General features: G+C 38.2%; 11 protein-coding genes and 2 non-coding genes across 18 annotated transcripts; 5 read left to right on the forward strand and 8 right to left on the reverse strand.

Annotated features, from left to right (window-relative positions):
• The first annotated feature begins 13,288 nt into the window (after positions 1 to 13,288).
• Positions 13,289 to 22,811, forward strand: gpr22b (G protein-coupled receptor 22b). Of its 2 annotated transcripts, XM_051692705.1 has the most exons (4): positions 13,289 to 13,692; positions 13,799 to 13,915; positions 16,969 to 17,975; positions 21,421 to 22,811. In XM_051692705.1, exon 4 carries the CDS (start codon positions 21,425 to 21,427, stop codon positions 22,739 to 22,741), a length of 1,317 nt encoding a protein of 438 aa, XP_051548665.1. In that variant the 5' UTR covers positions 13,289 to 13,692; positions 13,799 to 13,915; positions 16,969 to 17,975; positions 21,421 to 21,424; the 3' UTR covers positions 22,742 to 22,811. The 2 variants fall into 2 exon arrangements, with proteins under 2 accessions (XP_051548665.1, XP_051548663.1); XM_051692703.1 differs by having other exon boundaries at positions 13,289 to 13,915.
• Positions 22,812 to 27,365: 4,554 nt separating this feature from the next.
• chchd3b (coiled-coil-helix-coiled-coil-helix domain containing 3b) lies at positions 27,366 to 36,201 on the reverse strand. Of its 4 annotated transcripts, none has more exons than XM_051692690.1 (9): positions 35,966 to 36,201; positions 33,582 to 34,977; positions 33,287 to 33,380; positions 31,303 to 31,399; positions 30,811 to 30,825; positions 30,265 to 30,348; positions 28,191 to 28,261; positions 27,953 to 28,088; positions 27,366 to 27,762 (listed from the first exon to the last, which is right to left on the reverse strand). In XM_051692690.1, the coding sequence occupies exons 1-9, from the start codon at positions 36,044 to 36,046 to the stop codon at positions 27,736 to 27,738; spliced, it is 2,001 nt and encodes a 666-aa protein (XP_051548650.1). In that variant the 5' UTR covers positions 36,047 to 36,201; the 3' UTR covers positions 27,366 to 27,735. The 4 variants fall into 4 exon arrangements, with proteins under 4 accessions (XP_051548650.1, XP_051548648.1, XP_051548649.1 ...); XM_051692688.1 differs by having other exon boundaries at positions 31,219 to 31,399; positions 35,966 to 36,200; XM_051692691.1 differs by having other exon boundaries at positions 27,367 to 27,762; positions 31,219 to 31,399; positions 34,668 to 34,977; positions 35,966 to 36,195.
• Positions 36,202 to 37,020: 819 nt separating this feature from the next.
• On the reverse strand, positions 37,021 to 45,085 carry slc35b4 (solute carrier family 35 member B4). The gene is made up of 10 exons (XM_051692716.1): positions 44,854 to 45,085; positions 44,635 to 44,748; positions 44,149 to 44,251; positions 44,003 to 44,052; positions 43,838 to 43,919; positions 43,351 to 43,411; positions 43,111 to 43,220; positions 42,933 to 43,008; positions 41,350 to 41,425; positions 37,021 to 39,737 (listed from the first exon to the last, which is right to left on the reverse strand). The coding sequence occupies exons 1-10, from the start codon at positions 44,928 to 44,930 to the stop codon at positions 39,491 to 39,493; spliced, it is 996 nt and encodes a 331-aa protein (XP_051548676.1). The 5' UTR covers positions 44,931 to 45,085; the 3' UTR covers positions 37,021 to 39,490.
• A 1,003-nt stretch (positions 45,086 to 46,088) lies between these two features.
• On the forward strand, positions 46,089 to 50,471 carry LOC127437666 (vesicle transport protein GOT1B). Its single transcript, XM_051692726.1, has 5 exons — positions 46,089 to 46,192; positions 47,896 to 47,987; positions 48,079 to 48,257; positions 49,640 to 49,721; positions 49,841 to 50,471. Exons 1-5 carry the CDS (start codon positions 46,168 to 46,170, stop codon positions 49,877 to 49,879), a joined length of 417 nt encoding a protein of 138 aa, XP_051548686.1. The 5' UTR covers positions 46,089 to 46,167; the 3' UTR covers positions 49,880 to 50,471.
• A 5,822-nt stretch (positions 50,472 to 56,293) lies between these two features.
• LOC127437655 (phosphate carrier protein, mitochondrial-like) lies at positions 56,294 to 65,750 on the reverse strand. Of its 2 annotated transcripts, XM_051692711.1 has the most exons (8): positions 65,624 to 65,750; positions 65,375 to 65,517; positions 62,051 to 62,178; positions 60,966 to 61,145; positions 58,673 to 58,854; positions 58,111 to 58,283; positions 57,696 to 57,806; positions 56,294 to 57,203 (listed from the first exon to the last, which is right to left on the reverse strand). In XM_051692711.1, exons 2-8 carry the CDS (start codon positions 65,508 to 65,510, stop codon positions 57,043 to 57,045), a joined length of 1,071 nt encoding a protein of 356 aa, XP_051548671.1. In that variant the 5' UTR covers positions 65,511 to 65,517; positions 65,624 to 65,750; the 3' UTR covers positions 56,294 to 57,042. The 2 variants fall into 2 exon arrangements, with proteins under 2 accessions (XP_051548671.1, XP_051548672.1); XM_051692712.1 differs by lacking the exons at positions 62,051 to 62,178; positions 65,624 to 65,750 and adding an exon at positions 62,306 to 62,430.
• LOC127437855 (small nucleolar RNA SNORA53) lies at positions 57,357 to 57,583 on the reverse strand. Its single transcript, XR_007896630.1, has one exon. It is a non-coding gene; the product is annotated as a small nucleolar RNA SNORA53 (small nucleolar RNA).
• On the reverse strand, positions 58,383 to 58,609 carry LOC127437856 (small nucleolar RNA SNORA53). The gene has a single exon (XR_007896631.1). It is a non-coding gene; the product is annotated as a small nucleolar RNA SNORA53 (small nucleolar RNA).
• Positions 65,751 to 68,001: 2,251 nt separating the features above from the next.
• On the reverse strand, positions 68,002 to 76,458 carry LOC127437654 (lamina-associated polypeptide 2, isoforms beta/delta/epsilon/gamma-like). The gene is made up of 6 exons (XM_051692710.1): positions 75,755 to 76,458; positions 75,149 to 75,266; positions 74,442 to 74,603; positions 74,220 to 74,323; positions 73,950 to 74,056; positions 68,002 to 70,142 (listed from the first exon to the last, which is right to left on the reverse strand). The coding sequence occupies exons 1-6, from the start codon at positions 75,983 to 75,985 to the stop codon at positions 69,791 to 69,793; spliced, it is 1,074 nt and encodes a 357-aa protein (XP_051548670.1). The 5' UTR covers positions 75,986 to 76,458; the 3' UTR covers positions 68,002 to 69,790.
• An 18,659-nt stretch (positions 76,459 to 95,117) lies between these two features.
• Positions 95,118 to 97,739, forward strand: pthlhb (parathyroid hormone-like hormone b). The gene is made up of 3 exons (XM_051692725.1): positions 95,118 to 95,236; positions 96,052 to 96,173; positions 96,897 to 97,739. The coding sequence occupies exons 2-3, from the start codon at positions 96,085 to 96,087 to the stop codon at positions 97,285 to 97,287; spliced, it is 480 nt and encodes a 159-aa protein (XP_051548685.1). The 5' UTR covers positions 95,118 to 95,236; positions 96,052 to 96,084; the 3' UTR covers positions 97,288 to 97,739.
• Positions 97,740 to 102,111: 4,372 nt separating this feature from the next.
• Positions 102,112 to 113,003, reverse strand: LOC127437648 (methionine aminopeptidase 2-like). The gene is made up of 11 exons (XM_051692700.1): positions 112,812 to 113,003; positions 110,604 to 110,705; positions 110,105 to 110,164; positions 109,361 to 109,463; positions 108,993 to 109,151; positions 108,426 to 108,607; positions 108,248 to 108,342; positions 106,195 to 106,291; positions 106,007 to 106,110; positions 104,883 to 104,998; positions 102,112 to 103,082 (listed from the first exon to the last, which is right to left on the reverse strand). The coding sequence occupies exons 1-11, from the start codon at positions 112,969 to 112,971 to the stop codon at positions 102,830 to 102,832; spliced, it is 1,431 nt and encodes a 476-aa protein (XP_051548660.1). The 5' UTR covers positions 112,972 to 113,003; the 3' UTR covers positions 102,112 to 102,829.
• A 1,221-nt stretch (positions 113,004 to 114,224) lies between these two features.
• On the forward strand, positions 114,225 to 120,318 carry LOC127437663 (calcium and integrin-binding protein 1-like). Its single transcript, XM_051692723.1, has 7 exons — positions 114,225 to 114,473; positions 114,713 to 114,747; positions 115,989 to 116,085; positions 116,201 to 116,354; positions 119,170 to 119,288; positions 119,389 to 119,477; positions 120,073 to 120,318. Exons 1-7 carry the CDS (start codon positions 114,423 to 114,425, stop codon positions 120,092 to 120,094), a joined length of 567 nt encoding a protein of 188 aa, XP_051548683.1. The 5' UTR covers positions 114,225 to 114,422; the 3' UTR covers positions 120,095 to 120,318.
• Positions 120,182 to 123,558, reverse strand: LOC127437653 (RCC1 domain-containing protein 1-like). The gene is made up of 8 exons (XM_051692709.1): positions 123,268 to 123,558; positions 122,520 to 122,732; positions 122,241 to 122,406; positions 122,021 to 122,142; positions 121,056 to 121,148; positions 120,811 to 120,963; positions 120,658 to 120,687; positions 120,182 to 120,536 (listed from the first exon to the last, which is right to left on the reverse strand). Exons 1-8 carry the CDS (start codon positions 123,452 to 123,454, stop codon positions 120,379 to 120,381), a joined length of 1,122 nt encoding a protein of 373 aa, XP_051548669.1. The 5' UTR covers positions 123,455 to 123,558; the 3' UTR covers positions 120,182 to 120,378.
• Positions 123,559 to 124,809: 1,251 nt separating this feature from the next.
• LOC127437644 (general transcription factor IIH subunit 1-like) lies at positions 124,810 to 134,866 on the forward strand. The gene is made up of 15 exons (XM_051692692.1): positions 124,810 to 124,941; positions 125,706 to 125,861; positions 126,111 to 126,303; positions 126,416 to 126,584; positions 126,677 to 126,770; positions 126,975 to 127,124; positions 128,153 to 128,232; positions 128,392 to 128,525; positions 128,633 to 128,720; positions 129,862 to 129,950; positions 130,050 to 130,167; positions 130,246 to 130,336; positions 130,490 to 130,605; positions 130,743 to 130,835; positions 134,052 to 134,866. Exons 2-15 carry the CDS (start codon positions 125,708 to 125,710, stop codon positions 134,136 to 134,138), a joined length of 1,656 nt encoding a protein of 551 aa, XP_051548652.1. The 5' UTR covers positions 124,810 to 124,941; positions 125,706 to 125,707; the 3' UTR covers positions 134,139 to 134,866.
• The last annotated feature ends 1,131 nt before the right edge of the window (positions 134,867 to 135,997 follow it).

Here is a 135,997-nt window from a genome sequence, read left to right on the forward strand (position 1 = left end):
GACCCCAGTCAAGCTCGCACTCTGTACCAGAGGACAGACGAAGTGTCTGATACCGCAAACATGAGTGTAATCTCTGGGGAATAGGAAGGAGGCATTAACTTCCAGGAAATTTCAGTGCTTCCGAAATCTAATCCCACCTTTGCTCTTGCATATGAAAATTCTAATTGTTCCCAACCAGGAAGATGATTAGACCTCACTTTATATTATTGCAGGATTTCCACTACCGGGTGGGAAGCAATTGGTTGAATATTAACTAGACTCCTTTGATGGTCTTGAAGAAGCCAAACAGTAAGATTATGGCAAGTATGGGGCCTTGGTAGCTCAACGAGTAAAGACGCTAGTTCGAATCCAGGACGTGCTGAGTGACTCCAGCCAGGTCTCCTAAGCAACCAAATTGGCCCGGTTGCTAGGGAGGGTAGAGTCACATGGGGTACCCTCCTTATGGTCCCTATAATGTGGTTCTCGCTCTCGGTGGGGCGCGTGGTAAGTTGTGCGTGGATGCCGCGGAGATTAGCGTGAAGCCTCCACACGCACTACATCTCCGCTCAACAAGCCACGTGATAAGATGCGCAGATTGATGGAGATTTGTCCTCCACCACCCGGACTGAGGCGAGTCACTACATCACCACGAGGACTTAGAACGCATTGGAAATTGGACATTCCAAATTGGGGAGAAAATGGGAGGGAAAAAAAAGGTTTCCGGCAAGTAGAGGAGAACCACAGAGATTTGGTTGTGAGGCTATAGACATACTTAAAGTTTAAGCAAATATATGAACACAAGCTTGAGCGCTTGGCCAGCGCACTGCCAATGAGCGGTCTGGTTGAACATCCTTAAAGGTGAAGTGTGTAACTTTTTTGATGTCAAAATACTACTTTCCCAGTTTACTGTTCATTGACAACTATATATAAGCCATTTGTGGGTTTACCTCCCCCAAAAGTATAAACACTGAGCCACCCGGGCACTATCAAAACATTCATGTTTATATTTTGAGTGGTCCGCTCAGCTCCACCCATCCCTTTCTAGCTCAGCCTATAGCGTGAGTTTGGGGCATGGCTACTTGAACTAGCTGTTCAGTTGGGAGAATATGAACAACCATGGCAGACTTGTACAGAGGAAAGGAAATTTAGCTACATCTACAGATGTTTAAGCCAAAATTCGAAGACAGAGAACAGAGTAAAACAAGAGTGAACATTGGCGTCGCATTTACAAGATGGAGGACGGACACACACACACACACACACACACACACACCACCAATAATGAGATTGCTCTGGCAAACAGGAGCGGCAGTAACGAGATTGCCGCACAAGTCGCTAATACGCTGCTGCCTCCCCCCGTCAACAACAGCAATCTTGCATCGGGCAGCAAAATGATCCGAAACAGCGTTGTCATTATGTTTATTAGTTACCAGAACATCCTACCTCATGTGCTCGATCCCGTGCACCGCACATCCAGCTGCCGTTCAATTTGGCGATGTTATCAGATGACCGGATTCCTCTGCCACGCTTTCTGCCCAGTGTGTTTATGTTATAATGGTCGTTCATTAAGGCGATAAACTTACTTTATTTAGTATTGCCTATTTGTTCATAGGGATTCAGAGAGAGCGAAAGGGCATGATGAGTCTAAGAGGTATTGCCAAAGGTTGTTTGAAAATATACTTTATTTTTGTAATTCCGTTTGGTGCCACTAGTAGCACAGAAATTACACACTTCACCTTTAATTTGTGCTCTTGCGTTACTGTTACTGTCACGGTAACAAACTGCAGTACTCAAGGGGGCGATAGAGTTACCTTCAAAAGTTTGCGCCATTAAACTAGATGTGTTGCTATTCAGCTAAGTGGCAATAAATATATTGACTTTAACTTACTTTCTCAACAATATTCTCTTTAAACTGTTGCTCTGCCATGACAGTAGTTTTCTTGAAAAAGAAAACACACTTTAGAAGCGGACAGTTCACACTAATGTCGGCTATTGCGCCCCTTGTGGTGACGCTGAGAATGCAACGTGTACTTGTGTTGTTTTATGAATTGCAGTCTGAAACATTTTGGTACGCAACAATGCAAAAAAATCGAGCTTGCAAAGGCTAGGGTATACTTCATTGTTCCCTTCTGTCTTGCAGTAAGTTGAGCGCTAAGCCATTCAAAGTATACTCTTTCGACCGCGAGCCTGTACAGATGCATTCGACACATGCTCGATACAACTGCTTTGTATATTCTTTTAGCACAGTCAATGCCAGGTTTATTTGCAGACGACACTCCCAGACATGGACTGTCCACGTGTCAAGAAAAACTGGGCTGTACGCATACAATACATGCGTACTGTGCACTCTACAAGAGACTTAGCGGCACGCGGAAAACTGAAGTATACTATGGCCTTTAGTCATAATGGATTCAAAGATCTAAAACGGCTTTCAATTATTGTTGTTACATGAAAAAATAAACCGTAAATTCAAACACTAGTGCAGCCAAGGTCAACATCTCAAATTGTTCATCTCTTTTGGAACGAGAAAGACATCGGTCAGCATGTCTGTACAAAATGCTAATGCCCATCACTTTAATATAAGGATTATGGGCACCCTGATGAATACTGGTGCGTTTTAGCGTGAGAAAGTGGGAGACCCTCTTCTCTGCTGAAAATCCCCTTGTTGATATTCACACATTGAATGTTTACATGGAAGTTCCTCGGGTTCCCCGGCCGACCTCCGAGCAAAGATCTCTCTTGATGCGGAAAAACAAACAGGATGCCGTGTCTTCAGAACCTCACAGCAGGAGACGTCAGGGTTTAAAACTACACGTGGGCCTGTCCACACACAATGATTGATGAATCCACGTCCCAAACGTTCTAGTGACTGACATCCTCGGCAACACGTGATAACCGCCGAATGATTCCGCAGTACGTGTTGTGTTGTTTAGGGGCCCTGGGAGTAAAAGATAAATTTGCGACATATTTTAAAGGCCAGGACAAACAACTGTGATTCACGTACAAACATTTACCCATGTTCAATGCCCCGTTGAAGAGCTCATGAACCTGCCAATCAAAAAAATATATCTCCGTCAATCAATGTGACATAACATCAACAAAAACTGTTTCATAACCATGTGTTCTCGGCTCTGTGCCAAAATCTAGTGAGCTGACTATGTAGGCAGGATATAAAGGAGGAAAACACGATAAAACCACAGTAAAATTATTCAGCACCACTCGTGCAATATATTCCAAGTCTTCTGAAGTCATACAATCCCTTTATGCAATGAACTGAATTAAATTTAAGTCGTTACTCGCTCTCAAATAAAATATGGCGGCTATGTCAATAAAATGTGTGACAAGATAAATAGCCTGATCTCATGAAATTACATGAATGTGGCAACATTTTTGCAAAATTATATTACGTGGTTTCTCACACATATCGTGGCATTTCCAAGGTGAAATGGCCACTGCGTGGTGCTAAAAGCGAAAATATTTCCTCCCAAACAGATGAGGTTTTCAAGCTTGATGTTCTATTTAAGTTTTAAATCAACAAAACCTACCTAAAAATGGCCTAATTTACCCTAGGCCTATTGTGCTGTGGGTTTTAAAACTTATGTAGCCGTAACGTTAAACTCTTAAATTATTACTCTTGTTAAATTAATTAAATTCATTGTGAGTCGAGTCTTCTGTGTGCTTCATGTTAGGAGCACTACAAGAATGATGCACAGAGTTTTTGTAATTGTTTCGCTATGTAAACATGCACTACATGAACATCTTTGACCGTAGTGGCGTGCTGGTCACGCTCAAAGCATTCTTTAATCACTCTGCTCCAGCTCCACTCTGGGATGTCCATTTCCCGCTCCTCGCTCGCCTCGCGCTCATGGATTAGAGAAACCCTGCTCTGTGTTCGCGCCATGGCAAAATTAGCACCCAACTACCTCTCCACTGTAAAGTTATTTTAGTATGATTTAATAAAATTACCAAACGAAAAAAATATTATCAGAATGAAAACAAAACATTAAATTAAATTAAATTACTTTAAAAAAAAAAACATTATTAGGTCTATGTATTATTGCCTAATTATTGCCTATTATTTTCTATTATTGCACTTCTTTTAATTAAACTTTAATTAAAAAGCTTTTTTTTTTTATTTTAAATCTACCTCTCTCTGTTCGCTGAGCTTCTTCATCTGCAAATGTATAACGCATAAATTAGCCTACGGCACTAAAATAAATCTAGATGGCAATCAATTAATAAGTCAAACTACACAATATTAACATACTGATTAGTTCAGTTGGTGTTTTAGGTTGTTAAATGTTCAATTCTAGTTAATGCGGGACATAATAGCCTACAGTTAAAATTGTGATGCATTAGATTAGAATGATGATATGATTATTCAAAATATTTAATGGAGGATATATATAGGGGGCCTGGGTAGCTCATTAAGTAAAGATGCTGACTACCACACCTGGAGTCGCAAGCTCGAATCCAGGGCGTGCTGAGTGACTCCAGTCAGGCTTCCTAAGCAACCAAATTGGCCCGGTTGCTAGGGAGGGTAGAGTCACATGGGGTAACCTCCTTGTGGTCACTATAATGTGTGGTTCTCACTCTTGGTAGGGCACGTGGTGAGTTGTGCGTGGATGCTGCGGAGAATAGTGTGAAGCCTCCACACGCACTACATCTCTGCGGTAACGCACTCAACAAGCCACATGATAAGATGCACAGATTGACGGTCTCAGACGCAAAGGCAACTGAGATTCACTACGTAGTGAGTCACTACGCCACCATGAGGACTTAGAGCGCATTGGGAAGTGGGCATTCCAAATTGGGGAAAAAAGTAAAAAATAGAGGATATATATATATATATATATATATATATATATAATTCTGCATATTGCGGTGTCGTTTTGCGGCCCGTTCGGCATAACGCGACAGCCGGTTTCAAATTATTGCCACCCGTTCGCCACCGTTTCGCGGCGGGCCCACCTGGAAAAGTCACGGTTCATCCTATGGCCAGTCCGCCCCTGCTGTGAACACAGAAAGCAAAAGTAACCTTCACGCTGGAGGTCAAATATTACCAAGTGGCGCTAGATTTTAAATGTGAATTTTTTTTTAATTACATTCTTTCTGGTTATATCAGAAATTCCATCTTTCCTTCATTCCAATAGTGTTTAACACTGCTTAACACATGGTGAATTATTGCATTAAGGGCCATTAACAAGTGTTGTGCCCGTGATGGAGCATTAGTGGAGCGCTCTTGGAGCGAGAGAAAACAACGATTTTTTAAAAACCCGCTCCTCACTCCAGGCAAAATCATGCCGCCCCACTCTTCGCTCCGCTTCCACTCCGCTCCACTCACATACTCTGTTTTTCAACGTCTTGCACAAAAGTGCCACATTTTTTAGACGACATGTCAAGTTAAAAAGTTCAACTTTTAACACATCTCGAGACACATGCATTATGTTCTATGCACTGAACTGCGTCAAACATTTTTTAGCGTAAGCTTATGTTCGGTAACTCACTAGGTTTTGGAATGGGAACTTTGTGGTAGTCAAAATAATGTAAATTGAATAGCAATAGTGTGGAGAACCCTCAATTATTTTTTATAATGCATGACTTTGCAGTTTCTCAGTGAATCTCTGACCGAGGGTTGAACAGAGTTTCCTCTGGAGCATGTCTGCTGCATTCTGAAGTGATGGACCTGTCCTTTCTCACGCTATCAAGCTAACGTAAACACATGTGACTGAAACAGGAAGTCAAGGAGTTTGCTGTAATTGAGCAAAGGTTCTCTGCCTCTTTTGGTGTTGTGTATGCTGAGAAACAATAACAGACAGATTTGCTATGTGCTTTTTTTTTAGTTCAATGTGTTGACAAAAATGTACACAAACGCTTTTAGCAATGCACCCAAAGCAAATTAACCGAAGCAAATGTACTTTATCCCTCTAAAATTGCATCCACCTCAATTTGAGATTTTTATAATTTGTGGCATAATGACAGTGTGATTACAGATAACATTGGTTGTACAGTTTTAGTTTTTCTTTGTGCAACAAAATGAAGAAAAGAAAAAAACAAGGGAAATGAGTAGTATTTTCTGGTAGGCTATTGACCTGTTTTATGTGACATCACTGTATGACTGTGGGATGCGACAAAAACCTTGTTCATGAGTTAAAAGAAGCTCTTACATTTATACAGATGGGACCATCACAGACGTTTTTAAATACTTTGACTAAATCAGACCAGAAAACAACACAAAAACATTTGTAACGTCTGAATGAGAGATGTTTACGGTGATGTACCGGTGGGCATGTGTACTCCAGCGGCGTAGCTAGACCCTGGCTGATAGGGCTGAAGCCCCCGATCTTTTGTTAATAGCCCTGAATGTTTTTTTGTGATGAAAAAAAAAAGAGAGAAAAAAGCAACAAGGCAGGCTGCAATTCTGGCTTCAAATGTAAATTAATTCCGATCAGTGAGCCCAACTTGCATTAATTGACAGTTTGCAATTTCACTTTTACCTGCTGTCCGTGCTCAAGTTCATCAGACGAATCGTTACGAATGCCTCATGTGGGAGCTTTCTGTTTTCTCTCATGGGGGTGCAGCTTTTCTGTATCAGAGGCACTGAGGTTTTATTATGCAAGCCTTATTTCTAAATCTATAATCCTCATTTTGAATCTTCCTTTGTTCACAATCCACACACCAAGTACATTTTAATGCATGCACCAGTCAACTTGTTCGGAGCATCCCTTCTCGCTTCCTAAGATGGACTCTGGCAGGTAAATTCAGCAAGCCTGTTTAAGAATTACCATCCATAATCAAATTAGCAGCAAGTTCACTGAACGGCAAACCAACCAGACTTTATTTAGCATTAGTCCATCAGAATGAAAATGGTATGTCTGTTACAATACCTTCAATACAACAAAACTTTAACAAGGATAAGATTTGTATGGTATACGATTCTTATGCCAGTAGCCAGATAGCCACGTTAACGCGCTAACAGTTGCTAACTGGTCAAGTTACATATGAGCTGACCAAATGTCTGGATTTATCATTATCCGTTGATTATTTTTAGTAGGGATATGCATGGTTACCTTGTTTGCAATTCTGTTAATCACAAGGTATTACGAACAGTTATTTGGGTTTTCGTCGGGAGTCGGTACGCGGGAATAAAGCATGTTTATTGCAATGGAATTCCCTCAAACGCAACTCATAATAGCAGCACAGTGAGATATAAGCCTAAATAGCACTATACATAGGTCTTAAAATGATAAAATCTCACATTAAAGTCAAACAAAAATGATCCAAATACTTGTTCACATTTCCATGAAATCGTAGCGTTGTAAGAATAAAGTAGTATATTGTGTGAATAAAGAAGAAATATTCAATATTAGGCCAAACAGAGCGTCATTATCACAACGACAGAATGGACACCGAGCCAGCAGCTTCATTAATGCAAGAGATGGATGTGGAGAATGTAATAGTATATAAAATAGGATTTAGCAATAAAGAAATCCTTGGTCTTTTGGTGCATCAGAGTTATTTGTATCCGGACTCCGCAGCAGTTATGTAGGAAATTTAATTTATTCAGGAGAAAGAACCAGACAGATTCGAGCTGTCCCGATCGGCGTAGTTATTGGGATTTCCTCTCTAAACAATACTGTAACTGAGGAGATGTTGCCACATACGATGTATTGATATGGACTTATATAATTCACAGCAGTTCCAATAATTTTTCGCTTCACTTGAGTGTGAGCCTATATCTGGCGCCTCCCTTTACAGGCGCCCACATGTTGAAAACTCTTTACTAATGCACACCTCATTCATTAACAAAGAGCTCACAAAAACTTCCCACAAATTCAGCTCGGTTGTACAGCCATGTTATCTCCCTGGTTAGTGATGATGTATGTAAAGACCCAGACGCTCCACTTTACTGTTGTCCACCACATCACTTTCCTTTCAATTTATTCTCAAAATATTATGACTTTAATCTCATAATGCTAGACTTCTCATAATTTGTACTTTATTCTCAAAATATTATGATAAATGACACTTGCAAATTTAAATTGTTAAATGACTTTGATTTTATTGTTAGCGTTAGTTTCTGCACAATGAACAGTGAGACGACAAGTTCTCGCTTTGATTCGCAATTTAAATTAAAACATGTTTGATTCGTTTATTGTGCGCCTGACATTTGCTAATATAAAGTTCTGAAACGGTGTCAGTGTTGCGCTTAATATAATTATTATTTGACAGGTAGGGTGGTCATTTTTTAAGTCATGGGAGGAAGGATTCTTCTTATTTTTATATTATAATATTGCCTGTGGGCTAAGCCCCGGATAACACAGAAGTCTAGCGATGCCCCTGGTGTACTCGCTGGTCACACATCAGACTCGCCAGCCTACGAAGATGAATCGTGGATAAAATATCTTTAAATGTCCATGAAAGGTCAATTTGGCATATTTGTGCTGTCTTCAGACCTGAATGAACCTTTCCTGGGACTGTGCATGGACCAAAAGGAATTTTTGATGTTTTTCTTGAGATTGTTTGTCTGGTGTTTTTCCATTCACCACCATTTTTTCCGGTCGTGTCTAGAAGGGATCTCTCTCACGTCAAGTTCTTCTGCATGCACATTCTATTAAAATGCTATGGTGCTTTTTCTGCTTGCCTCAGCGTATTTTTGCATGGAAAAAAACCACATCTTTACTGTTCTTACACACTAAGCCATTGTGGCAACACTTAAAGCTGCAGTCTTTAATTTAATTGTCTTTTATTTCCTTGCTTCCACCAGAATATTTCAGTGCAAATAGTTGCACTGTGTGGCAGGTATGTACAACTAGTTTAAATAGTCACTCCGTAATAATAGTAATAATGTTATATTATTGAAGTTTTTAATGTTCTCCATCACTGGGGGCCTGGGTAGCTCAGCGAGTAAAAACACTGACTACCACCCTTGGAGTCACAAGCTCGAATCCAGGGTGTGCTGAGTGACTCCAGCCAGGTCTCCTAAGCAACCAGATTGTCCCAGTTGCTAGGGAGGGTAGAGTCACATGGGGTAACCTCCTCGCTTTCGGTGGGGTGCATGGTGAGTTGTGCGTGGATGCTGCGGAGAATAGCGTGAAGCCTCCACATGTGCAACGTCTCCGCGGTAACGCACTCAACAAGCCACGTGATAAGATGAGTGGATTGACGGTCTCAGACGTGGAGACAACTGAGATTTGGCCTCCGCCAACCAGATTGAGGCGAGTCACTACGCCACCACAAGGACTTAGAGCACATTGGGAATTGGGCATTCCAAATTGGGGAGAAAAGGAGAGAAAAAAAAAACTGCAATATTAAATCCCAGTACCATTATAGCATAAAATCACGAATTCTATTATATTATGCTTTCATTCTGGAGCCCTGCCTTCAAAATTCTATTTTTTTAATATTTTCCACCAGATGGTGCCATTTTTCTCATGTTTAGCATATGGAGCAAATACATACTTTCCCCCTATTTTCTGTTTGTTGTATTTTAGAGCACTGCAGGCCAAATGAATAAATGATGCAGTTAAAATTGTGTGGGTGTGTTGGTATGGATGTCAGAGTGTTTTGTATGTGTGTATTGAGAAATGTGTGTGTGTGTGTGTGTGTGTGTGTAAAAAAACAACAGTGGCATTATATAAACAAACTGGCATTTAAAGGGTTAAAATCCTGAAAATGAATGGAAATTTGGTAGTTATGATCAGGACTGATGTTGGTTAAAAAATTAACTCATTGAAAGTAGAAAATAATATTAACATATAATATTATCATGGCAGTTTTTTGACACGGACATTTTTGTCCTCGAAGGACCTCTGAGTAACTTTTTTTAATTGACGCACAAGGGTTAAGGGGGCTACATCTTTTTAAATATGTAATCAAATGAAATAATTTCTCTAATGCAGACTCTCCAATATTTATCTGGCACAAAACAATTAGGGTGACAGCTTTAAATTAAATCTAGACAGATAAATTCAATCTAAATACAATAAGCAGCATCAAGCAATGAGCAGCAGCAGCATTTAGCTAAATATTTTACTACAAAATGGAAGACGTAAAATGGCGCGCAAGGTACTCAGTTTTATCTTTGAATAGTTTTTTTTATTGACCTGAGCTACTCTCATGCTACTGAAAAATGTAATTAAGTTATTTATTGAAGATGAAGTGTGTTATTTCTGTGCAACTAGCGTTAGTAAACACATTGTTTACACTTTTTGGCATAATTCAGATGAATGGTGTACTGTACAATTGTCTGTCTACGTTATACGAGGATAGAACCCAGACAGCACACGTGCATCACCCTGATTTGATGTGTATGTTTACATCTGGAAGATGTATTTTTAGGTCGTTTGCTTATCTGGAATACATCTATAAGACGTTTCCTCTCGGATGTCAATAAGACATTCAGCAGATGTCTTTGAGACATTCATGATTTCGATTGTTTGTAAATCTGATATTTTTAAAATGTTTAGCAGATGTTAATTAGATTTTGATGCTTTGCAAATGAAAAGATCTAAAACAGACATCTTGGAGACGTACGTGTGCCATCTGGAAAGGTATCTAAACATCAAAAAGATATCACCTTTTTAATTATTTATTTGGAAGTAAGCTCTTTTCTTTCACCTAAAATTTTGTAATCTTTCATTCTCCTTGTCTTCGCTGTTCCATCTGAAAAAAATTTTTTTTCAGATTTGCTGTGTGTATGAAGAGAGCGGTGATTAAACCATGGCCTGCCACTTCAGAAATACAAAGGCATGCGGCTCTATTAGCACGTTACTAATCTTCTGGGACACTGGACTGACTGCGGCTACAAAGAACATAAGTGGCACTGCAGGAGACGGATAAAAGAACTGCTGCTGAGATCTCTGCCTCTCTCAAGCTGCTTTTTACCACTGTGGCGTTGAGAAACGTCACTCCACACGGTCAGGCAGAGGAAATCAAGAATCAGGTCTGGAGGGCGTCTTGAATTCTGCTCCCTGAACGATAGTGGATGGATCAACCTGAGTGTTGAGAATTCCCAACTGGCTGTCTGTCGCTCCAGACATCTGACTGAAGATTGTTCAACTCAAATTCAGCTGAGTCTGTGTCTCTGTTTTGTCTGGCTATGTGCAGACAAGATGGTCAGCAAGTTGCATGATGAACAGGAATTGTAAGCATTCTAATAGTATTAATGTTTTATGCTTTTACTCATAGTTACGTTTAAAAATGTAGAGCATAGGCTATAAATTAAATGCTTGTGTTCACCTGCATTTCTTTCAGATTTCCCTCTAAAACTCACCACCAGAGTAAAGCAGAAAAATTGTTTGAAATAACAGAATATCACTGTGCAGTGTTGGAGGGCTGCTGGAAAAGCATACTGAAATATTAATAAGCAGCTGAAATACTGAGTCTGGCTTTAGTGAAAAGTTTTCAACGGTGCAGCCGCCTTGTCTATAGAAAGCTGTTTACAACTTAACAATATGTGCATTGCAAAATGTGTGGAGAGATGCATGCCAACAAGTGCCCGCTTCAAATATGACCACACACACGCACATTCTTGTTGTGATTGCCACTTTAGATGCCCCACCTTACCTGGCAAATGAGGCAAACAAAATGAATTGAGAAAGACAGGCCCTTCTGCCAACTGACAGGCCAGCTTAATTGAAACTATCAATCACAATTCCTCTACATACAACACACACACACACACACTAAGGGCCAAATTCATTAAACAGCTGCACCACTTATTTCACCATATTTCAGTGCAAAATGAGGAATAGAGCGCAATAATACCCTTAAGTCTTGGTTCCGGAAATATTTCTCCCAATCATTTCTTCCATAGGCATTTCATAAAATCCATCATAAAAGAGTTGTAAGCCATGAACCAAACCAAGCAACTCTGGGGTGAATCACAACATTACAAACTTTGGTTCGAAGCAAAAAAGTAGTTGTAAATCGGACAAAAAGACAACGGTACAAGACTGTATAGAAACAATATATTTTTACGTTTATTGCAAAATATTCAGATATTTACCAATATATAAGTAGTCTAAGAGTGGAGGCTCGATGGCATCATTTACAGTGTGTCATGGGAGTGGGCGGTCGCTGCAGAGCTCTTTTGGCGCGCTTTGTTGTCCGCGATACTCTGATTAGTGGATCTTTTTCTTCAGGATCATGGGTAGTGTAGTCCTACACTTGAAATTCTGCTATTAAACACAATTTCTAATTGCTTCTAGAAGTTGCCTTGATTACTACTGTGCGAAAAATGATTTCCTCAATCAGTATTTTTGCCTTGTTTTCCAGTAAAAATATCGAAACATCCTTAAAACTAAACAAATGTATTTGTACTTGAGATATTAAAGAGATATTTCACCCAAAAATGAAGATGTTAGCCTCAGTCACCTTTAACTTTCATTGTATGGAAAAAAGATGCAATGAACGGGAATGGTGACTGAAGTTAATATTATCTTTTGTGTTCCATGGAAAACAAAGTCATACAGGTGAACTATCCCTTTAAGAATTTTTTTCTCAGAATGTATCTTGAATTAAAATAATATTCTGAGTTCAGGTTGAGCTCAGCCTACAAAATGTTTGTTGAAAGCCACAAAAAAGTAGTTTTAACTCATCCCTCGTTTATTGAAAAACAGCAAAAATTGCAGTAACAGTAAGAAACTTACAATGGAAGTCAATGGGGCCAGTCCGTAAACGTTAAAATACACAGCATTTCAAAAGTATAGCCACAAGACGTAAACATTACGTTTTAACATGATTTTACAGTGATAAAGTCTCGTACTAACCATATCTGTGTAAAGTCATATCTGATTTTACAACTTTGTTGCCATGGCGACATAATGCCAGTAAACGTAATCTGGTAAACATCGTAATCCCTGATTTTATTGCATGAAAATCATTTTAACACATATAGTGGTTACATCTTTTAGCTAAACTTTTGAAACACCATCTATTTTAACGTTTACGGATTGGCCCCATTGACTTCCATTCTAAGTGCCTTAGTGTAACCGCAATTCTTGCTTTCTTTTAAATAAATGAGGGAGGATGAAATTATTCTTTGTGGTAATCAACATTATGCCACAAATGCTTTTAATTGAGCTTAAATAATTTTGAACCCAGAACATTCCTTTACTTATTCTTTTTCCACTCAAGGCAACTTGTTGGAAGCATACTGTATATTCAAACAAAATGTAGCAAGGTTTATGACTAAAACAAAATTGAAAGCATGCATTTAAAGATGCTTAGACACTTTTACAGACAAAAACACTGATTTTCTATTATTTATTTGCAGAGCAGGTTTTGGAATAGAACCACACACTTCCATTTTCATCACAGAGTATTGCACTAAGGAAACAAACATGAGCGCGAGCATGCAACACCAACACAGTGTGTTTAAATAGAATCCAACGCATCTCTGCAGGGACTGATGGATGCATGCAGCGGACGAGCCGATCAAACATGCCATCGCAGGATGGAGGGAACGACAAGAAAACAAAAGGAAGAGTGCATCCCACTCTTCTCGAAGGAAAGGGTTAACCCCATTACAACAGACCAATCAGAGCGGAGAGCAACACTGCAAAACCGCCGCAGTGAGTGAGAGAGGGAGATGAAGATAGAGGAGGAGAGAGCGCGAGAGGCGCAACAGAGGGGTACATAAGCAAGACTTAAACGCATCACAGTTGGAAGACTGTTTGTATGCGGTCAAGACTGACAGATATGAATGAAGTCAGTGAAGTGAAGGAAACAATTAACGGCTGTTCTGTGTCACTCCATTGACACTGTTGACAATTCACGCGCACAGATTGACATTGTCGCTTCTTTGTGTCTTTAGAGAACGCAGGTTTGCGATGCACAGAGATCCGACGAATGCAAAAGTGTGCGGGACATGCACTTGTGGATCTGGGATGACACTGATGAAGCTGTCGCTACTTTATGTTGCGTGACAAAGGTAAGCGCGCGACATTGAATAAATGTAATGTCGTGGAATGCACGCTTATGCATGTCTGTTTTTTGGATATGAAACGATTGAAACACTTCAATCTCAGACTAGTGGTCGTCAAGAGATACAAGGTCAATATCTTCAATATCTTTTCTTGATTAGCAGGCTATTGTTTGTCTTTTTCAGTAAAAATATCTAAACATTCTTAAAACAAGATAAATTTAATTGACAAGCAAAATTGCATGAAATATTTTGTCTTGTTTGTAGAGAAATCTTACGAAATTTAGTGAGGTTTATGCTTAAAACAAGAAAACTATTTGTAGATGGGGTAAGACAAATAAACCTAATTCACAGGGAAAGCAAGCTTACCTCATTGGCAGATAAAAAAAAAAAAGTTAAGCATAAGTTTACTCAATTTTGTCAGATTTCTTTAAAAACAAGACTTAATATCTTATGCCATTTTGCATGTCAAGTAAATATTTCTTGTTTTAAGAATATTGAAATATTTTTTACTGGAAAACGAGACAAAAATACTAATTTTCAAATTAGTTTTTTATTATTATACTAGATTTTTTATTACAGTGATATGCCATCTTTTGGATTGTGCAATATGTAAAAATTGGACATACAAACATAATCTCTATGAATCTGTTGCCTTATTAACGTTTTTAAAGCATAAACCGTCATGTTTTAAAAAATTTCTTTATCTCCTTTTCTCCCCAGTTTTGGCATGCCCAATTCCCACTACTTAGTAGGTCCTCGTGGTGGCGCAGTTACTCGCCTCAATCCGGGTGGCAGAGGACAAGTCTCAGTTGCCTCCGCTTCTGAGACAGTCAATCCACGCATATTTATTTATTTATTTATTTTTTGGGGGGGGGGGGGGGGGGTTCCCTTTTTCTCCCAATTTTTTCTCCCAATTTGGAATGCCCAATTCCCAATGCGCTCCAAGTCCTCGTGGTCGCATAGTGATTCGCCCCAGTCCGGGTGGCGGATGGACGAATCCCAGTTGCCTCCGCGTCTGAGACAGTCAACCCGCGCATCTTATCACATGGCTTGTTGAGCGCGTTGCCACGGAGACATAGCGCGTGTGGAGGCTTCACGCCATCCACCGCGGCATCCGCGCTCAATTCACCATGCGCCCCACCGAGAACAAACCACATTATAGCGACCACGAGGAGGTTACCCCATGTGACTTTACCCTCCCTAGCAACCGGTCCAATTTGGTTGCTTAGGAGACCTGGCTGGAGTCACTCAGCACGCCCTGGGATTCGAACTAGCGAACTAGCGAACTCCAGGGGTGGTAGCCAGCGTATTTTGCCACTGAGCTACCCAGGCCCCCAATCTGTGCATCTTATCATGTGGCTCGTTGTGCATGACACCGCGGAGACTCACAGCATGTGGAGGCTCATGCTACTCTCCGCGATCCACGCACAACTCACCACACACCCCATTGAGAGCGAGAACCACTAATCGAGACCACGAGGAGGTTACCCCATGTGACTCTACCCTCCCTAGCAACCGGGCCAATTTGGTTGCATAGGAGACCTGGCTGGAGTCACTCAGCACACCCTAGATTCAAACTCGTGACTCCAGGGGTGATAGTCAGCGTCAATACTCACTGAGCTACCCAGGCCCCCAGGGTTAACAGACATGTTAAACGTTAACATACTTGCGCAAACTGGATAAAGACCAAAGTATACTCTGGTTTTGACACGAACACTGCCTTTCAAAGTATACTTCATTTGACAGCAGTGGCGTAGCCAAGGGTGGGCCTTGGCCCACCCAAATTAGACCCGAGGCCACCCAGAATATTAGAGATTATTCTTTGACTATAAAATAGTTTTAAAAAATGCATACATTCTGATTTCTGAAAATGTGAAAGAACTGTTTGAATGCACCACCTCTGTTGTTAAGGAACATTTGGTAAAAAAAATAAAATACATTTTAACCCAAAAGTTATTTCCTGGCTACGAACTTGTTTGACAGTGTGCGCATACACAGGTGTTTGGCACATGCACGTTGCGTCTGCTACACTGTAAAAAATTTCCGTAATTTAACGGTAAAAGAATGTAAAATAGTACAGTCAAAAAAAATTTTACTGGTTAACAGTTAACATATACCATACAAAATTATAATATATTTAACAAGACAATACATGTAATTTTAAGATAAAATATTGTTGTTTTTTTGAGATGTGAAAAGTATTTTACCATATAAGTAATAGTAAAAATGTATATTAGGTTTAACAAGAGAATAAATGTACTTTACAGAAAACTATTGTAAAATTACAGTAAAAAATAAATAATTCCCAGAGTGTGTGACCCATCACATTTCATTATATTTTATGAGAACAGTTATGTCAGATTATTAAACATAACCAATGTAAGATTGTGCATGTCAACGACTATTCTGAATTTTTGGCAGGGCATGCGGTTATGGTCCTGATTATATGCCTACTGGTACTTTTATAATATAGGCACATGTGTGCATAATGTTATTAGCTAATCACTCCCTGTAAACACTGTTCTGACTTAGTTAGCGTATTGACGTCTCTACTGACAGAGTTCACTTGAAAACTGTACTGATTCTGTTTATTGTTTCCCCTGAACTGTCAAAGACTTCTAGACTGAAACATCTGGGAAAACTTTACAGTTTAAAATCTCATTCACCGCAGAAACAAGATCACCTTGTTTCTTTTGGGAAAATCTGAACACGTGATAGTCATGTTCTTGCATGGCTGTTGATTGCAAAATTATGAAAGTAACAACATAAAACACACATGGCGATATTGTTTTTCAGCCCGGGCAAACAGACCTTCCCTAAAAGGTATTGGTTTGAAAAAGAATGTTTGTAGATGATTACCAAGATGCACAGGCCCATAGTTCACAGATTTTATACCCTCACATGGACCTTAAGCAAGACCAGATCCTGTAGATTCCTTGTGGAACACGTTGAACACATTGTACTTCTTAACTGATGTTGTTTGGTTGACTTCATGCAGCTTCTGAAGAATTGAACGTTGTCGTATCTATGCTTATCTGTCCTCTATGTGTTTCTGTTAGGATTGTTGAAGACTAAAGCGGAAGAGAATTGTTTCTAAAGTGCTGTGTTGTCTACAAACTAAAGCCTTACCCATTTCTCAGAAGGCCAAAGCAACACCTTCAATACGCCCCTCTACTTTTGGGTCACGTATTTACGAGTCGGTTTTCCACTTTTCTGGCCTGCAAGGACGTACCCTAGAGAGGATTTTCTAAAAAATGTGAAGCAGATTTTCTCGTTCATACCAACAATGTGGAGTGACTTTATCATTTGCCTTTGGAAACGATGACGACTAAAGGTTACCTTCAGTGATGGGACAGGAAATTACATATGGACAGTATGCTCTGCCTCCTCATACTGTCCTAAACAATTCAGTGACCTTGGTTTATTTGGCAGATGGCACATGCAAATCAGGAAAAGCAAATCAATATGGATTTATCAACGTCAAGGGCCCATAAAAGTGTAGTAACGGGAATACATCTCCACTAAAGGAAAGGCATAGCAGTTCTAAAGGAAAAGCATTGAGTCTGATCATGTGGTGATAGACTGCAATTCTATTCGGTTCTATTGTTATCAAACCAAGTTGCCAGATTTCTTTCCAACCCAACTTCTAGCTATTTTATAGTTTGATATAGCACTGTGTTCAGTCTATCAGGTCAGCTAGTTTATACACAGGTGATGAGGTGGACAGTTTATCTCTGAATCATTCACCATTTTCCAGGACTCCTAAAAAAAACCAGAGAGAGAGAGAGAGTACAAGAGACAAAGAATGAAAATGCTGGCATTAACTCTGGACATGGCACTGGACCAAACATATCATTTGATTTGACAAAATAAAAGAAGGTGCTGGCAAACTGTCTTTATGACCATAAAGCAGAGTGAATTCTCTGCTGGATTACGAGGATTAAGAAATGCAGAATACTTCCTTGAAAGGCCATGCCTGGGGCTGATGTACAACTTGTACCCCTTCCAGACTCTCCTGTCTTCACTGCTGACTCCTGAGGCTGAGAAAGAAGCTGGAAGGGAAGGGGTAAGTCATAATGTGTAAAATAAACTAATCAGACAGTTAGGCAGGAGTCAACCAGGATGTTTCTTGAAATGTCTAGAAAACAAGTTTGTGTTCAGACGATTTGTGAGAAGTTACATTTTGTATTTCAGCTCACGAAATCATTGAAATCACGCCGCGGTGTCAGTTGGAAAGGGCAAAGTCTACTTCGGTTGTCCGCTTGCACAATGCACATGACACAAATTACGTTGTGCATATAGTCCACGTCTTTGCGCATCTTTGCATTGACTGTACTAAATAGTATAACAAAGCAGTTGTTGCCAAAATAGTTTACTTGAAAGGCTAGAGCACCCGACTGTCACGAGACATAACGGCACGTGGAAAAATGAAGTGTACACTAGCCTTAAGGCACCTACACACGCAAGAGTTGACAGTGCATCACAGAACTGTAAATTTATGCTTATGAAAATCCATCGATTTCAATGGGGCCGGTGCGTTGCAAAGCCGGATTGGAAAAACACAAGCATTTGCTTAAGTGACGCCCTGACACTGCAACCAAAATTGTTTACAGTTGAACTTTGGTTGCTATGTACTCTGATGTTGACATCCATTGACCACTGAGAAATGTAATAGGCCATATCCACCATTATCCACTTACAGTACCTTTGAAAACCGCTGTCTCAGTGTTCTAACTTAATCGTTCTCCAAAGTATACAGTAATGGAGAGCGTTTTCAAAATGCTTTCAATGCCAATGAGAAGCGTGAACACAGCGAAATTAATGCATTTTCTAATGAAAACGTATCAGTGTGGATGTTGCCTTAGAGCAGGAGTTGGGAACGTCAGGCCTCAGGTCCGTATAAGGCCCGCGAGACCATTTGAGAAATAATTTGAAAAGCAAAAAAAATGGCCTTGATTCAGTTAACTGTAAAAAAATACAATTAAAATAATGATTAAAAATCATTTTAAATTATAATGCAAAACACTGTATGATTGACAGATTTTTAAGTGTTTTTTTTCTTGGTGCGTGAGCACGTAACATCATGCGTACGTTAATTTCAACCCACAATCAGAAATTGCAAGCAACTGTATGGCCCGGGAATAATTTAGTAAATACTCGAATGGCCCTTAATGGGAAAAAGGTTCCCAACCCCTGCCTTAGAGAGTTAGGTCCAGTTGTGCTTTGGAAAATGTAAAAGCCATTTAAGGAATAGTTCACTCTAAAATGAAAACTCTCTCATTGTTTATTTGGCCTTCATGTTAATGCAAACATGTACAACTTTCTTTTGTAATAAAAGGAGATATTAGGCAGAATGATTGCCTCACGCACCATTCTGTTTAATTTTATATTTCTCTATACAAGCAACATGATGGTGAGTAAACAAAGACAGAATTTTCATTTTTGGGGAACCCATCCCTTTAATCAATAAATTAGACCAAAATAGTCATAGTTACTGGTTGTTACCTTGATGATTCCATCTACCTTGATTCCATCATACTGATTAAATAACAAAAGACTTTATCGTCATCTAGCCACTGGTTCACACTTATCTCGACAATACCCATTCTCTTGCACTCTAAATTCACTATTCATCCATCCATCCTCACAGTGATGAATGAAACATAGCACTAAAGATGCAGTCACATTTGCAAATGGAGCAATCCATCACTGCACTACAAATGAAAATGCATTGTGGAGAAAGAAATGTAACCTTAAGTGCATCTATTCTTAGTAGCGGCTAATACAGCATGGCCAGTGCATGACGAATGCATTAACAGTCAACATACAAAAGAACATCAAAGGAGATGTTAGGCAGAATGACAGTGTCAGTCACCATTCACTTTCATGACGTATAGGAACTGTTCCAAAACATAGTTAGCTGTCTTCTATGGTTGCATCTTAATTAAAATGGAACTCTTTAATAGAGCGATTTGAAACGGTCTCCATAAACAACAATATAAGTGTGGCATTCAAATAGTGTTCCTCACGCGCAGTGCACAGGAGGCACAACTCGCAATTGATTTCAATACAGGTTACACAAGAGGAACGGCGCAATGCTATGTCTGACATCTATACAGTAAATAATACAATTTTCTCTCGCTTCTTCCACCATTTTGGATTTATTTTCCTCTAAGCTCATCATAGTGCAATCTGGGATTGCCTTCCCAGAATTTGGCCAAAATGAGGTATCTTAGGATGCAGCATGGAACAGCCTTCGTGTCTGGAGCGTGCCTATGATGCCTTAAAATGCTTCCTCTGGAGGCAGCTCACTAGGTTTTGAAACAGACCCATAGTGCCCTTGTGCGACCTTCAGGATATTTTTGTCTTTATCATTTTTGTTTTTTCGATCATTTTGGTCGCGTTAATGCCAACGGCATAAATTTTGCCAAAGGTGTGTATTTTTGGGGGATTTTTGATATTTCAACCTCAGCTCCTATAATACATCTATAATACACTGTGTACACAAAACAGTTACACTCAGGACCTTCAGGACAAAAATGTCCCCATTGCAATATTTGACCCCAGTGCCATTAAAGCATAAAATCATGAATTCTATGATATTATGGTTTCATTCCCGAGCCCTGGCTTCAAAATGTAAAAAATATATATATATATATATATTTTCCACAAGATGGCGCCATTGTAATGATGTTTAACCTATGGAGCTAATACATGCTTTTTTCCTATTTTCTGTTTGCTGTATTATAGAGCACTGCAGGCCAATTGAATAAATGATGCAGCTAAAATTGTGTGTGTGTGTTGGTATGGATGTCAGAGTTTGTTTTGTATGTGTGTATTGAGAAATTTGTGTGTGTGAAAAAACAACAACAGTGGCATTATATAAACAAACTGGCATTTAAAGGGTTAAAATCCTGAAAATGAATGAATATTTGGTAGTTATGATCAGGACTGATGTTGGTTAAAAAAATTAACTCACTGAAAGTGGAAAATAATATTAATATATAATACTATTATGGCAGTTTTTTGACGCTGACATTTTTGTCCTGTAAGGTTAAATGCACTGGCAGTTTCATTGGATTTGCAATTATCTCTTTAGATCAGTGGTTCCTAAACCTGTCCTAGAGCCAGAGCCCCCCAATACAACACATTTTGGATGTCTACCTTATTTGACACCCAATTCATGTCATGACGAATCTCTTCTACCGAGCTGATGGGTTACATCAGGTGTGTTAGATAAAGGAGACATCAAATTTGGGTAGTGTGGGAATGACCCTAAGACCAGAATTGCAAAACACTGCTCTACCCTGGTTCTTAAGAACTCCAGCACTCCACATTTTGGATGTTACTATTATCTGACACACTCATTATCTACTAATGAGTTAATCAGTAGAATCAGGTATGTTAGATAAGGGTAGTAGTGTTGGGGTGACCCTTGGCCAGGACTGGGGTCACATGCTAGATAACCTATTGTTAGATCATTTTGATAATCCTGCTGTCTTGTCTTGCAGGATAATGCACGCCCCTCCCGCAACAGAGGAAGAAAGCACCATGAGTAACGTAACTGTCCTAGACATCACAGAGTCCGTGAGTCCTGCCATGATGGCAGCCGGCCCCTACCCCTACCCACTCAGCTTCCAGGTTTCCCTGACCGGGTTCCTCATGCTGGAGATTGTACTGGGCCTGAGCAGCAACCTGACGGTTCTGGCCCTCTACTGCATGAAGTCCAACTTGGTGAACTCCGTTAGCAACATCGTCACCATGAATCTCCATGTGTTGGATGTGTTGGTGTGTGTATGCTGCATACCCCTAACTATTGTCGTATTGATGCTTTCACTACAAGGCGACACAGTCCTTGTTTGTTGCTTCCATGAGGCTTGCGTGTCCTTCGCCAGCGTGGCTACGGCGGCCAATGTCCTAGCCATCACTTTAGACCGATATGACATCTCTGTCAAACCAGCCAATCGAGTACTGACTATGGGACGGGCAGTGGCCCTGTTGGGTTGCATTTGGGTACTATCTTTCATCAGCTTCTTGGTGCCATTTATTGAGGTGGGTTTCTTGGGACCAGAACCCACTAAAGCCAATCAGACCGCTGTAGTACACGTTAACGAGTATTACACTGAACTGGGACTATACTACCACTTAGTGGCCCAGATCCCAATTTTCTGTTTGACTGCTATCATTATGTTGATGACATACGCAAAGATCTTGCAAGCACTCAACATCCGGATCGGTACGCGCTTCCACGCTGCGCAGAAAAAGAAGAAAATGAGACGAAAAAAGGACTTTTCGCTTATGTCGACGTCTGAGCAGCAGCTACCCGAGATCACGGATGGCTCGCAAAGCAGTGTCGGTAACCGAGGGAATGCACCGCTAGGCATGCGCACGTCAGTGTCAGTGATCATCGCCCTAAGACGGGCCGTGAAACGCCACCGGGAGCGTCGAGAGCGTCAAAAGCGTGTTTTCCGCATGTCGCTCCTCATAATCTCCACGTTCCTCCTGTGCTGGACACCCATCACTGTTTTAAACACTGTGATTCTCAGTGCAGGCCCCAGTGACCTCACCGTCAAACTTCGACTGGGCTTCCTAGTCATGGCCTACGGCACCACGGTCTTCCATCCCCTCCTCTACGCCTTCACGAGGCAGAAGTTCCAGAAAGTTCTGAAAAGTAAAATGAAGAAACGCGTCGTGTCTATTATCGAGGCAGATCCGCTGCCGAACAACGCAGTCATACGAAACTCTTGGATCGACCCCAAGCGGAACAAGAAAGTGACATTTGATGATCACGAAGCAAGACAAAAATGTCTGTCGTCGGAAGATGCGGACTGAATGTGGCACTATTTTCCAGGGACTAGTTCTCATTAAAGAAATGTTCCGGGTTCAATACAAGGTAAGCTTAATCAACAGCATTTGTGGCATAATGTTGATTACCGCAAAAAAAAAAAAAAAAAAAGCAAAAATCGAGGTTACAGTGAGGCACTTACAATGGAAGTGAATGGGGCCAATCCGTAAACATGAAATTATTATTTATTTATTTTTTAAGTATAGCAACTGGACATACACAATATGTGTGCTAGCATGATTTTGATGTGATAAAATCGCTTACTAACCTTTCCTGTGTAAAATTATATCTAATTTTACAACTTTTTTGGAATCATGACATAACGCTGTACACCCTAAAATGACCGAAAAATGATGATTTAAACAACTTTACAGTTCAAATAATACACGTGTTTTTATAAAATGAAAACCTTCACATTTCTGCTTTTACACCCTCAGAAAACTGGCCCCATTCACTTCCATTATATGCCTCACTGTAACATTGAATTTTACTTTTCTTTAAAGGAGGGACGAGTCGAAAAATATTTTTGTTGTAATCAACATTATGCCACAAATGCTGTTGATTGAGCTCAACTTGTATTGAACCCGGAATATTCCTTTAAAGCACTGTTATCTATAAAAAGGAACCTTGTGATGTGAATATAAAGGCCAAAGTAAACTTTGGTTTTCTGCATGCCGGTATGTCTCCCGCACAGTGCGCGTGACGCAAATTTCATCATCAGTACATTACGCATACATCAAACGCATCCATTTGGACTCGTGGACAAAAGAGTAAACTTTGAAAGGCTGAGCGCTTGAGCGTGCACGAGACGGAACGGCATGCGGAAAACGAAGTATTTCATAGCCTTTAGTCTTAAAGGTGAAGTGTGTATTTCTTTGCCATTAGCGTCGCCAAACAGAATTGCAAAAATAACGACCGTTCTCAAACAGCTTTCCAGAAAACTCCCTCTGTGTGCCATTGGTCGATTTAGTCACGACCCAAAATAGCGCCATTGGTTGAGCCAATTGTGCTATGCTAGGCTGGTTGGGTGCCATAGCGCCAGTGTTTACACTTTTAAAGGGTAATCAAATTACGGATGCTTACTTATAGTTGCATCTGCATAGTAAGCTGGGAAACAAGAACGTATTTAAAACATCAAAGAAATAACACACTTCTCCTTTAAATGCACATGTATCAAGTAATCTGTTACTGTTTATTATAGGTTTCCTAGAATGATACTATTGCAGTTACAGAGTGCATGTCCTTTATAAACCACTGTATGTAAATACATTAAAACAGAGATTTGTACATACTCTTTATTAGCCAAGTACCTCCATTACGACTTATAGCCTGTGTATACATGTATTTGTAATAAACTCGTGGGGAAAAAAGAAGTCTTTGAGATGAATGCATACACTATGAACACTGCAATATACTGTATTGACCCTCCATGATAGCTGTGGATGTTTGTGAATCAGAATGTGTTCTTAAAGGAATAGTTCACTCACCCTGATGTCGTAACAAACACGTTTGACTTGTTTCTTCCTCGGAACACATAAGGAGATTTTAGGCAAAAAATCAAGTGAATGGTGACTAAGGCTAGCATTCTGCCTAACATCTCCACTAAGGAAACTAAATTATACTAAATTATGACAGAATATTCATTTTTTGGTGAACTATCCCTTTAAGTATGATATTTAAATATGTTTAGAATGAATTGATTTATAACCAATCACAAGTTCTTATTTTGTGCATTAGGGTGATGCAGTTTTGTAGCCAAACAGGGTCAATTTTATCTTAGTTCATGTTCTCTATGCCTTGTATTCTTCAATAACATCTAGAAAAGCAATATTGAGCCAGAATCATATGCCATCAACAGTTCACGCCAAGTCCTGTTATTTTCTACAATAAAATCATATGTTTGCATTTGAAATCCTCTCTCCATGCCAAGAGCGGACATCTAAAGCCAGTTTCATGGTGCTGGTCAAATCCAGGTCATCCAGTCACCTGCAATTCAAGGCTCTACCTCTCTTAAAGTGACGGCACTTCAGACAACCAACCAGCCATTCAATATGCTGCGGTGACCTTCCATACACACTTGACTATCGTAAGACATGAGCCTCTCAGATCTTTCTATAAGAACTGCAATTTCGAATCACTCCTTCAAAACTAGTGTTTTGTAAATGTCATGCACTATGTCATGTTAAATCTTTTATCAGATAAGGTTTTTGATTGTCAAACTGCTTAAAGGATAGTTCAGCCAAAAATAAACATTTTGTCATTATTCACTCACCCTAATGTCGTTACAAACCCATGTCTCTTTCCCTCTTCTGTGGAACACAAAAGCAGATGTTAGGCAGAATGTTGAGTCATCATTCACTTTCATTCTATGGAAAAAAGATCCAATGAAAGTGATGGCTGTGCTGAATGGTTTATCAGAGGATGACAGAGTGCTGAGGACAGGATGTGGTCCATCGACGTGGTCCAATTCTTACAGGTAAAATATGAGACAACTAAATCCATCTGGTACTATACTGCCCAACACAGCTAAAACAAAGTAAATACACCAACACTGAAACTGGAAAAATGGCTTCAAAGTGTTTTGATTTTCCAGCCAAATGTGGTTTATAAAATAGTCTGACTCTATTTTCTCTGAATCCGAGCATAATTTAGTCAAAGCCGTCTGTCACGGGACAGAAGGAATGGAAACTGAGAACCAGTTCTATATATATATATATATATATATATATATTATATATATATTAAAAAAATACTGGAGCCGAATGATTTTCATGACAGTCGGTTCCGTTAATAGTCCAGGAACGTGCGTTCTTCCACTGAAACACTAAACATCAAACACTGTGATGAAAAGCGCTGCCATTCTACCATACTGAATATACAGCCAGAAAAACACAGTTCGACCACTGTAGTCTGATTCCTGAACAAATGACTCTTATCAGCCGGTTCTTTTGAATCTTCAGCATGACCAGTATATTCTGATTCTCAAAAAGAATGACTCTTATAAGTTCGTTCTTTTGAATCTTCAGTGCGACTAGTGTAGTACAGTTCATGAACAAATGACTTATGAGCCAGTTTTTTTTTTTTAAATCTATGAGGCAAAACACACTGCTCGACCACTGTAGTTCGATTCCCGAACGAATAACACTATCAGCCGGTTCATATGAATCTTCAGCAAGACCAGTGTAGTCCGATTCCTGAAAGAATGACTCCAATCAGCTGGTTCTTTTGAATCTTCAGCGAGACCAGTATATTCCAATTCCCGAACGAATGACTCTTATCAGCCGGTTCATATGAATTTTCAGCGAGACCAGTGTAGTCCGATTCCTGAACGAATGACTCTTATTAGCCGGTTCTTTTGAATCTTCAGCGAGACCAGTATATTCTGATTCTCAAAAGGAATGACTCTTGTAAGTTCGTTCTTTTGAATCTTTAGTGCGACCACTGTAGTCCGATTCCCGAACGAATGACTCTTATCAGACAGTTCTTTTGAATCTTCAGCGTGACCAGTGTAATGAGGTTCATACACAAATGACTCTTATGAGCCGATCTTTTGAATCTTCAGCGTGACCAGAATGAATGACTCTGATGAGCCAATTCTTTAGAATTTTCAGCGAGACCAGTATATTCCAATTCCCGAACGAATGACTCTTATCAGCCAGTTCTTTTGAATCTTCAGCATGACCAGTGTAGTCCGATTCCCGAATGAATGACTCTTATCCGCCAGTTCTTTTGAATCTTCAGCATGACCAGAATGAATGACTCTGATGAGCCAATTCTTTTGCATCTTCAGCGTGACCAGTGTAGTGCAGTTCATGAACAAATGATTCTAAGGAGCCGGTTCTTTTGAATCTATGACGCAAAACATACAGCGCGACCAGTGTAGTCAGATTGCCGAACAAATAACTCTTATGAGCCAGTTCTTTTGAATCTTCAACGTGACCAGTATAGTCCGATTCTCGAAGGAATGACTCTTATAAGCTCATTCTTTTGAATCTTCAGTGTGACCAGTGTAGTGCGGTTCATGAACAAATGACTCTTATGAGTCGGTTCTTTTGAATCTTCAGCGCGACCAGTGTAGCCCAATTCCCGGACAAATACCTTATGAGTCGGTTCTTTTGAATCTTCAGTGTGACCAGTGTAATCCGATTCTCGAACAAATGACTCTTATGAGTCAGTTCTTTTGAATCTACAGCACGAAACATACCGTGTGTCCAGTGTAGTCCAATTCCTGAAAGAATGACTCTTATGAGCCGGTTCTTTATAGTGAATTAAAAACTTACTGAACTGCAAGTTTTCGTTTCATCATGTCCGACTCTAAATGAACTATTGTGTGTTATTTGTACTTAAAGGTTGCGAGACTTAAATCAGACTGATTTCTGGATGGTTGTTGATAAGACAATGTGTAGTTACAGATACACATTATGAGTTTTGTTGTAATTAAAAAACATAAATAAAAAAATCTTAATTAAAAAAAGTGTGTAACATGGGCGTTACTAGGGTTGGAAGAGATTAGTGGCTTCAAAAATAACTTGCCTCTTCAATAACATTCAGTGTAGTCACAAACTGTGGCCTATAGCGCCATCTAGTGACCATCAGTAACCTAAACAAGCACCACACAGAACAGGGTCTTTAAGATTTAAATGTGTAGATTTATCATTTCAACCATTCACTGAACAATTTAAAGAGTTGAATACATATATTTAAGGTCTCCTATATATAAGTGGAATCTCATCCACATTAAACGTGCCTCTGATGCTAAAATATTATTATACATATTCAAAGCATCTGTAAAATTGTCAGTTGCCGAAAGGTATTTTTAAATGACAATGCACAAATAAACCATGAACATGTTTTCCTTCACATTTAGCTCACAAAACTGTTCAAGAGTTCACGGTCTAAAACTACTTTTGAGGTATTTGTATGTGTAATGATCCACTTTGTTTCACCGTGAGGTTGTAGATCAGATGTGTATGCTGGTGAGTTAACCTCCTGTGCTCAACTTTATATCCTGGAAAGACATGAAAAAAATTAAATGCAAAACATAAAAATGCAAGTTGTGAACACTTCAATTTGACATTAAACTTCAAATTTTACTTCAAAGGCAGCAATTAAATGAAAGTTTTCAATAAATTATGCAAATCAAGTCTAAACTGAGAGGAAACGGTTCAGACGGAGTACCCATTCGTCCTGTTATTTACCTGTTTGGCACGGTCCACACACTGAATGTACAGTGAGGCGATGTTAGAGCAGGTCAAAGTTTGGCCTTTATTTTCTGCATAACACTTCAATATCTGACTCTGAAGATCCGAACACACTGGCTTTATTTGGTATCTCCTAAAGTGAGTGAGAAAACCAGAGATGGCATGTAGTGCTAATGTTACTTGAAAACACATTAAAAATGTTCTCATGAAAGCACGCAAGATCTGTCAAACTAACCTGAAGCGGTTGTGTGTGTCCTCTAAGCCTTTCTTGTAATTTTCAGATGTGACTTTAGTAAACTGTGCAGCCTGTATGACATCAAAGAGAGATAGTCAACACACACATAATATACAGCATCAGAGACAGTCTTAGGGTCTTAATCTCATTTAAACTGGTCAGCGTCTTTTCATGTTATGATATAGTCCAATCAGTCTACCATTTTTTGAGAGATCGAATGATGATTGGTTTAACCGATGTTTTTAACCGATATTTATACTTTTCTGTTTAGTCGGTTATAATTTTTTAGTATGGAATTTACAGACAAATGCAACCATTTTCGTTACCATTGTACAAAAAGGCATACATTTAAAAAAAACTATTAAATATCGGTTATGCATATCGGTTTTCGGACATTTTTAAACATAAAAATTATCAGTATCGGTAATAAAAAAAAATTAAAAAATCAATATCGGTTTATCTCCGGGTCATCAGCTCTCATGTCATGATATATTCCAATCAGTCTACCATTTTTTTAAGAGAACAACCAATAATTGGTTTAAACAAACTTTTTAACCGATATTTATACATTTGTTTAATAGGTTAAATCTTTTTGTATGGAATTTACAGATAAAATGCGACCATTTTAGTTACCATTGTACAAAAAATATATTAAATATCGGTTCTGCATATCGGTTTATTGACATTTTTAAACATAAAAATTAGCAGTATCAGTAATAATAATAATAATTACAAAAAAATCAATATCGGTTTATGTCCGGGTCATCAGCTCTCATGTCATGACATATTTCAATCAGTCTACCATTTTTTGAGAGACTGACCAATGACTGGTTTAACCGATGTTTTTAACCGATATTTATACTTTTCTGTTTAATAAAATTTTTTAGTATGGAATTTACAGGTAAATGCAACCATTTTAGTTACCATAGTACAAAAGGGCATAAATAAAAATATATATTAAATATCAGTTCTGCATATCGGTTTTCTGACATTTTTAAACATAAAAATTAGCAGTATCGGTAATAAAAAAATCAATCAATATCGGTCTATCTCCGGGTCATCAGCTGTCATGTCATGACATATTCCAATCAGTCTACCATTTTTTTAGAGATTGCCTGATGATCAGTTCAACCGAATGTTTTTAACCGATATTTATACATTTCTGTTCAATCGGTTATCATTTTTTAGTATGGAATTTACAGATAAATGCGACCATTTTAGTTACCATTGTACAAAAAGGCATACATATAAAAAATACAAAAATTTACATATCAGTTCTGCAAATCGGTTTTTGGACATTTTTAAACATAAAAATTAACAGTATCGGTAATAAACAATAAAATAAACATTTAAATCAATAACGGTTTATCTCCGGGTCATCAGCTCTCATGTCATGACATATTCCAATCAGTCTACAATTTTTTTAAGAGATCGACCAATAATCGGTTTAACTGAAGTTTTTAACCGATATTTATACTTTTGTTTAATCGGTTACATTTTTTTGTATGGAATTTACAGATAAAATGCGACCATTTTAGTTACCATTGTACAAAAGGGCATAAATAAAAATATATATTAAATATCGGTTCTGCATATCGGTTTTCTGACATTTTTAAACATAAAAATTAGCAGTATCGGTAATAAAAAAAATCAATCAATATCGGTCTATCTCTGGGTCATCAGTTCTCATGTCATGACATATTCCAATCAGTCTACCATTTTTTAGTGATTGGTTAAACTGATCATCGGTCAATGTTTTTAACCGATATTTATACTTTGCTGTTGAATCGGTTATCACTTTTTCAACTGTAACTTCTAGTCGGAGGTCTGTAAATATTTTGTTTATTTTGGTATAGGTTACGTCAACGTTTAATTATGCATCATACCAATATTTTGTATATTAAGTATTGTGTAGTGGTGCAACTAGCCCCCAGTCACATGACATGTTGGGGGGTAAATCATTTCAATCTAAAATCAGAGAGGCTATTGGGAATGAATATTTTGCATTTTCACAAGTAAAATCACTCTAGATAAGGTGTGGAAAGCATGTTAACGAAGGGATGAATCTAATTGCCTTTTCTTGCATTTTGGCAATCTGATCCTGGAACAGACCGTCCTGCTTTTCCAGATCTTTCTGCTTCTCTTCCAGCTTCTGAGCCTGATGGGAAAATGAAACGTGCAACACCCAGATCAGATTCAACTGTCAGCCTGCGAATCTTCCTTAAATATCTACACAATCCTGTAGTTGAATGACTTCAATGGAACATGCAATTACTGATTTGGTCCACTAACTTTCACACATGAAACCTGGTAAATTGCCATAAAGCTGCCAGAAATTACCTTTAACCAGCTATGTATGGAGGGAACATATCAGACTACTTTGGAAAAATGGCGGGCATGATTTATTTGGAGCTGAATGCACAATGACACAATATTATTTACATTTGCTATACTTTTATGGTTAATGTCCATGGCAAAATAAAAGTACTATAACTGAATATTTAATCATTCATGCATTCATTCATTCACTCAGTCACACAACATACAAGAAGATGATCACAAATCTCTTGAGAGTACGAAAGAGCATGCCATTGACAGAATGAAGCGTTATTATGCTTACCTTTCTATCCATCCACTGCAAGAAGGAGCAGATCAAGAGAAAGAGAGAGATAGAAAGGAAATAAGTGACAGTGGAGTTGACAGATATTCAGATTAGTAGAGAAATCACAAAAGCATCTTGTGTGCTTCAATGGAAGTACAAATTTGATAATCTGATTAGTGACCTAGAAATAATGCAGAATCATAAACATTTCTTCTTCATTTTGTCATAACTTCTCTTTTTTTTTATCCTAAAACTTCACATAAAACCATCACTACCATTGCAGCTCATAGTAGCATCACACAAGCACTGCAAAATATGCACAAGGCACAAGTAAAGCAAGTGATAATATTGGCAGAGACATATACACTCATATCACACACACACACACAAACAACACAGAGTTCCCGTGTTTAGAGATAGTTTTACATAATACTGCGCTATGAGATGCTCATCCTGAATGTTTAGCTGCTCTCTCCTGATGGCATCTGCTAGAGTCTGTTGATAGGACACCTTCTCTTCTTCCAGAACCTTCTGGACCTCTTTCTGAATCTGGAGTCGGGCTGCAGCTTGAGCTTGGGCCTTAGCTTTAACTTTCTCTTCCTCCAACCTAATAAAAATACACACAAAAACACACACACATTCAGTAAAAATAAATACTATTTGTACCCATCAAATCCACTTCATTACATCTAAAATCTAAATCTAAATGTTGTTGTTCCATTTTTACAGTTGTCAAATCTTTAGTTTAAATTCTTACTGTTGCAGAATCTTTAGTTCAGTTCTTCCTGTTGTGGAATCTTTTAGTTTTTTCAGATGTCGAACCTTTAGTTCCGTTTTTTCAGTTGTCGAATCTTTAGTTCCGTTTTTTATAAGTTGCTGAATTGTTAATTTAGTTTTTTCAGTTGTCGAATCTTTAGTTCCGTTTTTTCAGTTGTCGAATCTTTAGTTCCGTTTTTTCAGTTGTCGAATCTTTAGTTCCGTTTTTTATAAGTTGTTGAATCGTTAATTTAGTTTTTTCAGTTGTCGAATCTTTAGTTCCGTTTTTTATAAGTTGTTGAATCGTTAATTTAGTTTTTTCAGTTGTCGAATCTTTAGTTCCGTTTTTTATAAGTTGTCGAATCTTTAGTTCCGTTTTTTTGCTGTCGAATCTTTAGTTCCATTTTTTCAGTTGTCGAATCTTTAGTTCTGTTTTTACAGTTGTCGAATATTTAATTTAGTTTTTTCAGTTGTCGAATCTTTAGTTCCATTTTTTATAAGTTGCTGAATCTTTAATTTAGTTTTTTCAGTTGTCGAATCTTTAGTTCAGTTTTTTATAAGTTGTTGAATCGTTAATTTAGTTTTTTCAGTTGTCGAATCTTTAGTTCCGTTTTTTATAAGTTGTCGAATCTTTAGTTCCGTTTTTTTGCTGTCGAATCTTTAGTTCCGTTTTTTATAAGTTGTCGAATCTTTAGTTCAGTTTTTTCAGTTGTCGAATCTTTAGTTCCATTTTTTCAGTTGTCGAATCTTTAGTTCTGTTTTTACAGTTGTCGAATCTTTAATTCAGTGTTTTCAGTTTTCGAATCCTTAGTTCAGTTTTTTATAAGTTGTCGAATTTTTAGTTCAGTTTTTTATAAGTTGTCGAATCTTTAGTTCAGTTTTTACAGTTGTCAAATCTTTAGTTCCATTTTTTCAGTTGTCGAACTTTTAGTTCTGTTTTTACAGTTGTCGAATCTTTAATTCAGTGTTTTCAGTTTTCGAATCCTTAGTTCAGTTTTTTATACGTTGTCAAATCTTTAGTTCAGTTTTTTATAAGTTGTCGAATCTTTAGTTCAGTTTTTACAGTTGTCAAATCTTTAGTTCCATTTTTTCAGTTGTCGAATATTTAATTTAGTTTTTTCAGTTGTCGAATCTTTAGTTCCATTTTTTATAAGTTGCTGAATCTTTAATTTAGTTTTTTCAGTTGTCGAATCTTTAGTTCAGTTTTTTATAAGTTGTCGAATCTTTAGTTCCGTTTTTTTGTTGTCGAATCTTTAGTTCAGTTTTTACAGTTGTCGAATCTTTAGTTCCGTTTTTTATACGTTGTCGAATCTTTAGTTCCGTTTTTTTGTTGTCGAATCTTTAGTTCCGTTTTTACAGTTGTCGAATCTTTAGTTCAGTTTTTTATAAGTTGTCGAATCTTTAGTTCAGTTTTTACAGTTGTCAAATCTTTAGTTCCATTTTTTCAGTTGTCGAACTTTTAGTTCTGTTTTTACAGTTGTCAAATCTTTAGTTCCATTTTTTCAGTTGTCGAATCTTTAGTTCAGTGTTTTCAGTTTTCGAATCCTTAGTTCAGTTTTTTATACGTTGTCAAATCTTTAGTTCCGTTTTTACAGTTGTCAAATCTTTAGTTCCATTTTTTCAGTTGTCGAATCTTTAGTTCCGTTTTTTCAGTTGTCGAACCTTTAGTTCTGTTTTTACAGTTGTTGAATCTTTAGTTCAGTGTTTTCAGTTTTCGAATCTCTAGTTCAGTTCTTACTGCTGTCGAATCTTGAGCTCAGTCATCTTTATCTCCACTTTCAGGAGCTTCTGCAGTTCTTCTTTGATCTGTGTCCTTAGCTCTTTCTCATTCACTAAACAGAAAAACACAAAGGAACTCATGAATTTATGAGATACAATTGAGTTTCTGTTAAGACTGAGTTAAGCGAATGTGTACATAAATAAAGAGATGTGGAGACTTTGCTGGTTCAGTCGAAAATGAATCAGAGAAACTTTGGCAAGACTATAGCTAAAATGAATAATAAGCTGGACAACATAACAGATCCCGGACTCACCTTTGGTTTGTGTTTGTGGTGGTGGGGACAGAGACCCCACTGGGTTAAGAAAAGGAGGTATAACAGGCTCCTCAACTAAAGGTAGATGAGGAGCTGGGGGTTCCTCAATGGAAGATGGACCCATTTCCACCATGGAAGGTGTTTCATTGGACAATTCCACAGCTGAGGTGGATGGAGAGGGTGGAACCATTGACTCCTCCACAAGAGATGGAACAGTGGCAGGTATAGAGACTGAGGAGGGTGAGGCCACAGGCCCAACAGACATTAATTCCGGTACACTTACAGGATTCTCAGGTGGAGGTGATTGTACGGACAGTAGTGTCACAGGTGAAGTGGAGACTTCAGGTATGTCTACAGGCTCAACGGGTTGAGTGGATGGTGAGGGTACATCCACAGCTTCACCATGTGTGGCGATAAGTTCAGATGGAACAATAGATTCAACAGGTGAGACTACCGATTCAACGGGTGAGGCTACCGATTCAACGGGTGAGGCTACAGATTCAACGGGTGAGGCTACAGATTCAACGGGTGAGGCTACAGATTCAACAAGTGTTCTTACAGATTCACCAAGAACAACTACAGATTCAACAGGTGAGGTAATAGATTCAACTGGTGTGTCTACTGATTCAACAGATATGGCTACAGATTCAACAAGGGTTGCTACAGATTCAGAAGGTACAACTGCAGATTCAAAAGGTGAGGCTACGGATTCAACAACTGTGCATACAGATTCAGTAGGTGGGGTTACAAGCTTAACAGGTATATCTGCAGATTCAGTAGGGAGGACAACATGTTCGACAGGCATGGTGATGGGTTCTGCAGACACATCCAGGGGTTCTACAGGTGTTATGACAGGTTTAGAGGTTATTGCTTCAACAAGTGAAGGTGGAGGGTGGGTTTCAGGCACAGTAGTAGACGTTATGGACTCAGCAGGTGTACTGGTTAGTTCCACAAATAGAGGATCAGTTATTGTTTTACTAGATGCTTGCGAGGGTACGTTTATAAGTTCAGCAGGTGGATCAACAGGTTGGGGTGGGGTTACAGATGCAGGTTCACCAGGTGGATATAAAACTGCATTCTCATCACCTGGTTGAGGAGTCAAAAGACCTTTGGGTTGAGCAGGTAATGGGGCAGACTGTACAGTTGGAGGTGGTGCAGGTGATTCTTCAGTCACAGGAATAAGGGGCACTAATGGTGTTATCGGCTCTGAGAGTGGAGGTACCAAAGTACTGGCGTATGACGGTGGATGAGGCATTACAGGTACGTGGCGCTCACCAGGGGGTGAATGCTCAACCTGAGGGGCAACAGGAGGGCTGGTGCGTGAGAGTTTGGTTGAAGTTTGCAGGCGCGCCACACTTGGAGACTCCCTCATACGATCAATCACGCGTTCTGACAGCTGTACGTTACAAGGAATAAAAAAACGTTAAAATGAGAGGAAACATTTTAGCATTGATAGACATTTTAATTTAATCAGCAAAACATTTTTTTTTTTCCCCAACACATTTGAGTTTTGCCAGGGAAATTGAACCATAGTGTCTATGGATCACAGAAGTGACTGGTGTCATCAAATTAAGTTTTAGTTGTTATCGAATCTAGAACAGATTCATTTTTTGTGTTTCTCAATGCTTTTTAAAAACAAAATGCAACATGCTTGTTGTGTATGTTACTGAAAATTAAAGTCTTGTAAAAAGTACAGTGGTGCTACAATAGCTCAGTGATAGTATCAGATGGTAATACATCTGTATTTTGACATATACCATGGTACTGAATGACTACCATATTCCTTTACCACCATACTACCATAGTATGTCCAAAAAAACATGATAGTGCCAGTGGACATGTCAAAAACAATATGGTACATAACTAACAATTGTACCATGCATTACCTTCAAAAACACCATGGTACTATCAAAGTACATGGAATTTTTGTAAAGGGAAGGTGGTACTTTTGTAAAGTATATGGCAGTACCAAAAGTACCATGGTCTTTTTTCACAATATACTGTATCTATACAAGTCATCTAAAGGTTTTCAGAAGGTGTAACATATATGTGTACGTGTAATGTTTACCATCTTGTCTTTAAATTGTATGCAACAGTTCAACAAGCATGACCTGTAGTCTATATTTAACCTATATGCTCTATAGGACATTTTGTTCCACACCAACCACAGCCAATGCATACCTTAGCATTTACACGAAATTGCAATGTCAAAGATGTGCAAAGTGCGTCGCAACTTATTATTGTTTTGCATTTGATGCAAATAGAAAACGCACTTGCATTTCAACTTAAACATTAGTCAAAAAAGGTTCTGCATTAAAAACTAGCTAATTTTGTTACTGCAGCTCTATAAAGGCATGTGAAGTTTGTTGGTGTAGTAAACTTACCCGAATGCCCTTCACGAATGTAATCCCCTCCTCATTGTCCGAGTCAAAGGCAACGTGGCGCGAGCTGCTGATTCCCCCCATAACTGCTGGGTTTTACAGCTATTTCTGCAGTTTAATGTGATCGTTCTTGCAAATAAAACAATATGGGGGTTTGTGTTTCTTGTAGGGACAGACGCAATCTAGTACAATCTCGAAAGCCCGTGTAGGAAACGCAGCCCTTCCCACTTCAGCACCCAGAGGAATCTCTTTATTGAGCGGCACGTGCAGCTAAAGATTCATTGATGTTCACTCTAGTGAAAGTGTTTTATTTATTTTTGATAGGAGTATCAAATAATGTACACGTACTAAGTACATTACTTATGTGATAAGTATCTTGAACAGACATGATTTTGCATAACACCACGTTAAAAGGTGTGGCCACTTCCAATGTTTGGTAAATTACAAAGAAAAAAAGTAATTAATTACTAACTACTAATTACATCGCCTACCGTGTAATTAGATTACTGTACTAGTTACTCTGTCTGAAAAGTAATTGCGTTACTTTTTGCTTTCTAAAACCCTTATCATCCTCGACCAGATGAAAAATATAAGGATAGACATGAAACTGTTCTTTTAATTCTTTCAAATATCATATCATATAAAATTAATACATTATTCATGAACAGGCCAAAGAATTTAAGGGGGCAGCGTTAAATTAGAACAATTCTATATAAAACAATAGTGAATTTAAAATAGAAATTTAACGTCTAATGTTAAAATGTATGTTTTCTATAGTCTATACAGTATTTAACGCAATTACATCAGAAGTAACTATAATTAAATTACTGAAAAATTAAGAGTAATCCCTTTAATTTTTTCAATGAAAAAGTAATTTAATTACAGTAATTAATTACTTAGTAATGCATTACACCCAACACTGGCCACTTCTAAAATATATTATGTAAACTAATGTTTAAAGTAATAATTTATATTTAAAAAAAATTGTAATACTTCACATAACACTATAATCCAAATCCCCCCCCCCCAAAAAGAAAAAGAATAAAAAGGCAAACCTGTTTTTGTTGGTTCATTCTTCTCTTTATTTTTGCAGCTTTGTGTTTCTCTTTAGTCATAATTTCTTACAAAAAAATACCATATAAATACAAAGTTTCTGTCATAAAACCCATATTTACTCCAGCGTTTCTTACCACAATAAAACTGAGGCAACTTAGTAGACCATTAGCCACCACTAGAATCAATGCAGAAATGAAAAACAAAAAAAAGCACTATTTGAATAAGATTCTATATTAACTTGTTAATTAAGGCAGAAACAAGACCTTTAGTACCTATGGTATTTTGGCTGAAACTTTGGTTAGAATAGTTAATTTTTTTTAACCAAATTTTCCTTAACAGAGAAGCGGCACATTCAAACAGTTCTTCACACTTTCAGAAATTAGAATGTATCTATTTTTTAAAACTGTTTTAAAAATATATATTTGAAGTCAAAGAATAATCTCTAATATTCTGGGTGGGCCTGCGTCTAATTTGGGTGGGCCCAGGTCCACCCCGGCCCACCCTTGACTACGCCACTGAATACAAAACACAAGATAATTCATATTGAAGATTTTCTTCAGTTTGTGAGTTTGTGTAATGTTAAGTTGTGGATAATAATCTGCCAGGTTCCTTGTTTAAACTATCCTTACACAACAAACCCAGCTTTATGTGGATATTTTCCACAGTATTGGCAGTCTATTTTTCTACAATATTGCTTTAGCTTACCCTAAAACTCCCCGAATGAAGCACTAGTGCATGAAACATGACTCGCGGAAGTACAGTTCTAAAAATATGCTTACATACAAGTCTTGCATTATTCTTTATAGTCTTATTTACTTTAATATTACAACTGAATAAAGATATTTGTAAAAAGTAGGACCACTTTTACTGTTCTGGTGCCTACCAATGAAACCGGCTGTGCTTGAAAAATTAAAATGAAATAAATACCAATAACTTTCAGAGAACATTAACAATCATGTTAACAAATCCTGTACAGAAGCTCCAAGTGTCAAATCTGATTACATATTTTATCATTTTATCAGTCATCTTGACATGAGACCTTCTTAATGTAAAAATGGTTCCAGGGACCAAAAGAGGGTTTCTACCTCAACAAAAATCAAACTTTGCACTCAAAACAGGTCATGAATTGTGCGTACAGAGAAAGAAAACACTGAACAACACACAATATAACAAACTTATGCATGGCTCAAAAACAGCTCATTAAGTTGGCTCAAAACTGTTAAAGCAATAGTTCACCCAAAAAAATAAATTCTGTCATCATTTCCTCACCCTCATGTCGTTCCAAACCTGTATGACTTTCTTCTGTGGAACAAAAAAGAAGGAATTCTGAAGATTCCTACTAGTCGCTCTTTTCATGCGGTTAGACTGAACAGGGACTGAGACTTTCAAGCTTCAAAAAGGACATAAAAGTTCCATAAATACCTTGTAAAAAGCATCTTTGGGCACTCAAAAAAAATAACTTTTTGGCTGAACTTAATTCAATCATGGACAGTGGTTCCACGTTTGAAATGAGTTTTCTTAAATTAAAATTACCATGTAATTTCAACTTAAATATTTCAAGTAGAGGGAACATAACTGAATCAAGTAAACCCAACAAAATTTAACATGTCGAAACAACTCAAATTAAAGTTTTAATGATATGCTAGCTAGTGACAGTAAATGTTAGCATGCTAAATACACGCTGGTGGGAAGCAGTACTGAGTGCAGCTCAAGCACTTTGCTATGGTTAGCACAGTAATTGCTCAATGGTTGAAGCAATTTGTAGAATACTAAAAATGTATTGGCCCTCAACCTATGCTCAAGCTCCACTCAGACACGTTTTTAATTTAATCAACTCAGCGGATTTAATTTCCCTTGGTTAAATTATTTTTTTGAATAATATGAACGTGGGAGGATTGAGAAAAACTGACAATAGTGAAAGTTACAAAAAAAAACTTTGAGTGGGTGAGGAACAAAAATATATATTGAAATATGAACTGAAATATAAATTATTCACTGAATATCTTCCTCTACAGTGAGCTGTTAACTACTCTGACCGAATCACTGAATCGATGAGATGAACTCGAGAACCAGATCAGTTCGATTCATAAATGAATCATTCAGTTTAGTTTGTGAACTGGATCAACCAATTCACTAAAAAGAGCCTGAAAAGGATCATTCGATCACAAATCAGATATATCGCTACTTCTCTCATGAACGCAACATAGTGCACAAGTTGTATGGACTGCTTTCAAGACACCTTTATAGTGCTTTTTTTAAAATAATTTTGAAGCTTTACAGCCTTTTTGTGCTCAACATAAGAAAGTCATACAGGTTTGGAATAACATGAGGGCGAGTTAATGATGACATTTTTGGGTGAACTGTCCCTTTAAGAGCTTCCTGGTGAATGCAAGAACTTACAAATGAAACGTAATACGACACACACACTCAAATAGGGGTTAAGGAGGTATTACACTGGTCTTCCTATACAGTTTACTCTGCCTTCTTATCTGCTTTCTCTCCTTTGATTGCAGTGAGAACGCTGGACAACACCTCCGTGTACAGCAATGTTCCCAGGAACACCACAGCTGTGCCCACCCAGTGCCAGGCCGTGAACGGGTTCCGGAAGTACAGGATGGAGATAATGAGACTCAGGAATTTGCGTAACGTCACCACCAGCGTAACCGTGAGTGACGCGCACTCCGTCGTCAGAATGAACACACCACGAATACAAACATACCTGAGAATCTGGCTTAGGACAAAGTACAGAATAAAAGTTGTTCTTATGTATTTGTATGCAATTTTATTAAAGGAATATTCCGGCTTCAATACAAGTGAAGCTCAGTCGACAGCATTTGTGGCATAATGTTGAAAACCAGAAAATATTATTTAGACTCGTCCCTAAAGCAAACAGTGAGACACTTATAATGGACATCAATGGGGCCAATTTTTGGAGGGTTTAAAGACAGAAATGTGAAGCTTATAATTTAATAAAAGCACTTGCATTTATTCTTCTGTTAAAACTCTGTGTGTTATTTAAGCCGTAAAGTTTTTTTAAATCGTCGGATTGCAGCGGACAAACTTCTAGTTGTTTGTCACGGTTTTACGTCGTCATGGCAACGAAGTTGTAAAATTGGCTATAACTTCACACAGAAAAGGTTAGTAAGTGATTTTATCACACTAAAATCATGTTAACACGCATTTTGTTTATGTATTTTAGCTATATGTTTGAAACAGTGTTTATTTTAATGTTTACCGACTGGCCCCATTGACTTCCATTGTAACTGCCTCACTGGAAACCAGATTTGTACCTTGTTTTTTTTTTTTTTTTTAAGAAAAGCAGGGACAGGTCTAAATAATTTTTTGTGGTAATCAACATTATGCCACAAATGCTGTCCATTGAGCTTAACTTGTACTGAACCCGGAATATTCCTTTAAGCAGATGATGATATGCGAGACATGATAAAAATTGGTTCAACATTCTCCATAAACAAGAATAGTTATGTAAATATCATATTAGCTACTTTAATTATACACTACGAAGGGTTGCAGACAACAGGGAAAAACAATGCTAAATGCAAATAATTAAATGTAACTAACCAAATAATCATGCATTATTAGGATAGCAAAAGGGTGGAGAAAAACGCTTCCCACACCTTTTATTGTTGACATCAAAAGCAGTGCGTCCAATTCAAGTAACTTTTTTGCTAAATGTATCTGTCACTTGGTAGAAGCTAACCAAATTAGGAAGACGCCAACATGGAAGCGTTAAATGACATGCCCTCATCTTTAAAAATATAATATATAAGGACGTGTTTAACAGTTGAGAACGGCTAGTATAGGGTACACAGTTTTTAGTTTTTTTTTTCCTCCCCTTTTCTCCTCAATTTGGAAAGCCCAATTCCCAATGCACTCTAAGTCCTCGTGGTGGTGTAGTGACTCGCCTCAATCCGGGTGGTGGAGGACGAATCTCAGTTGCCTCCGCGTCTGAAACCGTCAATCCGTGCATCTTATCACGTGGCTTGTTGAGCGCGTTACCACAGAGACGTAGCGCGTGTGGAGGCTTCACGCTATTCCCCGCAGCATCCACACACAACTCACCACGCGCCCCACCGAGAGCGAGAACCACATTATAGTGCCCACGAGGAGGTTACCCCATGTGACTCTACCCACCCTAGCAACTGGGCCAATTTGGTTGCTTAGGAGACCTGGCTGGAGTCACTCAACACGCCCTGGATTTGAACTAGCGACTCCAGGGGTGACAGTCAGCATCTATACTCACTGAGCTACCCAGGCCCCAGGGTACACAGTTTTATAAATAATATACACTGTTTATAAATCTGAAAGGATACTGGGTGATAATGTTCATCAGCAGGTAAAACCACATGACTGGCATGGACTGACCAATCACAGGGATTTCCACCGGAGCTTTAAGTGAAAGTCAATGAAAGAAATCAAATCAATTTTAAGACGTTTGGATAGAATTTGTCATTTCAAAAAGCCTTAAAAATCATGGCATAAAAAGATGGGTTTTTATTTGTTTAAAGGAAAAGAGATTCATTTTCATTATATGCTGAAAATCTCATGGCTTTTACATAGAGTGCATCGGTCTGGTTCCGGAAGTAAAAAATCCATGCATTTTCTCCATAAGGGAATTGATTTTTAATGATAACTAATAAACCAGACTTGCTGTGAGTTCTAAGGTTGTAAATCAATGGTTTATACTTCAGTTGGGGCCATTACTCCATGAAAAAAATTGTTTAATAGCAGAATTTGGCTTGAAGAACTACACTACCCATAATCCTAAAGAGAGATCCAGTCAGTCCAATCAGAGTTGAGTTGCTCTCCCTACACTCTCAAACTACTTATATGTATACATTTATATATTTAACAATAAATGTATCATATATGGTTTCTGTACTTATAATCAAGAACTTTCAATCAATAGTTTTAGATATTTCCATCATTTTTAATTCAATCGTGTCATTCGCAATGCTTCATGGGATTGTAGTTCATGTCGCTCATTAAAGGAATATTCCGGGTTCAATACATGTTTAGCTCAATCGACAACATTTGTAGCATGATACTGATAACCTCAAAAATTTATTTTGACTTGCCCCTCCTTTTCTTTAAAAATCTGGGTTCCAGTGAGGCATTTAGAATGGAAGTCAATGGGGGGGGGCAATTTTTTATGTTAAAACACTCACCGTTTTAAAAGTATAGCCACAAGACATAAGCAATATGTGTGTTAACATGATTTTAGTGTGATAAAATCGCTTACTAACCTTTTCTGTGTTAAGTTATAGCCAATTTTACATATTCATTGCCATGACGATGTAATGTCAACAAAACCAAAAATCCTAAAATTACTGTAAAAATTATTTAAACAACTTTCCAGCTCAAATAATACACAAGTTTTAACAGAAGAATTAATGTAAGTGCTTTAATAAAATGATTAGCTTCACATTTCTGCTTTTAAACCCTCCAAAAATTGGCCCCATTGACTTCCATTGTAAGTGCCACACTGTAACCTTGATTTTTGCTTTTTTAAAGAAAACGAGGGACGAGTCAAAAAAATTTTTTTTTTGTGGTAATCAACATTATACCACAAATGCTGTCGATTGAGCTTAACTTGTATTGAACCCGGAAAATTCCTTTAAAGACATCTTGTACCTTCATCTTTTTTTGTCCGATTTTTACATACTTTTTTGCTTCAAATCATAGTTTGTACTGATGTGATTCACTTTGGAGCTGGCTGATTTGGTCCAAGGCTTGGAACTCTTATATAAAGGATTTTATTAAATCCCTATAAAAAAAAATGAATGGGAAAAATACTTCTGGAACCAAGAACAAGTGGGCCGGCACTGTTGCGCTCTATTGCGACAACTAGAAAGTTAAATGACATTTATTTTCCTCAATATATAAGCACACTTACTGCTCTGACTGAAGAGCACGGCATGTTTGTAGATGTCGGTCGACAGCAGGAGGAACCCAGGTAATGGCAGACAGTGCTGAAAGACACCCGAAAAGACCACACTTAATCCCAGATACCGAAACGTGTCGATTCAATATGTTTAACTCTCGAATACACCTAATGTATGTAAGGGACTCACATTGTAAAATAAAGCTTCCTTGGAGTGTTTGCCATACTGTTTGTACAGAGTTTCTTGGAAAATACCCATTCTAGCAGACATCAGCAAGGCAAAAGTAAGCATCCCGATACCTGAAACACGAGCAGAATTCATTTATCAGATGCTAATTTGTGGTGATACGACAACACGACTTTTTCAAAGGCAATCACAATTATTCTGTGTCCTTGCTCCAAAACAATGAAACAGTGTAGTGAGGGTTACCAAGAAGCCAATGCAGGAAGGCATGAACTCCATCTTCCTCTGTGGCCCCCTTCTCAACATTCTACATTCAAAAACAGGGACAGTACACATTAAAGTTCCAGGTTGAATTTAAGCTCAATGGGGCCAGTGAAGTGAACGAAAGTAAATGGGGCCAGTTCATAAATATTTAAATACATGCTATTTCAAAAGGACAGCCACAAGACGCAATGTTTACATGATTTTAGTGCAATAAAATCCCATGTTACGGCATTTACCAGATTATATGGTTTACGGCGTTACGTTGTCATGGCAACAAAGTTGCAATATTGGATATAACTTTACACAAATAAGGTTAGGAAGCAATTTTATCACACTAAAATCATGTTAACACTCATATTGTTTACTTTTTGTGGCTATACTTTTGAAACAGTGAGTATTTTAATGTTTACAGACTGGCCCCCATTCACTTCCATTACTGTAACCGCATTTGTCTAAATTTGCCACTCACCACTTGTTTGGCCGACATGATAGTGCAGATGAAAATGCCCATAGACACCAGCACGATGGAGAGAGATTTACTCTTGGAATATCTGCAATAAGAGTAAAATAATAATGTAATAACTACACCTAACTAAACCCAAAGTAATGGCTTTGAACAGAATCTTCAGCGTACCTTTTCTTCAAGATGATAATACCGAGTATCATGTTAGCAATGAGAGATCCCTGGGGTCAAAACAAGAGAAGTTGAAAGCTTTAAAGTATGAATTCAGAGAGAAAGTCACAAAAACATGTTTCAACCGCAGGGTGTTTGAAACTCACGGATCTGAAGATCATATGCAGGGGCATTGCAATGTTAAAATTGAGAGCGTAGTTGTTGATCACGCTGATGGTAAAGAACATGGTCACCATGATCACATAATTACTGCAGAGGTGAAAAAAAATCACGTAAGAGTCTGAGAGATTTAAAGCACAAGGAATGTAACCAAATGCAATCTATAAGTCTCAATGTATAAGAGACTGCATTTCACACAGTGTGTTCTGTTGTATATTGCATATTTCGGCAAGTCATCCGGGTATTCCATGTAAACAGAAAATGTGCATGCTGTATAATCTGTGCATAATCTGTCAAAGGTGTCTGAACTGTGTGTTGACTTTAAAACCACCTGTAACAGTGACAAAGCAAAGCTTTCACCTTTCACCTCTAATAATCAATAAATATCAGTTTTGTACATGGTCCCCAGAAGTTGAGTAAAAACACAAATAAAGGCATGCAAATTCTGTCAATAAAATAAAAGCACATATAACCTGATGGGAATCTGTGGCTTTTTGCGTCCAAAGTTGGTCTCAAAAATGAATCCTTCAAATGCAATGAAGGCAAACTGGGCGAATGTGACAATGTTTCCACATCCAGGGAAATCCCTGTAAAATGAGCGGTTCCAAGTAAGGTATACAGTTGAGAATTGACAACATATACGAAGTTTAAATGCATTAAATACACAAATATATGAGGCATATGCAACTCACCGCACCAAAAATTCCAAAAACACAACATTGCTACAGCAACCAACAAACACCAAAGTGATCGCAAAGACCGTATTCATTTTTACAGGCTGAAAAAACGCAAACGCAATACTTATTTATGCTTTACAATTACCCAGATGTTGACATAGTGAATACTAAATCGATGTGTAAATGTTCCTGCACTACTACTGAGACTCCTCAATAATACACACGTCCACCGGCAGACATGTTTTCCTGCTTGCGCCGCTGAGGCTTCTGGTGTTTGTAGTTTTTTATCTCTAAACCAGAATGGATAGTCATACAACTAAAAACAACATTTCCCAGCAGCGCGGAAGACGGACGCTAAATCAAAGTTACTTTCAAGGCAAGTCAGTCCAATCGGTGACCATCTTTGGAACTGTCCCGGGCAGCTGATTTCAGTGTGGCATGATAGTACAGCTCCTATCTATTTGAATGGGGAAATACCGAAATCTCCAAAACGGTTGGTCAAGATTACGATCAAAGAATCAGAAATAAAATCTGACAACAATGGTATCGTAAATTGCGCGTTTTAAGCTTAGATCAAGCAACAACAACAACAACAAAAAAACACAATAAATAAATAAATAAATAAGTTCTCAGTATGGATCAGCTAATGCAGATGCACGTAATAAGTGATTGGTTCGTGTACCTATGAGGCGAAACTTCCTTTTCCCACATCCGCCACATTGGGCGTTTCAATTTCTCCCTTTCATTTTAATTTCCAGTGGTCCGTCTCGGGCTATAGAGTCTCTGGCTAGGTTCATTCAAACTTCAAACCGACAATTTTTGAATGTATTTGCGTGCAAGTCGTGTGTAATAAATAAAATAGCTCTTGAAAGAAAATCAAGTTTTAAAAATTAAGAATGGGATTTTAAGTTTTGTTTTTGTTTTGTTTTGTTTGTTTTTTGTTAAGAATATAGAACAGACAGAATTCTCAAAATAAAGGAACATACACTATTTAATTATACAAGTAACAAAAACAGAAAAATATAAATTAAATAAATTAAAAAGAAAACAAAAATAATAAATAATAAAACATCTATCTAAGTAACTAAGCATTTTGCAGAGATTGTTTTCAAGTACTGTCTGGTTCCATTGACAAATGGGATAAAATTTCATTTTTTATTAGTCGATTTGTATTTGTGTATATTGAATTTTGCTAAAAATACAAAAGATTACTGAACGCACGCCGCGTAATTTGAGACGTTTAAAGCGTCATTACGTGTTTCCGGTTTTGTGGCGATCACACAGAACAGTTTCACTCATCTGAGAATCAGCTGATAAACAGCAGAAAATATGATTTCTTTAACGGACTCACAGAGTAAGTCAATTTCACTTCATCTGTGCTGAATGGTAGTGACGTTAGTTTGGATAGTAATACTGAAAATGCCGCTTTAAAGGCGGAAATGTTCTGGAAGTGTTGAATGGGAATGAATGGTAATGTGCGGCCTGGCCTCTAACAGTAATCAGATTACTGTAGTATAAATATTATATCTGTAATACAAGATTAATGAAGTATCTATCACTCTTTCTTATCTCTGTTTGTCAATCTATCTGTCTGTCCATCACTGTCTGTCTGTTTGTCTATCTATTTGTCTGTCTGTCGTTCTATCATCGTCTGTCTGTCTATCTGTCTGTTTGTCGTTCTATCTATCTATCTGTCTATCTATCTATGTCTATCATCGTCTGTCTATCTATCTGTCTATCTATCATTGTCTGTCTTTCATTGTCTGTATGCCTATCTGTCTATCTGTCTGTCTGTTTGTCTATCTATCATTGTCTGTCTGTCATTGTCTGTCTATCATTGTCTGTCTGTCTATCTATCATTGTCTGTCTGTCATTGTTTGTCTGTCTATCATTGTCTGTCTATCATTGTCTGTCTATCTATCATTGTCTGTCTATCATTGTCTGTCTATCTATCATTGTCTGTCTGTCATTGTCTATCTATCATTGTCTGTCTGTCTATCTATCTTTGTCTGTCTATCTATCATTGTCTGTCTGTCATTGTCTATCTATCATTGTCTGTCTATCTATCATTGTCTGCCTGTCTATCTATCATTGTCTGCCTGTCTATCTATCATTGTCTGTCTGTCATTGTTTGTCTATCTATCATTGTCTGTCTGTCATTGTCTGTCTATCTATCATTGTCTGCCTGTCTATCTATCATTGTCTGTCTGTCTATCTATCATTGTCTGTCTGTCATTGTTTGTCTATCTATCATTGTCTGTCTGTCTATCATTGTCTGTCTATCATTGTCTGTCTGCCTATCTATCTATCTATCTGTCTGTCTGTTTGTCTATCTATCATTGTCTATCTATCATTGTCTGTCTGTCATTGTCTGTCTGTCATTGTCTGTCTGTCTATCTATCATTGTCTGTCTATCATTGTCTGTCTATCTATCATTGTCTGTCTGTCTGTCTGTCTATCATTGTCTGTCTGTCTATCTATCATTGCCTGTCTGTCATTGTTTGTCTATCTATCATTGTCTGTCTGTCTATCTATCATTGTCTGTCTGTCATTGTCTGTCTATCTATCATTGTCTATCTATCATTGTCTGTCTATCATTGTCTGTCTGTCTGTCGTTCTATCATCGTCTAACTATCATTGTCTGTCTGTCATTGTCTATCTATCGTTGTCTGTCTGTCGTTCTATCATTGTCTATCTATCATTGTCTTCTGTCTTTCATTGTCTGTCTGTCTGTCTGTCTGTTTGTCTATCTGTCTGTCTGTCTGAATATGTACCATGGTAATAGCATGGTATTGAGTACCTTTGAGAACTATGTAAATATTGTGTTATATAAATATGGTAATCATGTAGTACCATGAAATATATCAAAGTAGCCATATAAAAAGTACCATAGCTTTACCACAGTACAGTGATAGCAACACCATGGTATTTACATGGAATACTGTAGTATTTAAAAGAATACTACGGTGCTACCATGGCACATGTACAAAAACATGATATTTCCAAGACACCATGTCCAAACAATTGCACTAATAAACTCTTCTTGTGTTTAAACAGAGATGGGGATGGGGTTGACTGGGTTTGGCGTGTTTTTCCTCTTTTTTGGGATGATTTTGTTCTTCGATAAAGCGCTCTTGGCCATTGGAAATGTGAGTATGTCCTTTAAACGGACAGAAAGTGACGCTCTAACCTCTCCCGTTTTGGTCAATGATCTCTGTTAATGTGTTTGTTCGTTTGTAGATCTTGTTTGTTGTAGGTCTCTCGTTTGTTATTGGACTGGAACGGACGTTTAGGTTCTTCTTCCAGAGGCATAAAATAAAAGCTACTGGTTTCTTTCTGGGGGGAATTTTTGTGGTGCTCATCGGCTGGCCGATCATAGGAGTTGTTCTGGAAATCTATGGATTTTTCCTTCTATTCAGGTGAGTTTTGGAGGAGAGTTACGTATAAGGGTCTGTGATGTATTTTCTGGGATATACCCTGATAAATTGAATTTACTCAATTGATTGAGTAATCTTGTTCACTCAGTTGAATTGAGTAATGGCGTCCCAAAAACCTTGTGTTCATATAGGATTAACTTAACTATTTAAGTTAAGGTAACTAGATGCATGTAGGATAAACTCAGATTTGCTATTTAAATGTTGTTGTTTCAACTTATTTTTAATTGAACTGACTCAAATTTAGATCATACAATAACACAGCTCAAAGAAAGATCATTAAAACTGGTTTTAGGTCAATCATTGAATAAACGTATTTCTCCACAGAAATGAATATATTCCTGTACTTCAGTTGCACATGCACAAGAAGAACTGAAATAGAGTTAACAGGGTCCAACTTGACCAATGATGACATCACACCAAACAACAATATGCAAAATAACGACATAAATGTATTTAATACTATTTAAATGCCCCCATGTGTTTCCTTTGATCAAGGAAACATAATTAAAAGCGCAAGGCATTGTGGGTATTCCCCATAGCCTCAGTTTTGTTGTCAGTAGTTTGTTACTTACTCAAGTCTATGGATGTTTTAGAAAAATAAGTTCAGGGAACTTATGAGCCCAAAACTTGACATTTCAATAAGACAACTTGATTTTTCTAGTAATGACAACATAAAGGTTTACAGTGTAGAGGAAACATTGTTATATTAACAAAAAACTGCAATATATGTAAATATTACTGATTGGTTGAATTTCACAAAACATGTTCTGGTCACATCACCGCAAAAAAAATAAAAATAAGAATTTTTGGGGGCCTGGGTAGCTCAGTGGTAAAATACGCTGGCTACCACCCCTGGAGCTCACTAGTTCGAATCCCAGGGCGTGCTGAGTGACTCCAGCCAGGTCTCCTAAGCAACCAAATTGGCCCAGTTGCTAGGGAGGGTAGAGTCACATGGGGTAACCTCCTTGTGGTCGCTATAATGTGGTTTGTTCTCGGTGGGGCACATGGTGAATTGAGCGTGGATGGCGTGAAGCCTCCACACGCGCTATGTCTCCGTGGCAACACGCTCAACTAGCCACGTGATAAGATGCGCGGGTTGAGTGTCTCAGACGCGGAGGCAACTGGGATTCGTCCTCCGCCACCCGGACTGAGGCGAATCACTATGCGACCACCAGGACTTAGAGCGCATTGGGAATTGGGCATTCCAAATTGGGAGAAATTTGGAATGCCCTTGAATTTCTTGACAGATTTATCCTAGTAGTGTACATTCTGATTAACTTACACCAGTCCAGTTTTGTGGAATCTTCCAAACAGATCAAAAGGTTGAAATTTAATTTTAATTGGCCATCTCCGTCGATTTCCAGGGGCTTTTTTCCAGTGGCTGTGGGCTTCATTAGACGGGTGCCCATTCTTGGATCTTTACTCAATCTTCCTGGTATCAGCAGGGTAAGTCTGACATAACTTGCTGAGTTTCTTTTCATTTATTTTTCACTACCTTATTTTGCGAAGTTTTTAAGTTTGAACAAATATTGGCCATTCTGACTACATTTCTCTTTCTCATTCAGTTAGTGGACAAAGTCGGCGAGAGCAACACAATGGTATAACGGTCACAGGTTTTGTTCTTTAGTCTTTATATTTGTCAAAATTTGTGCTTCTGGCTGGACATCTCACTGGCCAATTCTCTTTGAACTACTGAGATCAGATTTTTGATACTTTACCTGTGGAGAAGTGTTTTTGGGACTCATTTCCACACCAAATCCAGTGCTGTTGCTGCATCACATGTCGGCCTCCAGGGGGCGACAGGGACCAGTGCGCCTCAAAACCACGACAAGCTGGACGAACAAAGTTCCACCGAGTGAATTTTGACGCTATTTCCGAGAAAATTCATTGGGTTCTGAAAGAAGATGTTACTGCATTTTTTTACTGCGCTTTTATGTGCCAACTGTTTTTCTTTTTTAAATTGTCAAAATGTTGAGGCCAATTTGTACTTTTTGACTTGAGCTCACCCTTGTGGAGTGGAGACTGTTTCATCTCTTCTTACACACAGAGGAAAATCAGCAACTTGCATGAAATGCTGTTGTTGTAAAAAAAAAAAAATGACTGACTTGTTTAAGTATTTGTAGATACTTGAAATGTGAGTGTTACATGTACATTTTTATAGACAAAAATCCAGTTTAATAAATGGATTATAGCCGGTCCAGGTATTTGTTGCCAATCTTTGATACACATCACATTTTTACAAGCAAATTTCAAACAGAATTGGATATTATAAGCATGTGGTTTACACAGTATACTTCCCTTAAACATTGCACACACTAAGCGAGAACATTTTGTTATACAATCAGCAGTTTTTGCAACAGTCCCTTACTTGCTTGATTTCACTTTTTAGGGTTTAGAAACAAAGATTAGTTTTTATTCAAAGTGCTAATCTGAAAGACAATATGTGCTTTAGCTATAGACTACAACAGTTGAGTTCTGGAAGTAAAAACCCCATTAATGTTCTCCATTGGGGAATTTACTATTAACGATAACTTATAAACATTTAAAGACAGACCTACCATGAGCAATGAGGTTGTTCATCACTGGTATATGCTTCTGCTCACCAGTCCATGTTATTTTAACTTCACTTAAAAAAAATAAATAAAAAAAACATGTTTAATTGTGGGATTTCTGGTGAGAAACTACACTACCCATGATGCTGCTGTGAAAGATCCACCAATCAAAGAATCACTGCAAACAAAGTGCGCCAAAAGAGCTCTGCAGCAAACGCTCGTGACACAGTCAAGTTGTTCTCCCTACACTCTCAAGCTACTAATATATTTGTATATATCTGGATATTTTGCAAACTTAAAATATATTGTTTGTATACTGATAATCAACAGTTTTATATTTGTCCATAACGTCATTCGCAATGCTTCATGGTAGTACACAGTCTTGTGTATTAGTCTTTTTGTTTCAAATTAAAGTTTGTAATGTTGTGATTCACCTCGGAGCTGGTCGGTTTGGTTCATGACTTTATGAAGGGTTTTATGTAATCTCAATTGGAAAAATACTTCCGGGCACTGTTGCGCTCTATTCCTGATTATTGCTTGTAAGTACAGAATCCAGTCACCTAAATCATCTGAAATTAAGGGGCCGTTTAGATGACAAAGTTTTCAACAAAAAACAGAAAACTCTTTATGCGTTTTGGCTGTTCGTTTACACGACGACGGCGTTTTGGGGCCTGAAAACGCAAACCTTTGAAAACAGGCTTCAAAGTGCACGTTTTTGAAAACGACGCCGTTATCGTGTCCGTGTAAACATACAAAAAGGCGAATTTGTGAAAACGATGACGTCATGCGCACGCGTATTACGTGTTCAGTCTATAGGCATGCGCGCGAGCAGTGGTGGATTTAGGCATGGGTGACATGGGCAGTTGCCCAGGGCAGCATCTTGCGGGGGTGCGGCACGAGGTACCCACACAGACCCTTTTCCATCATATGCTGTGTCCAAAATCGCCCCCTTTCTACTATATAATGCACTATTTTGGGTGTCGGTCATTTTGTAGTAGTGGCCGAATTCGTTCCATACATCTTGTTTCCTATATTTGTTCACTCATTCTTACCCACAATGCAATCTGATTTTGAGTGTACAGTCGACGTACACTCGCCGACACTATCTTGCCCATAATCCAATGCGGGGAGGACTGATGTGCAGGGAGAGAGAGAGTGGGTGAGCGAGAGAGAGAGGGAGCGCGAGAGACGGCAGTTAACGGCTTCATTTCATTCCTGCAATGAAAAATAACATTGTGGCTGATTTCTTGATTGTATATGACAGATAAAAAAAAAAAAATGCTCTGTTTTTTGGTCTTTCCCATTCATTTTCAATGGTCGGTCAATTTTGACCGCGAATACCAAAGGTGTCCCTTTTTTTTATTACGACCACTTAGACTTATCAAATCAAGCCCTTTTTTTTTTTTTTTTAGATGTTCATGAAAAAATATAGCCATCCAAAATTGTACAGATGAATTGAACAATTATTATTTATGTATATAGATTAAATATTTGATATGTTTTTTTTTATTTTGCTATTAAAATGCTAAGTGATTTCTTTCTTCACTAATTCACTGAGGTGATATCATTAACTCTAATTAAGACAACATACAGTGGAGATATTATTAAAATTTTCAGTTATCATCACATGAACGTATTCATCTCATAATCAATGGATGTTGTTATTAATAAATTTAGTACTGTATTACAGTCGCATGAGTGCACTATGCGCAAATGTTCATCTCTTCTCAGCGCTCAGAAATGCTGCCGAGTTTGGATGGGAGAGTGTCAAGATGGCAAAAAATAATAAAAATAAATACAATAATGTACGCTTGTACAAATGTTTTTTGTTCTTGTTGGCAGTTTTTAGCAGTATTAATATATTAATCATTATGAAAATATATATTAACGGGTTAAACATGACCATCAGAATTAAGATTTATTGTATATACCATTTTATAAGAATAACAATTATTATTGTTGTTTTTTATTATGATAATTATTATTTTACATATAAGATAAAGTTCATATGTAACGAGGTTGTTTTTGCATCATCAAATGCAAAAACTCTCCGACGATCCGTGTATTCATGGGCGTAGATTTTTTTTTAACATTGGGGGGGGTTGCAGCGTGAAGCATTTACATGTTTCCATTGATCATAGTATAAATATTGGGGGGGGGGGGGGGGGGTTGTACTTGCTTGTTTGGATTATTGGGGGGGAGCTCCCCCCATCCCCCATGGAATCTACGCCCCTGCTTGTATTCGTCAGGGTCCGATTTCACTCACTCATTTCGTTCACTCCTTGCTTGATATAGAGAAAATCATGTCTTTTCAATAAATATATCCTTAATGTTAAATCTATTCCTCAAAAATAATTACATGTAAATGCATTTATATGTAGCATATATAGATGCATATTATGTAATTTATAAAAATAAAAAAAAATTATGTAGATTTATATATAGTTGTCTTCAGAACGTCGCAGAAGGCTACATCCACAACTTGCAGTTAGGCAAAGAAATGTGTGATGCGCATGCTCATCAAGTTCAACATCAGGAACAGGAAGTGGTTACAGAGACAGTGGTGTAATTTCGAATATATAATGTGAAAAAAGTCATAAGTTTATTAACCAGTTACTAGCATTTAAAAATAATGTTTCACTTCAGAACAATTAAAAGGGACAACATTTTAATTTTTGTTTACCTCCTGTATTAAAAAAAATAAATAAATGTTGTTCCTTGAACCGTTTCTAGTCCCTGATAATCTATAAAGTTTAAAAAAAATATGCATAAAATTGCTGAAATTTATTGACAACTTAATTAGCACAATTTTAACTTAAAAATGACTAAGAAATGTTTGAAAACAGTGAAAGTGTGCATTTTTTCAGGAAACAGGAAGTGGTGTAATTTCAGATATGTACTGTGATAAACTATTTGGTCTTTAGTTCCATGAAAAAATAATCAGAACAAAATAATAAGGTTATTAACCAGTAACCAGAATTTAAAAAATAACGTATCACTCCAGAACAATTGAAAGGGACTTTCCAGTTACGTTCTGCGAAGAAAATTGTTAGTTTTTGGTTTTGCTTTTCATTCCATTTCTAGTCTTTGATACTTTATAAAGTTTAATTATCGTAAGTGAAACATGCAAAAAATAATTGGAACAAAAATAATAATGTTATTAACCGTCAGACCATTTAAAAATAACGTTTCACTCCAGAACAATTGAAACGGACTTTCGTTTTGTTACCCTCCAATGGTATTTTGTAATTTTTGACCGAAATAAATTGTAATAATTTAATTGAATAAAAATGGTTTCCTTTATCTGAGCAGTACAAGACTTGGTGACTTTTCCTCCATTTGCCATATGAACATAAAAAAATAAAAAAATAGAGCTTGATTCGAAGTCTGTGGTCGTAATAAAAAAAGCATCACCTTTGGTATTCGCGGTCAAAATTGACCAACCATTGAAAATGAATGGGAAAGACCAAAAAACAGAGCAATTTTTTTTATCTGTCAAATGCAATCAATAAATCAGCCACAATGCAGAAAAAAAAAGACATCAATTACAGGGTGAGACTCTAAAACGTCCTCAGTGCAAAAAATACACACACACAAAGATGAACTGGTGAGATGATAACACATTCACAATGCAGAACACACACACACACAGAACCAGGGCATCAATAGGTGGAGCTCTACAGCCATTCAGTCACTGTTGGCATTTCAAGTCATCTGTTGTTTTCCAGCTGATGACAGAAATCTGACACATACTCACACATACACACAAACATGTTTGTAAAATACATTTTGACCAAGGTCCTGTGAGATGGTAGTGCCCAGGAAGCTAAATGACTCCACTGCTGCCACAGTGCTGTTCAGAATGGTGAGCGAGCTCAATGTTGGGGTGTTCCTCCTAAAGTCCACTATCAACTCCACTGTTTTGAGCATGTTCAGCTCCAGGTTGTGGGGTTTTGAATGCACCAGTGAGCCAGCCGTTCAACATCCCTTCTGTATGCAGTCTCATCGTCATCTCGGATGAGGCTGATGACAGTGGTGTCGTCTGCAAACTTCAGGAGCTTGACAGAGGGATCCTTGGTGGTGCAGTCATTGGTATACAGGGAGAAGAGTAGTGGGAAGAGCACACATCCCTGGGGGGCACCAGTGCTGATTGTACATGTGCTGGAAGTGAATTTCCCCTGTCTCACAAGCTGCTACCTGTCCATCTGAAAGCTGGTGATCCACTGACAGATAGATGTGGGAACAGAGAGTTAGGTTAATTTATTCCATAGGAAAGCTGGGATGATGGTGTTAACAGCCAAACTGAAGTCCACAAAAAGGATCCTTGCATATTTCCTGGTCTGTCCAGATGTTGCACGATATGATGCAATCCCATGTTGACTGCATCATCCACAGACCTGTTTGCTCTATAAGCAAATTGAAGGGGATCTAGAAAGGGTCCAGTGATGTCTTTTAGGTGGGCCAACACCAGTCTCTTAAATGACTTCATGACCACAAACGTCAGAGTGATGGGTCTGTAGTCATTAAGTCCTGTGGTCTTGGGTTTCTTTGGGACAGGGGTGATAGTGGAGTGTTTGAAGCAGCAGGGAACTTCACACTGCTCTAGTGATCTGTTGAAGATCTGTGTGAAGATGGGGGCCAGCTGGTCAGCACAGGATTTTAGACAAGTGGGTGAAACGTCATCTGGGCCCTGAGCTTTCCTTGTCTTTTGTTTCTGGAAGACCCTGCACACCTCCTCTTCACAGATCTTAAGTGCAGGTTGAGTATCAGGGAGGGTGGTTGCAGGAGGTGTTGGTGTTTGTGTGAAGTGAAGGTCAGAGCGGGGTGTGAGACTGGGCTTTTCAAATCTACAGTAAAACACATTCAAGTTGTCAGCCAGTTGTTGGTTCTCTAATGTTGGGGGATGGTGTCTTGAAGTCCCTGTAGGCCAGTGTTCTGACAATCTGAACTACCTGCTCAGGATGTGCTACCAGCAGTAAAAACAGTGATATGTAAAGTTTAAGCGTGGGAAAACCTGTTGGTATGTACTACAACAGCATGAAAAGTATTAAAAACCTAGGTAGCACATCTTGTCAGCCAGATAATACCTATCAGGATATTATACTGAAATTTTATATCAAGAAGTTATGAGCAATTTCATTTTCGATAAAGATTTAATGTTTATACTAGTGCAAATGTAATCACTATCATCACAAATTAAGTTTCATTAGTAGTAATTCCCTTACTGATAAAGAATGAGCATTTTAACTAGTGAATATTGAATTGCACATTTCTACAATTCATGTCTTGCACGTGATTAAATGTCAAAATGGCTTGTGATGCAGTACAAGTTGAATCAGTAGATCATGACAGAATTTCCTTTAACAGTCCCTTGAATGGGGTTTACTTAAATGTTTTTAACCTTCTGCACACACATTAGCTAAACAACTGAAGCAATACATATGTAACGACAAACAAGCATGGAAATATTTGTATAACTTTTATTTTTTTAACTCATTGACAAACCAATGAGAGCAGATTAATGCATGTTGGTTGAATTACATTGTGTGATTGCACAACTCTCAGTTTACAAACACCTGCAGTCAAAGCAATAAATAATTTTTTTTAGTTCTAACAGTTAATTTCAGTCATCGTTTATTTCCCCTCATGTTGTTCCAAACCTGTATGATTTTCTTTTTTCCATGGAACACAAACTGGAGTTGTTAGGCAGAATATTAGGAACTGACAGCATCAGTCACCATTCACTTTCATTGCATCTATTTTCCATAGAATAAAAAAAAAGCCCTCAATCCCTAACATTCTGTCTAACATCTCCTTGTGTGCTCCATGGATGTTTGAAACAACATGAGGGTGAACAAAAAATAATGACTACTTTCATTTTTGGGTGACCGATTCATTTAAACTTGAAATTAAATAAACCGAGACCACTTTGTGTATAATATCCAGGTAGCTCTTTTATTGTACTACTGACAAACAAGCGTCAGAGGTTAAAACCAGATGGCATTCATTCATTTCACAAATTTTATTATATAGACTATTTAGACAGAATTTCCCCATGACGGGGACCGGTGACCCCTTCACCATTATGATGTCAGAGGTGGGCGGGGCAGGGGTGAGCAGCGCTCAGTACAGACTTAAATATAGAAAACAGAGGTGTGCGACTGTGTTGATGGGACTTTAAGGGAGGAGGGCCATCATTGGATCTCGCTGATGCTCTACTCAGTGAGGCCGAGCTTCTTCTTTAGGGACTCGGGCATCTCTGGGGGAGGTGGGCGGGGCAGACGGAAGTACACCTTCACAGAGTCGTAGATGAACCACTGCAGGGCGGTCAGGGTACCGATCATGATGATACGGGCGACCAAACCCTTCCATACACCTGGAGAAACACAAAATGTCCATTTAAGTCAATCAAGTAGATCTAGACAAAAACAAGGTGATGATAAACCACAGCGATTCGTTAACTTGTTGATGCCGTTTCTAAAACTCGCATTAAACCAAAAGAGTCCGAGTTTCAGCTTTATTTAAAAAGTTTGTCTGCTGTCCAGCTGTTCTGCCCTGGTGTCTTCCTGTTAAGGATCGGGGCAGAAAGGATGCTGGGTAAGCAGGTAGACTGATCTCACACGTCAATGACTCAAGCACCTCCAACTATACAGCCACAAAAGCTGCTGGAAGCTTCCGGCCTGATCCTGCTGCTCCCATAGATGGAACAGAACCAGACCAGAGGAACTCCCTAGAGGTGGATCTAAGGAACGTGTGGACCAAAAAAAAATAAAGAGTGCAAAATAGCCATGCAGGATTTGATAGCGATTACTATTCACTACAAATGACATTAGAAAGTTGAACAACTAAAAGACAGATGAAGTCTCACCTTTAGGTCCGAGCCTCTTGAGAACTTGTGAGGCTGTGCTTCCCTTCTCTTTGTTCAACACAGACACGACTGAGTCAGCAGGGTGAGACACAATGGCGCAGAACACACCAGCTACAGAGACAAAAAACGAGACGTATGAAACCGAACGCAGATCCGTAAAAGTGTGTAAATATACCCGTGTAGTTAAATGTTTGTTTCACCATGTTTGCCCCTTTACAGCACGTTAGTATGGATGTCCAAAAAACATGCACCATGCTAATTTATTAAATGTGTGGCTTTGTTCATGAAACGCAAGTAGAATGAATGTTAAATTGTTCGTAAAACTCATTATGTTCTTAATAGTAAAAGGCACAAATTCTAAAACAATTTCAAAAATGGTTTCAAATTTTAATAATGCAATAATTATAAGCCTTACCGATGTAACCAGCAACAAAAGTGACGACCAGCTGTTCAGGTTTGGAGCATTCGCTGCGGGGTTTGGGCACCACGTACTTGTAAAGCAACTCAACAGTGCGCTCGAAGCAGGCGAACTTCATCATGGTGTAGGGGATTTGTCTCATCCACAGAGGAACCACACCTTTGTAGAAACTGACAGAGGTTTCAACAACAGTTTTAAAGTCTTCAAACTGGTTGTAATTCATAAGACCAAACACACTTTGCTGGTGTTACCAAATCTAGCTTTCGTATTTTGTCCGCTCCCCAGCTGATCTGCCCTGGTGTCATCCTGTGAAGGGTCAGGGCAGAGAGGATGCTGGGTAAGCAGGTAGACTGATCTCACACGTCAATGACTCAAGCACCTCCAACTGTACAGCCACAAAAACTGCTGGAAGCTTCCGGCCTGTTCCTGCTGCTCCCATAGAGAGAACAGAACCAGACCAGAGGAACTCCCTAGAGGTGGATCTAAGGAACGTGTTGATCCTCCAAGCTTTTTCTTAATGGCCCAGTATTAGAACAGGATCAAAGTCCAAGATACTTACGCCCAGATTCCTTCCTCTGCGTACATCTTGGGGGCGCACTCTCTCAAGGTGTTGGCGTAGCCGGGTTGAGTCTGGATACGCACTTTACACGCCTCCATAGGGGCCAGAGCAATATCTGCAAAGAACTCTGCGCTGGCAGAGGCAGCCAGATACAGCGAGGTTCTCCACAAGTATGCATTTTCCTGTTAGTGGACAGAAAGCTTACATGACCATCATGGCTATCAGATACCTCAAGGGTTGCCACATCTTTTGAATTGACCAATTCATTTCCATAACATTTGTATCTGGAAATTACCGGACAAGGACGGTTTAAAATCATTGAAGAGGTTGTACTCAGAACAATTCCTAACTGACAATTTATTTTAAAGCCAAGGATAACAAGAAAATATATATTCTTTTGGAAATTTAGTACCTGAGGACTACTCATTAAAGTTCAGGCTGAGTGACGCAATGCATAAGAGCAAAAACTCAAATTTACGAAAGCAATGATGCATGAAATCTAACACTGAATATTCATAAAATAAATACACAATGGTGTTAGAGGCTGTCATTTAATGTGACAAGCTATCTTAACTGTACTTCGCAACCTTTATGCGATTTCATTCTACAATATGTAGCGTTTTGTCACAATTTCAAATATCAGTGCATAATATAGTGATTGGATGGCATTTCAAACGGTGCCGTATACACAAGTGTGACCCAGCACATCCACAAGAGTGTGAGAATCTGCTGGTTCAGCTTCAGTCTCTTGTGCCACATAGAAGCGATTCTGACCGCACTGTTAAAAGGGAGAGTTCGCGCTTTAGATGACTTGCTTCTTCATTATTGAACTGTAGGAAAAGATATGAATGCAAAAACAGATAAAAGAAAAAATATATATATATATCTCGATATGTTTGTTTGGTGTTCATTGCCATATCAGCTACAATGGCTATTTCATGGCAAATACAGATGGCAATCAAACAATTCATAAATACATCACACCTTGCAAAAACAATGTACAATGTAACTAAATCCGGGTGGTGGAGGACAAGTCTCAGTTGCCTCCGCTTCTGAGATCGTCAATCCGTGCATCTTATCACGTGGCTCGTTGTGCATGACACCGCGGAGACTCACGGCATGTGGAGGCTCATGCTACTCTCTGCGATCCACGCACAACTTACCACACGCCCCACTGAGAGCGAGAAACCGTAATCGCGACCACAAGGTGGTTACCCCATGTGACTCTACCCTCCCTAGCAACCGGCCAATTTGGTTGCTTAGGAGACCTGGCTGGAGTCACTCAGCACACCCTAGCTTTAGTTGCACTTTTGATAAAAATTCTTTCTTGGGCACATCTTACAAAACAAGTCTTTCAAGGTTTTTCCAGATAAAAAGCGAAAAAATATTGATATATCTCAATGCATGATTTAAATGGCACAGCTAAAATGCATATTTGTTTTTATAGCCTTGAATTTGCACATTATTTGGAAGGCCTAAAACATACACCATGCTAATCTATTAAACATTTGGCTTCATTCATCAAACAGAACAAATTTGTCACTGTTCACAAAACCAATTGAACGCAACAATTTACGAGAAAAAAAAAAAAAGGTTTAACAAATACTGCAAAAAGTTACGCAAGGATGGTTTTACAAACAATTTACACATTCGTCCTGCTACTGTCCAAATAACACTCGCTATGCCAATTTATTAAACACTTGGCTTCAATCGTGAAACAGAACTAGTGAAATAGTTACGCAAATTTTACGCAAGAACAGTTTAACGAAGACTGGGAAAAGTTTTGCAATAATGATATAACGCAGAATGCAAAGTTACGCAAGCGTGGCTTTGCGAAGACTGGGAAAAGTTACGCAAGCGTGGCTTTGCGAAGACTGGGAAAAGTTACGCAAGCGTGGCTTTGCGAAGACTGGGAAAAGTTACGCAAGCGTGGTTTTGCGAAGACTGGGAAAAGTTACGCAAGCGTGGTTTTGCGAAGACTGGGAAAAGTTACGCAAGCGTGGTTTTGCGAAGACTGGGAAAAGTTACGCAAGAATGATTTAACGAAGAATGCAAAGTTACGCAAAAATGGTTTTACAAAGAACGCAAACTTATTTATTAATGTTCTGTGAACTTGCTCTATGCTAATTTATTAAACATTTGGAGAAGAACATTGAGCAAGACATGGAATACCATGTTTTTAATAAAACAACAGGAGAAACAATACATTATGATTTTTTCTAAATCAGATTAATTGATCACCAAAATACTCATTTTCAGCCCTTCATATTTCTCAACAGTCAGTTTGGCTCACCTCTCCTAGCAGATCTCCATACATGATTTTGAAGACCTCATAGAAGCCAAACTTGCAGAGTCCCTGCATGGAGTAGCCGATGAAGGTGGGCGCCCAACCTTTGGCCAACCCGCGCATGCCATCCTCTCTGATCGTGACTGAGAATCCATTGAAGATGCTCTTGTATTTAGCTGGGTCCACCTAAACACAACATTTCCATTATCGCACTGGTCATTAAACACAACACACAATGATAACCAGTCACAGACTTCACCAGCAACTGGTTGGATATGAAGGAACACAGTTAATGGTTTCACTTCAAAAATGGTATTTACATGCTGGATAAACCAAAAGTTAATTGCAAAATATTCACATGGATAATATCAGTGGCAAAGTGTCACAGAACGCTACATAAAATTCAATAGTAAAATAAAATAAATAGAAATATATAGTAAAAATAATATTTAATATTAAAATAAATTACAATATATAGAAAAAATTATTTAAAATAGATTAGTAAAAATATAAAATATAATATAGAATTAAAACTAATATTTAATAGTAAAATGAATATATTTAATATGCAATAGTAAAATAATATACTGTAAATAATATAGAAAAGTAAAACTGATGTACAATATTAAAAATATTAGTATTACTTAGAATATTAAATATTTAAATAGTTCAAACAAACAAAATCTGTAATTTTCACCCTCATGGTTTCAAACACATGATTGAAACAGATATATTTCTTTTACTAATATTACTGTACCTTCCTCACACAAAACCATCTAAAGTTAATGACAAATTATTTTGTGTTCCACAGAAAAAATAACAGCATACAAGTTTGGAACAACATGAGGGTGAGTAAATGGTGGCAGAATTTTCATTTTTGGGTAAACTATTCCTTTGAGGCACAAGCAAAATGAAAAACACACAATCTGCCTTTATTTTTCTAAATTTATTTGAGACCAATTAGAAGCAGCCGACTGATCAGCAATTAAGTGGTTAGATTGTCAAGTCACAGTGAGCCTCCCAAAAATGTTAGTGACACTTTGCCACAGATGTCATCTCATTAACGTGATGAGGGGGAGGCGAGTACAGACCTGGAGACGGCACTTCACCAAGTCGAGTGGTACGACGGCCGTGTGTGTGATACCACAACTCAAGATGCCCCCAAACCCGCAGAGGGCGTAGTATTTCGCTGAGCCGAACTCGCAGCTATTGCCTGACTCTGTGACGTGGGGGAACACAGGAACACACATGCTCATGCGTCACAAACACAACACGTAACATGCTGATGAGGGGGTGCACTGGGGTCAAGTCACACACACTCGGGTGACTCCAGCACACACACAGACCTGCATTCGGCACTTGACCAGGTCGAGGGGCACCACAGCCGTGTGTGTGGTGCCACAGCTCAGAATTCCTCCAAAGCCACAGAGGATGAAGTATTTCTGTGAGCCAAACTCACAGCTGTCTCCCTCTGAGGAGAAACAGGAAGCATGTTCATCCACACAAAGACTGAGAGGTTTAATCGGGGGTTAGTGGAAGGTGTTCTGTGGTTGGTAGTGCCTAGAAATTTTGAAAACCTTAAAGAAATATTCCTGGTTCCAAAGAAGTTGAGCTCAATCGACAGCATTTGTGGCATAATTATTACCTCAAATTAATTTGACTCATACCTTATTTTCTTTTAAAAAAAGGCAAAAATCGATGTTACAATGAGACACTTACAATGGAAGTGAATGGGGCCAATTTTTGGAGGGAGAAATGTGAAGCTTATAATTTTACAAAAGCACTTGCATTAATTCTACTCTTAAAACTTGTGTATTATTTGAGCTGTAAAGCAGGGACTAAAACGGTTCAAGGAACTACATTTTTAAACTAAAACTTGTACTTTTTGGGGGGATTTTCTCCCCAATCTGGAATACCCAATTCCCAATGCGCTCTAAATCCTCGTGGTGGCGTAGTGACTCGCCTCAATCTGGGTGGTGGAGGACGAATCTCAGTTGCCTCCGCGTCTGAGACCGTCAATCCACATGTCATCACGTGGCTTGTTGAGCGCGTTACCGTGGAGACATAGCGCATGTGAAAGCTTCACGTTATTCTCCACGGCATCCATGCACAACTCACCACGGGCACCACCAAGAGCGAACCACATTACAGCGACCACGATGAGGTTACACCATGTGACTCTACCCACCCTAGCAACCGGGCCAATTTGGTTGCTTAGGAGACCTGGCTGGCGTCACTCAGCACGCCCTGGATTCGAACTCACGACTCCAGGGGTGGTAGTCAGCGTCTTTACACGCAGAGCTACCCAGGCACCTAAAACGTTTTTTTGTTTTTTTTATTCTGGTAACCAGTTAATTTAGTTCCGATCATGTTTTCATGGAAGAAAAAAACAACTAGAAAAACAGGGTGTATTACAGGGCTTGGAATGGATTTTAGGTGACCAAATGAATATTCAAAATATTTCTGGGGATATATTTAATATATAAAGAACAGATTTATTAAAAAGACGTTACTTTATATAGGCTACTGTATGCTAAGCTTATGATTTCTATACTGAAAATTCCCCCACATAAGAACCAATTGAATCGCTTATTTTTGCATATTTTGTGTTCGACAAGTCCCTTAATTTGAGATTATCTTGCGAGATCTGGCAACGCTGCAACTGGTATATCACCCTTCCTTAACACAGAGTACTGTCATTTTAAGAACGTTATTAACCGTTCTTCTATTTTGTTCTAAATGGTTACCAATCGGAAACGAGGCTGCGGAACAGTGGAACCGGTATGTAAAAAAAAAAAACATTCTGTTCAGAATGAACCAAATAAAATAAATTTAAAACGTTTAGTCCATGCTGTAACATTTTAAATAGTTTGTGGGATTGCAGTGTTTACGGCATTACGTCATCATTGCAACAAAGTTGTAAAATTGGAAATAACTTTAAACAAGAGGTTATTAAGTGATTTTATGACACTAAACTCATGTAAACATGCATATTGTTTATGTCTTGTATCTATACTTTTTGAAACAGTGAGTATTTTAATGTTTACAGATTGACCCCATTGACTTCCATTGTGAGAGAATCACTGTAATCCAGATTTTAGCTTTTTTTTTTTTGGAGGGACGAGTCGAAATTAATTTGTGGCAATCGACTTTATGCCACAAATGCTAATGATTGTTGAGTAACGCAAAAATTACACATTTCACTGTAATCAAAACAATTTGGCTTAAAACAAATCACTAAAAAATTAATACAATTTTTACACAACAAACATCGCTAACTTCCTCAAAAAAGACTGCCAAATCATCTTTACGGTCAAGCCCTATATTCACACTGATAAACAGAAAGAGATTAATATGCAAAAATATTGCATATTAATAAGCAATATTAAATAGAATATTTAATGTTCTATAAGCATTCCAAATAGAAGCCACATTATATTAAATATAATAAATATATTCCCACCAAAAAGATGTAGACAAACATAACACTTAAAAGTTATGACTAGATGTTGGGCAAATGCAGGACGCACGACATTGGATCTGGACGCATTCCTGAGACTACAAAGCCAATCACAACGCACCTTGTTGCGAACAGGACGCGTTCCAGAGCTAGAGAGCCAATCAGAACACACCTTGTTGCGAACAGGATGCGTTCCAGAGCTAGAGAGCCAATCAGAACACACCTTGTTGCGAACAGGTTGCGTTCCAGAGCTAGAGAGCCAATCAGAACACACCTTGTTGCGAACAGGTTGCGTTCCAGAGCTAGAGAGCCAATCAGATCGCGACTGTTTGAGAAGTGCAGTACACACACAGGTCATGTGCAGCATAGTACGCTTTAAATAAAGAACTTCATGTCCCATAACCGGCGCAATAACATTTAACACACGCAGTTTACATACTCGCATATTTACTGCATTCAAAATGTTAACTGATGACGCAGTTTCCACCAAAAATTTTTTTAAACGCGTCCTCCAAATTTGTCCTTCATCGCCCTCCATGAAAGCAACAAGGCCCAACAGACTCACAGCAGCGGATTTAAGCCACAATATGCGACTATTTCAACTATTCACAAGCTAAAATACCCCGAATAAACAAATTATAAATGCATTTTAAAGGGAGCCTAATAAAGACGTAATAATCATACATGATATCTAAACTACAGCTTGCTAAGAGCTTGTTAGCGGTGCGCTAACTACTCAAAAACTGTTTTATTTGACCATTTAATGTTTATTTACCCTCCTGCGCGTTGGAACATCCATTTCAAGCATTAATACAGCGTAGTTGAGAAAAATATTAAGATAAATAGTCTTTCATGTTGCATTGGAGCCAAATAAAGCCATATAAAAGCAATGATACTATTTATAAACAGAATTAAACATCACAAATGAGTGTTTAATGGTCTCCTGGGGTCTTACCGGCTACAGCGGCGGCTGCAAACGTGCGCTTCTGTACGGCGGTGTGTGATTCGGGCTCATCCGCCTTCTGTAGCGTGAACAACGGGGCGCTGAAGGGGTTCGCCCGGGCGAGCTGGGTCAGTGTGGTCGGATACATGGTGGAACTGAATGAATAATGGGATATTTGGTTATGCATTGACCACATGAACTGGCATTTATAACCCAGTATTTCCCCATAAATGGTTATGTAATATAGGGGTAAACTCTTACTTTAGAGAAGTTGTCGCAAAATGGCGCCTCCGTCCTCTCCTCTACCGGCTGCGCAAAGAGACCGAGCGGTGAGTGAGAGCGCTGCAAGGCTGAACAAGATAAAGGAAATGACTTCATTACTGCATGCCCCGCCCACCACTTAACGGATCCTACTATGGTGAAGGCATGGCTCCTGAATATTAATGAGGACATATATTCGTATTAATAAACAATGAGCTATGAACATTGCCAGAGGAAACAATTTGAAATCAGTTATGATTGTTTTCTCGATATTTCTTAACCCTTGTGCGACCTTGGGGACATTTTTGTCTTTTTCATTCTTGTTTTTTCGATCATTTTGACTGTGTTAATGCCAACGGCATACATTTTGCCAAAGGTGTGAATTATTTGTGGAATTTCCTATAATACATCTATAATACACTGTGTACACACAATAGTTACACTCAGGACCTTCAGGACAAAAATGTCCCCATTGAAACCCATTAAAACTGCAATATTTGATCCCAGTGCCATTAAAGCATAAAATCATGAATTCTATGATATTATGCTTTCATTCCGGAGCCCTGGCTTCAACATTTAAATGTTTAATATTTTCCACCAGATGGCGCCATTTTCCTCATGTTTAGTCTATGGAGCAAATACATGCTTTTTCCCTATTTTCTGTTTGCTGTATTATAGAGCACTGCAGGCCAACTGAATAAATATTCAAAATTGTGTGTGTGTGTTGGTATGGATGTCAGTGTGTTTTGTATGTGTGTATTGACAAATTTGTGTGTGTGTAAAAAAACAACAGTGGCATTATGTAAACAAACTGGCATTTAAAGGGTTCGAATCCTGAAAATGAATGAATATTTGGTAGTTATGATCAGGACTGATGTTGGTTAAAAAATCGAAGTCAGTGAAAGTGGAAAATAATATTAATATATAATATTTTTATGGCAGTACATTGACGCAGACATTTTTGTCCTCTAAGGTCCTGAGTGAGTTTTTTTTTTTTTTTTAAATCTGACACTGCACAAAAACTAATATTGCATCAAAATCAATGTCATTGCTAAACTTTGTCATATCCCAGAGTGTGATAATCCAAAATAAATAAAAATAATAATTCCCTTAGCATTTAGTATATGCAAAATAATATACCATTTTTTTGTTGTTTTTTTTTTTTTTTTGTTGTTTTTTTTCATAAACAACAGTGGCATTATATAAACAAAATAATATTAATATGTAATATTATTATGGCAGTTTTTTGACGTGGACATTTTTGTCCTCTAAGGACCTCTGAGTAACTTTTTTAAATTGACGCACAAGGGTTAAAGGTTGAGACAGGATATGAGTTCATTTGTAAAATGCGAGAAATTTGTTATCAAGTAAGTGATTTTATCACACTAAAATCATGTTAACGTTTATTGTGTTCATTTTGTGGCTACAGTTTTGAAACAGTATTTTAATGTTTATGGATTGTTCCCATTCACTTCCATTGTAAGTGCCTCACTGTAACAGATTTGATTTTTTTATTTTATTTTATTTTTTTTAAAGGAGGTATGAGTTGAAATTAAGTTTTGTGGTAATCAGCATTAAGCCACAAATGCTGTTGATTGAGTTTAACTTGTACTGAACGCGCTCTATTCCTTTAACCATCTGTAAAACAACATTAATCCCAAGGGGCTTGCACCAAAAAATGCTAGAATGTGCAGTGAATAAAACTAAACTTCTCAAGACGCATTTTTAAAAGTGACGTTCTAAACAGCGAGAAGTCCGACCAACGCATATTCACATTGAAACAACTGAAAAACAGTGTAGACGGATGCAAAAACGCATTCTGCATCCCAGATTTCTCCCAAATTTATTGGGAGGGTGTTCAGTCAAGTGACTTAATTAATATTCATGAGCCATGCTTTCGTCATAGTAGGATTCGCTGATTCGTCGACTAACTAGACCCCACCTACCTACGGCTACTTTTAGCCAATCAGCCAGGCCTACAGAGGTAACGTCATAGTTACTTAGTTAATATTCATGAGCCAAGGCTTCGCCATAGTAGTCTGATTCGGATCGTTCAGTCAGGACAATCGGTAATACCATTACGTAATCTGAGATCCCATGGAATTTAAAGTCACCGGCTACACCGTCTTTACATTAGTTTGATTTTGTACACATCTGTGTGTATTTGAAATGTGCAGCAATTAACAATGAAATATTTTCCATGTATGTATATTTGAAAATGCTAAACTAAGATTATGGCTTTCTATTTTGTGCATTGGAGTATCTAAAGGTCAAATCTCAGCCTTAAAATGAAAGGAAACCTTCCTGGTTAATATTCCTGGAATGGTGTGTGTGTCCGACACTGCAGTACAAGCAAATGTAAAGGTCACCTCTGGGATTTAAATGTTCTTTTATTTCACACAAGTATTGTACTGAATCAATGGTAAACAATCAATGTATTCCAAATAACCAATTTTCCACAGTTAGCTGCCTAAATACAAAGTGCAAATTTGACTTTATGCCATTCACTGCCTTTTAACAGGGCACACCAACACTAAAATGTTAGTTGTGAATCCAGTATATATACACATTTAAAAGTAACCCACTTTGTTTAAAAAATAAAAAAAAAAAAAAGTTTAATTTTTGAGAAAACATTAGAAAAATATTGCAGTTAAAATGTAATTTAACTGATAGCAACATATATAAAACAAACCCCCGCAAACCAGAAAAAGAATGCAAACATTTTTCTGTGTGAAATGAAGACAGAGTCCAAAGTTAATAAATACATCTGGACAACATTTTCGTTCAAAAAAAAAAAAAACAATTCATAGTTTAGCGCCATTGTTTGAGCTTTCACAGACAGATTGATTACAGTCAATAAGAGGTATTCAGTGGGTTGAATTTTCATTATGGGTTTTAAAACTGTATCGGCTATAGTGCCACATCACATTATGATGACATCACAAACACATTAACTGAGTCGTCATTATCTATTAAAAAAAGCCTTTCACCAGAAATAAAGCTTCATTTACCACATGAGACTTTCAGGTGAATAAAAGAACACACTTTTGCAGCTCTGAATAAAAATAAATATCTTCATGCCTGGCACTAAAACCGAACATCATCTGAGCTGGTGGCTACAAATCATTTAAACAAATGCTGCAGAGTGAATCTCAAGAAATCAAGAACATGCTCGGAGCATATTTCAGCCTAAAATTCAAAAATAAATATTTGATTCAAAAGAAATTCTATCATATTTTTAGGACCATTCAGATTTTTGGATAGCGTATTTTAAGCACATTTCCATCCAAAATCTAATACCTGTAAAGCATAAAAATAATTAAAAATGTAATAATATTTGTAAAGAATAATTGTGTGTATATATATATATATATATATATGTGTATATATATATATTGCAGTACTTGTTCTATAAAATTAAATTTATGCTGATTATAATATATATCAAAAAATTTAATACATCCATCCAGGATAATTTTTATTATTGTATTTTGTATGAGATTTTATGGTCACGTTACAGTAGTAAAAATATTGTGGAAGAAAATGTACTTAAAAACAACCTAAATGGCCCTAATTATAGGTTTCATTAAGCAAAATATTATTTATGATTTATTATATTATTCATGATTCGCAACTCTAAAATGTTAGCTTCAGCCGTGTTGAAATAAACAATGGCAAATTCATTCAGAAAAAAAGCTACAAATTTAATTTAAACCATTTTTGCAAACATTCACCTTCAGGTTTTCCCTTCCAGCCTTGATGTGTGAAACCAAATTGTGCTGGTGTGGGCCATATGTTGGCACTTACTGAAAGCTTTGAAAAACAAAAACTCGTTTTCACATTTTGAACAGGCACGCCACTAAACGCTGGTGTATGTGGCAAACGATTTACTATTATCAATTATAAAACACTACATCAATCTATGGCCTTTCGTATGCTACAAAGCAGTAAAATCACAAAGCAAGATTGAAACACGATGCACACAGTTTAAAGACTACTTAAAACACGAGTCTATTTAGACACGACTGCAAAGTCGAACTGCATTACCCCCACCCCCAAAAAAAACCCTGACAATGTGTTGCTCCTCAAAGGACCAGCAAAACGGGACTAGAAAATTCAGTCTGACATTAGATGCATGCTGAAGCGCAAGTCGACAGAAGGGAGCGCTTATTTGCCGTTGTCGCTCTCGCCGTTGCTTTCCCAACTAATATAACTGATGATGGGAGTGATGACATTGTCCTGGACATAGAGCTGGCAGGCACTGATCTGATCCGCCGTGACGTTCTGGAAGGCGTAGTACAGTAACGCAGCCAGTGTGAGGAACACCAGAAGCTTCAACCAGAAGGAGAAGGAACGGCGGGACTGAGGACGAGCCGCAGGTGCTGAGCTGTAAACATCCATGACGGAGGATTTGGTCGCTGTGTAAACGTTCTGCTGCAGGAGGGATTCCTCAGACAAGAGATTCAATGGATTCACAGGACGTCCAGCCGCACCGCGGATCGGTCTCCGAGAAGTGGCCCTGTTCACATATAGAGCTTAAGTCAGAAGTTTACATACACCTTAGCCAAATACATATATAAACTCAGTTTTTCACAATTCCTGACATTTAATCGTAGAAAACATTCCCTGTCAGGTCAGTTAGGATCACTACTTTATTTTAAGAATGTGAAATGTCAGAATAATAGTCACATTACCAGTGGGTCAGAAGTTTACATACACTTTGTTAGTATTTGGTAGCATTGCCTTTAAATTCTTTAACTTGGGTCAAATGTTTTGGGTAGCCTTCCACAAGCTTCTCACAATAAGTTGCTGGAATTTTGGCCCATTCCTCCAGACAGAACTGGTGTAACTGAGTCAGGTTCGTAGGCCTCCTTGCTCGCACACGCTTTTTCAGTTCTGCCCACAAATTTTCAGATTGAGGTCAGGGCTTTGTGATGGCCACTCCAATACCTTGTCTTTGTTGTCCTTAACCCATTTTGCCACAACTTTGGAGGTATGCTTGGGGTCATTGTCCATTTGGAAGACCCATTTGTGACCGAGCTTTAACTTCCGGGCTGATGTCTTGAGATGTTGCTTCAATATATCCACATAATTTTCCTTCCTCATGATGCCATCTATTTTGTGAAGTGTACCAGTCCCTCCTGCAGCAAAGCACCCCCACAACATGATGCTGCCACCCCCATGCTTCACGTCTGGGATGGTGTTCTTCGGCTTGCAAGCCTCACCCTTTTTCCTCCAAACATAACGTTGGTCATTATGGTCAAACAGTTAAATTTTTGTTTCATCAGACCAGAGGACATTTCTCCAGAAAGTAAGATCTTTGTCCCCATGTGCGCTTGCAAACTGTAGTCTGGATTTTTTATGGTGGTTTTGGAGCAGTGGCTTCTTCCTTGCTGAGCAGCCTTTCAGGTTATGTCGATACAGGACTTGCTTTACTGTGGATATAGATACTTGTCTACCTGTTTCCTCCAGCATCTTCACAATGTCCTTTACTGTTGTTCTGGGATTGATTTGCACTTTTCGCACCAAACTACGTTCATCTTTAGGAGACAGAATGCGTCTCCTTTCTGAGCGGTATGATTGCTGCGTGGTCCCATGGTGCTTATACTTGCATACTATTGTTTGTACAGATGAATGTGGTACCTTCAGGCATTTGGAAATTGCTCCCAAGGATGAACCAGACTTGTGGAGGTCCACAATTTTTTTTCTGAGGTCTTGGCTGATTTCTTTTGATTCTCCCATGATGTCAAGCAAAGAGGCACTGAGTTTGAAGGTAGGCCTTAAAATACATCCACAGGTACACCTCCAATTCAGTACACCTCCTATCAGAAGCTAATTGGCTAACTGTCTAAAGGCTTGACATCATTTTCTGGAATTTTCCAAGCTGCTTAAAGGCACAGTTAACTTAGTGTAAGTAAATTTCTGACCCACTGGAATTGTGATATAGTCAATTAAAAGTAAAAACAATCTGTCTGTAAACAATTGTTGGAAAAATTACTCATGTCATGCACAAAGTAGATGTCCTAAACGACTTGCCAAAACTATAGTTTGCTAATATGAAATCTGTGGAGTGGTTAAACAATGAGTTTTAATGACTTCAACCTAAGTGTATGTAAACTTCTGACTTCAAATGTATAAATATTTGCTGAGAAAGCCCCTCAAATGACAATAACTCAATATATGATAAAATAATTATTTTATAAATAGTTATTTAAATAATGAATAACTTATAAAATATAATTCAGATAATTGAAATGCACTACAATATTGTGGCAGACGAGTAAAGCATTGATAAGACAATACAAAAATTGGCTTTACAATCCAATTTATTGTTCAGTCAATCACTGGCCTACAGTTCACAGCAATACATTTTGCAATTGAATTCGTCAATCAGTCAGAAATGTATTATAATTTGAAATTAAATTTATTATATGGGCTTGTTTAAGGACCAGTCAATCTACACGTGTCAGATGGACGCTTTTGGGGCGTCTCTCTTTGGTTGCGTCATTAACATATTTTTTTAGAACACTGTGTCAAGTTTAACATAGTTTGAAACACGCCTTGAGATCCCTGTGTTCGGATTTGCACTCCATCAAGCTGTGTTTGAACGCAAGAACGAGTCCTCATCTTGTGCTGTCTGCTGTGGTTAAGTGTGGTTTGTTCTCTACAGCTGCATGTTGCCAATGCAGCTGGAGTTTCGCTTACTGCCCCCTGGCGAAAACAGGAGGTACTTCAAGTTTTAATTGCTCCGGTGGAAGGAAAATTCCTCATTACGGTCCGGGCACATGATTAATTGCGTTAATTTTTTTAATGTGTTATTTTTTATATAAATGAAATCACACGTTAATTCAACCACCCTAGTAAAAATGTGAAGTTTGTATTTATGTTTATATATATATTTTTTCAAAGCGCTTTAAAATTTAATCAGTTAAAACCTTTTAATAATTTGAGCTTTGAGGGGGGCCTGGGTAGCTCAGTGATAAAGATGCTGGCTACCACCCCTGGAGTTCGCTAGTTCGAAACCCAGGGTGTGCTGAGTGACTCCAGCCGGGTCTCCTAAGCAACCAAATTGGCCCGGTTGCTAGTGAGGGTAGAGTCACATGGGGTAACCTCCTTGTGATCACTATATTGCGGTTCGTTCTCAGTGGGGCACGTGGTGAGTTGTGCGTGGATGGCATGAAGCCTCCACACGCGCTATATCTTCGCGGTAACACGCTCAACAAGTCATGTGATAAGATGCGCAGGTTGACGGTCCTCCGCCACCCGGATTGAGGCGAGTCACTACGCCACCAAGAGGACTTGGAGCACATTGGGAATCGGGCATCCCAAATTGGGAGAAAAAGGAAAAATCCAAAAAATAAAAAATAAAAATAAAAAATAAAAATAATAATTTGAGCTTTGAAGTAGTCAAAATCATCATCAACGTGAATGAACTTCTAGTTATGCATTACTGACATAAATCCAGTATATGGAAATTGTGCCATTATTAGGGATTCCCCGATCTGATCCCTGGTTTGGTATTGGCTCCGATACTGACGTTTTTAACCGGATCGGGTATCGGTTCGACAAGCCCGACCCAAATCCGATACTGTGTTAGTCATATTTGTTACTGTCAAGCTCCAAAAATGACATAAAAGCACCATTAAAGTAGTTCATATAACGCAAGCAATTTATTCAAAGTCTCTCGAAGACAAACGATAGCTTTGTGAATCACAAAAGGCTGCATTTAATAAGAAAATATATAGTCTGCATGCACAGTACGTTCCACTGAACGCACGCTACTCTGTTGACACACACTCACAGCACGCGCTGGGAATATAATGATGCACTCCTGTTTTCAACTCTCAGAGTGGAACGAATTATGTGAGGTATAATTATGTTGTTATTATTACTAGTTAACAAAGTTTTTCTAAATAGGTTACACGTTTATTTTGAAATGTGTAATTTCAATTAAATAGGTCAACTAAATAGGTTTTGCGTTTTTTTCATAAAAATGAGTACACCCAATTAGTTCCACACAGTGAGGTATAGATATTCTATATAAACTGATTAAGAAAAAAAACAACACTGGCATTGGATCAGCCGATACTGAGAGTTCAGGTATCGGAATCGGATCAGTAGAGAAAAAAGGGTATCGGTGCATCCTTAACCATTATTGATAACTCTCTACAATTTATTCAGCAAAGTCATGCCTGTAAAAGACATGTCCTTGTGCACACTAGATTTCAATGGTGATTGTACTATTGTGAGAATTAACTTAAGCACTAATAACTGGCAGTTGTCAAACATGCCATAACACCGCTTGGCACATCATTAGGATACTCACATTATTCCAGTGGGTGTGGCAGATTCATTAGGGAACATCTCCTTTAAAATATCTCCTCCGTCCAAAGTTGCTTCCTGAACATCAACGGATGCTGTTTCCTCCACCTGCTGTTGAGCACACGTGCAAAACATGGGTGCACCAGGAGACAGCTCAGCATTTTTTTAATATTACAAATATTAGAGAATGCAAAAAAGCCTGATGAGACTCTTTATTGTAATGCATTTTCCCCCATACAATTTAGTAATGAATTTGTGTATGTGCAATCTTTACTTTGGCACGCTGTCTGCTGCTGGTCCTGGTGGTGACAGGAGTTTTTCCTCTGCTCCGAACTGGCTTAGTTGCAACGGGAACAGGTTCTGGGATTGGATCGACTTCTGGAATATCGATCAAAGGTACAGCAAGATTGGTGAAAAACAGAATGAAAGGATGGCAGAAAAAAAAAGTCCTGACTTAATAACTAAAGACAAAGTTCTCACGGTGAACATGATTTACCTTCTTTATCACTGTACTGATCTTCTGCTGAATGTGTGTTTCCGTTCTGGTTTCCATCTGGCTTGATGGTGACGGCCTCTGGGAAAGTGGTCTCCGGTTTGGGCCCTGGAGGCTGATCCTGGAGCTGCTGAAGTTTCTTCTCATACACTTTATGCGTTGATGCTGTCATATAGAGGACAGAGCCAGTCAGAACACATGTGGCTCATTCCAACAGGACAATCAAAACAGTGATCCCGAGTATTGAAGCTGACTACCACCCCTGGAGTCGCGAGTTCGAATCCAGGGCATGCTGAGTGACTACAGCCAGGTCTCCTAAGCAACCAAATTGGCCCGGTTGCTAGGGAGGGTAGAGTCACACGGGGTAACCTCCTCGTGGTCGCGATTAGGGGTTCTCGCTCTCAGTGGGGTGCGTGGTAATTCGTGCGTGGATCGCAGAGAGTAGCATGAGCCTCCACATGCTGCGAGTCTCCGCGGTGTCATGCACAACGAGCCACGTGATAAGATGCGCGGATTGACGGTCTCAGAAGCGGAGGCAACTGAGACTTGTCCTCCGCCACCCGGATTGAGGTGAGTAACCGCGCCACCACGAGGACCTACTAAGTAGTGGGAATTGGGCATTCCAAATTGGGGAGAAAAGGGGTTAAAAATGTGATCCAATCCAGGGGAATTTCCACATAATTTAGATTGCGGGAACCTAAAACACTCACCAACAATTGGCCCTGAGTTGACACCATATTTCATAAGCTGCACCTTCAATTCTTCATCAGTCAAACCTGCAAAATCCTTCTTGTCAGTCCGAACTCGGTCCGTCTTTCTTGTGGCTTTCTGAAGATGAAGCATCAGAACAAAAACACATGCAGATATTAAGTTTTAATGCATATATACAGTATATAATACACTTTAAAATTATTTAAATTAAGTATTTCTATATCATGGTAGTATTTGTTGTACTGCATTTAAATTAGGCTGATTTTAATCATTAAAAACACACTATTACAGTGGGTGCTTAATAGACCAGCAAAAAAAAGGCAACAAAAAGTACATTTTCTGAATATTTTTATTAGCATTAAGTAATACTTTATTGTGTGTAGAAAATGTGTCATTTTCCTGACAGGTTTCGTGAAATTCACCTTTCAACAGGTATGAAAATTGCTCTGTAAATGAAGTTTTTATTATTAATAATAATCACACTTATGTTTGACCCATGTATCTCTATATTTGAAACCATAGCCTTCTTCCACGTCTATCACAATCATGCAAATCAGTGTTTAATGAATGCATTTGATTTTCAGCAGCCAGATTTCCGCGCTCACCTTCCCAGAGCGGCTCCTGTTGGACAGCACCGGCGCTGTGTCCTCATCGCTGGAGAAAGTGTCCACAGGAAGGGTATTCTTCTTGTTGAGCACGGTCAGGTTCTTCAGATACAGCTGCACATACACGTCTTTCTTGCTGTCAGCGCTGGGCAGAGGAACCTTATTGGCCATTAACTCACTCTTGAGTTTCTCTTTAGTGAGCGACGCCGGATCCTCGTGAAATTGCGCCATGATTGATATTTCCACCAGAGTGCAATACGAAACACAGACTTTTACCTAAAATATGCGCGTGCAGTTATTCCTTTATTACCAGTTCAGTATTTTAGGATCGAATCAAATTATTTTGCAAGCTTATAAAATATAATAAATCCAAAATTAAAGCGTGCAACTCTGTCTCGCGCTGATCACACACACGTCAAACCGGCTCGCGCCTTCCGTTTGAATGTCCTCGCATGAGTATACGACAAACACAGCTATTCGTTTTGTGCAAATATTGACTTTTTAGAAGTTTGTACAGCGAAACTTTTGATTAACTAAAAATAACGGCGCTCAAACACGGAATTATCAGTTTAACAAGGCGGATAAAATTAGAAATAGCTCGACGGTTTGTTGCGCGCGCGCGCTCGGAACTGGCACCGTGCAAGAAAGCTCGACGCTCATTGGTCGACTGATTCAGTAAGGCGTTCTCCTATTGGTCGATGCGCCAGAGTGACAGACTTTGGCCCAAAACAAAGAGCTCGACGCAAAGCAGCTGCTGCATATGTTGTCTGACTGCAGCACCACCAAACACACTTGACTTTTGTGCGGATTTCTTTACAATTAGTAGTTCTTTGTTGTAAAGCCCGAGAAAAGAAAGAAAAACATTATGATAAAGGGCATTAGAGTTTAGTGGAATACAGAAATGAAAGTGAAATTACGAGTTTTGTCTGGGTAGCATGGGCGTAGAATATGCAGGGGACATGTCCCCCTTACTTTAAATAAAACCAGTTCCTTCCGCACTTTTTCACATGGCAAATGTGATTACGTTGTCTTTCATACAGCAAATGTGTAAATGCAAAAGTTAAAATTCACTGGCCAATCATGTAATTAATTCAATACATTTTAATCGATTGAGAGCCTTAAAAATATATCTTATATGTTTATGTTCATCTTGCACTAATCGTTCTGTCCCCCTCACTTTTGAAATGATTGCTACGCCCCTGCTGAGTAGTGTTATGACAAAATACAATATATATTTGGTAGGGGGATGGGTGTGTTTGGTTGTATAATGTCTATAATAATCTATCATTAGTCTGTTTTTCTAAGAATATACATGGCAGGGTTAAATGAAATCATATATTACAGGACTAACTCAATATTTCATCTCTGAGCTCAGAGGAAGTGCAGCATAAATTCCTAAAGATGGCAGCATAAGTCATATTTGACCAACAGGCTTTACAGTAATAGGACACTTACTTAGGGTCAAATGGGCAGCTCATATTTAGCAGCAAATCCGGTACAAATCCGTTCTCTTTGTACGACACAGATGAAGTGCTATAAAGTAAACACATGAAATACCCATGTTAAGCCACTTATAATACCAACAAGAATGTACATATTGATTTTTAGATTAGACATGCTTAAAAAATCCCTTTAAAGGGCCCAAAAATAAAAATTCTCTCATAATTTACTCACCCTCATCATGCCATCACAGATGTGTTTTACTTTATTCAGCAGAACACAAACAAAGATTTTTAGAAGAATATCTCAGCTCTGTAGGTACATAAAATGCAAGTGAATGGGTGCCAAATTTTTGAAGCTCCAAAAAGCACATAAATGCAGCATAAAAGCAATCCATACAACTCCTGTGGATTCATTAATGTCTTCTGAAGCGAAAGCTAGGTGTAAGAAATAGATCAATATTTAAAACTTTTTTATTAAAAATGTTTACTTCTGGCCAGCTGTAGTTTGTACGTGGACAAGGGTGGAGTTTAAACTGCCTCTCACGTGATGTAAGCAGGTAAGCAGTGGCGTAGATTCCTGGGGGGATGGGGTGGTGGTAACCCCCCCCAAGCAAGTACAACCCCCCCATTATTTATACCTTGATCAATGGAAACATGTAAACACTTCATGCTGCAACCCCCCCAATGTTCAAGCCAAATCTACGCCCTTGCACGTAAGCCTCCTCTGCATAGATATTCCTATGTAGACCCCTTATTAGCAGCTGTCCCTATAGACCGCGATACTGTTTCCACACAAAATCATTTTATGCAGCGGTCTGAGTAAGGAGTTTGGTCTGAGGCATCTCTTCCATTCACTTGCATTCAAACCGATTCAACCAAGATGGTGCCGAAGTTGACGTATCCAAACCAGCCGAATGAGGCATCTATGTATGATTCTCTATGCTCCTCTGTTCTAAACACCAATGCGCTTCCATATTTTTTCATATTTCACACGTCAGTTCTCACGTGAACTTGCCAACATGCTCACGTCACACGAGAGGCTGTGTGACCTTGACCCTTGTGAATTTTTTGTAAAAAAGTATTTATTTCTATTTCTAACACACACACACACTTTGCATTTCGCTTCAGAAGACATGGATTAAACCACTGGAGTCGTATGGATTACTTTTATGATGACTATATGTGCTTTTTGGAGCTTCGAAAATTTAGCACCCATTCACTTGCATTGTATGGACCAACAGAGCTGAAATATTCTTCTAAAAATCTTCATTTGTGTTCTGCTGAAGAAAGAAATTCATACACTTCTGGAATGGCATGAGGGTGAGTAAATGATGTGAGAATTTTCATTTTTGGGTGAACTATCCCTTTAAGAGGCAAGAGAACTGATTCATTGTCAAATTAGAACGATATCTTAGTTTTACCAGCAGTACATCTCATCTGTGATCAGATTCTCTAAAGATATGGCCAGACATGCAGTCCACCAATAACGTTAAAGCGACAGCAGTATGAACGCCCACTAGTGGCTTCACCATACAGAGATTATCGTGAATGGGGCTTTAGGAGCTGCCAACAGATAATTTTCCTCTTTTTTCACTCTTTGTGCAAATATGTCTAGGACTTATCTGGGCTCTGTTCCACTCATCTCAGATTCACAGCCTCCGCATGCGTAATGAACCTGAGCTTGTGTGTAGGTGTGTATGTATGTGTTGGTTCTGACCACTGTCTGGTCTTCCTGGATTCCAGCTCAGTGTGGTTAGGGCACCCTGGATCTCTATAGCAAGAAAGCTGGTGCTTTTGTCCCACGCTTGTCCCCCTCTGATTTGACTTATGTTTCTGGGATATAGCTGAATTATGACAACGGTGCCCAAAACCGCACAGATTTTAACGCTTAATCTTTCGCTAAAGCTTTCCAAGAACACCCTGCCAGTGAAAGGCAGCGAGGGAAACTTTTTAAATGTTGAGCTCTTAAGAAACACCCGTTCTGTCTTTATTGTATTTCATTTATACAGAAAACAGTCCCTGGGCCAAGCACCACATAAAAGTGTCTTTTAAAGCATAACAGTGGTGCCCTTAGGAAGGAGATCTGAGGGAATCAAAGCAATTATCAACATCGGGGTGTATAAAAGTGGTTTTGAAAAAGGAATGCAATGTAAACTGTAGCAGGGTGATGACATGTTCAAACATATGAACTGTTCAAGCATGCATGTTTTCCAAATCCAACAATCTTTCAAATTATATTTACTGTACATTTTTGTTTAATGATTGAACGTGACAGTCCTTATGCATTGTGAAGGTAGAAGTACCAGCATCATGGCAGTCATATTTTAAGAATCATATGTGTCTGTTTTATTTCTACAGGTCTGAGGGTTTTAACAATCTATATGCCTCTAGAGAAATCTTGAAATACGACCGTCCTTTTATGCACTATGAATTGGCAGGACTTCAATCGCAGGCGTATGAGACACTGCAGGAGGCCTCGACCCGATGTGGTCACAGCGATATGAGCCGATTGGGGTTAAATATGCCTATCTAGAGTGGTTTCTACACTACATAGAAGCCACATCTAAGCAGCATTTACTGTATGTGCCTTATTAATACAGACTTTTTAAGGCGTCAGAATGTTGATTGTTGATTTGCGTGCTCCAGCGTTAAACCGCCGTAGCCTTGCCGTAGCACACCAGATGTTTACTTTCTAAATGACGGAATTGTATAATGATTAACAAAAAATATTTTGGTGGTGCACAGAAAATACATAATAACTAGGTAAAAGTATTAAAAAGAGAACTGAATTGTTCGCGCAATGAGCATACTGTGTCGATGACAAAATTTTCGTCACGCGCATTGTAAGCGAGATGTAGTGGCACGCGGGAAACGGAAGTATACTTTGACCTTAAAGGCTAGGGTGTACTTTGTTTTTTGGTGTGCCGTTCCGTCTCACACACGGCAAAGTATCCTCTTTTGAGCGCGAGCCCATACTGATGTTTGACGCATGCATGCTATGACTGCTTTGTGATACTCTTTAGTACAGTCAATGACAGGTGCATTTGCAGACAACGCGCAAAGACAAATACTATACATGTGTCTAGAAAAACTAGACTGCACACTGACAGTATGCATGTTCTGTACTGATGATGAAATTTGCATTACATGCACTGTACACAAGATGTGGCACGCAGAAACTGAAGTATACTTTGGCCTTAAAGTCTAGGATATACTTGCTTTTTCCGTGCACTGTTCCATCTTGTACGGTTGAGCGCTCAGCCTTTCCAAGTATACTCTTTTGAACTCGACCCCATTCGAACATGTTGAACAGCGATGCGCAAAGGACTGTCCGCGTGCGCCCAGTTTTTCTAGATATGCGGACAGTCCGCGTCTTTGCTGTCACCGTTTAACGTGTTCAAAAGGGGTCGAGTTCAAAAGAGTATACTTTAAAAGGCTGAGCGTTCAACCGTACACAAGGGAAAATGTACCCGTATCAGGGCCGTTTCTGAACATATGGGGCTAAGCGGAATCCAGCTTGGAGGCCTCCAGAAATCCAGAGAAGGGTACAGCTGCAGACAGAGTTCCAAAAAGGGGCGGGAGCTCCAAACCGCCAGCAAAGATATAGGGAGCCCCTTGCGTAACCCTTTCCCCAACCCTAACCGTCTTTTGGAGTTGGCACAAACCCCTTTTGCCGTAACCCCGCCCCCTTTTGGAGAAACCATGCTATATTTTGTAGATTCTACCCCCATTTGGAGATCTCCGGCCTGAAGCTATACCTACTTGGAAGCCCCTGAATCATAACATTATCTCTTCCCTCTCAGGCCACAAGGGCACCCCCTATAGCTGGCAAATTGAGTCATAATGAATGCCTGAGTCTCACTCGCAGCTTTAAGTACATACATTGAAGTCAGAAGTTTACATACACTTTGGTTTAAAAATGAGTTTTAATGACTTCAACCTCTCCACAGATTTAATATTAGCAAACTATAGTTTTGGCAAGTCGTTCAGGACATCTACTTTGTGCATGACACAAGTAATTTTTCCAACAATTGTTTACAGACAGATTGTTTCACTTTTAATTGACTATATCACAATTCCAGTGGGTCAGAAGTTTACATACACTAAGTTAACTGTGCCTTTAAGCAGCTTGGAAAATTCCAGAAAATGATGACAAGCCTTTAGACAATTAGCCAATTAGCTTCTGGTAGAAGGTGTACTGAATTGGAGGTGTACCTGTGGATGTATTTTAAGGCCTACCTTCAAACTCAGTGCCTCTTTGCTTGACATCATGGAAAAATCAAAAGAAATCAGCCAAGACCTCAGAAAAACAACTGTGGACCTCTACAAGTCTGGTTCATCCTTGGGAGCAATTTCCAAATGCCTGAAGGTACCACGTTCATCTTTACAAACAATAGTACGCAAGTATAAACACCATGGGACCATGCAGCCATCATACCGCTCAGGAAGGAGACACATTCTGTCTCCTAGAGATGAACGTAGTTTGGTGGGAAAAGTGCAAATCAATCCCAGAACAACAGCAAAGGACCTTGTGAAGATGCTGGAGGAAACAGGTGGACAAGTATCTATATCCACAGTAAAACGAGTCCTATATCGGCATAACCTGAAAGGCTGCTCAGCAAAGAAGAAGCCACTGCTCCAAAACCACCATAAAAAAGCCAGACTACAGTTTACAAGCACACATGGGGACAAAGATTTTATTTTTTGGAGAAATGTCCTCTGGTCTAATTAAACAAAAAATGAACGGTTTGGCCATAATGACCATTGTTATGTTTGAAGGAAAAAGGGTGAGGCTTGCAAGCCGAAGAACACCATCCCAACCGTGAAGCATGGGGGTGGCAGCATCATGTTGTGGGGGTGCTTTGCTGCAGGAGGGACTGGTGCACTTCACAAAATAGATGGCATCAGGAGGAAGGAAAATTATGCGGATATATTGAAGCAACATCTCAAGACATCAGCCAGGAAGTTAAAGCTCGGTCGCAAATGGGTCTTCCAAATGGACAATGACCCCAAGCATACCTCCAAAGTTGTGGCAAAATGGCTTAAGGACAACAAAGTCAAGATATTGGAGTGGCCATCACAAAGCTCTGACTTCAATCTGAATTTGTGGGCAGAACTGAAAAAGCATGTGTGAGCAAGGAGGCCTACAAACCTGACTCAGTTACACCAGTTCTGTCTGGAGGAATGGGCCAAAATTCCAGCAACTTATTGTGAGAAGCTTGTGGAAGGCTACCCAAAATATTTGACCCAAGTTAAACAGTTTAAAGGCAATGCTACCAAATACTAACAAAGTGTATGTAAACTTCTGACTTCAACTGTAAACAACAACACATAAAACAACCTTGCTTTGCGGAGCCCCCTGGTGGCTTGGGGGCCCTAATTGCCCGCTTATACCTAGAAACGGCCCTGACGCGCATAATGTGCTGATGATGAAATATGCCACGTACCACACAAAAAAACTATACTTTGGCCTTAAAAATTCTCATTTCATTATTTGTGTCTGGGGGCCCCATTTCATGTTTCGTGGGAGGGCACCAAGAATTGCTTTACACCAGTGGCTTCAACTGCATGTTGACAACAAGAAATTAATGTCGTAAAATAAAAACGTATGGCTTCTACACTTACAATTCATTATAGTCCAAGGTCAGACTGAAAGAAACACTGCAGCACTTTTCAACATGCATTTTAGCCTGTCCATCATGCAACCATTGCCAGAGTATGATATGGTTTATTATTTTAAATATGGTTTGGGGTTTATAACCATATTTCTACATAAAAGTTTTTGAGAGGTATTTATTAAAAATGTATAAGTTCTCAAACTGCATTTTTTCTAACATTTCGCATATTTTTATTTGTTTAAATGCTTAAAAATGGTGATCTTTTCGGGTCTGATCCCATAAATCTTTTTTATCATGGGCCCCCATGAATTTGATATGAATCCATAGTCCTTAATAAATTATAATACAGACATTTACAAAACAATCAAGTCTTTGCAACAAGACAAAATACAAAAAAATATGGGTCGCATTTTCAATGTAACAATGTCTCTGCCTCTATGTAGAACATGTAAAAGACATGAGGTTGTTATTCTTGACCAGCTCCTGAAAGGTTTTTATTCATGGCTAATTAGAATCAGGCACTTGGAGTGGTGCTAGATTGAGAGGCAGCTTTTTCACAGGCACTGAATGGATTTGTCCTGGCTTGGAAAAACCTAATACCATATATTTCCCCTGTTGACAGTCCAAACTGCTCATATAGGACACACACCTCGATGTCAACCCTGACTACAGAGAAAGCGAGACTGCATGCCCCGAAACCTGCCTGTCCCGCTCTGTATGAACGGTGTGCCAAACAAGCTCTCCATTTATTTGTTCAATTATTATGTGAATTTGTGCTGTTTTGTTTGGCCCGTTGTTGATGGAGGTCAGCTCGTGTCAATACTCGGTTGTACTCAGAGGCAATATGAACTGTCAGGTGTTTTTAAGAGGCACTGAATGGGCACAAGGGCAAATCCGCCACCCACGCCTACCTACTGTGTGCTGGCTGGACAGTTTCCACCGAACCAATCCATCGGGACCGTCCTGTCATATGACCATGCATACCCACATATTGTGACTTTCCCATGTTAGCACAGGAATTCCACCTTGAGGATCTTATATACACGAGCCGACACAAAGAACCGGCATATTATGCCAAGCACAATTACCCTCGGCACCTGAAGAGAAATCTACCTAGTGTCCCAATACACATGTCTGGCCCACACAGACAAGTTAACATGAATTGAGCTTGGCTGGTCCTTCATATATTCCATTATTACAGGAATAATCCTCTACAGTACATCTGCTTAGTATAACTGAATTTCTTTCATGAAAGTCCATTTCTGAACATTTAGGGCCCCAAATCAGGGTATTTCCAAAGTAAAAACAGACATAATAAACAGTTTCAATTCTACATGTTACATAAAGAACGATTCAGCATTTTCAAATAATGTTTCAGTGACTACAACTGTTGGATTACAAGTTTGTCAAAGCGAATAATTTCTCCTGGTGCCACAAAGTTGCTTGCATAACATAATTCATCATTCACTGAGGACGTAACCAGATAGTTGACATTAACAATTGCACACTGAATATAGAGGCTTGATTACATGAAAACTATGTGACCATGGTGACATTTTAGCAAAATGATGTTACATGTTTCATAGCACGTATTGCAGCAGATCCGAGGTGAAATGTCCACTGTGTGGCGCTAAAAGCAAGTGAAATGTTCTCCCAAACAGCTTAGGTTTTTAAAGGGATAGTTCACCCAAAAATGAAAATTATCATCATTTACTCACCCTCATGCCATCCCAGATGTGTATGACTTTCTTTCATCAGCAGAACAAAAATGAATATTTTTAGAAGAATATCTCAGCTCTGTAGGTCCTCATAATGCAAGTGAATGGTGATCAGACCTTTGTAGCTTCAAAAATCACATAAAGGCAGCATAAAAGTAATCAATATGACTCCAGTTGTTAAATCAGTGTCTTCTGAAGCGATATAATAGGTGTGGGTGAGAAACAGATAAATAATTAAGTCTTTTTTTCCCCTTTAAATCTCGACTTTAACTTTCACTTTCAGATGTGAAAGTGAAACTAAATAAGCATCACATGTGACTTTCAGATGTAAAAGTGAAAGTGGAGATTTAGAATTAAAAAAGGACTTAAATATTGATCTGTTTCTCACCCACACCTATCATATCGCTTCTGAAGACATGGATTTAACCACTGGAGTCATATATATTATTGTTCGTTTATGTGATTTTTGGAGCTACAAAGGTCTGGTCACCATTCATTTGCATTGTGAGGACCAACAATGCAGAAACATTCTGCAAGGGGGCCTGGGTAGCTCAGTGGCAAAAGAAGCTGGCTACCACCCCTGGAGTTCGCTAGTTCGAATCCCAGGGCGTGCTGAGTGACTCCAGCCAGGTCTCCTAAGCAACCAAATTGGCCCGGTTGCTAGGGAGGGTAGAGTCACATGGGGTAACCTCCTCATGGCCACTATAATGTGGTTCATTCTCAGTGGGGCGCGTGGTGAGTTGAGTGTAGTTGGCGCGGTGGATGGCGTGAAGCCTACACACGCGCTCCATGGCAACGCGAGCCACGTGATAAGATGCGCGGATTGACGGTCTCAGACGCGGAGGCAACTGGGATTAGTCCTCCGCCACCTGGACTGAGGCGAATCACTACGTGACCACGAAGACTTAAAAGCACATTGGGAATTGGGCATTCCAGATTGGGAGAAAAAATAAAATAAAAATTGTGTTCTGCAGAAGAAAGAAAGTCATACACATCTGTGATGACATGAGACGGGCCGGCCCGTGGCATAGGCGACATAGGCGGTTGCCTAGGCCGCAAAATGACAGAGAGGCACCGCACGAGAGTTTGTTTTTTTTTTGTCAGAAGTGCGCCCTCTCGTGACGACTGTGCACCCCTCTACCCATAAACTGAGCACTATCGCTACGCGATTATATTATAATCAGATCCTTAACATATGTGGACAGAATGAGTGAAAAAAGAATCAAAATATCAGGTGCACAAGGCAGGAAGCGGCACAAAGAAGAGGAGCAGAAAAAAAAGAGCAATATAAAGGTAAGAATCACAAGTTAACGACTGTTCATGTCAGCCACTGATGTTGATTTACTACTTTGAAATAGCTTATTTAGAACCTCTTAACTGGCACGGACACTCTGGGCCATTTTTTGCTTTTTTATTTAAGTTTAGTGCATGTTAAGTGCAGTGTATTTTCTTTATAATGTTGTTTTAATTTCAGTTATATTGCTGCTTGCTTTCACTTCACCAAAAAACTCCTAAGTGTCTTCTTTTAAAAGAGACCATGATTAGGACTGTAGTCTAAAGCATTCATGCTAAGAATCCTCAAACGAACCTTAGAGCACCCTCAATTGCAGACCAGGGCAAACTACTGCCAACGGGTTGATTTATCATGAACATTTTTATTAGATCTTTCATTTATCTGGCTTTGGGACCTATCGCGCATCCACAAGCTTTTAATATGCTCAGGGTTGCCAGATAATAGATGCAACACCCCAGTCAGAGATTTACACATGCACAAATTGGAAATATTTCGCTTTATGTCATACTTAATTTATGCAGTCTGGCAACCATGTATGCAAGTGTGCGCTCTCTCCTCTTAGAAAAAAATAAAATAAAAAAACTTAGCGCTCAGTGCAATATTCTGCTCAAAGAAAAGTGTGATGCAGCCACTCCGTGCCCATTCGTGAGGATGCATGTGCTGTTCAGACAAACAAATTCAGTGATGAACTTTAGTAAAATCTCAATAGATCTTCGCATCATTCGCACACGGAGGGGACACATGGGCAACCAAGTGAGAGAGGAAAAGGACAGTTCTTTGTGTTATTTGTAAAATGCTGAAGTCCCTCACACCTGTATGTGAAAGTTACTCGGGTAGTAATCATTTATCAGTGTCATGCAGCCTGTATTATTCAACTGTGTGCTGAATGGGATGCCCAACACATTCTCATGGCAAAATCATCAAAATTTGGCTAATTTGTATGATATCGTGCAACTGCACTTGTTTGAATTCCTACGACTTTCACTACAGCCAATGACGTCGCTGGACATCGTTTCCATCTAATACGTGACACACAACAGCTTCCTATCATGTTTACACACTCTACTGATTGGTTAAGTTTAGATAAGGGGTTTGGGTAAGGGCATAATATTAATAAGTATGTCCTTAACGCCTCGTGCGTGGAACTCACACTTACTTCCGCATTAGACATCTGGGAATTTGCACATGATGAAGTCGTAATTGAACGAACAACATCGTGCGAGACCATACGAAATAGCCAACTAGTAAATTATGTACGACTTTTCATGAGATCGGGTTGGGATGCCAAACAAACCATTGACGAGACCCACATCATGACCCATGAGCATGTAAATGGGTTGATAATGTTTTCAGAATAAAACAACTTTGTCCACTTTGCGGCCGACATTAAAATAAGCTTTTAGAATCAATAATTTCTGAATATTTTATTTAACTATTAAACCAGACTCCTGATGTAGAGTGTTAAATTGAATACTAAATTACCACTGCATTGAAGTATGGTAAATTAAACAATTAATAATTTTATTCAGCCTAACACATGATAGAAAAGTAGCAGCAAAACGTCAAGCAATCGCAGAATGGTCCCATCAGTCTGTATATGTGCATCATTCATTGAGTACATGAGTGCACTACTACTCCTGGGCTTAAAAGTTACAACTATGCAGAATTTTATCTTCTCTCTTCCACTTTAGACTTAACGGCTGATGTGGCCCCTGTACCAAAACAACTGCACACCTCTGCTCAGTTGAATATATAAGACTAACACTGTAAATTGGCAAGCAGATTTCCTTGAATCCCAGCAAACACACAAAAATCCCTGCAGTTTGTGAACACACAAAATGCTGCATCAACGTATGTCCTAATCTGCAGGCGCAGCATTTTGCTGTCATTTTCAGCAACAGATCATGTGAAAAAAACAAAAACGAAGCAATAAATGTTTTGTACATGAAAACTGTTCATTACGTTGTTTTAGTAGCATTTAAACAATCTAAAATCTCGCCTAGGGCGCCAGCAGAGCCTGGGCCGGCCCTGGGCATGGGGGTGAGTAAATGATGAGAGAATTTTCATTTTTGGGTGAGCTATTCCTTTAATGCTCTATTGAGTTTGAAATCAACAAAACCGACCTCCCTACTCCAAACCTTAAGCCTAAACCTAACCAGAAGTCTCATAAAAACTCAATCACGTCATTTTGTGGTGTTTCTATGACACTTTTGGCTCATATTTCTTGATGTTAAACATTCAAATGGATCGCCTTTACAAGTCATGCGCTATAGTAAAAGCTAAACGAGCCACTTACAAATCATTTTGCAAAAATTTTGGTATAGTAACTTGATTCTAAAAGACCAGGTTGGAAAATAACCAATAGAACTTCCTTAAAATGTTCCTAATTTGCACACTACCCTAAATTAATACATAAACAAGAATCCCTGCTGACATAAAAAAGCAACAACAAAAAAACACCATAAACCAGCCTAATATGGTTTTCTTGTCTTAGCTGACCACCAGGCTGGTCAAGTTTCATGGTTTTAGGGGTTTGGGGCACTTGTGATCTGGTCAGGCTGGGAGACCAGCTAATCCATCCTATGCTGGTTTAACCTGGGGTGGGGGGGGGGGGTTGTTCAGCATGGATGGCAAAGAAGGTCCCAGTCTTACTGATGAATTCTTCTGAATTGGCTGAACATAAAACCGTGCTTTTAACATGTTTTAGGTTATATTACATCACATGGAAGTGCACTCAAAAGTCTTTGGGATGACCGAAGCACTGGCCACCTGTAACGAGACAGAATAACGCGGCGACAGAAAAAGAAGAGTCTTCTCTCTTTCCATTCCTGTCCCTCACTGAACCGGCTCGCTCTGGAAACTTAAACAGCTTTTTAAGAATGAGGAGGCTTTTTCAGTTTGTTGCTAAATTTAGGTTGGCCCTGTGCAGGCGGCAGGTTCCTGAGCCATTTTCAACAAAGATGAGCCGTAGCCCTTGCCCAGTGCTGGCGGGCGGTGACTGCCGGTGGTCTGCTTTTCTCTTATGCACTAGCTTTTAAGTAAACATGGCAATTCTGCGGTTGCCATCGCCAGGGCAGCCAGCAAAAGGCCTTACTGTGTGGCAGCACACACAGCCTTGGTGTGCCTTCTCCTACACCCCTCCATCACTCCCCACTCCCACCTTCTTCTCACTGGACTGAAGTCAACGGGCATCGAGACCCATGATGTATGATCCCCTAAAATGTGATAAAGCCGCTTAGTAGGTCACCCTCCTGTCCCCGTTGTTCCAGCGATAACAACACACTTTTTTACATGTTTCATCTGTGCCATACCACTCAATGTAAATTCTGGGTCTTTAGAAGGACACCTTCCATCCACCTCCATTATGCAGTAAATATTTGTATATTTTATGTATGGCTGGATGGTGGAGGGCTAAACAAACCGAGCGTTTACTGGAAGGGCTCTCCCTCCAGACGATTAGATAAAATCGAAACATGTTTTTGTAGGCGGTTTGCTTGCCGCTGAAATGTTGACAGACCACATGGGATGGCACCTGCTCATCATATGTTCAACAACAAAAACAACATGAAAGCCGTGTCGACCTCCATCACAAAAATTGCCTTTATTGTCTTGCATTAGTGTTACATACAGTTTTATATATTTATACAGTACGAGTTTCAAGTGGCCCTGGAAAAAAAGCAATGCATATGGTAGAATATACAGTATATTGTTAATGTTATTTGATGTCCTACAAATATACAAAAAAATAGCAAAAATATATTAGGAACAATCAAAATTTGCTGAGACAACCGCCCCAAACACTGAAAACGTACATAAAGTATCCACTTTACTTTGGTTCATAGCCTCAAAAAGTCAAATGCAAGGAAGTAAAAAAAAATCATTTACAAATTATATGAATTTTTTCTTTATTCCAAGGCTGAAGAGTGCAAAAAGTGTCAAAGTACTCAGTGCAAGTAGAGACAAAGCTTTTTTGACGATGATGATGTAATTAAAAAATGTTTTGTATATTCTTGCACTAAATACTTTGGCACTTTTTGGCCTCTGAATAAAGAAAAAAATCATTTGCTTTTCCCTTCCTTGCAAAAATATATTGAGAAAATATATTGCTAATATATAGCCTACTGTTAAATACATTTCTATAAACGTTTTTAGAGTATAGTTTAGTTATTAATTTTTCCAGATATAGTTGTATATTTTAAAATCAAAATACTGTATATAATATTGTCACACACACACACACACACACACACACACACACGTCATAGAGTATATATACACACGCAGTCTTTTTCTTGCCCCTGTATTAAATGTAATAATGTATTTTGAAATTTGAAGGTTTAAACAAAATATGTTCCAATATTTTTTATTTACAATTTGTTTCATATATTTGTATTCATAAATACTATATACAGTACAGTACTGTGCAAGTGTCTTAAGCTCATAAGATTTCAAAAATCAAGTTGGTTATTTATATCTTCAGCTTTAGTGTGTCAATAGGAAATACTGTATATATTTTAGACTCCCAAATATTCCTTTTGCAAATCGAATAGAATAGAAGAACAGGGAGCCCTGCAACAGATGTCAAGGCCCCCACAGAGCCCCCCACTGAACATCATGTCAGTCTGAGATTACATGAACAAATAGAAGTAATTGAGACAGCCGAAATAGATAGAAGAACTGTGGCAAATTCTCCAAGAAGCTTGGAACATCCTATCTGCCAACAACCAAGAAAAACTGTGTCCAGGTGTACCTAGGAGAATTGGTGCTGTTTTAAAGGCAAAGGTGGTCACACCGAATATTGATTTAGCTTTTTTATGTTTACTGGACTTTGTATGATGTTAATTGATAAATTAAAACTATTTAAGGCATTTGTTTTGAAAACATCCTCACTATGCAACATAAAAACCTTTCCACAGTATTGTATACACACTGTATATAAGTACTGGCCAAAATAAATTATATCTGAAATATATGAATACAAATATTTGAAACAAATTGTATACTTATATATATATATATATATATTATACACAATTTGTTTCAAATATTTGATACAAATATAAATATGTATATACTGTATATGGGGCAATGGGGCCAATGTATACTTTAAGTTATTTTAAATATATACTATGTATACTGTGAAGTAATACAAAGCATTCCGCAAGTGAAAGGTTTCTTGTGTTTTTTAAGTTCAGGAACATATCAAGTTTGACTTTGACAAGTTTCACCTACAGTGCTTATTAAGAACACACATGTGCCTTTGTCTGACCCCTAGTTTTAAATATTTAAACACTGTTTCTGCTAACACTACTGTTGTAAAGAAGTCCTCTTCCTGTCTAGATATAAACACAATATGAATGTAAATTATTGAAACAAAATGTGTGTTCTTTTAACAAAAGTGACCTATATTAAAGCTCTGCTAATGGAGATCAGTAGTGGGAGGTGTGTGGGGTTGGTGTTGGGGGGATTTGGGAGCAGACTCGTCGGTTTCCAAACTTCTTACCTGCTAGCAGAAGGATTTACTGGAACCCTCAGACAGTCTTTCACAGCTCAGGCTCTAAACGGCCTGTTGGCATGGCGGCCATGTTTTCTCTGGCAGCAAATCAAACCCACCGGACTCAGATCCAAAAGTACCAACACAACACAAACCAGTGGGATGTTTGGATGATAAATTGCCGACGTTCTGCAGTAGAACAAAAAACATTGGCCTCGCTGGGGACATCAGTCTTAATAATCTCACAGTTAGATGGCATACTGGGTGGTTGGGTCAAACCAGAGCTCGCATGTTTCTCAAATGTCATATGTTTCACTTAGAGTGGCATTTGACTACAGGTGCCATATCAAAGTTTGTCCAAGTGCTGAGAAGGTCAAGTGCCAGTGGTCGATGGGGGAACCGACAAGGTGTTAGATGACACATTTCATTCATTTAACAATTTCATGGAGAAAACCGCAAAAATCTCAGACTTTCCTCAGTAGCAGAATTCAATTGCTCCTCATGATTAAATCTGGAGAGCTGCTGTGCAGCGGCCGGGTGGAATTGTCTGGTGAAACGTTTGGCCTAATGGAAGAAATCGTGTCATGTGTTCCTGCACAGTAACACGATAAAACAAACACGAACAAAACAGGCGTACACAGGAGGAAGAAGGCAAACACCAACCGTTAAACAATACTTCTCACGAAACGTAGGGCTTTTTAACATTAGTGTGGATGACTCTGACATTGCTAGACGATGCAGTCACTGACGTGCAAAAAACCCAAATCAAAACATTGCTCGGTAGTTGTAGACTACTGAGAAAAAAGAATAAAAATAAAAGGATTCATGGGAGGACGTTTCACCGTGAAGACCTTGCAGCTATGCCCTTGGTTATAAAGGTTCTTCAGTGGATCTGTGCAGCACCTATTTACTTTCTTAATACACTGTGATGGATAGACTTGCATTCTGTTCAATGGTGTTGATCGTCCAACCGACAAAATATTGAAAATAAGTCTTTCCAAAATAATTCAAGCTGACAAAAAAACTCTGGAAAACATGGGAAGAGAAAATGAAGACAGTACAACATATTGACTGATAGTACACAGACTTGTTTTTTAATTTGTGTCACATCAACACTGGCTAAGGTCCATTGTGCTTAATTCATCAGTGCAAATTGTTATCTTTAATCAAAATGTACTAACTTGCATCACCTAAGAAATTACTTTCCTTTTTACCTAGGCCGAGTAAGTTTCAACTAACAGGTGCCGGCAATATTTTAGGTGGTAAGGTTGAGTTCGGAATGGCACATAACCATACTAGTCTTACTATTTCTGTACTACAAATGTGTATACAACAGAAATAGTAATATGGTAGTATGCCATTCCGAACTCAGCCTAAAGGTCAAAGTTTACTTCGATTTTCCACGTGCCGGTAGCTTTCGCAAAGTACAGTACACCCTAGTCTTGAAGGAATATTTTGGGTTAAATACGAGTTAAGCTCAATCGGCAGAATTTGTGGCATAATGTTCACAGAAATGTATTTTGACTCATCCTTGCTTTTCTTTTTTCTTTTTTTTATCCCCAATTTGGAATGCCCAATTCCCAATGTGCACCAGTCCTCGTGGTGGCGTAGTGACTCGCCTCAATCTGGGTGGCAGAGGACGAATCTCAGTTGCCTCCGCGTCCATCCGCGAGACCATCAACCCGCGCATCTTATCACGTGGCTTCTTGAGTGCGTTACCGTGGAGACATAGCGCGTGTGGGGGCTTCACGCTATTCCCCGCGGCATCCACGCACAACTCACCACGTGCCCCACCGAGAGCGAGAACCACATTATAGCGACCACGAGGAGGTTACCCCATGTGACTCTACCCTCCCTAGCATCCGGGCCAATTTGGTTGCTTAGGAGACCTGGCTGGAGTCACTCAGCACGCCCTGGATTTGAACTCGCGACTCCAGGGTTGATAGTCAGCGTCGATACTTGCTGAGCTACCCAGGCCCCCCTCATCCCTCCTTTTCTTTAAAAAAAGCAAAAGAAATTAGGTTTTACAATTGAAGTGAATGGGGCCAATTTTTGGAGGGTTTAAAGACTAAAATGTAAAGCTTATATTTTTATAAAAGCACTTACATTAATTCTACTGTTATTATTTGAGCTGTAAAGTTGTTTAAATTGACGTTTTTACAGTTGTTGTTTACGGCGTTACGGCGCCATGTCAATGAAGTTTAAAATTGGCTATAACTTTACACAGACAAAGTTAGTAAGTGATTTTATGACACTAAAATCATGTTTACACACATATTGTTTACGTCTTGTGGCCATACTTTTGAAACAGTGAGTATTTTAATGTTTACGGATTGGCCCCATTGACTTCCATTGTAAGTGTCTCACTGTAACCTCGATGTTTTTTATTTTTTAAAGAAAGGAGGGACGAGTGAAAATACATTTTTGTGGTAATCAACATTATGCCACAAATGCTGTCGATTGAGTTTAACTTGTATTGAACCTGGAATATTCCTTTAATCCTCAGTTCACAATGGACAAAATGAAGCCCTACATGTTTTCATTCACTCAGAAATTCTTCTTATTAATGAAGTTAAATGGTTTGTGAATGTTGTTTCATGTTGAAGTTCTAAAGAACTAGAGAATCAAAAGTTCTTTATGGTTTCTCCAATTGGTATTAAGCTGTAAAACCAATTTTTGATTCATATTGGCAAATATTTTGAGAGTGAACGCAGTGATTTTTCTAAAGGCGCTTGAGGGCAGCCTCATAAACATGCAAAACTATGGAATATTTCAGTGTCATATATAACTAACTTGATGAGCATTAGTCATGTTGTGAACCTCTTGCCCCGAGGCCTATAAATGAAGCGGTACTGTTTTGTGGCCTCTTTAAAAACCACCTTGACCATTATGCGGGCAGCTGGTTTGCTTAGGAGGCGAGGAGACCTACCCACACGCTTTATTTCACTGAGGTTATGGTCATAATCTCTTGGGACAGTGGTCAGCCAAAGCTGTTTACTTTTTTCACCCAGGTTCACCCATATTTTGGGAGGGGGTGGGGGGGGGTCTCTCTTGGTCCACAGCAAGCAAACTTTTCTTCGAGCCCTCGCATAGAATTTCCATAAGAAGCAAAGGACCAATGTTAGGTGTTCAACATAACGCAGCATATTTTTTGGTGTTGGTAGAAGTATCAGTTGTACGTTTTAATGGCTTTCAGGAAATAACTCTGCAAAAAGAAGGTTTTCCGGCATTCACTTCATACATGAAAAGAACCCAGTGTGTGGACGAGACCCTAATAGTGGTAGTAAACACAGAGAAGACAGAACAATTTATCAAAAGCTCAAGTCAAAGATCACTGGGTGGTTATTCCAAGCAAATGCTCCCCCTCCTGGCCAAAATTGAGGCCTCCATGTGTGTTGTCTCTCTCTCTCTGTATGAAACCAGCTTACCACCCTCTTTCCAATGAAGGTGTCTGCCTGTGCATTTCGTGGAGAGAGAGAGCATGTGTGTGTGTGTCAGTCTATATACACTTTGGCAGACATGGGCAGCAGACGCACACACACACACACACACACAAGCGTGCAGTGCTCAATAATTTTCTCTGCTGTAACGCCTGCAGCCCATACCAGTTTGCAGTGAACAGCAGAGACTTACACGAGCCACCGGTGCAATAAATCTAACGCCCATCACCCTGGTCCTCTCTCTCTCATTCCTTCCAAAGTTCTGGAAAAGGAAATAAGACGAGACCTTTCTGAGTTTATCTTTTGGACAAGTGGAGTTAAGACATATTAACATGCTTGGTTTAGGCTGCAGCTGATGATCTAGACTTGGTCTAATGAAGGCACAATCACATGTTGGGGTTCAACAGGCATAACGTTTCCAGCAGGGTGGCAGAGACATGCAGCAATAACTGATCTACAAAGCAGTGGGATTACATGTGAGTGTATTACATTACATACATATATAATACGAAAGCCTTTCCAAGGCATTTTAATGCATCACACTTAATATTAGCTGATGAATGTATTAATATCATTCAATCATGTTTCCATTTATGTAACTATACATTGTCTCAGTTCTACCTTGTGACTGCAGTTAATGGTTATATTACTTTATAGATTGGATTTATTGATTTGATTTATTATTAAATTACTAATAAATTATTAAAATTAAATAGAATTTTGTTTAAAAATAAATTAATAAAATTAATAGAAAAATAAAAAATATATATAATACAATTACAATTAATAATATACTTATTTTAGATTATATTATGAAATTGCTTTTATTATTTTATAACACTGGTCTGTTTTTTAATAACTCAAAAATGCATATCTAAATGCATTTGGATTTATTAAAGGTGTAAAGAAAATTATACAGAAGGTGGGAATAAAATGTATTATTTATCATTACATTACTGGTAAATTATTATTAATAATAAATAACTTAAAATAAATATTATAAAATTGCATTTAATATTTTATAACTGGGTTTGCCTGTTTGTTATTATAGACAAATATGCATCTAAATATTTTTATTTATATATATTGTTATTATATATATATATATATATATATATATATATCCCACTTTTTATACACATTTTATTCCATGCAAATAAATAATACAATTTGCACTGAATGTTTTTACATTATAGTTTTTTAAAACCTAATTTCTTTGTGTATCAACTTCTTTTTTAACGATAAAGTGATATGTAGAGCACTATTTCATAACTCTTATGTTTCTCTACAGGTAAGTGTCTCCTGGGTCCAGCTGTCCAGCAGCATGTTAAGGCACTGGGGTTTTGCTGTGTTTCTGCTGACCGTCCCCATACCGGTCCAATCCAGACCCACTAACACTCTCGGCAACAGACAGTAAGTCATGGTCTCTTCTTGAGTTCTAGTAGAAATCACTGATGTTCAAACATGATGTAAGAGACTTTCAGAGCCATGTTGAGACTGCCATCTGCTGTTAATAGAGGAAACATGTTTGATGTTAAATACTGTACTTGATTAACAAAAGGCACTACATAGTTTTGGAAGCCATGCCGCAATGCATACAATGCTTTGCACACAGCAAGGGACAATATGAAAGCATATTGTTTTGTTTTTTTTCATGTCTAGTATTCAAATGCCAAACTCCTCTTTCAATGTGACTTTAGGTTATTAAAGTCAAAATTGGCCTTATTTACATTCTGATTCATGTTCCTGATCTTACAGTGCATGATTTTTTAATCGCACATTGTTCAAAGTAAAAAAACAAATTTTTGTCTTTGTAATCTGTCATCAAACTGTAAAAATGTTCTCTGCCTCTGAAACAGCTTTTTGGCTGATGTCACCAAGCCCTCTTATTTTTTAACCCTCGAAATACCGGTCATGTAGATTCCCTTTTTCATGATCCAATCAATTTCCAATAAATAAAATCAAGTCCCATTCTTCATTCGGAAGTATGTTTAATTACGGGAGTAAAATGGGTCATGAGCGTTGTTTCATCTTTCTTCCATGGTACACAAAAGGAGCAATTTGATTTGAAAATGTAAAAATAAGTTCCACTTCTGGTGAACTATTCCTTTAAACAGCACCCTCTCGTTGTTTCAGGAGACGTTCAGTAAGTCACGCTCAGATGATGCACGACCGCGGTCGATCCCTGCAGGAGAGGAAGAGGCGTTTTTGGATACAGGAACTCCTAGAGCAGGTGCACACGGCGCAGGTGTGGGACTCACCCAATCAGAGCGAAGGAAGTGTCCAGACCCTCCCCTGTTCTGACGCCCATCGACCCAAACACACCAGCAGCACCAAAAACTTTCCTATGGGCTTTCAGTTGGAGAGTGTGGGGACGAGAGACGACCTTCCTCAGGAGACCAGCAAGACCATGAGATATGAGGAACAGCCACTGAAAGCTGTGACGAAGAGGAAAAGGAAGATGTGTTTGGGCAGATGGAGAGATCCAGACAGGAGGAGAGACTGGGGGTGTGGCTTCCAAATATAAATACCAGTGAGAGATCAATAAAATAGCCAAGACCAAATCCATTGATTTCAATGTGGATGGTGCGTTGCAAGGACTTAATGCAAGGGTTTGCGGAGATGACGCTCCGTTGTGCAACCAAAAGTTTGTATACCAATTAATACGTTGACCAGTCTGTTGATTTCAGATAGGTGGGTCCAGTTTGGCTTTCGGAAATCAAATTTGCTGTATTCCTGCTTGATTTCAAACTGATCTGGCTCCTTCCACACCTTGAAGAGAGCTTTCTATAGTGTGTAAGCACCCTAAAGGAGCATTCACACTGACATTTCAAGTGTCCATGTAACTGGAAATCGTTCATTTTCAACGTGAGTAGATGAATTGAGGCAACTGGAGCGACAGAGACTGTTGCCCATGCAACTACATTGAGCAGAGTGCTAGTCCGCAGTAATGCAATGTAGCGACTACCAGTGGAAATGCAAACAGTGGAGCTCACTTGATCCGCTATCTGATACAGTTGAATACTACAGATGGGTAGGAATAAGCGAGCTTTAGCAAATGAATCTCTGTTAGTGAGCGCACCTTTAGATTGTAAAATAATAATAATTAAAAAAAACGGCCTGGTGTTTAATAAATAGTTCAGCCAAAAATGAAAATTCTCTAATCATTTACTCACCCTCATGCCATCACAGATGTGTATGACTTTCTTTCTTCTGCAGAACACAAATGAAGATTTTTAGAAGAATATCTCGGCTCTGTTCGTCCTCACAATGCAAGTGAATGGTGACCAGAACTCAGAAGGTCCAAAAAGCACATAAAGGCAGCATAAAAGTAATCCACACGACTCCAGTGGTTTAATCCATGTCTTCAGAAGAAATATGATAGGTGTGGGTGAGAAACAGATCAATATTTAAGTCCTTTTTTTTACTGTAAATCTACACTTTAACTTTTACTTTCAAATTCAGCCACCTACTTTTTGGGGCTGGTCAAAAGGTAAAAAAAAAAATATTGATCTGTTTCTCACCCTCACTTATCACATCACTTCTGAAGACATGGATTTAACCACTGGAGTCTTATGGATTACTTTTATGCTGCCTTTAGGTGCTTTTTGGACCTTTTGAGTTCTGGTCACCATTCACTTGCACTGTGAGGACCAACAGAGCTCAAATATTCTTCTAAAATCATTGTTTTTTTCTGCAGAAGAAAGAAAGACATACACATCTGGGATGGCATGAGGGTGAGTAAATGATGAGAATTTTCACTTTTGGGTGAATTATCCATTTAAAGATAGTTTTGCTTTATTATTAAAGATGTGGACTTTTTTGAAAACCTACATTTTTGCAGAAAATGAATAAAATGGTTTATTTTTCCTTCACTCAGTTTTACTCTGTTATAAACTCACTCAACATTTCTATTAATTTCAGTGCCTTAATTGACAAGTAGAAAGTTGCTTTATTTACAAACCAATTTACAAATATTCAGAAAATTCCCAATTTCCTTGTATTCCTTCAGTCACACATATCATATAATATTTAATTTATTTGACTGGAATATTTATTCCCTGAATGTATCTCTTAATGCTGCTGATTTTTATGAGATTTTCAAATGCACTTTAGCTAGTTATGCTGATCTACGTTAAGATTTTTGGTATCTTTTTTATATTTTATTATCCAGCTTGTCTTTTACTTTAGTTCATTACGTATGTTTCCAATGTCTTGCTATTTTCAATAAATAATTTGATAAGCAATACACAATTAAGATGTGGCTTGTTGACGAGAAGTGTGCAATTACTTTTTTAAAGCCATCATGTTTACCAGTTTTTGCCCGGTGGACGATAAACAGGTGAAAAATCCCATAGACTTCAATTGAAGGAAAGACCCGAGCCATATCTAGACCAGAATATCACAGACTTGGTGGTGGGTCTGTATGTAAACACCAAGCAACCCTAGCACCACTCACATTTTCTTTAGAAAATTTTAAAATATGTTTTTTACTATTATTATTTGTCTGTGTCTACAAAGCAGCCGTTTATTCATTCATCAATATGTTCACTTCAAGAAGCCGTAAGCATGATTGTATAAATGGTGGAATAATCGATCAGTGTGTTGTTGTACTGTATGTCCATATTCAGTGCTAAACAGGGCAAATGAAGAGACTAAATGGTTCTAACAACTATTAAACACTTTTCAATACACATGCTAATGAAAGGACAGGCCAGTGCTGCATGCCAGAGATCAATCACATAAATCAAATTGCCTTAAGCATTTAGGTTAGTTCAGTCTCATTAAATGGTTCTAAATCTAAAGTATCAGGGAATCGTTGACTAGTTTGCCTATGTAAGGACCATTTCTACAGTGAGATGTCTCCAAATTGAAAATGAGTTGTCTTTGTTTATATTTGGTTTTATCTGAATTTACCGATAAATGAAGGCGGAATTATATTGGCTAATACACTGACATCTAACTGAATGTCCAAGATGGTGAGTAACTTTGATTTTCTCTGACAAAAGGCGAGATGTCTTAATTAATTACTAATTAAAAATATTTGTACCAGAGCTCAAGCTACCTACTGTAAAGAGTAGTTGCTGAGATGAGACGGGAGATGCTGGATCTAAATGCAAGCTTTTAATGAAGATGATGAAAGTGAAACAAATAAACGTGAACTCAAATGGCAACAAACAAGAACTGACGAAGAGGGAACAAAACTAGAGGGTATTTATACACACAAGGGCTAATGAGGGAATGGAGAACAGGTGAGAACAAATGGCAGTGATGAGGGCAGTGCATTATGGAAAACATAGTCCGGGGGAAACAGAAGACAGAGGACAAAAATCACTTCAGAATAAGAGTCCTTGGAAACATGACGGAAACACACTGTGACATAACACCCCCCCCCGCCCCTTTAAGGGGCAACTCCTGGTGCCCCAAAAGACAGATAAGGAGGGTAGGATGACGCTCAGGTGGCCATGGAAGAGACCCCAGGGCAGGGATAGAATAGCGAGGCTTGGGGGGGGCGGCCTCAGGGCTGGGATAGAATCGGGAGGTGGCCGCAGGGCAGGGACTGGGTCAGGAGGCCTGGGAGGCAGCCACAGAGCATTGTCAGGAGGCCTGGGAGGCGGCCGCAGGGCAGAGACTGGGTCAGGAGGCCTGGGAGGCGGCCACAGAGCAGTGACAGGAGGCCTGAGAAGCAGTCTCAGGGCAATGACAGGATGTGGAGGCTTTGGAGGCAGCCACAGGGCAGGAGTAGGATCAGGAGGCCTGGGAGGTGGCCACAGGGCAGGGACAGGATCAGGAGGCCTGGAAGGCGGCCACAGAATGGGAACAGGGTCAGGAGGTCTGGGAGACGGCCACAGAGCAGGGACAGGAGGTTTGGGAGGCAGCTCTAGGTAGGGAACGGGGTTCAGCAATTTGGAAACTTAGGGGCGGAGCCATAGGTTGATCCAGAGGTGGAGCAGTAGGAGTAGGGACTTGAGATCCCAATGGCGGAGCTGGAGATGGGTCCGGAGACGCAGCGGGCGGAGCAGTCCGAGGAGTCTCAGGATGAAGAGCGGGCAGAGCCGAGTTTGAGAGTCAGAAGGTGGAGCTGCTGGAGGATCAAAAACTGGACACAGAATGGGGTCAGGTGGAGCCACAGGAGGATGGAAGATTTGGGTCTTGAGAGGAGGAACCCGAGATGGAGCAGGCGGAGCCACAGGAGGATCAGGGATTTGAGACTCGGGAGGTGGAGATAGTGGCGGAGCGGGCTGAACCGTAGGAAGTGGAGATTGTGAAGGAGCGGGTGGAGCCGCTGGAGGTGGAGTTTCAGGGGGTGAGGGCGGAGCTGTGGAAGACTGGGAACTGACCTCCGTGGCCAAGAGCACTTGCAGCGACTGGGGAACGACCTCCGGGGTCATGAGCACGGGCAGTGGCTGGGGTGCAGGAGCCCTTCTTCTCCTCCTCTGCTTCCGGACTACCATGAGTACAGCCGTGGTGGCCCCCCCTGAAAATTCCCCTAGGGCTGAAACAGGCATGAGCGCTGACTCTGGGACGGCCGTGGGAGGTTTGGAGCAAGGAGCCGTGGGAGGCTAAAAAGGCGATTGTAATAATAAAAAAAAAATACCCACCGTTTCAAAAGTGTAGCCACAACGGAAACAATATGCGTGTTAACAGGATTTTACTGCAATAAAATTGCCTTCTTACCTTTTCTATGTAGTTATCAAATCTTACACTTCTGTACACCTTAAAACGACTGTAAAAACGACAATTTAAACAACTTTACAACTCAAAGAATACCAAAGGTTTAACAGAACAATTAATATGTGCTTTTATAACATGATAAACTTCACATTTCGGTGTTTAAACCCCAAAAATTGGCCCATTCACTTCCATTGTAAGTTCCTCAATGTAACCTTTTTTTTTTTTTTTTTTTTTTAAAGAAGGGCGAGTCAAAAATTTTTCGATAATCAACTTTATGCCACAAATGCTGTCGATTGAGCTTGAACTTGTATGTAACCCGGAATATTCCTTAACTTGTAATCAAACTTATGCAATTACTGGAACATTATTTGAAAACACTATAGAAACGTGTAATATGTAGAATTAAAACTACTATTTCGTATTTGTACGTGTATTTTAATGTTTTTTTATTTATTTTTTACTAGTATTAACTTATATAGATGTTTGAATCTATATTTTAGGGTTGACTCTTCTGACCTATCACTACTGTTCTTAGCAGTGATAGAATTAGCATTTTTATTTGGGTCTAAAGATTGGATTCATTGCAATGAAATGCTAAATTCTACATAAAATTCATAGTTTAATATGTTGAAGTCTCAAGACAAAGAACATTAGACACAAAAAAAAGACTTGCAGATCACACTTTCCTATACATTTTATTCACACTTCAAAATAAAACACAATGTGCTTTATTCTGAGAAAGGTGATTGATTTCAAACAGGCTTTACCTGAAACCAAGCTTAGCCAAAATATATGTTTGTGCATCATCATCTCCATCGCCGTTATGAGGGCCTGCTCTTAGAGTGAGGAAAGCATGTGTCTGAATGATTATTTGTTTATTACCAGCATCTATGTTATGTTAAAGTCCGTTCTTGCGTTAAGGAATAAAGACAGATCAGCTGCTGTAATGATCAGCTGCTTGTTCAATACCTCAGTCTAAACGGGTCATTCAAAATCTACAAACTGAAAACAAGAAATAAACAGTGCTTGATTAAAAAAAAAGATTTCTGTGTACAAAAGACATGCAATCTCTGAGGCCTAAAATATCTAATCCAGATGATCTGAAAATGTGGTTTTGTATTCACAATTCACTTTGTTAAAGAAAAATGCACCAGATTGTTTTCGGAGTATACAAAATGGTTCTAGAACACTTCATGGGTGGTGAAGTGCACATCTGTGCCCGTGTGTTTTAAACCATTGATCTAAACCTCAATCCCTCCATTACACAAACAAATACAAGCGTGTTAAAAATGAGAAGGCACAGATCATTCACTTACTCAGGCCTTTACCCATCAAATACTCTTATGATAAGAAAGCACAGGAGAGAGATTTATAAAAACTGGTGACGTAGAGGCTTAATAATCGTCTCCACGGCTGACCACCTCCTTGCAGGTTGGCCTCAGCAGGATGGTGTGTTCGAACTGGGCCGTATAACAGCCTTTGGTGTCACACAGAGGGGGGTAGGGGTCGATGATGCCCAGGTCACACAGGTTCTTCAGTGCCATTAAATACTTAGTCTCGCCAAGGCGGTCCAGCCAGCGGCGACAGAAGGCGAGAGTGCCGAAATTCTCGTTGACCACATTCAGCAAATGTTTAGCTCTGGGAAGTCTGCAAAATAACGCAAAACAATGGTAAATAATGATAATAGTCATGAAAAGGCCTAAATAACCAAAACTAATAAATAACAAAATTTGATCTCCATTTATAGCCTTAAATTAATCAAGATAATAGCAAAAAAATTAGGGCAACATTTTAAGACGCATTTCCAACAGTAGGGAGAAAAATTATGCTATATCCTTTTTACATGTATCCTTCACAAATACATCTCACCACGAGGACCAATGAGATTTCACTGTGGGTGGAGCTAACCAGCACAATACCACAGAAATAAAAACCAAGCAACTGAAAAATGTGCTGTTGTGGCTAAAATAAGTTGTGATTATTAAACCACAAAGGCTGCAATTTAATGAGATAAATATATAGTTTGCATGTGCTGCGCACTTCAAAGTGAATGTGTTGTTATTATGCCGATGCCGGCTGCCTCACACCTTTTAGAGCTCCTTGGCTCATACACTAAAAACACCATCATGAGCATCGCTCGCTCGAATTGTAGCAGATGACAGCGAGCAGAGCGCTCATTCTTTTTCTAGCTCGAGGAACATACAGACTTATATATTTATTTAAATAAATAGCAGCCTTTTGTGGTTTAATTCACATTGGGTCATGTAGTGACCTGCTTTTCCTGCTTTCGCCACAATAAAAGCTCCACTTAAATGGAAAAAAGCATGACAGAAATATATCACTACTGTATAGTTATGTAATATTCACTATAATACTACTGCTGCTACTACTAATAATAAATTGATAGTAATTTAATTATATTTTAGCAATATCTCAAGTTTTGCAGCACTTTATTTGACAAACTCAAATGTTGAGTTTGTGCTATGAGGTTCTGTGTTCTGTTGCCTTCGGCTGACTGGGGTTCTAAATACAATTATTATTTACTTATTTACCCGATGCCTCGGATTGATGAGCTGCTAAATCGGTTGGGCATAGCTCGCTTTTATTCGACACTGGATTTATCAAAGGGATATTGGCAGATCCCCTTAACTCCCATATCTCGTGAAAAGATGGCATTTTCCACACCGTTCGTATTACACCAATTCGTGATGCTTCCGTTCGGTTTGTTCAGGGCCCCGGCTACGTTCCAGCGGCTCATGGTCCGAATCCTCAGACCACACGCTGCTTATGCCGCTGCCTATCTGGACGACATCATTATTTACATTAATGATTGGCAGTGGCACCTGCAAAATCTGAGGGCTGTCCTGAGGCCGTTCAGACGGACGGGACTCACGGCAAACCCAAAATAGTGCGCAATTGGGCAGGTGGAAGTACAGTATCTGGGCTTCCACTTGGGTCATGGGCAGATGCAGCCCCAAACTTATATAACCGCAGTGACTGCAGCCTGCCCAAGACCTAAGACCAAAAAGGAGGCGAGACAGCTCCTAGCTCTGGCTGGCTATTATCGCAGGTTTGTGCCTAATTATTCGACTGTCACCAGCTCGCTGACTGATCCGACTATAAAGGGGGCACCAGATCCGGTCCAGTGGATGGAGCCGTGTCAGCTGGAAGAACGGTAAGGATTGACACCTGGGGAAAAATCTCTCTAACAGCTGTTCTGTGTTATACTGAGAGCTGGAGAGGGATAAAAAGGGAGTCCAGACCGCCGGAGGGGAGAGGGACACACGCAGCAGTGATCGTGTGTGCCTTTGATTATGTTGTGCTGAAAAGAAATTGGTGTCTGGACATCCTTATTCCTGACTCAATACTCACACTAAAACAATGTTTTTAGATGGACTCTTAGCCAACTAACATATGTTTACATCCTAAGATTAAGTTGCACCTCACCTTATTGGCACATGTCCAACTTCAAAGTTTTTCATGTAATGTGAACACTCCATATCATCATGCACCATGCCTTTCCCAGTGCTGCCGAAGGTCTCAATTGCATAAACCTCTCCTTCCTGTCAAAGAGGAGATGCAGCACAACAAACAGAACGTCAAAACTAAAAACCACAGAATGTAACTCTTAACAAGATCAACAACACTACTAGACTGTTTTCATATAAGCAAAATGTAGTTGATTTCATCCCGTCAGTGTTGGCGAGTACCTAAAAGCAGTGAGGCCCTTAATTGGTGGTTGACCGATATGTATTTTTGATTGGCTGAAGCTGAAATCTAGAGAGCAGGATGGCTAACAGAAGAGAAAAATTGGCCAGGCCGATATAACGGTCCATCACTAAACTGAACTACATTTTTCAGAAGCTAACATTAGCTCAGCTATTTTCACAATAGCGCAGCTTTTTGCAAAACGTCGCCCTATTTGTTTAATGTAACCCTGATTACATACATAACTTTTATTAAATTCTGCAACCCGAACTTCCTATTGCAGAATTAAATAACACCATTTGAGTTTATATACATCTCTAAAAATATGTTCTTCTTTAAATAGCTTTGATGTGGTTAGCTACTTTTTTAAAAGAGTAGATTGACTGTAGTTTAACTACTTTAAATTATGAGCAGCTTGCAGCTTGGGAGGCTACAGTTTCTAAATAGAGACCTCAATAATGGGTACAGTGGTACAGAATACACAATATTGTGTGAGAGTTCAATTCGGGTACTGGAAAAACATCATTTGCGTTAAAACATGCTTGACTACACCTCTGTAAGCCCTATGGTGCTAACTGATAGAGATTTGCCAGCTAAGGGTTGTGTTGATAACTCTGGCACACCCAAACTCAGCCTTAACACATACACTGAATGAACAGGACTTTCCGACTGTCTTAATGTCTGCTCCTTGTGTCCTCACAGACATACAAACACCCCTCCCCATTTTATTTGTTATGGTAAACTTAATGTATATTGGACGGCCTACAGATTAAAATAATTGGCAAACCAAGCAATGTTAACATCTGTAAAAAAGAAACTTAAATGAACCATGAAATTAAGTAGAAAATTAATAGTGAACACACCTCCATCCTGGTGGCTTCACCTCCTTTCACTATGGGCACCGTCTTGCCTGCATGTATTCTGTACTGTCCAATAGAGTGGCCATTGAGATTTCTGATTGGTTTCACTAGAAAGATAAATAGCATCATTAGTAGAATACCTGGTGTTATGTACACTAAAGTAGTTTGCATAAAAAAAAAAAAAAACGTACCTTGATACGTTTTTCCATCGAGCTCCACTTCGTAAGACTCCATAACCTCTTGAATTGATTCTCCAATGTCACACAAACGAACATCAATACCTGCACACTGAAATACACAACATCTAATCATCAATTTCATAAAAAAAAATCCATAATATTTTGAAACTACATTTGCAAGCAAACTTGTTTGTAAACCAAGCAAGGAAAGGTGGGTGATTCTCACAAAAACCCGTCAAAAACATGTACAGATTATGTTTCACCTCAATTAAAAAGAAATTCTTTTAATATTATTTTATTCATATTACAGAAACACACACACACAGGCGGCCAGATGTACAGATTTTGTACAGAGGAAATTGGTACTTTAATTCATTAAAGTGGTATTCAGCTGATCACACAGTATAGTCAGGACATTACTGATGTAAAAAAACAGCACCATCACTATTTGAAAAGTCATTTTTGATCAAATCTAGACAGCAGCCATCACTCCAACACCTTATCCTTGAGTAATCATGCTAAATTGATCATTTGGTTCTAGAAAATCACTTGCCATTATATCAAACACAGTTGAAAGATATTTGGTTCGTTAAATGAAGCTTAACATTGTCTTTGTGTTTGTTTTTGAGTTGCCACAGTATGCAATAGACTGGCATGTCTTAAGGTCAATATTAGGTCAAAAATGGCAATAAAGAAACAGCTTTCTCTAGAAACTCGTCAGTCAATCATTGTTTTGAGGAATTAAGGCTCTACAATGCTTGAAATTGTCAAAAAACTGAAGATTTCATACAAAGGTGTACACTACAGTCTTCAAAGACAAAGGACAACTGGCTCTAACAAGGACAGAAAGAGATGTGGAAGACCAGATGTACAACTAAACAAGAGGATAAGTACATCAAAGTCTCTAGTTTAATTCGACACAGTCAACCATCAGATCTTACTCTCCACCGTCTGTTCGCTGGGCATCACAGGAACTGTGCTTGACTGGTTTAATTCCTATCTCTCAGGTAGGTCCTTCAAGGTAGCGGTGAGGTGTCCAAGCCACATCAGCTACTTACTGGGGTACCTCAGGGTTCAGTGCTTGGGCCACTTCTCTTCTCTATATACACAACATCACTGGGACCCATCATTCAGGCACATGGTTTCTCTTACCACTGCTACACTGATGACATGCATCTCTACTTGTCTTTCAAGCCCAACGACACCACAGTGACTGCTCGAATCTCTGCCTGTCTGGCAGACATCTCGGCCTGGATGGAGCACCACCTGCAACTTAACCCAGCAAAGACTGAACTCCTTGTCTTTCCAGCCAACCCTGCTGTTGAACACAACATCACCATGCAGCTGGGTGCAACTACAGTAACGCCTTCCAAAACGGTCAGAAATCTAGGGGTAACCATCAATAACAAACTAAATTCTCAAAGACCACAAGATCATGCAGATTTACACTCTACAATATCAGGAAGATAAGAACCTTCCTCTCTGAACATACCACACAACTGCTTGTTCAGTCACTTGTCATAACTAGACTGGACTACTGTAATGCTCTCATTGCAGGCCTCCCTGCACGCGCAATTAGACCCCTGAAAATGATCCAGAATGCAGCAGCACATCCGGTCTTTAATGAACCAAAGAGAGCACATTACACCACTCCTTGTCTCTCTTCACTGGCTGCCGGTTGATGCACGTATCAAGTTCAAGGCTCTGATGATAGTGTACAAAACAGTCACTGGGTCTGCTCCAGCATACCTAAAATCATATCTATGCTATGCGCCCACTAGTAGCCTGCAGTCGGCTAAGGAACGTCGCCTTGTTGTACCAACACAAAGAGGCTCCAAAACACTTTTCCGGACTTTTGGCTTCATCATACCACGTTGGTGGAATGACCTTCCCAACTCCATCCGTGAAGTTGACTCACTTTCTGTCTTCAAAATACGGCTAAAAACACATCTTTTCTATGAGCACTTAACCAGATTCGCTTATGTTTTTCCTCTTTTGTAAGCCGCTTTGGGTAAAAGCATCTGCCAAATGAATAAATGTGAAATGTCTTAAGGTAAAACTCTACCTTAATTCCAGTATTCGTGGCATCTTTAACAGCTTCCAGCAGTTTATCATACTTTGGGTTAAAGGTGACGGTAAAGGCACAGTCAATAATTCTACCTAAAATGACAAAATAAAGAAATGTCACTGAAGATCGAGTTGAGATGCATCAGAAACTGGAAATTCGTGTTTTTGAGCCGTACCGTTAATGTGCGTGCCAAAGTCGATCTTGCAGACATCGTCGTATTGGAGGACAGTGGGATCTCCTGCGTTAGGAGTGTAGTGAGCCGCACAGTGATTCAGAGAGCAACCGGTCGGAAAAGCCAAACCAGCGTTCAGACCATTCTCCTTTATCAACTTCCTGGAACATTCCTCTAGCTTCTCACTGTCAGGGAAAAATTAGATGTGATTGATTAAACCTGACAATCGACTCAGAATTAGCAGACTCATTAGAAATAATGTCATTAGAACACAATCACTCGTAATGCCGGACCAGCAGGGGGCAGTAAACACAGTTTGAGTGAGGTAATTAACACGTTTTAAAGTGGTTAATTTTGCCGGTGTTCAGCGCGTTCAACTTTCGCAGCTCAAACGGGGAAATCCACAACATAGATTACTGGATTATATGAATCCATATTTAATAGCTTCTCTAAACAGATGTTTCTCTGGATGTTTCTTCTGTTTATATCTTGCACTGTTAATGTCTTACAGTTTTTTTGTCAACAGTATGCTTTAACAAAATTGCTGGCTCAAGGATGGTATTGGCTCACCAGATCTCGATCATAGTCATTCCTGGTTTGATCCAGCTCATGACGTATTTCCTGACCTGCCGGTGGGCCTCAGCAGCCTGCCTGAAGTCATTCCACATCTCCTCATTAGCTTGATCCAAAACCTTCTCCTCGCTGCTGGTCCTCCGCGCAGCAGTACGTCTGTGAGGAAGATAAAACAGATCCACTATGAGCATCAACATAAGATCAGACTATTCAATCATTTTATATGTACAGTTAGGTCCATATGTATTTGGACGGTGACCTAATTTACATAATTTTGGCTTTGTATGCCAGCACAATGGATTTAAAATAAAGCAAATTATTTTTAGAAAATTTGCAGAATTGAGATGCATGGGAGCAGTCCGTACCCGTCCTGTGCAGGTGGATATTCGCATTCCTGGCCCTTGGCAAAAACTCCACTGGGATAAAGCTCACAGATGGGAATGGAAGGAGGATCTGTTTGAACTTTGGCTGGAAAAGAAATGGAAGAATAGGACAAGCGTTTAGACTAATCACTTGCACCTGATCATAATTACCCAGAATATTTTAACTATTCAAAATATTTATTTACGCTAGGAAATGTGCAAATCGTGTGCGATTAAATAAGATCTTTCAAATTATAAATAAGAATAAAAATAATATTGTAATTTTAAATATTAAAATGATACAATAAAATTATATTAATAAAATGTTTATTAAATAGTAGAAATAAATTTGATTGAGAAGCAATATTTTAGGATTAAATAACATCTATCAAATTATAAATAAGAGTAAAAATATTTATAATATTGCAATTAAAAATAAAACAAAAATAAATAATTAGCATTATTATTATTTTTATTAAATAGTAAAAATAAATTAGATTGAGAAACAATATTATAAGATTAAATAAGACAATTATTAAATAACATGATTTCAAAATAAATTTAATATTATAAGAAAAAAAAACAATACAACTATTTTAATATGAAATAAAATACAAAAATAATTTTAATATGAAACAAAATACAATTAAATAATAATAATAATAAATATATAAGCATTATAAATGTTTTACTAAATAGTAAAAATAATTAGCATTGGATTAAATTTGTCTTGGATTATTCACTCACGGCCTTTCTTTTTCTTCTTCTTTTTCTTTTTCTTTCCAGTTGAATCTCCTTCCTCTCCATCTGCCACAAAACAAATCTTACAATATCATTTTGGTAACACTCTACAATAAGGTTCTATTTGTTAACATTAATATCGAATGAATGAAAGAACCAATTGGCTACTTATTTACAGCATTTGTAAATGCAACTGTTCACTGTTAGTTCAAAATGCATTAATTTATATTAACACATCCAACTTTTCATTTTGAAAATCTATTAGAATATGTTAAAATAAACATTATCCAAGATTAATAAGTGCTGTAAAAGTATTGTTCATTGTTAGTTCACGTTAATGTAGTTAACTAAAACAACCGTTATGTAAAGGCTGATAAAGATAATTATCAATAGAAAAACAAACGTTTACAGTGCTCAAGCCTCAAACATATGGCACCACATATAAATACTGTGTGAGAATATGGACTCATTTCTGCAGGAACTGATTCTCTTAAAACAGACAAACCCTCTTCTGCCTCATCTTCCTTCTCTTGGTCTTCTATAGTTTGTTGCTTGAGTTGTTTTGTCACTTTGATGATGTCAGACTCTACTTCACCCTCATGGTTTCCTAATAGAACAGAATACAAAAGAGTCTTTATTGGCACATGCCTGGGTTGGTGGAAATCATTGTGGGTACAGATATACAACAAATATGTGACAATACAAGTCCAGCAAAAATACACAAAACATATACAATCTATAATGAACAATTCAGGACCAAGATAATAAAAGACAATAGATTGAATAGATTATTTTATACCGATATTCACACTTTACAAGCACAGCATAGTCAAGAGAACTAGACTTATTGTAATGTATTGTCTGCATAAACTACTCTTCGCAAAAAATATATAAATTAATAATGACAATAAAATTGTTCATAATGCATATTGTTTTATTGTTGTAAGCTAATTCTTTAGCTATTAATATAACAAAAAGCAGGAACAATCATAAATTGGTTCTGCCAATCTCAGTTATCAACAAATAAACATTTAAATAATCGGTATTATTTGTTTGCATAAATTGCTTGCAAAAAATATTAAAATTATCACCATTACTATTAATAATAATAATACGTATAAATTATGAAGGTCGACTGTTAGTGGATTTTGCCAATACCGATAACTAAGGTGGTAGGAAAGGCTGATAACCAATTAATCGGCAGACAGTTTTTAAAATTGATTTATAGAATGTCAAAAAAATCATATTTCATATTTTTATATATCCTTGCTATGACGGGCACAGACAAAGAGTCCTACATGAATAAAATCCCAGATGCAGTTTATTGTTCAACTGAAATCAACCAGAAAATAAAAATTACAATTTGGTGCATAACGTGGGATTTTTAAGTATAAACAAGCCCGAAACAAACTGTTCACTCTTATTTTGAAATGACAAAATGATGTAAAAATTATCGTCATAGATTTTTGCAAATAATGATAATTCCAAAAAGCAACTATCGGCACCGATTAATGGGTAAAACCGATATATCGGTCTACCTCTAATAAATTATTAATAATGCATATTGTTTTATTGTTGTAGTATAATTACTTAGCTATTAATGTGTCAAAAAGCAGGAACAACAATCATAAATTAGTTCTGTCAATCTCAGTTATCCAAATAAACAGTAAAATAATCGGTATTATTTGTTTGCATAAATTGCTTGCAAAAAATATAAAAATTATTACCATTACTATTACTACTAATAATAATACGTATAAATTATGGAGGTCGACCGATAGTGGATTTTGCCAATACCGATAACTAAGGTGGTAGGAAAGGCTAATAACCAATTAATCGGCTGACAGTTTTTAAAATTGATTTATGGAATGTCAAAAAAAAACATATTTCATATTTATATATATCCTTGCTATGACGGGCACAGGCAAAGAGTCTTACATGAATAAAATCCCAGATGCAGTTTATTGTTCAACTGAAATCAACCAGAAAATAAAAATTACGATTTGGTGCATAACGTGGGATTTTTAAGCATAAACAAGCCCGAAACAAACTGTTGACTCTTATTTTGAAATGACAAAATTATGTAAAAATTATCGTCATAGATTTGTGCAAATAACGATAATTCCAAAAAGCAACTATCGGCACCGATTAATGGGTAAAACCGATATATCGGTCTACGTCTAATAAATTATTAATAATGCATATTGTTTTATTGTTGTAGTATAATTATTTAGCTATATGTCAAAAAGCAGGACAACAATCATAAATTGGTTCTGCCAATCTCAGTTATCCAAATAAACAGTAAAATAATCAGTATTATACAATGAGCAAAACAGGACACGGTGATACAAGATCACAACCATTCACAAAAACCAAGACGCATGGATAAACCTGCGCACATCTACACATTCTCCTATTACATTATTCGGTATTTTACATTAAACGGAAAATAAAAAACACCGATATGAAATGTAGATATAAACCACGTGGTGTCAAACCCAGCTCTCACATAACAACATTAACACTCCGTCCAGCCCTTAACTTCACAATGCAGTCGTAATCTAATCATTAAATTCTGTTCAAATGCTTTTATTCCTGATTACGAGGGATTTCGTCTTAATAAGACATTATAAGGTATTAAACACGCTTGTTATCAGCTTTAAAGAGCTATCAGTCTGCAAGGCCACGCGACACTTTCCTTCGACTTTATTACCTACGGCTGCTGTTTTCCCCTTCTTCTTCTTTTTCTTCTTCTTTTTCCCGGTCTCGTCGACTGGTTCCGCGTCCTCTTTGGGAAGGTGAGAGTCTCCGTTAGGTAAAATCTGCATTTCTGCAGTTTCGCACTGCAACTCGTCCATCTGCGGATTTGCCATGATGGTGAGCGCGAGAGGGACGCTGGGAAATGTGTAAATAATGTGCGGATGAATAATTAAGATCTATCACATTATAAATAAGAATAAAAAATATGTATATAACTGTAATATTTAAATAAAATAACGTTTTTAAAATAATTTAATATGTTTATTAAATAGGGAAAAAATCTATTAAGAAACAATATTATTCGATTAAATATGATCAACTAACAAATATAATTTAGAAATAAATTTAATATTATTATTATAAAAACAATACGATTAAATAATATCTATCAAATCATAAATAATATTAAAATATATTATTGTAGTATTAAATAAAACAAGAACATTCAACAATAATAGTAATTAAAATTAATTAGCATTATTGAGGTTTTTATAAAATAGTAAATAAATTCAACTGAGAAAAAATATTATAAGGTTAATAAGACAATAATCAAATAACAAATAAGATTAAGAAACATAATATATGATTTATATTAATAAATAGTAGTATATTAAACTTATTTAATATATTATTAAATAAGGTGATAAGATTCAAGGGCATAATAAAAAAAATTAATATGATTTAGAAATAAATGTTATATTAAATACGATTAAATAAGATCTATCGAATTATAAACAAGAATACAAATATATAAAATGTTTATATTAAATTAAATAATGAAATTCAAGTATAATAATAATAATATTAAAAAACTAGTAGTAGTATATTTTTATTAAATATTAATAAAATAAAAATAAGTTAGATTAAGAAATATTATAAGATTAAATAAGACAATAATATAATGATATTATACTATTGAATAAGGTGATATGATAAAAGACAATAATCAAATAATAAATAAATCTATAAATCATTGGAATTTTACAAGAATAAAAAAAACCCAATACGATTAAAAAAGATTACAATAATAAATAAATAAATAGTGAGAAAACGGGATACGAAGAATTTATAAGATGCATTATATCAAAGTCTCACTGAGAACAAGTATAATTGTTTATCTTTCATTTATTTATTTATTTATTTTACAGAGCATGGACTATTTTGATTAACAATTAATATACTAAATAACCCACATTCAAACATTTAGACCTAATTTAGTCTTGCATGGTCTTATTTGTTTTTTAAAGGTACATTGTATGACATTTTGTGGGATTATGTGTGATATGATGCGTACAGCTGCACCACCATTACAGAGTAATAAATAACGTCACCATAATGTCTGTTTCTATGCTATGCAAATTAATTTCCATAGTAACCAACCATTCCGTCATTCAGGAAGAGGAAGTTTAGTGCCTGTCAACGACCAAAGTTTGCTTAGCCTATTGGCTAAAAACAACAAAACTTGAGACACTTTCGTCTGTTTTATAAAACAATAGTAACATTAACTGACTCTATTGTAGTTAAAGGTTGAATTACCAGACGTGAGGAATAAAAACAAGTGGTTATGGGGGCAACAACGAGTAAATTGCCGAAAGATCTTCTCTCAGAATATCAGGTGAGACTGGGTCTTTGAGTTTAATCTGTTTATTTGAGTGTTTATTTTCATTTTTAAATGTTTTTTGGTTGCTCCCAAAAAAGGACAGATTTATTCGAATCAAACTTAGATAGTTTGATAGTTCTACTCAAACAGAACCAAGTTTGTGTTTTGGAAAAGTTCCAATTTTAAAACGTACATTTAATGTTTACTGTAAGGAATTGCTATTATGTGTCGTAATTTTTCTCTGTTTACCTCAGGAGCTGACATTTCTCACAAAGCAGGAAATCTTACTGTAAGTCATAAAACACCTTTACACACATCACATGTTATTTGCCATTATTGTTGTATTATTACATCTACTCTACATAGTACATTCATCCGTGGAACACAAAAAGAGATGTTAGGCAGAATGTTCAAGCTGCTATTTTCCATACCATGAAAGTAAATGGGGACTGGTACTGTGGAGCTCCAAAAATCACTATAAAACTAGTAGAATGACATAAACATCATTGAGGCATTGAACAAATCCTTGTTAAGTGGATTTGTATTAGCAAACTAACAATCAACCTCATTAGGGCCTTTCCCACTGGTGGTACTAAAGCCTGTTTTAGATACTTTTCCCCGGGACTAGTGCTTTTCGTCACTTTCGCACCTAAGGAACTATAGTTCCTCGAAGCTGTTTTAGGTGACATTTTTAGCTCGTACTTCAGGGTAGATTCGTTTGGGGTATATAGGGACCGTGGTTCTGTGGAGCTCCAAAAATGACCAAAAATCACTATAAAACTAGTAGAATGACATCAAACATCATTGAGGCATTAAACAAATCCTTGTTAAGTGGATTTGTATTAGCAAACTAACAATCAACCTCATTAGGGCCTTTTCCACTGGTGGTACTAAAGCCTGTTTTAGATACTTTTCCCCGGGACTAGTGCTTTTCGTCGCTTTCGCACCTAAGGAACTATAGTTCCTCACAGCCGTTTTAGGGGACATTTGTAGCTCATACTCCAGGGTAGATACGTTTGGGGTATATAGGGACTGTGATTCGGTGGAGCTCCAAAAATGACCAAAAATCACTATAAATCTAGTAGAATGACATCAAACATCATTGAGGCATTAAACAAATCCTTGTTCAGTGGATTTGTATTAGCAAACTAACAATCAACCTCATTAGGGCCTTTCCCACTGGCGGTACTAAAGCCCGTTTTAGGTGCTTTTATCTGGGACTAGTGCTTTTCGTCACTTTCGCATCTAAGGAACTACAGTTCCTCAAAGCCGTTTTAGGGGACATTTGTAGCTCATACTCCAGGGTAGATATGTTTGGAGTATATAGGGACTGTGGTTCTGTGGAGCTCCAAAAATGACCAAAAATCACTATAAAACTAGTAGAATGACATCAAACATCACATTGAACAAATCCTTGTTAAGTGGATTTGTATTAGCAAACTAACAATCAACCTCATTAGGGCCTTTCCCACATACTAACAGCAAAAATCTGTCTCTCATCTGTATCTCATCACTGATGTGTTTATTTAGGGCACACAAAAGATTCAGTGAACTCCAGGGCAGAGAGGATGGACCGTACAGCTCCAGGTTGTCCATGGAAAAGATCCTCATGGTTCCTGAACTGAAGGTAAGAAAAGATGCACTAACCTGTTAACTGCAGTTCTGTGTTTCATTAGTTTCACTATGAATATAAATTAAGAGTCACAGCTTCATATTCATTTTATGCTTTGGATCTGTCGCAGTCTAACCCCTTCCGGAAAAGGATATGCCATGTTTTCTCAACCTCCGATATTGAGGATGACAGCTTGAGCTTTGAGGATTTCCTGGATCTCTTGAGTGCCTTCAGCGATTCGGCAACACTGGAAATCAAATCCCACTATGCCTTCCGAATCTTTGGTAAAATTAAACACTTAAATATTAAATACTCTTAAATATTAAACTGAAATATTAATACATACACATTCTGTTATTGTGAGAATAAAGATGAGCCGACACCGTTTATTGATATAAATATGATTCTATATCTAGTGTTCAAATATTTCTTCTTGTTGCTATTCATTATTTTAATTATATTTACTTTTAATTATCATTGGCATGGCAAATGGGTGGGTGGATGGAACTTGCTAGTATCATAGAACTAATTCTAGAAAAGAAAATTATATAAGTAAACTCTATTCTAATATCTCTCTATCCTCTATTCTATTCTAATCTATCTGTTCAGAGTTTCATTTTATATGGTTTACTTTATTAATTTGTTTTCTTGCATGAGTTCTACGATACCAGCTAATTCATCAAAATGCCTTGCCAGTGATAATTGGATAGTTTCTCGAATACAGACTACATTTACTTTGTGTTAAAATGAAATTGCAAATTCACAACACATGAATTACACTTAAGAAAGTATTAAAATATTGCTAATATTTTTTCTTACGCTTACAACTTGATTTACACCTTTACAAAACCTCCTGTGAGCATGCAATTTATTTTTACACTTGCAATTTGATTTACGCTTTTACAAATCTTACACCGCATTTGCAGATCATTTAGGCGCTATTTTATCTTCATAAATGTCACTTTAATTCAGTGCAAGCAGCGCAGCAAAAATAGATTCGACACTGAAACTCCTGTTGCTTCGCTGCTTCTGCCTCTGATGTACAGTTGAAGTCAGAAGTTTACACACACCTTAGCCATATACATCTAAACTCAATTTTTCACAATTCCTGACATTTAATCGTAGAAAACATGCCCTATCTTAGGTCAGTTAGGATCACTACTTTATTTTAAGAATGTGAAATGTCAGAATAATAGTAGAGAGAATGATTTATTTCAACTTTTATTTCTTTCATCACATTACCAGTGGGTCAGAAGTTTACATACACTTTGTTAGTATTTGGTAGCATTGCCTTTAAATTGTTTAACTTGGGTCAAATGTTTTGGGTAGCCTTCCACAAGCTTCTCACAATAAGATGTTTTTGGCCCATTCCTCCAGACAGAACTGGTGTAACTGAGTCAAGTTTGTAGACCTCCTTGCTTGCACACGCTTTTTCAGCTCTGCCCACAAATTTTCTATCGGATTGAGGTCAGGGCTTTGTGATGGCCACTCCAATACCTTGACTTTGTTGTCCTTAAGACATTTTGCCACAACTTTGGAGGTATCCTTGGGGTCATTGTCCATTTGGAAGACCCATTTGCGACCGAGCTTTAACTTCCTGGATGATGTCTTGAGATGTTGCTTCAATATATCCACATAATTTTCCTTCCTCATGATGCCATCTATTTTGTGAAGTGCAGCAAAGCACCCCCACAACATGATGCTGCCACCCCCATGCTTCACGGTTGGGATGGTGTTCTTCGGCTTGCAAGCCTCACCCTTTTTCCTCCAAACATAACGATGGTCATTATGGCCAAACAGTTCAATTTGTGTTTCATCAGACCAGAGGACATTTCTCCAGAAAGTAAGATCTTTGTCCCCATGTGCACTTGCAAACTGTAGTCTGGCTTTTTTATGGTGGTTTTGGAGCAGTGGCTTCTTCCTTGCTGAGCAGCCTTTCAGGTTATGTCGATATAGGACTTGTTTTACTGTGGATATAGATACTTGTCTACCTGTTTCCTCCAGCATCTTCACAAGGTCCTTTGCTGTTGTTCTGGGATTGATTTTCACTTTTTGCACCAAATTATGTTCATTTCTAGGAGACAGAATGCGTCTCTTTCCTGAGCGGTATGATGGCTGCGTGGTCCCATGGTGTTTATACTTGCGTACTGTTGTTTGTACAGATGAACGTTGTACCTTCATGCGTTTGGAAATTGCTCCCAAGGATGAACCAGACTTGTGGAGGTCCACAATTTTTTTTTCTGAGGTCTTGGCTGATTTCTTTTGATTTTCCCATGATGTCAAGCAAAGAGGCACTGAGTTTGAAGGTAGGCCTTAAAATACATCCACAGGTACACCTCCTATCAGAAGCTAATTGCCTAAAGGCTTGACATAATTTTCTGGAATTTTCCAAGCTGCTTAAAGTTAACTTAGTGTATGATGTCCTAAACGTCTTGCCAAAACTATAGTTTGCTAATATGAAATCTATGGAGTGGTTAAAAAAATGAGTTTTAATGACTTCAATCTAAGTGTATGTAAACTTCTGACTTCAACTGTAAATACATTCATTTGTTAACATGAACGGCAAAAAAAAAAAAAAAAAATGTAGTGCTTCTGTGTAAAACAGGCGTAACTGTAGAATCCTCTAGCATCAGGATACTGAGGAAAACAGAGGAATAATAATAAGAAAAAAGTTCCAAAAAGCAACTATCAGCACAGATTAATCAGTAAAACCGTTATATCGGTCTACCTCTAATGACTAGTATATGACTAAAATGGCATATCATTTTAGTCAGCAAAAATAACATTTTAGTTGATGATAATGTGCAAAATGACAAAAACATGAATAAAACTGTAACAGACCAAACTTAAACTTATCAATAGATGCTTCTGTCTTACAAAAAAATGTATAAACTGTGTTAATGCATTGTTAATTGCAGAAACAGTATGTTTTTAATTAAAACCATTTGATTATCATCATGATGCGACTTTCATCTTGTCTTCGGTATCATTGACAAAACCAAAAAACCCTTTTAGTCAGTAATTATGTTGACATTCTTGTATTATGTAGTGTATGGTAAAATTCACACATTTTCTCAACGTTATTCTGTTATGTTCCAGACTTTGATGATGATGGCACCCTCGACACTGGAGACCTGGAGAAGCTGGTGAACTGTCTAACTGGAGAGACGGACGACACCTGTCTCACTGCAGAGGAAATGAGACAACTTATAAGCAATGTGAGTCCAGCGGCTCCACCTCACATGATCTTTATGTCCAAAGTGAAAAACAAGAGACATCCGTCATATGATCTTTACTAATACTACTTTAATTGTGCAGATTCTTGAGGAGTCAGACATCGATAAAGATGGAACTGTGAACCTCTCTGAATTTCAACATGTGATCTCCAGATCCCCAGACTTTGTCAGGTGAGGAAATTTGTACTTAAAGGACTAGTTCATCCAATAATATAAAATTCTATCATCATTTAATCACCCTCATGTTGTTCCAAACCCATATGACTTGTGTACATCTGTGGAAAATAAAACGAGATGTTAGGCAGAATGTTCACGTTGCTATTTTCCTTACAATGAAATTAAATGGGGATTAGTGCTGTTGAGCTCCAAAAGTGACAAAAGAAAAAACTATTCAAATGACATGAAAACATCACTGGTTCTTTTGTCAGATCTGATGTGAGGGGGAAAAGATTATCAGTGAATAACAACTTAAATTTCAGTCTTTTCCTCACACAAAGCTATCGCATATGGAATATATGGACTACTTTTATGATACGTTTATGATATGGAAAATAGAAGCGTGCACGTTCAGCCTAACATCTCCTGTTGTATTTCACTAAAGAAAGAAAATCATACGGGTTTGGAATGACATGAGGTTGAGTAAATGATGACAGAATTTGGGAGGGTACGAATTTTATGTTTTTTTTAATTTTTTTTTATTTAAAAACTTAATTGACAGTCTTTCTCTTTATCCTCATTGACTCTACATGTAAATCTTATTTTGCAGTTCATTCAAGATTGTGTTGTGAAGTTTACGAAGAACTGAAGCTGTTTTACGGTCCTGATTATTCACTTGCGCCTGTAATCTTTCATTAAACATCCCGATAAAGCCTTAATTGTAAATGCATTCTCTTGTGCAGTATTTATACCGTTTGTGTATTTGAAAACATTTTTACATACAGAAATCTACTTTCTATCCTGTATTTTGGATAATATATTTGCACCTAATTTAATAAACTCTAAAGCAAAATTGTTATTCCTCCTGTACTAATGAACATTTGCTTACATGAAAGTAATAAAAGATAGATTTCAGTCAGGATGGAGACTGCTCTTTTGGAACTGCAGATACGAAAGTGTTCCATAACCCACAAACAACATCCTTAACACACAATCCATGACATGGGAAGTATTCCACCAGTGTTGGTTCATCTGTGCTATTTTCAAAGCCATGTCCCAGTTGACCATATTGACCTGTCAAAATGACAAGAAAAAGCACATGAGCAAAAACTCCATTTTTATCTCTAGTACAATTACAATAAACAACTATGGTATATTTGTGCATATATAGTTCCCCCAAAAAGCAGACTCTTACCCCATCCCCATGTGTACAGATCCCCTGTATCTACAATGGAAAGAGAAAACGAAGTTTTTGAGTAAGAATTCTTCCTCATTCTTCCACTCATTGCCCAAGTGAACAGATCAGCACTATTGTGTAATAACTGATCCATATGGGCCTGGCTCTTACTTGTGATGGCAGCTGTATGGCGAGATCCACAGCCGACTCTGCTGATTTCCGACACTTGAGGAATATCCACTAGTGCAGGAAATGCTTGAATTGAGATGAACACTTCTGTTGCACTCTTTTCTTCAATTTCACTTAGGACCAAGTCAGTTTTTCCTAAACAGTGACAAGCACTCATAATATTCATATGCTATACATACAGTATACGGTCTATATAATATAGGTGTAGTAGTAATACAGTCCCATACTTTTTCTTCCAAGCTTTTCCTCCTCCAGGCCTCTAGATGGCAGTCCGAGCTGCCCACTTTCATTCCATCCCCACATATACAGGTCACCACCAGCTAAACAAAAGCAAATTAACATATAGTGTCACACAGCTGTGGCCTAGCGGTTCGTGCATGATATATAGAGCTGTTGTGCTCATATGGGCGATGAGAGTTTGAATCTGACTACAGAATAAGTACAGATTTTAAAGGGATAGTTCACCCAAAAATGAAAATTCTCATAATTTACTCGCCATCATACCATCCCAGATGTCCCATCCCAGACTTTCTTTCTTCAGCAGAACACAAAGATTTTTAGAAGAATATTTCAGCTCCGTAGGTCCTCACAATGCAAGAGAATGGTGACCAAAACGTTTAAACTCCAAAAAACACATAAAGGCAGCATAAAAGTAATCCATACAACTCCTTTGGTTACATCCATGTCTTCAGAAGCAAAATGACAGATGTGGGTGAGAACAGATCAATATTTAAGTCCTTTTTTACTATAAATCTCCACTTTCACTTTCTTCTTTTGTTTTTTTTAGCAATTTGTTTTCTTCATGCATATCGCCACCTACTGGAGAGGAGAATTTATAGTAAAAAACAAATTAAATATTGATCCATTTCTTAACCACACCTATCACATCACTTCAGAAGACACAGATTTAACCAATGGAGTCATTTGGATTGCCTTTATGTGCTTTTTTGAGCTTCAAAGTTTTGGTCACCATACACTTGTATGGACCAACAGAGCTGAGATATTCTTCTAAAAATCTTCATTTGTGTTCAGCAGAAGAAAGTCATCCACATCTGGGATGGCATGAGGTCGAGTAAATGAGAGAATTTTCATTTTTGGCTGAACTATCCCTTTAAGACATGAGCTGAAAGAAGGTCTCAATGAACGACTGAGCAGCTGAATTTGATGAGGAATATTTCTGGAATAATCTTACCACTGACAGAAGCTGAATGCCAGCCCCCGGCAGACACGGCTTTGATGGGAACTCCCCAGAGCGCCTCCACGACCTGAGGTTCCTCCTGTGACGTCAGAGTACCGTGACCCAGCTGACCATGACTGCCAACACAACAAAACATCTTATCTGCTTATAAAGTCATGAAAACAAAATGTTCCTTTACAATTTATCAACAATACAATTTTAGATGTTCATTTACCTTCCTGATCCCCAGGTATACACAGCGCCAGGGTCAGTCAGCAGAACAGCGTGTTCTGTGCCCAGCGCCAGGCTTACAGCAGAGAGTTTAGAGCAGAGAGGACGGAAAAATGGAGGCCTGGGCATGACATACCCACCTGGCACCAATGGCAGCGTAACAGCATTTCCTGTTTAAATGCATCATAACAATATCATCATCCTGGTAAATCCTGGCACATAGCAATAGAATTATTTCCATCACAAAATCAGGACTAAGCCCTAAAAGACACCTGTGTATTACCAGTGTTATGTGAGGGGTCTTGTTCCCTCTTCCAAACGAGCTTGTTCTTGGGGTGCTGTATTTCCCAGAATTCCACTCTGTCTGTGAAGCTGAGCGTCAGGTATCTCTCGCTGATGAGGGCGTCTGTGCACCCCTCACACTCTGGAATGAGCTCTCTGCACACCTGTCCTGATAGGCCACATACAAACCCTGACAAACACACATGAACGCCACCTGAAACGACATCAACAGGACAAAATAAGTTTAATTGGTACATAGAAATATCAACAGTCTCCCAAACATTTGAGATGGCAAACAAATTTGTATTTGTAGTCATACAAGAAATTTTTATTTGTATAGCGCTTTTCACAATGCACATTTTTTTCACAGATTAACAGAAATTCAAGTATTAATGTCTTTTTAATGTCTATGATCCTAAAATATGCTGTCTAGGCAGGCAGCTCACTAGGTTTTGAAACACAGCTTAAAAAAAATTAATGTGTTATCCTATGACATCACCAAACTATGGCAGGAATATGTTATTAAAAAAAGTATATAGTAGTATATAAATCAAATCTTAACAACAAAATAATATGTGAGTAGTATGTGCACTATGAGCAGCTTAAATTAAATAAGTAGAATAATGGTTAAAATAATGAATTATCGTTAAAATATCAATATAAAATTGTATTAATTATAAAAATAAAATATGAAAAATATTTTATCAATTTACGATTTTTATACACTTAGTTTGAAGGTTGCAACTCACCGTTTGTCTGATGCACATCAGCTCTCGTGCTCCAGCTCACATTCACTCTACAGTCTGATCTGATCATACATGATGTACACGCGTCTGATAACAGCACAGGTGTGCTCACTTTACAGTTTACCTGTCCAAATTCATCAGCCGGACTTATCTGACCAAAGCTATTGAAACCAAAACCAAACCAGTTCATTGACTTATTCTAGTCAACCAGGGTAATTAAGACTTGATTTTATACTGGAGTAATGTGCAGAATGGAAAGTAGCAAATAAGTTCCATCGGCAATAATCAGCAGCTTCAACAGCCGGAAGTTGAGTGTTGGCCGAGTCTTCTGTCAAAATAAAAGTCAAGTTGGGTTAAAAAAAAAAAAATCTTTTTTTGTCTGTTTTAAGATTGGAATACACAACGTACGGAACTTATTATATTATATTATATTCAGTGTTGGGTGTAATGCATTACTAAGTAATTAATTACTGTAATTCAATTACTTTTTCATTTAAAAAAGTAAAGTAAGGGATTACTCTTAATTTTTGAGTAATTTAATTACAGTTACTTCTTATGTAATTGTGTTAAATACTGTATAGACTCTAGACAATTCTATATAAAACAACAGTGAATATAAAATCAATATTTAACGTCTAATGTTAAAATGTATGTTTTCTAATTTAACGCTGCCCCCTTAAATTATTTGGCCAGTTCATGAATAATTTATTTGATTTTATATGATTTATCTGAAAGAATTAAAAGAACAGTTTCATGTCTATCCTTGTGTTTTTCATCTGGTTGAGGTTGATACGGGTTTTAGAAAGTAATTAGTAATAAGTAATGCAATTACTTTTCAGATAGAGTATTAGTACAGTAATCTAATTACACTGTAGAGGATGTAATTAGTAGTTAGTAATGAATTACTTTTTTAGAGTAACTTACCCAACACTGATTATATTATATTATATTATATACTTAGGTTTTATGAACAACTAACAGACCGTTTTATCCAAAGCTACTACCAAGACAAATGTTTCAGAAACAAATCATCCCAAAGACAGATTTTAGGCATGGGAGGTGTTGCAATACATCATTCCCTATAAAAGTCGATTCAGATTGCAGAGATGTAAATGTAAATCGTCAACAGCATTTGTTATTTAAAGCTTATGTGTGTCATTTTTTTCGATGTTTAAATACTTTCTCATATCTCATATTAATATGCAGACACAACCATAAATAAACCATTTGTAGCTTGATTTCCCTGTGCTTCTGTGGCATTTTTGTTTTGTTTGTTAGCCCGACTGCAAAACTGGCTCAACCAATGCTGTGAGTTTCTGTTTAATAGCAGACGGAGGGTGAATTCAGAAATCTGTTGGAAAATAATATTTATTTTGCATTTCCGTTTGGTGACACTAATGTCGCAGGAATTACACAATTCAGCTCTAACATCCACTTCAAACTTGAATCAAATTTAAATCCACTGTCATTGATTGGGACTTTAATTTTGAAATCAGTTCCGGTTCGCAGCCATTATAATGAAGCGCGAGACAGTTTCTGGCTTCACTCCGTTTCTATGGCGGATCTGTGTGCTGCTTCACTTACGGCGTCTGTATTCACTGTCAATAAAACACAAATACTGTCATTTACACTGATTTCACTGATTTCACTTCGGCTTCACCAGCTTTGGAGCGCCAGGTGAGGGGTTATTTAGGGTCTCTTGCTATTACATGTTCTAAGCATGTGTCTTATTCTCTTAACTTAAGGTTTTGGGAAGAATAAGTGATAAGTTTGCTAGTTCTGTTAACTCCATTAAAGACTGATATAATATCTGATCTTAATCTTACTTAAAACTTTATCTTAACTGAATATGACATTATATCTGATCTGAACTGAATATGACTTAATATCTGATAACTAATATGATTTAGCATCTGATTTGTATGTAGATTAGCATTTGATCTGAATTCATATGAACTGAATCACACTTCCTATCAGTTCTGAATCAGATTCAATATCTGAACTGAATCAGATTTAGTCTAATATCTGATCTGAATATGATTTAGCATCTGATTTAAATCTAGTTTTGCGTTTGATCTGAATCTGTATTCATATCGGTTCTGAATTAGATTACATTTCTAAAGTAAATCAGATTTAGCCTAATTTAATATCTGTCCCTGAATCCGAATTCAGTGTCTGAATTTGACTGAATATCGGCTCTGAATCAGACTTAATTTCTGAACTGAATCAAATTCAGCCTGATTGAATATCTGATCTGAATCTGTTTTGATATCTGGCATGAATCTTATTTAATATCTGATCTTCATGCTTGTTAATAATTAATAGTTATTACTGAGAGCTGTTAAATGCACACCCATTTCCACAGTCCCGGCCCAGTTTTCTAATGGGTTTTGAAATTATTTACACAGTCAATAACATCAATAATCTCTCTCTTTCTGTAGTCATGGCGTCTCTGTCTGAGGAGGTGTTGTTGGTGGTGAAGAGGGTTCGTCAGAGGAAACAGGACGGGAATCTGTACCTGATGGCCGAGCGTATCGCCTGGGGTCCGGAAGGGAAGGACCGCTTCACTGTCAGCCATCTGTATGCCGACATCCGCTGTGAGTTACACCATGAGTTCAGCATCTTAACAGCCTCTTTTAGGTTTGGTTGTTGTTTACAAGAGTAACTCATGTTGACATTTTAACATATTACCGCTACTTAAAGCAGTGTACTAGTAGAACAAGTCTACCTGGCATGAGTCTTTGCATTCGTCTTTAGAGAGGGACAATCTTGCTGTTGCACGTGAGAAAATGCAAAAAAAACTAAATTTTGTCATTTAATATTTTTTATTGCATTGTAACGTGCAGGTCAGAAGATCAGTCCTGATGGTAAGGCAAAGATCCAGCTGCAGTTGGTTCTGCACACAGGAGAAAGCACCACCTTTCATTTCGCCAATGAGAGCACAGCACTGAAGGACAGAGACGCCACCAAAGAACTCCTACAGCAACTGCTGCCCAAATTCAAGAAGAAAGCCAATAAAGAGCTGGAGGAGAAGAACAGGTGAGATTATTTTTAATATGTGGAATTGAAACTATTAGTATTGGCGTTGGCCATGTGAGAACTTGTATCAGTCGACTGCTAGTTCTTATCTTTGGTGTTTTAAATATTGCAGGATGTTGCAGGAAGACCCTGTTCTGTTCCAGCTCTATAAAGACTTGGTCGTGAGTCAGGTCATCAGCGCCGAGGAGTTCTGGGCCAATCGGCTGAGCCTGAATTCTGTTGACCACGCCCTCTCCAACAACAACAACAAACAGGAAGTGGGCATCTCAGCTGCCTTTCTGGTGAGTTTCAAGGCATCATGAAATGAGGGTTTCACAGCATTTGAAACTGTGCCTTTTCACCCCTTGATAATGTTGAGTAACCATGGTTACAGGCCGACATCAGACCACAGACAGACGGCTGCAATGGCCTGCGGTACAACCTGACCTCTGACATCATCGAGTCCATCTTCAGAACCTACCCTACAGGTAAGTGAAGAGCTTAAGATTTGTGGTGAAAACAATCTTGTATATTTTTTCTAAACAAAGTATTTGTCTGGATATTTGTGCAGATTACACAATAGTGAGGATATTGTCATAATTGTTATTAATGTGTAAACATCAGAGGTTTTGTGGTTTGGTTTTTACACCTTTATTAAAACCCCAAATCACTCGCTCTTTGTCAATTTGCAGTCAAGCAGAAATACGCAGAGAACATTCCTCACAACATGACGGAGAAGGAATTCTGGACACGGTTCTTTCAGTCTCATTACTTCCACAGAGATCGAATCAACACGGGACAGCAGGACATCTTCTCAGAGTGTGCCAAACAGGACGAGAAGGGTACTGCACTTTCATCTGCATATCTGTGTGTATATATATATATATATATATATATATATATTAATTTTTTTTAATTGGCCGTTATATAATTGATCTGCCATAATGCAATTTATAAGTCTTTGCTATTGATATCATATTTTTGTATCTGCACATTAAGCGTGTCCAGTGAAGTCCGATTCCCAAACAAATGACTCTTATGAACCGATTGTTTTAAATATACAGCGTGAAACATACGGAGCGACCAGTGTAGTCCGATTCCCAAACAAATGACTCTTATGAGCCAGTTCTTTTGAATCTACAGCACAAAACACTGTGAGACCAGTGTAGTCCGATTCTTATCTATGGCGTGAAACATACAGCGTTGTAGTGTAGTCTGATTCTAGAACAATTAAATCTAATGAGCCAAATCTTTTTAGTGAATCAAAAACAAATAAATCTTATGAGTCAAATCATTTTAGTGAATCAACAACATACAGGGCGACCAGTGTAGTCTGATTCCCAAACAAATAACTCTTATGAGTTGGTATTTTTGAATCTACAGCATGATGCATACACCTAGACAAGTGAAGTCCGATTCCTGAACAAAAAATCTGATGAGCCAAATCTTTTTAGTGAATCAGAAACATAGAGCATGACCAGTGTAGTCCGAATCTCAAACGAATGACTCTTACGAGTCTGTTGTTTTGAATCTACAGCACGAAACATACACCATGACCAGTGAAGTTCAATTTCTGATCAAATAACTCTTATGATTCTTTTGAATCTACACTGGAAAACACACAGCGCTATCTCCCAAACAAAGTACTTCTATTGGCCAACTTTTATTAGTGAATAAAAAACATACTGAATCGCAAGTCATCAGTTTTGTCACGACTCGAAATGACCCAAGAACTGTTACTGTGTTATGTGTAATTAAGGCTCATGAGACTTAAATCAGAGCAATTTGATCAGAGTGGGTTTGTGTCAGTGCTCTTCTGTTACTCTGTATGAACTGGATTCTGATGGAGTTTGTTGGTATTGCTGTTCAGGCCTGAAGTCGATGGTGACTCAGGGAGTGAAGAACCCAATGTTGGATCTGCTGTCCCTCGAGGATAAAACATTAGACGAGGTGAGAGATATTAGACTTTGAATGACACTTACTTCAAAGCTGTACCTTTAATTAGATTGATAGGTCTTTACTCTTCTTGAGTTGTTTTTGTGTGTATTTGAGCTGTGTATTGGATTATTTAGTGCTGATGTTAAATTAACTGGGCTGGTCTCTCTGTAGGGTTATGGCACAGCAACAGTTCCCCCCTCATCAAACTCATTAAACAAAACATTGAGAGAGAACAGTAACTGTGCCATCATCAAACGCTTCAACCATCACAGCGCTATGGTGCTGGCAGCCGGACTGCGCAAAGTGTGAGTGTCTCAACAGAAGAATTAATGTGAGTGTGTGTATCACACATTTAATGATCTGTGTGTGTGTGTGTGTGTGTGTGTGTGTGTGTGCGTGTGTGTGTGTGCAGGGAAGCCTCCAGTGATCAGACCAGTGAAACCAGCAGCACTGATGGAAACTCCAGAGATTCAGATTTCTTTCAGCCACCATTTAAAAAGGTGAAACAGCGGTACCGCACACACGCATGGCTCTTTCAGTCAGATTTCAGATCTTGCGGTGTTACATTTATCCCTTGGTTGGACTCACAGGTCAATTTGACCCTTTTGAACTTTTAACATTGATTTACATTAACTTTTGTTTAATGCCTGCAACTTCATGACATCCTCCACAGAGGTGATCTGAAACTGGCAATTGTTTTTATTTTTATTTGTATTTCATGTATGTATAAACAAAGCTATAAAAAGGAACCTACTTTGTACCTCCAGTTCACATGAGAACTTACGAGAAAGCTGTAAAAATAGCAGAGAAGTTCAAAATGTTATTTTATATGTACACTCATGCTCATAATTGCACACACACACACACACCCCTCCATACACCCACACACAGTTCAGAAAAACAAGTATTTTAAACAATTAGTTGTTTTATAATAATCAAAATATTATAAAACATTGCAGAGCTGAGGTTCTTAGCTTTCAAATGATACCATGATCATGTTTGGGCATGACCATGGACCATGGGCATGACCATGGTAGGGCAGTGGTAGCTCAGCGGTTAAGGCTCTGGGTTACTGATCAGAAGGTCGGGGGTTCAAGCCCCAGCACTGCCAAGATGCCACTGTTGGGCCCTTGAGCAAGGCCCTTAACCCTATCTGCTCCAGGGGCACCGTATCATGGCTGACCCTGCACTCTGACCCCAGCCTAGCTGGGATATGTGAAAAAGAAGAATTTCACCGTATATGTGCAAATGTATAATGTGTGATAAATAAAGAAAATTATTAATTATTATTATTATGTTTGTAGTCCATTCAGAGGCCAAGATATTCCACAATACATGGGGAGGGGTGGGGCTTCTTGTCTATGGGCGGAGTCACAAAACACATTGGGGGCCGTCCTGCCTTTCAGATCTGTATATTGTGATAGACATTTTTTTTTCCAGTGTTTGCTGCCATCTAGTGGCTTGAGATGGAGCAAACAGAGCCTTTATTACAAGCTTTTGAAATTAAGGGTAGAAAATGGGTCAGTTTGTAGGGACTTGATCATGATTTGAACAGGGTTCAAAGTAGGGACTTGATCATTAAGACCATCCAAGGATTAAGCTGTTTAAGTCTGACGACACTGTTGTTTTGTCGGTCTTCAGGTGAAATTACAGGAAGCCATAGAATATGATGACTTGCAGAGTGACTCTGGCCGTAAAACCATTGCTTTGAACCTGAAGAAGTCTGACAGGTAAAAACAGAGTTTATTTATTTATTCTGATAATCGTTGAATGTCTCTATTAACTGTTGCTTGTTATTTATTTGTGTTTTGTTTGTTTGTTCCTATAAGATACTCCCACGGGCCAGTTCCTCTGCAGCTGCAGAATTACACCACCAGTCAGGACATTATAACCTCCATCAGTGTTATCCAAAACGAGATGAAGAACTATAAACCCTGTCTGACAAAGGTACACCAGTGCAGTTTTTACAGATGCAAGTTGGCGATTTTATTGTTGTGGGAAATGTCAGTGTTTGTGTTGTTTCAGGTGATGTCTAGCAGTGCGGCGGGCTCCGCCATCACAGAGCTGTCACCTGGAGGGGTTCTGATGCAGGGTGGAGGCCAACAGACCATTAACCGTGAGTTAAAGCATGTGAATATCAGACTTGCACACGTTTACACTACACTCATTGCAGTCGGTCTATTCCTCCCATAAATAATATCAAATGGAACTGCTATTACAAGAAGGGTTTTTAGCCATCGTTAAAGCATTTTTTTGTTTATGAATGTAGAGTTGGTGCCCACTGATGTTCAGAGTGAACTGAAACACTTATATACGGCCGCTGGAGAGCTGCTCCGACACTTCTGGTCCTGTTTCCCCATCAACACTCCCTTCCTGGAGGAAAAGGTCAGGAAATGGGTCCGCATTTAGTGAAGATATTAAAAGAGTATTTTTATAATCTTACTGTCTTGTTGGATCTTGATGGTTTTTTTTGTTTTTTTTTATATATAGTTCTATGTTTTTTGTGTCCCTTCTCTGTACAGGTAGTTAAGATGAAATCTAACCTGGAGCGATTCCAGGTGACTAAGCTCCGCCCCTTTCAAGAGAAGCTCCAACGGCAGTATTTGAGCATTAATGTAAGGTCATGCCCACTGCCCCTTCCATTAACTGTGAGGAACACTGAACACATGAATAATTGATGCTAGTTTAGCCTCTGTTATAAATATAGGCAAGAATTTATCTTTTTTTTTTTTTTTTTTTTTTGGATTTTTTCCCCTTTTTCTCCCAATTTGGAATGCCCAATTCCCAATGTGCTTTTAAGTCCTCGTGGTCGCATAGTGATTCGCCTCAGTCCGGGTGGCGGAGGACGAATCCTAGTTGCCTCCGCATCTGAGACCACCAACCTGCACATCTTATCACGTGGCTTGTTGCCACGGAGACATAGTGCATGTGGAGGCTTCACGCCATCCACCACGGCAATCGCACTCAACTCACCACATTATAGCGACCACGAGGAGTTTACCCCATGTGACTCTACCCTCCCTAGCAACCGGGCCAATTTGGTTGCTTAGGAGACCTGGCTGGAGTCACTCAGCACGCCCTGGGATTCGAACTAGCGAACTAGCGAACTCCAGGGGTGGTAGCAAGCGTATTGTACCACTGAGCTACTAAAGAATTAGTTCACCCATGTCATTATTTTGTTATGACGTGTCATAAGTGGCTCATTATTATAACTTAGTTGTAATTTATTATATTATTTAATAGCATTATAATTAAAAATAAAACTTTATATGTAATATAAATTATAATATTATTATATTAAATTATATTGTTTAATATATGAATAAACATTATATATATGTATAAAACTATTTAATTAATTGCATAAATTAATATTTAATTAATATATATTACTATTTATTATATTATATACCATATAAATGGTTCATAATGATGTGTCATAGTAAGTGGCTTCTTATAATTTGTTATAATTAAAATATATTAAATATTACCATTTAATAATATTACATGGTTATAATTTAATTTAAAAAAACTGATCATTTAATATTATGAATAAAATAAAGTATAACATTTATTAAATTATATATATATATATATATATAAATTATTATTAAATGAAATATACTATTAAATTATAATATTTAATATATTATCACTAGAGCTGTCGAAATGAGCACATTAAAGCATGCAATTAATTTAAAGTTTTAACTTGGTAACCAATTTGACATTAGATTCTGTTCTAAACAGTGGTTGGAATAGGGCGGAAATTTTGAGACGTGTACGGAGACATTAAAATGACGAGCACGCCAAAAACACACGTACAGCGATTCCATGTGTTTTTTAAACAATGATGGAGAAAGGACCTCTTACAAAACAAACACAGATGGGACTTGAGACAAAGAATACTCTGTGTCCATTGTAAGGTGGAATTTAAATACCACAGAAGCACGTCAAGTCTTCAATATCACCTAAAAGCCAACCACACGATACATGGCATGATACTGCAGCCAGCAAGCTTGTTGGAGTTCTTCGGTGGAATGTCTGCAAACAAACCGCTCAATGCCCAATTCCCAATTCGCTCTAAGTCCTCGTGGTGGCGTAGTGACTCGCCCCAATCCGTGTGGCGGAGGACGAATCTCAGTTGCCTCCGCGTCTGAGACCGTCAATCCATGCATCTTATCACATGGCTTGTTGAGCACGTTACCACGGAGACCTAGCGCATGTGGAAGCTTCACGCTATTCTCCGCGGCATCCACGCACAGCTCACCACGTGCCCCACCGAGAACGAGAACCACATTATAGCGACCACGAGGAGGTTACCCCATGTGACTCTACCCTCCCTAGCAACCAGGCCAATTTGGTTGCTTGGGAGACCTGGCTGGAGTCACTCAGCACATCCTGGATTTGAACTCACGACTCCAGGGGTGGTAGTCAGCGTCTTTACTCGCTGAGCTACCCAGGCCCCCAAATCGCTCAGTGTTTAAACAATTTCAATTTTGACTCAGTTGCCGCTGATCTTTTGAAGCATCAGCTAATGATTACCAGACAATTCGGATGAAGTATCGTTATGCAGTTACATTAGTATACCATTCCGAACTCAGCTGTTCTCAGCAGAGCTTTTCTTGTAGAGATCAAACTTCAAAGTGCGTTGATGCCCTGGCACGAATCATGTGAATGCGGCTTCACAATTGCTCAGCAAAGTGGATAGCCACAAACTGCTGTCTAATTATTATTGTAGAGGATGAGGATTTAAGAGATTTAATTTAACATTAAATCCACATTAAAGTGGTCTTGGGCCCCGGGGGTTATCGTTTTGCTGGGCCCCTGTCAGTTGTCGGGGGTGGGGGGGCGTTTTGACTCTGATCAAGTGCTACACGGACGGGTTTAGCCGTTGTGCACCCTCTCTGTGTTTACATCAGCGTCTCCCGCAGAATGCGTTTACATACGTGCCCTTCCGAGAACGTCGACGGGAAAATACCACGACTGCCCCCCTCCCCCCAGTGGGGACTACTTCTATCATTTAGTCAACCTCCCACTTTGACTTTGGGAAACATTTAATGTTAGTTAAATTGGTGCTATTTTAGTTCATTTCCATCTTTATACTGTGGAAGGATTTGTTTGGAAAATGTTTATAAAGATTATTGGTACATATTGATTTGTTTTCTTTCTTAAGAAGGAACAAAATGCATTTTTACAGAAAAGTAGCATATATGTAGTCAAATTTCCACACTCAAAATCTCCGATTAACTCATGAGAAATCATGATTCAATAATTTAATCGACTGTCAGCACTAAATATTACATTTATAGGTGGTCTCATGATAATAAGTGGCTTATAATAATAATAATAATAATAATAATATAATAACTATATAATATTAAGTTTAAGTATTAAGAGTTTTAATATTAAGATAATTTTATTATAATACAAAAAATAGTACATTATGTTATATATTATGCTACATATGATATAAATGAAGATGTTAATATATTAAATTATAATATTTTATTTTATGAAATTGTTTTTAAATTGTAAATTGTTTTATTAAATTATAAGTGGTTTGTGTGTTCATGCGAGAACTTGTTTTTTGAGCTAAAAATAATAAAGTTCTTGAAACGACAAGACAGTAGCTAAACTATGACAGAATTTTCATTTGATGGTGAACTATTCTTTTAAGTCATTATTCACTGAAAATCTTCCTCTCTGCAGCTCTCAAACATCGTTCTCCATTCTGTATATTTAAACTGCCGATTTTTCATTTATCGACATGTTTGATACACCTGCATTGGGACTATATTATAAATTCTTGTGTTTTTTGATTGTGTTTACAGCTAACGGGGCATCTTGAGGAAATGCTGCAGTCTGCATACAACAAGTTCCAAGCCTGGCAAACCCGTCGAATGATGCGAAAAACCTGAGGAGATTGCGGAAAAGCGAGTGCTTTAAAAGAGAGAAAAGACTCTGTATAAAATAAAAAGAGAGAGCATATCAGACACACACGCCTAGCTTAGGCCAAATCACCCAAGTTGAGTGAATTTTCCAGCCAAGCAGAGCTGGAGGTGCTAGTGGGCGTGTCCTTGTGGGAGGAGCTTGGAAAGGGCAGTGCTGTCATCTTATTGGTCCAGGTGGAGATGAACAGCGTCAGTCACATATAACTGTAATTATTTACTTCTCTCTTTATTTTGTTTGTTCTGTTATGTTCCGTTTTTTGCCTTTCCCGTTCTTTCAGTGGATTAATTGCACTTCCTAGGAAAGATGTGAAATTTTAACAGTGTTGTATATCTACAAAGACCAAACGGGCCGTAATAATACAGGTGGACGGTTTCTCAGGAACTTCTAATGTTTAATGCAAAGGACTCGGTTCTAAGGAAAAGTTTTTAAGTCGATGATAAGGAGGAATCTTTACAAATCAGATATTGCAATCCAGTTCAACTCTCTCGAGACTTGACGCTGATTGGAGGTCAGTTGCTCAAGACATGCCAACGGGAGCGAATATAGCAATACTGTAAAAAAATATTTCTTTGTAGTGCATTAATTAATCTGTGTGCTACAAACAAGTGCACACTTCTTCGCACTGCTTTATAACGTGTCTACTTTGGCTGCACTGAGTTGATGTTGTTTCAAATAAAGTCATAATTAAAAATGATGTCATGATATTCTGTGTGTTTGTGTGCGCTTCCTCCAAGTTCTCAGTTACCCAAGTCTCGATGTGCACACGGTGAGGAAGATTGTTCATTATTTTATGCCATAAAACCTAAAAGAGGAAGCACTGTATTTTGACCGTACTAATGTGATTCCTCAGATAAGAAAAATACATGCATTTGTGTGAGTTAAATTAAACTATCGGAGTAAAAATGCTACAAATATCGTTCTTTCAGTCAGTTAATAGTAAAAATACAGAGTAATGTTCATATACCTGCACAAATATCTGCCACTAGGTAAAATAACTACGGTTTCCATTGTTATATACAGTGCATCCAGAAAGTATTCACAGCGCTTCACTTTTTCCACATTTTGTTATGTTACAGCCTTATTCCAAAATGGATTAAATTCATTATTTTCCTCAAAATTCTACAAACAATACCCCATAATGACAACGTGAAAGAAGTTTGTTTGAAATCTTTGCAAATTTATTAAAAATAAAAAAACGAAGGCTGTGAATACTTATGTACATGTGATTTTTTTTTTTTTTTTTTTTTTTAATACATTTGCAAAGATTTCAAACAAACTTCTTTCACGTTGTCATTATGGGGTATTGTTTGTAGAATTTTGAGGAAAATAATGAATTTAATAAATTTTGGAATAAGGCTGTAACATAACAAAATGTGGAAAAAGTGAAGCGCTGTGAATACTTTCCGGATGCACTGTAAATCTGGATATGTCATGGAGTTTTACAGTTATCATTTCCAGGCCTTGAAGAGTCTTGGAAATGAATAAAATCTTAAAGTCATAATTGTGAATTTTCTGAACCAAAAAAAAAATAATTTTTTAGCCTAATTTTTTTATTATATTTTTTTTTTCGCATTTCAATTTCATAACAAAATTTCATCAAATTTAATTGTGTAATTTTCAATACAGTTAAATTAATACACTTAAATGTATTCAAATTTTTATTTAATTTTGTTAATGATTATGAAATTCAATTCGACTGAATTTTGTTATGAAACTGAAATGCGTAAATCTTAAAAATTGTGATTAAAATTCACAATTATATTCAAATTAGATGAATATATAATTATATATTCTTATGACTATAATTACAGTATGTTCAACTCTA

This window comes from Myxocyprinus asiaticus, chromosome 48, assembly GCF_019703515.2.
Source record: "Myxocyprinus asiaticus isolate MX2 ecotype Aquarium Trade chromosome 48, UBuf_Myxa_2, whole genome shotgun sequence".
NCBI classification, from domain to species: Eukaryota; Metazoa; Chordata; class Actinopteri; order Cypriniformes; family Catostomidae; genus Myxocyprinus; species Myxocyprinus asiaticus.

Excerpts from the sequence above, each read along its gene's own strand:
- LOC127437653 (XM_051692709.1), bottom strand. The coding sequence starts at position 123,454 with ATGAACTGGTTTGGTTTTGGTTTCAATAGCTTTGGTCAGATAAGTCCG. Across the intron at positions 122,407-122,519 it reads AGACCCCTCACATAACACTG|GAAATGCTGTTACGCTGCCA; the intron begins GTAATACACAGG and ends GCATTTAAACAG. Across the intron at positions 120,688-120,810 it reads CCATACAGCTGCCATCACAA|ATACAGGGGATCTGTACACA; the intron begins GTAAGAGCCAGG and ends TTTCCATTGTAG.
- LOC127437644 (XM_051692692.1), top strand. The coding sequence starts at position 125,708 with ATGGCGTCTCTGTCTGAGGAGGTGTTGTTGGTGGTGAAGAGGGTTCGT. Across the intron at positions 128,526-128,632 it reads GCAGCCGGACTGCGCAAAGT|GGAAGCCTCCAGTGATCAGA; the intron begins GTGAGTGTCTCA and ends GTGTGTGTGCAG. Across the intron at positions 130,168-130,245 it reads ATAAACCCTGTCTGACAAAG|GTGATGTCTAGCAGTGCGGC; the intron begins GTACACCAGTGC and ends GTGTTGTTTCAG.
- LOC127437655 (XM_051692711.1), bottom strand. The coding sequence starts at position 65,510 with ATGTATCCGACCACACTGACCCAGCTCGCCCGGGCGAACCCCTTCAGC. Across the intron at positions 61,146-62,050 it reads TGGTGAAGTGCCGTCTCCAG|GTGGACCCAGCTAAATACAA; the intron begins GTCTGTACTCGC and ends TGTTGTGTTTAG. Across the intron at positions 58,284-58,672 it reads GCAGAGGAAGGAATCTGGGC|TTTCTACAAAGGTGTGGTTC; the intron begins GTAAGTATCTTG and ends AACCTCTGTCAG.
- pthlhb (XM_051692725.1), top strand. The coding sequence starts at position 96,085 with ATGTTAAGGCACTGGGGTTTTGCTGTGTTTCTGCTGACCGTCCCCATA. Across the intron at positions 96,174-96,896 it reads AACACTCTCGGCAACAGACA|GAGACGTTCAGTAAGTCACG; the intron begins GTAAGTCATGGT and ends TCGTTGTTTCAG.
- slc35b4 (XM_051692716.1), bottom strand. The coding sequence starts at position 44,930 with ATGAATACGGTCTTTGCGATCACTTTGGTGTTTGTTGGTTGCTGTAGC. Across the intron at positions 44,749-44,853 it reads TTTTTGGAATTTTTGGTGCG|GGATTTCCCTGGATGTGGAA; the intron begins GTGAGTTGCATA and ends CTCATTTTACAG. Across the intron at positions 43,221-43,350 it reads CTTCCTGCATTGGCTTCTTG|GTATCGGGATGCTTACTTTT; the intron begins GTAACCCTCACT and ends CTCGTGTTTCAG.
- LOC127437654 (XM_051692710.1), bottom strand. The coding sequence starts at position 75,985 with ATGGCGCAATTTCACGAGGATCCGGCGTCGCTCACTAAAGAGAAACTC. Across the intron at positions 74,604-75,148 it reads CAACTCAGGGCCAATTGTTG|CATCAACGCATAAAGTGTAT; the intron begins GTGAGTGTTTTA and ends TCTATATGACAG. Across the intron at positions 74,324-74,441 it reads TCAGTACAGTGATAAAGAAG|AAGTCGATCCAATCCCAGAA; the intron begins GTAAATCATGTT and ends TCGATATTCCAG.
- gpr22b (XM_051692703.1), top strand. The coding sequence starts at position 21,425 with ATGCACGCCCCTCCCGCAACAGAGGAAGAAAGCACCATGAGTAACGTA.
- LOC127437666 (XM_051692726.1), top strand. The coding sequence starts at position 46,168 with ATGATTTCTTTAACGGACTCACAGA. Across the intron at positions 47,988-48,078 it reads CGCTCTTGGCCATTGGAAAT|ATCTTGTTTGTTGTAGGTCT; the intron begins GTGAGTATGTCC and ends GTTCGTTTGTAG. Across the intron at positions 49,722-49,840 it reads ATCTTCCTGGTATCAGCAGG|TTAGTGGACAAAGTCGGCGA; the intron begins GTAAGTCTGACA and ends TTTCTCATTCAG.
- chchd3b (XM_051692688.1), bottom strand. The coding sequence starts at position 36,046 with ATGGGGGGAATCAGCAGCTCGCGCCACGTTGCCTTTGACTCGGACAAT. Across the intron at positions 28,089-28,190 it reads GACACACACAACCGCTTCAG|GAGATACCAAATAAAGCCAG; the intron begins GTTAGTTTGACA and ends CACTCACTTTAG. Across the intron at positions 27,763-27,952 it reads GTGTGGACCGTGCCAAACAG|GATATAAAGTTGAGCACAGG; the intron begins GTAAATAACAGG and ends ATGTCTTTCCAG.
- LOC127437663 (XM_051692723.1), top strand. The coding sequence starts at position 114,423 with ATGGGGGCAACAACGAGTAAATTGCCGAAAGATCTTCTCTCAGAATAT. Across the intron at positions 114,474-114,712 it reads ATCTTCTCTCAGAATATCAG|GAGCTGACATTTCTCACAAA; the intron begins GTGAGACTGGGT and ends TGTTTACCTCAG. Across the intron at positions 116,355-119,169 it reads CTATGCCTTCCGAATCTTTG|ACTTTGATGATGATGGCACC; the intron begins GTAAAATTAAAC and ends GTTATGTTCCAG.
- LOC127437648 (XM_051692700.1), bottom strand. The coding sequence starts at position 112,971 with ATGGCAAATCCGCAGATGGACGAGTTGCAGTGCGAAACTGCAGAAATG. Across the intron at positions 110,706-112,811 it reads GGGGAAAACAGCAGCCGTAG|GAAACCATGAGGGTGAAGTA; the intron begins GTAATAAAGTCG and ends CTGTTCTATTAG. Across the intron at positions 108,608-108,992 it reads ATGACTATGATCGAGATCTG|TGAGAAGCTAGAGGAATGTT; the intron begins GTGAGCCAATAC and ends TTTCCCTGACAG.